Source organism: Triticum urartu, chromosome 5A (genome assembly GCF_056163025.1).
Source record: "Triticum urartu cultivar PI428250 chromosome 5A, HENAU_Tu73, whole genome shotgun sequence".
Classification (NCBI taxonomy): domain Eukaryota; kingdom Viridiplantae; phylum Streptophyta; class Magnoliopsida; order Poales; family Poaceae; genus Triticum; species Triticum urartu.
Genome location: NC_141877.1, coordinates 412,451,950 through 412,596,128, shown reverse-complemented (window position 1 = coordinate 412,596,128; position 144,179 = coordinate 412,451,950). Strand labels below are relative to the sequence as shown.

Sequence of the window (144,179 nt, the reverse complement as noted above, 5' to 3'; positions counted from 1 at the left end):
TGTAAAATTGTTTGTACTAGGTTATAGAGCTAGTTCAACCCTTGTGTAAAATTATTATTACTAGACTATAGAGCTAGTTCAACTCTATCATAAAATTATTTGAACTAGCTTGTAGAGCTAGTTCAACTCTAGTGTAAAATTATTTCAACTAGCTTGTAGAGCTAGTTATACTCTAGTGTAAAATTATTTGTACTAGGTTATAGAGCTAGTTCTACTCTAGTGTAAAATTATTTGTACTAGCTTGTAGAGCCAGTTCAACTCTAGTGTAAAATTATTTGAACTTGCTTGTAGAGCTAGTTCAACTCTATTGTAAAATTATTTGAACTAGCTGCTACAGCTAGTTCAACTCTAGTGTAAAATTATTTGTACTAGGTTATAGAGCTACTTCAACTCTAGTGTAAAATTATTTGTACTAGGTTATAGAGCTAGTTCAACTCTAGTGTAAAATTTGTTGTACTAGGTTATAGAGCTAGTTCAACCCTAGTGTAAAATTATTTGTACTAGACTATAGAGCAAGTTCAACTCTAGCATAAAATTATTTGATCTAGCTTGTAGAGCTAGTTCAACTCTAGTGTAAAATTATTTCAACTAGCTTCTAGAGCTAGTTCAACTCTAGTGTAAAATTACTTGTACTAGGTTATAGAGCTAGTTCTACTCTAGTGTAAAATTATTTGAACTAGCTTGTAGAGCAAGTTCAACTCTAGTGTAAAATTATTTGAACTTGCTTGTAGAGCTAGTTCAACTCTAGTGTAAAATTATTTGAACTAGATAGTTCAACTCTAGTGTATAATTATTTGTACTAGGTGATAGAGCTAGATCAACTCTAGTGTCAAATTATTTGTACTAGGTTATAGATCTAGTTCAACTCTACTGTAAAACTACTTGAACTAGCCTATAGAGCTAGGTCAACTCTAGTTTTAAATTATTTGAACTAGATTGTACAGCTAGTTCAACTCTAGTGTAAAATTATTTGCACTACGTTATAGAGCTAGTTCAACTCTAGTGTAAAATGATTTGAACTAGCTTATAGAGCTAGTTTAACTCTAGTGTAAAGTTATTTGAACTAGCATGTAGGGCTAGTTCGCTCTAGTGTAAAATTATTTGAACTAGCTTGTAGAGCTAGTTCAACTCCAGTGTAATATTATTTGTACTAGGTTATCGAGCTAGTTCAAATCTAGTGTAAAATTTTTTGAACTAGCTTGTAGAGCTAGTTCAACTCTAGTGTAAAATTATTTGAATTAGCTTGTAGAGCTAGTTCAACACTAGTGTAAAATTATTCGTACTACCATGTGGAGCTAGTTCAACTCTAGTGTAAAATTATTTGTACTAGGTTATAGAGCTAGTTCAACTCTAGTGTAAAATTATTTGTACTAGACTGTAGAGCTAGTTGAACTCTAGTGTAAGATTATTTGAACTAGCTTGTAGAGCTAGTTGAACTGTAGTGTAAAATTATTTGAACTAACATGTAGAGCTAGTTTGACACAAGTGTAAAATTATTTGTACTAGGTCATGGAGCTAGTTCAACTCTAGTGTAAATTTATTTATACTAGGTTATATAGCTAGTTCAACTCTAGTGTAAAATTATTTGTACTAGACTGTAGAGCTAGTTCAACTATAGCATAAAATTATTTTAACTAGCTTGTCGAGCTAGTTCTACTCTAGTGTAAACTTATTTGAACTAGCTTGTAGAGCTAGTTCAACTCTAGTGTAAAATTATTTGAACTAGCTTGTAGAGCTAGTTCAACTCCAGTGTAAAATTATTTATACTAGGTTATAGAGCTACTTCAACTCTAGTGTAAAATTATTTGTACTAGGTTATAGAGCTAGTTCAACTCTAGTGTAAAATTGTTTGTACTAGGTTATAGAGCTAGTTCAACCCTAGTGTAAAATTATTTGTACTAGACTATAGACCTAGTTCAACTCTAGCATAAAATTATTTGAACTAGCTTGTACAGCTAGTTCACCTCTAGTGTAAAATTATTTCAACTAGCTTGTAGAGCTAGTTCTACTCTAGTGTAAAAAATTTTGTACTAGGTTATAGAGCTAGTTCTACTCTAGTGTAAAATTATTTGCACTAGCTTGTCGAGCCAGTTCAACTCTAGTGTAAAATTATTTGAACTTGCTTTAGAGCTAGTTCAACTCTAGAGTAAAATTATTTGAACTAGCTAGTTCAACTCTAGTGTATAATTATTTGTACTAGGTTATAGACCTAATTCAACTCTAGTGTAAAATTATTTCAACTAGCTTGTAGAGCTAGTTCAACTCTAGTGTAAAATTATTTGTACTAGGTTATAGAGCTAGTTCTACTCTAGTGTAAAATTATTTATACTAGCTTGTAGAGCCAGTTCAACTCTAGTGTAAAATTATTTGAACTTGCTTGTAGAGCTAGTTCAACTCTAGTGTAAAATTATTTGAACTAGCTGCTATAGCTAGTTCAACTCTAGTGTAAAATTATTTGTACTAGGTTATAGAGCTACTTCAACTCTAGTGTAAAATGATTTGTACTAGGTCATGGAGCTAGTTCAACTCTAGTGTAAATTTATTTATACTAGGTTATATAGCTAGTTCAACTCTAGTGTAAAATTATTTGTACTAGACTGTAGAGCTAGTTCAACTATAGCATAAAATTATTTTAACTAGCTTGTCGAGCTAGTTCTACTCTAGTGTAAACTTATTTGAACTAGCTTGTAGAGCTAGTTCAACTCTAGTGTAAAATTATTTGAACTAGCTTGTAGAGCTAGTTCAACTCCAGTCTAAAATTATTTGTACTAGGTTATAGAGCTACTTCAACTCTAGTGTAAAATTATTTGTACTAGGTTATAGAGCTAGTTCAACTCTAGTGTAAAATTGTTTGTACTAGGTTACAGAGCTAGTTCAACCCTTGTGTAAAATTATTTGTACTAGACAATAGAGCTAGTTCAACTCTAGCATAAAATTATTTGAACTAGCTTATAGAGCTAGTTCAGCTCTAGTGTAAAATTATTTCAACTCGCTTGTGGAGATAGTTCAACTCTAGTGTAAAATTATTTGTACTAGGTTATAGAGCTAGTTCTACTCTAGTGTAAAATTATTTATACTAGCTTGTAGAGCCAGTTCAACTCTAGTGTAAAATTATTTGAACTTGCTTGTAGAGCTAGTTCAACTCTAGTGTAAAATTATTTGAACTAGCTGCTACAGCTAGTTCAACTCTAGTGTAAAATTATTTGTACTAGGTTATAGAGCTACTTCAACTCTAGTGTAAAATGATTTGTACTTGGTTATAGAGCTAGTTCAAATCTAGTGTAAAATTGGTTGTACTAGGTTATAGAGCTAGTTCAACCCTAGTGTAAAATTATTTGTACTAGACTATAGAGCAAGTTCAACTCTAGCATAAAATTATTTGATCTAGCCTGTAGAGCTAGTTCAACTCTAGTGTAAAATTATTTCAACTAGCTTGTAGAGCTAGTTCAACTCTAATGTAAAATTACTTGCACTAGTTTATAGAGCTAGTTCTGCTCTAGTGTAAAATTATTTGCACTAGCTTGTAGAGCCAGTTCAACTCTAGTGTAAAATTATTTGAACTTGCTTGTAAAGCTAGTTTAACTCTTGTGTAAAATTATTTGAACTAGCTTGTAGAGCCAGTTCAACTCTAGTGTAAAATTATTTGAACTTGCTTGTAGAGCTAGTTCAACTCTAGTGTAAAATTATTTGAACTAGCTAGTTCAACTCTAGTGTATAATTATTTGTACTAGGTGATAGAGCTAGATCAACTCTAGTGTCAAATTATTTGTACTAGGTTATAGATCTAGTTTAACTCTACTGTAAAACTACTTGAACTAGCCTATAGAGCTAGGTCAACTCTAGTGTAAAATTATTTGAAGTAGATTGTAGAGCTAGTTCAACTCTAGTGTAAAATTATTTGTACTAGGTTATAGAGCTAGTTCAACTCTAGTGTAAAATGATTTGAACTAGCTTATAGAGCTAGTTCAACTCTAGTGTAAAGTTATTTGAAGTAGCATGTAGAGCTAGTTCGACTCTAGTGTAAAATTATTTGAACTAGCTTGTAGAGCTAGTTCAACTCCAGTGTGATATTATTTGTACTAGGTTATAGAGCTAGTTCAACTCTAGTGTAAAATTTTTTGAACTAGCTTGTAGAGCTAGTTCAACTCTAGTGCAAAATTATTTGAATTAGCTTGTAGAGCTAGTTCAACACTAGTGTAAAATTATTTGTACAACCATGTGGAGCTAGTTCAACTCTAGTGTAAAATTATTTGTACTAGGTTATAGAGCTAGTTCAACTCTAGTGTAAAATTATTTGTACTAGACTGTAGAGCTAGTTCAACTGTAGTGTAAAATTATTTGTACTAGACTGTAGAGCTAGTTTGACACAAGTGTAAAATTACTTGTACTAGGTCATGGAGCTAGTTCAACTCTAGTGTAAAATTATTTGTACTAGACTGTAGAGCTAGTTCAACTATAGCATAAAATTATTTTAACTAGCTTGTAGAGCTAGTTCTACTCTAGTGTAAAATTATTTGAACTAGCTTGTAGAGCTAGTTCAACTCTGGTGTAAAATTATTTGAACTAGCTTGTAGAGCTAGTTCAACTCCAGTGTAAAATTATTTGTACTAGTTTATAGAGCTACTTCAACTCTAGTGTAAAATTATTTGTACTAGGTTATAGAGCTAGTTCAACCCTAGTGTAAAATTGTTTGCACTAGGTTATAGAGCTAGTTCAACCCTAGTGTAAAATTATTTGTACTAGACTATAGAGCTAGTTCAACTCTAGCATAAAATTATTTGAACTAGCTTATAGAGCTAGTTCAACTCTAGTGTAAAATTATTTCAACTAGCTTGTGGAGATAGTTCAACTCTAGTGTAAAATTATTAGTACTAGGTTATAGAGCTAGTTCTACTCTAGTGTAAAATTATTTGAACTAGCTTGAAGAGCCAGTTCAACTCTAGTGAAAAATTATTTGAACTTGCTTGTAGAGCTAGTTCAACTCTAGTGTAAAATTATTTGAACTAGCTAGTTCAACTCTAGTGTATAATTATTTGTACTAGGTGATAGAGCTAGATCAACTCTAGTGTCAAATTATTTGTACTAGGTTATAGATCTAATTCAACTCTACTGTAAACTACTTGAACTAGCCTATAGAGCTAGGTCAACTCTAGTGTTAAATTATTTGAACTAGCTTGTACAGCTAGTTCAACTCCAGTGTAAAATTATTTGTACTAGGTTATAGAGCAAGTTCAACTATATTGTAAAACTATTTGAACTAGACTGTAGAGCTAGTTCAACTCTAGTGTAAAATTGTTTGTACTAGGTTATAGAGCTAGTTCAACCCTTGTGTAAAATTATTATTACTAGACTATAGAGCTAGTTCAACTCTATCATAAAATTATTTGAACTAGCTTGTAGAGCTAGTTCAACTCTAGTGTAAAATTATTTCAACTAGCTTGTAGAGCTAGTTATACTCTAGTGTAAAATTATTTGTACTAGGTTATAGAGCTAGTTCTACTCTAGTGTAAAATTATTTGTACTAGCTTGTAGAGCCAGTTCAACTCTAGTGTAAAATTATTTGAACTTGCTTGTAGAGCTAGTTCAACTCTATTGTAAAATTATTTGAACTAGCTGCTACAGCTAGTTCAACTCTAGTGTAAAATTATTTGTACTAGGTTATAGAGCTACTTCAACTCTAGTGTAAAATTATTTGTACTAGGTTATAGAGCTAGTTCAACTCTAGTGTAAAATTTGTTGTACTAGGTTATAGAGCTAGTTCAACCCTAGTGTAAAATTATTTGTACTAGACTATAGAGCAAGTTCAACTCTAGCATAAAATTATTTGATCTAGCGTGTAGAGCTAGTTCAACTCTAGTGTAAAATTATTTCAACTAGCTTCTAGAGCTAGTTCAACTCTAGTGTAAAATTACTTGTACTAGGTTATAGAGCTAGTTCTACTCTAGTGTAAAATTATTTGAACTAGCTTGTAGAGCAAGTTCAACTCTAGTGTAAAATTATTTGAACTTGCTTGTAGAGCTAGTTCAACTCTAGTGTAAAATTATTTGAACTAGATAGTTCAACTCTAGTGTATAATTATTTGTACTAGGTGATAGAGCTAGATCAACTCTAGTGTCAAATTATTTGTACTAGGTTATAGATCTAGTTCAACTCTACTGTAAAACTACTTGAACTAGCCTATAGAGCTAGGTCAACTCTAGTTTTAAATTATTTGAACTAGATTGTACAGCTAGTTCAACTCTAGTGTAAAATTATTTGCACTACGTTATAGAGCTAGTTCAACTCTAGTGTAAAATGATTTGAACTAGCTTATAGAGCTAGTTTAACTCTAGTGTAAAGTTATTTGAACTAGCATGTAGGGCTAGTTCGCTCTAGTGTAAAATTATTTGAACTAGCTTGTAGAGCTAGTTCAACTCCAGTGTAATATTATTTGTACTAGGTTATCGAGCTAGTTCAAATCTAGTGTAAAATTTTTTGAACTAGCTTGTAGAGCTAGTTCAACTCTAGTGTAAAATTATTTGAATTAGCTTGTAGAGCTAGTTCAACACTAGTGTAAAATTATTCGTACTACCATGTGGAGCTAGTTCAACTCTAGTGTAAAATTATTTGTACTAGGTTATAGAGCTAGTTCAACTCTAGTGTAAAATTATTTGTACTAGACTGTAGAGCTAGTTGAACTCTAGTGTAAGATTATTTGAACTAGCTTGTAGAGCTAGTTGAACTGTAGTGTAAAATTATTTGAACTAACATGTAGAGCTAGTTTGACACAAGTGTAAAATTATTTGTACTAGGTCATGGAGCTAGTTCAACTCTAGTGTAAATTTATTTATACTAGGTTATATAGCTAGTTCAACTCTAGTGTAAAATTATTTGTACTAGACTGTAGAGCTAGTTCAACTATAGCATAAAATTATTTTAACTAGCTTGTCGAGCTAGTTCTACTCTAGTGTAAACTTATTTGAACTAGCTTGTAGAGCTAGTTCAACTCTAGTGTAAAATTATTTGAACTAGCTTGTAGAGCTAGTTCAACTCCAGTGTAAAATTATTTGTACTAGGTTATAGAGCTACTTCAACTCTAGTGTAAAATTATTTGTACTAGGTTATAGAGCTAGTTCAACTCTAGTGTAAAATTGTTTGTACTAGGTTACAGAGCTAGTTCAACCCTTGTGTAAAATTATTTGTACTAGACTATAGAGCTAGTTCAACTCTAGCATAAAATTATTTGAACTAGCTTATAGAGCTAGTTCAGCTCTAGTGTAAAATTATTTCAACTCGCTTGTGGAGATAGTTCAACTCTAGTGTAAAATTATTTGTACTAGGTTATAGAGCTAGTTCTACTCTAGTGTAAAATTATTTGAACTAGCTTGTAGAGCCAGTTCAACTCTAGTGAAAAATTATTTGAACTTGCTTGTAGAGCTAGTTCAACTCTAGTGTAAAATTATTTGAACTAGCTAGTTCAACTCTAGTGTATAATTATTTGTACTAGGTGATAGAGGTAGATCAACTCTAGTGTCAAATTTTTTGTACTAGGTTATAGATCTAATTCAACTCTACTGTAAACTACTTGAACTAGCCTATAGAGCTAGGTCAACTCTAGTGTTAAATTATTTGAACTAGGTTATAGTGCTGGTTCTACTCTAGTGTAAGATTATTTGTACTAGGTTATAGTGCTGGTTCTACTCTAGTGTAAAATTATTTGAACTAGCTTGTAGAGCTAGTTCAACTATAGTGTAAAATTATTTGAACTAACTTGTAGAGCTAGTTTGACACAAGTGTAAAATTATTTGTACTTGGTCATGGAGCTAGTTCAACTCTAGTGTAAATTTATTTATACTAGGTTATATAGCTAGTTCAACTCTAGTGTAAAATTATTTGTACTAGACTGTAGAGCTAGTTCAACTATAGCATAAAATTATTTTAACTAGCTTGTAGAGCTAGTTGTACTCTAGTGTAAAAGTATTTGAACTAGCTTGTAGAGCTAGTTCAACTCTAGTGTAAAATTATTTGTACTAGCTTGTAGAGCTAGTTCAACTCTAGTGTAAAATTATTTGTACTAGGTTATAGAGCTACTTCAACCCTAGTGTAAAATTATTTGTACTAGGTTATAGAGCTAGTTCAACTCTAGCATAAAATTGTTTGTACTAGGTTATAGAGCTAGTTCTACTAAAGTGTAAAATTATTTGCACTAGCTTGTCGAGCCAGTTCAACTCTAGTGTAAAATTATTTGAACTTGCTTGTAGAGCTAGTTCAACTCTAGTGTAAAATTATTTGAACTAGCTTGTAGAGCCAGTTCAACTCTAGTGTAAAATTATTTGAACTTGCTTGTAGAGCTAGTTCAACTCTAGTGTAAAATTATTTGAACTAGCTAGTTCAACTCTAATGTATAATTATTTGTACTAGGTGATAGAGCTAGATCAACTCTAGTGTCAAATTATTTGTACTAGGTTATAGATCTAGTTCAACTCTACTGTAAAACTATTTGAACTAGCCTATAGAGCTAGGTTAACTCTAGTGTAAAATTATTTGAACTAGCTTGTACAGCTAGTTCAACTCCAGTGTAAAATTATTTGTACTAGGTTATAGAGCTACTTCAACTCTAGTGTAAAATTATTTGTACTAGGTTATAGAGCTACTTCAACTCTAGTGTAAAATTGTTTGTACTAGGTTATAGATCTAGTTCAACCCTAGTGTAAAATTATTTGTACTAGACTATAGAGGTAGTTTAACTTTAGCATAAAATTATTTGAACTAGCTTGTAGAGCTAGTTCAACTCTAGTGTAAAACTACTTGAACTAGCCTATAGAGCTAGGTCAACTCTAGTGTAAAATAATTTGAACTAGATTGTAGAGCTAGTTCAACTCTAGTGTAAAATTATTTGTACTAGGTTATAGAGCAAGTTCTAGTATATTGTAAAAATATTTGAACTAGACTGTAGAGCTAGTTCAACTCTAGTGTAAAACTACTTGAACTAGCCTATAGAGCTAGGTCAACTCTAGTGTAAAATTATTTGTACTAGGTTATAGAGCTAGTTCAACTCTAGTGTAAAATGATTTGAACTAGCTTATAGAGCTAGTTCAACTCTAGTGTAAAGTTATTTGAAGTACCATGTAGAGCTAGTTCAACTCTAGTGTAAAATTATTTGAACTAGCTTGTAGAGCTAGTTCAACTCCAGTGTAATATTATTTGTACTAGGTTATAGAGCTAGTTCAACTCTAGTGTAAAATTTTTTGAACTAGCTTGTAGAGCTAGTTCAACTCTAGTGCAAAATTATTTGAATTAGCTTGTAGAGCTAGTTCAACACTAGTGTAAAATTATTTGTACTACCATGTGGAGCTAGTTCAACTCTAGTGTAAAATTATTTGTACTAGGTTATAGAGCTAGTTCAACTCTAGTGTAAAATTATTTGTACTAGACTGTAGAGCTAGTTCAACTGTAGTGTAAAATTATTTGTACTAGACTGTAGAGCTAGTTTGACACAAGTGTAAAATTACTTGTACTAGGTCATGGAGCTAGTTCAACTCTAGTGTAAAATTATTTGTACTAGACTGTAGAGCTAGTTCAACTATAGCATAAAATTATTTTAACTAGCTTGTAGAGCTAGTTCTACTATAGTGTAAAATTATTTGAACTAGCTTGTAGAGCTAGTTCAACTCTAGTGTAAAATTATTTGAACTAGCTTGTAGAGCTAGTTCAACTCCAGTGTAAAATTATTTGTACTAGGTTATAGAGCTACTTCAACTCTAGTGTAAAATTATTTGTACTAGGTTATAGAGCTAGTTCAACCCTAGTGTAAAATTGTTTGCACTAGGTTATAGAGCTAGTTCAACCCTAGTGTAAAATTATTTGTACTAGACTATAGAGCTAGTTCAACTCTGGCATAAAATTATTTGAACTAGCTTATAGAGCTAGTTCAACTCTAGTGTAAAATTATTTCAACTAGCTTGTGGAGATAGTTCAACTCTAGTGTAAAATTATTAGTACTAGGTTATAGAGCTAGTTCTACTCTAGTGTAAAATTATTTGAACTAGCTTGTAGAGCCAGTTCAACTCTAGTGAAAAATTGTTTGAACTTGCTTGTAGAGCTAGTTCAACTCTAGTGTAAAATTATTTGAACTAGCTAGTTCAACTCTAGTGTATAATTATTTGTACTAGGTGATAGAGCTAGATCAACTCTAGTGTCAAATTATTTGTACTAGGTTATAGATCTAATTCAACTCTACTGTAAACTACTTGAACTAGCCTATAGAGCTAGGTCAACTCTAGTGTTAAATTATTTGAACTAGCTTGTACAGCTAGTTCAACTCTAGTGTAAAATTATTTGTACTAGACTGTAGAGCTAGTTCAACTATAGCATAAAATTATTTTAACTAGCTTGTAGAGCTAGTTCTACTATAGTGTAAAATTATTTGAACTAGCTTGTAGAGCTAGTTCAACTCTGGTGTAAAATTATTTGAACTAGCTTGTAGAGCTAGTTCAACTCCAGTGTAAAATTATTTGTACTAGGTTATAGAGCTACTTCAACTCTAGTGTAAAATTATTTGTACTAGGTTATAGAGCTAGTTCAACCCTAGTGTAAAATTGTTTGCACTAGGTTATAGAGCTAGTTCAACCCTAGTGTAAAATTATTTGTACTAGACTATAGAGCTAGTTCAACTCTGGCATAAAATTATTTGAACTACCTTATAGAGCTAGTTCAACTCTAGTGTAAAATTATTTCAACTAGCTTGTGGAGATAGTTCAACTCTAGTGTAAAATTATTAGTACTAGGTTATAGAGCTAGTTCTACTCTAGTGTAAAATTATTTGAACTAGCTTGTAGAGCCAGTTCAACTCTAGTGAAAAATTGTTTGAACTTGCTTGTAGAGCTAGTTCAACTCTAGTGTAAAATTATTTGAACTAGCTAGTTCAACTCTAGTGTATAATTATTTATACTAGGTGATAGAGCTAGATCAACTCTAGTGTCAAATTATTTGTACTAGGTTATAGATCTAATTCAACTCTACTGTAAACTACTTGAACTAGCCTATAGAGCTAGGTCAACTCTAGTGTTAAATTATTTGAACTAGCTTGTACAGCTAGTTCAACTCTAGTGTAAAATTATTTGTACTAGGTTATAGAGCAAGTTCAACTATATTGTAAAACTATTTGAACTAGACTGTAGAGCTAGTTCAACTCTAGTGTAAAATTGTTTGTACTAGGTTATAGAGCTAGTTCAACCCGTGTGTAAAATTATTTGTACTAGACTATAGAGCTAGTTCAACTCTATCATAAAATTATTTGAACTAGCTTGTAGAGCTAGTTCAACTCTAGTGTAAAATTATTTCAACTAGCTCGTAGAGCTAGTTATACTCTAGTGTAAAATTATTTGTACTAGGTTATAGAGCTAGTTCTACTCTAGTGTAAAATTATTTGTACTAGCTTGTAGAGCCAGTTCAACTCTAGTGTAAAATTATTTGAACTTGCTTGTAGAGCTAGTTCAACTCTATTGTAAAATTATTTGAACTAGCTGCTACAGCTAGTTCAACTCTAGTGTAAAATTATTTGTACTAGGTTATAGAGCTACTTCAACTCTAGTGTAAAATTATTTGTACTAGGTTATAGAGCTAGTTCAACTCTAGTGTAAAATTTGTTGTTCTAGGTTATAGAGCTAGTTCGACCCTAGTGTAAAATTATTTGTACTAGACTATAGAGCAAGTTCAACTCTAGCATAAAATTATTTGATCTAGCTTGTAGAGCTAGTTCAACTCTAGTGTAAAATTATTTCAACTAGCTTCTAGAGCTAGTTCAACTCTAGTGTAAAATTACTTGTACTAGGTTATAGAGCTAGTTCTACTCTAGTGTAAAATTATTTGCACTAGCTTGTAGAGCCAGTTCAACTCTAGTGTAAAATTATTTGAACTTGCTTGTAGAGCTAGTTCAACTCTTGTGTAAAATTATTTGAACTAGCTTGTAGAGCCAGTTCAACTCTAGTGTAAAATTATTTGAACTTGCTTGTAGAGCTAGTTCAACTCTAGTGTAAAATTATTTGAACTAGATAGTTCAACTCAAGTGTATAATTATTTGTACTAGGTGATAGAGCTAGATCAACTCTAGTGTCAAATTATTTGTACTAGGTTATAGATCTAGTTCAACTCTACTGTAAAACTACTTGAACTAGCCTATAGAGCTAGGTCAACTCTAGTGTAAAATTATTTGAACTAGATTGTAGAGCTAGTTCAACGCTAGTGTAAAATTATTTGTACTAGGTTATAGAGCTAGTTCAACTCTAGTGTAAAATGATTTGAACTAGCTTATAGAGCTAGTTCAACTCTAGTGTAAAGTTATTTGAACTAGCATGTAGAGCTAGTTCGACTCTAGTGTAAAATTATTTGAACTAGCTTGTAGAGCTAGTTCAACTACAGTGTAATATTATTTGTACTAGGTTATAGAGCTAGTTCAACTCTAGTGTAAAAAATTTTGAACTAGCTTGTAGAGCTAGTTCAACTCTAGTGTAAAATTATTTGAATTAGCTTGTACAGCTAGTTCAACACTAGTGTAAAATTATTTGTACTACCATGTGGAGCTAGTTCAACTCTAGTGTAAAATTATTTGTACTAGGTTATAGAGCTAGTTCAACTCTAGTGTAAAATTATTTGTACTAGACTGTAGAGCTAGTTGAACTCTAGTGTAAGATTATTCGAACTAGCTTGTAGAGCTAGTTCAACTGTAGTGTAAAATTATTTGAACTAACCTGTAGAGCTAGTTTGACACAAGTGTAAAATTATTTGTACTAGGTCATGGAGCTAGTTCAACTCTAGTGTAAATTTATTTATACTAGGTTATATAGCTAGTTCAACTCTAGTGTAAAATTATTTGTACTAGACTGTAGAGCTAGTTCAACTATAGCATAAAATTATTTTAACTAGCTTGTCGAGCTAGTTCTACTCTAGTGTAAAATTATTTGAACTAGCTTGTAGAGCTAGTTCAACTCTAGTGTAAAATTATTTGAACTAGCTTGTAGAGCTAGTTCAACTCCAGTGTAAAATTATTTGTACTAGGTTATAGAGCTACTTCAACTCTAGTGTAAAATTATTTGTACTAGGTTATAGAGCTAGTTCAACTCTAGTGTAAAATTGTTTGTACTAGGTTATAGAGCTAGTTCAACCCTTGTGTAAAATTATTTGTACTAGACTATAGAGCTAGTTCAACTCTAGCATAAAATTATTTGAACTAGCTTATAGAGCTAGTTCAGCTCTAGTGTAAAATTATTTCAACTCGCTTGTGGAGATAGTTCAACTCTAGTGTAAAATTATTTGTACTAGGTTATAGAGATAGTTCTACTCTAGTGTAAAATTATTTGAACTAGCTTGTAGAGCCAGTTCAACTCTAGTGAAAAATTATTTGAACTTGCTTGTAGAGCTAGTTCAACTCTAGGTAAAATTATTTGAACTAGCTAGTTCAACTCTAGTGTATAATTATTTGTACTAGGTGATAGAGCTAGATCAACTCTAGTGTCAAATTATTTGTACTAGGTTATAGATCTAATTCAACTCTACTGTAAACTACTTGAACTAGCCTATAGAGCTAGGTCAACTCTAGTGTTAAATTATTTGAACTAGCTTGTACAGCTAGTTCAACTCCAGTGTAAAATTATTTGTACTAGGTTATAGATCAAGTTCAACTATATTGTAAAACTATTTGAACTAGACTGTAGAGCTAGTTCAACTCTAGTGTAAAATTGTTTGTACTAGGTTATAGAGCTAGTTCAACCCTTGTGTAAAATTATTTGTACTAGACTATAGAGCTAGTTCAACTCTAGCATAAAATTATTTGAACTAGCTTGTAGAGCTAGTTCAACTCTAGTGTAAAATTATTTCAACTAGCTTGTAGAGCTAGTTCTACGCTAGTGTAAGATTATTTGTACTAGGTTATAGAGCTAGTTCTACTAAAGTGTAAAATTATTTGCACTAGCTTGTCGAGCCAGTTCAACTCTAGTGTAAAATTATTTGAACTTGCTTGTAGAGCTAGTTCAACTCTAGTGTAAAATTATTTGAACTAGCTTGTAGAGCCAGTTCAACTCTAGTGTAAAATTATTTGAACTTGCTTGTAGAGCTAGTTCAACTCTAGTGTAAAATTATTTGAACTAGCTAGTTCAACTCTAATGTATAATTATTTGTACTAGGTGATAGAGCTAGATCAACTCTAGTGTCAAATTATTTGTACTAGGTTATAGATCTAGTTCAACTCTACTGTAAAACTATTTGAACTAGCCTATAGAGCTAGGTCAACTATAGTGTAAAATTATTTGAACTAGCTTGGACAGCTAGTTCAACTCCAGTGTAAAATTATTTGTACTAGGTTATAGAGCTACTTCAACTCTAGTGTAAAATTATTTGTACTAGGTTATAGAGCTACTTCAACTCTAGTGTAAAATTGTTTGTACTAGGTTATAGATCTAGTTCAACCCTAGTGTAAAATTATTTGTACTAGACTATAGAGGTAGTTTAACTTTAGCATAAAATTATTTGAACTAGCTTGTAGAGCTAGTTCAACTCTAGTGTAAAACTACTTGAACTAGCCTATAGAGCTAGGTCAACTCTAGTGTAAAATAATTTGAACTAGATTGTAGAGCTAGTTCAACTCTAGTGTAAAATTATTTGTACTAGGTTATAGAGCAAGTTCTAGTATATTGTAAAAATATTTGAACTAGACTGTAGAGCTAGTTCAACTCTAGTGTAAAACTACTTGAACTAGCCTATAGAGCTAGGTCAACTCTAGTGTAAAATTATTTGTACTAGGTTATAGAGCTAGTTCAACTCTAGTGTAAAATGATTTGAACTAGCTTATAGAGCTAGTTCAACTCTAGTGTAAAGTTATTTGAAGTACCATGTAGAGCTAGTTCAACTCTAGTGTAAAATTATTTGAACTAGCTTGTAGAGCTAGTTCAACTCCAGTGTAATATTATTTGTACTAGGTTATAGAGCTAGTTCAACTCTAGTGTAAAATTTTTTGAACTAGCTTGTAGAGCTAGTTCAACTCTAGTGCAAAATTATTTGAATTAGCTTGTAGAGCTAGTTCAACACTAGTGTAAAATTATTTGTACTACCATGTGGAGCTAGTTCAACTCTAGTGTAAAATTATTTGTACTAGGTTATAGAGCTAGTTCAACTCTAGTGTAAAATTATTTGTACTAGACTGTAGAGCTAGTTCAACTGTAGTGTAAAATTATTTGTACTAGACTGTAGAGCTAGTTTGACACAAGTGTAAAATTACTTGTACTAGGTCATGGAGCTAGTTCAACTCTATTGTAAAATTATTTGTACTAGACTGTAGAGCTAGTTCAACTATAGCATAAAATTATTTTAACTAGCTTGTAGAGCTAGTTCTACTATAGTGTAAAATTATTTGAACTAGCTTGTAGAGCTAGTTCAACTCTGGTGTAAAATTATTTGAACTAGCTTGTAGAGCTAGTTCAACTCCAGTGTAAAATTATTTGTACTAGGTTATAGAGCTACTTCAACTCTAGTGTAAAATTATTTGTACTAGGTTATAGAGCTAGTTCAACCCTAGTGTAAAATTGTTTGCACTAGGTTATAGAGCTAGTTCAACCCTAGTGTAAAATTATTTGTACTAGACTATAGAGCTAGTTCAACTCTGGCATAAAATTATTTGAACTAGCTTATAGAGCTAGTTCAACTCTAGTGTAAAATTATTTCAACTAGCTTGTGGAGATAGTTCAACTCTAGTGTAAAATTATTAGTACTAGGTTATAGAGCTAGTTCTACTCTAGTGTAAAATTATTTGAACTAGCTTGTAGAGCCAGTTCAACTCTAGTGAAAAATTGTTTGAACTTGCTTGTAGAGCTAGTTCAACTCTAGTGTAAAATTATTTGAACTAGCTAGTTCAACTCTAGTGTATAATTATTTGTACTAGGTGATAGAGCTAGATCAACTCTAGTGTCAAATTATTTGTACTAGGTTATAGATCTAATTCAACTCTACTGTAAACTACTTGAACTAGCCTATAGAGCTAGGTCAACTCTAGTGTTAAATTATTTGAACTAGCTTGTACAGCTAGTTCAACTCTAGTGTAAAATTACTTGTACTAGGTTATAGAGCTAGTTCTACTCTAGTGTAAAATTATTTGCACTAGCTTGTAGAGCCAGTTCAACTCTAGTGTAAAATTATTTGAACTTGCTTGTAGAGCTAGTTCAACTCTGGTGTAAAATTATTTGAACTAGCTTGTAGAGCTAGTTCAACTCCAGTGTAAAATTATTTGTACTAGGTTATAGAGCTACTTCAACTCTAGTGTAAAATAATTTGTACTAGGTTATAGAGCTAGTTCAACCCTAGTGTAAAATTGTTTGCACTAGGTTATAGAGCTAGTTCAACCCTAGTGTAAAATTATTTGTACTAGACTATAGAGCTAGTTCAACTCTGGCATAAAATTATTTGAACTAGCTTATAGAGCTAGTTCAACTCTAGTGTAAAATTATTTCAACTAGCTTGTGGAGATAGTTCAACTCTAGTGTAAAATTATTAGTACTAGGTTATAGAGCTAGTTCTACTCTAGTGTAAAATTATTTGAACTAGCTTGTAGAGCCAGTTCAACTCTAGTGAAAAATTGTTTGAACTTGCTTGTAGAGCTAGTTCAACTCTAGTGTAAAATTATTTGAACTAGCTAGTTCAACTCTAGTGTATAATTATTTGTACTAGGTGATAGAGCTAGATCAACTCTAGTGTCAAATTATTTGTACTAGGTTATAGATCTAATTCAACTCTACTGTAAACTACTTGAACTAGCCTATAGAGCTAGGTCAACTCTAGTGTTAAATTATTTGAACTAGCTTGTACAGCTAGTTCAACTCTAGTGTAAAATTATTTGTACTAGGTTATAGAGCAAGTTCAACTATATTGTAAAACTATTTGAACTAGACTGTAGAGCTAGTTCAACTCTAGTGTAAAATTGTTTGTACTAGGTTATAGAGCTAGTTCAACCCGTGTGTAAAATTATTTGTACTAGACTATAGAGCTAGTTCAACTCTATCATAAAATTATTTGAACTAGCTTGTAGAGCTAGTTCAACTCTAGTGTAAAATTATTTCAACTAGCTCGTAGAGCTAGTTATACTCTAGTGTAAAATTATTTGTACTAGGTTATAGAGCTAGTTCTACTCTAGTGTAAAATTATTTGTACTAGCTTGTAGAGCCAGTTCAACTCTAGTGTAAAATTATTTGAACTTGCTTGTAGAGCTAGTTCAACTCTATTGTAAAATTATTTGAACTAGCTGCTACAGCTAGTTCAACTCTAGTGTAAAATTATTTGTACTAGGTTATAGAGCTACTTCAACTCTAGTGTAAAATTATTTGTACTAGGTTATAGAGCTAGTTCAACTCTAGTGTAAAATTTGTTGTACTAGGTTATAGAGCTAGTTCGACCCTAGTGTAAAATTATTTGTACTAGACTATAGAGCAAGTTCAACTCTAGCATAAAATTATTTGATCTAGCTTGTAGAGCTAGTTCAACTCTAGTGTAAAATTATTTCAACTAGCTTCTAGAGCTAGTTCAACTCTAGTGTAAAATTACTTGTACTAGGTTATAGAGCTAGTTCTACTCTAGTGTAAAATTATTTGCACTAGCTTGTAGAGCCAGTTCAACTCTAGTGTAAAATTATTTGAACTTGGTTGTAGAGCTAGTTCAACTCTTGTGTAAAATTATTTGAACTAGCTTGTAGAGCCAGTTCAACTCTAGTGTAAAATTATTTGAACTTGCTTGTAGAGCTAGTTTAACTCTAGTGTAAAATTATTTGAACTAGATAGTTCAACTCAAGTGTATAATTATTTGTACTAGGTGATAGAGCTAGATCAACTCTAGTGTCAAATTATTTGTACTAGGTTATAGATCTAGTTCAACTCTACTGTAAAACTACTTGAACTAGCCTATAGAGCTAGGTCAACTCTAGTGTAAAATTATTTGAACTAGATTGTAGAGCTAGTTCAACGCTAGTGTAAAATTATTTGTACTAGGTTATAGAGCTAGTTCAACTCTAGTGTAAAATGATTTGAACTAGCTTATAGAGCTAGTTCAACTCTAGTGTAAAGTTATTTGAACTAGCATGTAGAGCTAGTTCGACTCTAGTGTAAAATTATTTGAACTAGCTTGTAGAGCTAGTTCAACTCCAGTGTAATATTATTTGTACTAGGTTATAGAGCTAGTTCAACTCTAGTGTAAAATTTTTTGAACTAGCTTGTAGAGCTAGTTCAACTCTAGTGTAAAATTATTTGAATTAGCTTGTAGAGCTAGTTCAACACTAGTGTAAATAATTTGTACTACCATGTGGAGCTAGTTCAACTCTAGTGTAAAATTATTTGTACTAGGTTATAGAGCTAGTTCAACTCTAGTGTAAAATTATTTGTACTAGACTGTAGAGCTAGTTGAACTCTAGTGTAAGATTATTCGAACTAGCTTGTAGAGCTAGTTCAACTGTAGTGTAAAATTATTTGAACTAACCTGTAGAGCTAGTTTGACACAAGTGTAAAATTATTTGTACTAGGTCATGGAGCTAGTTCAACTCTAGTGTAAATTTATTTATACTAGGTTATATAGCTAGTTCAACTCTAGTGTAAAATTATTTGTACTAGACTGTAGAGCTAGTTCAACTATAGCATAAAATTATTTTAACTAGCTTGTCGAGCTAGTTCTACTCTAGTGTAAAATTATTTGAACTAGCTTGTAGAGCTAGTTCAACTCTAGTGTAAAATTATTTGAACTAGCTTGTAGAGCTAGTTCAACTCCAGTGTAAAATTATTTGTACTAGGTTATAGAGCTACTTCAACTCTAGTGTAAAATTATTTGTACTAGGTTATAGAGCTAGTTCAACTCTAGTGTAAAATTGTTTGTACTAGGTTATAGAGCTAGTTCAACCCTTGTGTAAAATTATTTGTACTAGACTATAGAGCTAGTTCAACTCTAGCATAAAATTATTTGAACTAGCTTATAGAGCTAGTTCAGCTCTAGTGTAAAATTATTTCAACTCGCTTGTGGAGATAGTTCAACTCTAGTGTAAAATTATTTGTACTAGGTAATAGAGATAGTTCTACTCTAGTGTAAAATTATTTGAACTAGCTTGTAGAGACAGTTCAACTCTAGTGAAAAATTATTTGAACTTGCTTGTAGAGCTAGTTCAACTCTAGGTAAAATTATTTGAACTAGCTAGTTCAACTCTAGTGTATAATTATTTGTACTAGGTGATAGAGCTAGATCAACTCTAGTGTCAAATTATTTGTACTAGGTTATAGATCTAATTCAACTCTACTGTAAACTACTTGAACTAGCCTATAGAGCTAGGTCAACTCTAGTGTTAAATTATTTGAACTAGCTTGTACAGCTAGTTCAACTCCAGTGTAAAATTATTTGTACTAGGTTATAGAGCAAGTTCAACTATATTGTAAAACTATTTGAACTAGACTGTAGAGCTAGTTCAACTCTAGTGTAAAATTGTTTGTACTAGGTTATAGAGCTAGTTCAACCCTTGTGTAAAATTATTTGTACTAGACTATAGAGCTAGTTCAACTCTAGCATAAAATTATTTGAACTAGCTTGTAGAGCTAGTTCAACTCTAGTGTAAAATTATTTCAACTAGCTTGTAGAGCTAGTTCTACGCTAGTGTAAGATTATTTGTACTAGGTTATAGAGCTAGTTCTACTCTAGTGTAAAATTATTTGCACTAGCTTGTCGAGCCAGTTCAACTCTAGTGTAAAATTATTTGAACTTGCTTTAGAGCTAGTTCAACTCTAGTGTAAAATTATTTGAACTAGCTAGTTCAACTCAAGTGTATAATTATTTGTACTAGGTTATAGATCTAGTTCAACTCTACTTTGAAACTACTTGAACTAGCCTACAGAGCTAGGTCAACTCTAGTTTTAAATTATTTGAACTAGATTGTACAGCTAGTTCAACTCTAGTGTAAAATTATTTGCACTACGTTATAGAGCTAGTTCAACTCTAGTGTAAAATGATTTGAACTAGCTTATAGAGCTAGTTCAACTCTAGTGTAAAGTTATTTGAACTAGCATGTAGGGCTAGTTCGCTCTAGTGTAAAATTATTTGAACTAGCTTGTAGAGCTAGTTCAACTCCAGTGTAATATTATTTGTACTAGGTTATCGAGCTAGTTCAAATCTAGTGTAAAATTTTTTGAACTAGCTTGTAGAGCTAGTTCCACTCTAGTGTAAAATTATTTGAATTAGTTTGTAGAGCTAGTTCAACACTAGTGTAAAATGATTTGTACTACCATATGGAGCTAGTTCAACTCTAGTGTAAAATTATTTGTACTAGGTTATAGAGCTAGTTCAACTCTAGTGTAAAATTATTTGTACTAGACTGTAGAGCTTGTTCAACTCTAGTGTGAGATTATTTGAACTAGCTTGTAGAGCTAGTTGAACTCTAGTGTAAGATTATTTGTACTAGGTTATAGTGCTGGTTCTACTCTAGTGTAAAATTATTTGAACTAGCTTGTAGAGCTAGTTCAACTGTAGTGTAAAATTATTTGAACTAACTTGTAGAGCTAGTTTGACACAAGTGTAAAATTATTTGTACTTGGTCATGGAGCTAGTTCAACTCTAGTGTAAATTTATTTATACTAGGTTATATAGCTAGTTCAACTCTAGTGTAAAATTATTTGTACTAGACTGTAGAGCTAGTTCAACTATAGCATAAAATTTTTTGAACTAGCTTGTAGAGCTAGTTCAACTCTAGTGTAAAATTATTTGAATTAGCTTGTAGAGCTAGTTCAACACTAGTGTAAAATTATTTGTACTACCATGTGGAGCTAGTTCAACTCTAGTGCAAAATTATTTGTACTAGGTTATAGAGCTAGTTCAACTCTAGTGTAAAATTATTTGTACTAGACTGTAGAGCTAGTTGAACTCTAGTGTAAGATTATTCGAACTAGCTTGTAGAGCTAGTTCAACTGTAGTGTAAAATTATTTGAACTAACCTGTAGAGCTAGTTTGACACAAGTGTAAAATTATTTGTACTAGGTCATGGAGCTAGTTCAACTCTAGTGTAAATTTATTTATACTAGGTTATATAGCTAGTTCAACTCTAGTGTAAAATTATTTGTACTAGACTGTAGAGCTAGTTCAACTATAGCATAAAATTATTTTAACTAGCTTGTAGAGCTAGTTCGACTCTAGTGTAAAAGTATTTGAACTAGCTTGTAGAGCTAGTTCAACTCTAGTGTAAAATTATTTGTACTAGCTTGTAGAGCTAGTTCAACTCCAGTGTAAAATTATTTGTACTAGGTTATAGAGCTACTTCAACCCTAGTGTAAAATTATTTGTACTAGGTTATAGAGCTAGTTCAACTCTAGCATAAAATTGTTTGTACTAGGTTATAGAGCTAGTTCTACTCTAGTGTAAAATTATTTGCACTAGCTTGTCGAGCCAGTTCAACTCTAGTGTAAAATTATTTGAACTTGCTTGTAGAGCTAGTTCAACTCTAGTGTAAAATTATTTGAACTAGCTTGTAGAGCCAGTTCAACTCTAGTGTAAAATTATTTGAACTTGCTTGTAGAGCTAGTTCAACTCTAGTGTAAAATTATTTGAGCTAGCTAGTTCAACTCTAATGTATAATTATTTGTACTAGGTGATAGAGCTAGATCAACTCTAGTGTCAAATTATTTGTACTAGGTTATAGATCTAGTTCAACTCTACTGTAAAACTATTTGAACTAGCCTATAGAGCTAGGTCAACTCTAGTGTAAAATTATTTGAACTAACTTGTACAGCTAGTTCAACTCCAGTGTAAAATTATTTGTACTAGGTTATAGAGCTACTTCAACTCTAGTGTAAAATTATTTGTACTAGGTTATAGAGCTACTTCAACTCTAGTGTAAAATTGTTTGTACTAGGTTATAGATCTAGTTCAACCCTAGTGTAAAATTATTTGTACTAGACTATAGAGGTAGTTTAACTTTAGCATAAAATTATTTGAACTAGCTTGTAGAGCTAGTTCAACTCTACTGTAAAACTACTTGAACTAGCCTATAGAGCTAGGTCAACTCTAGTGTAAAATTATTTGAACTAGATTGTAGAGCTAGTTCAACTCTAGTGTAAAATTACTTGTTCTAGGTTATAGAGCAAGTTCTACTATATTGTAAAAATATTTGAACTAGACTGTAGAGCTAGTTCAACTCTAGTGTAAAATTGTTTGTACTAGGTTATAGAGCTAGTTCAACCCTAGTGTAAAATTATTTGTACTAGACTATAGAGCTAGTTCAACTCTAGCATAAAATTATTTGAACTAGCTTGTAGAGCTAGTTCAACTCTAGTGTAAAATTATTTCAAATAGCTTGTAGAGCTAGTTCAACTCTAGTGTAAAATTATTTGTACTAGGTTATAGAGCTAGTTCTACTCTAGTGTAAAATTATTTGCACTAGCTTGTAGAGCCAGTTCAACTCTAGTGTAAAATTATTTGTACTAGGTTATAGAGCTAGTTCTACTCTAGTGTAAAATTATTTGCACTAGCTTGTCGAGCCAGTTCAACTCTAGTGTAAAATTATTTGAACTTGCTTGTAGAGCTAGTTCAACTCTAGTGTAAAATTATTTGAACTAGCTAGTTCAACTCTAGTGTATAATTATTTGTACTAGCTGATAGAGCTAGATCAACTCTAGTGTCAAATTATTTGTACTAGGTTATAGATCTAGTTCACCTCTACTTTGAAACTACTTGAACTAGCCTATAGAGCTAGGTCAACTCTAGTTTTAAATTATTTGAACTAGATTGTACAGCTTGTTCAACTCTAGTGTAAAATTATTTGTACTAGGTTATAGAGCTAGTTCAACTCTAGTGTAAAATGATTTGAACTAGCTTATAGAGCTAGTTCAACTCTAGTGTAAATTTATTTGAACTAGCATGTAGAGCTAGTTCGACTCTAGTGTAAAATTATTTGAACTAGCTTGTAGAGCTAGTTCAACTCCAGTGTAATATTATTTGAATTAGCTTGTAGAGCTAGTTCAACTATAGTGTTAAATTATTTGAACTAATTTGTAGAGCTAGTTCAACACAAGTGTAAAATTATTTGTACTAGACTGTAGAGCTAGTTCAACTCTAGTGTAAGATTATTTGAACTAGCTTGTAGAGCTAGTTCAACTTGTAACGCCCGGATAATCAAGCTACAGTAACCTCTGCTAATGATGCCTCCTCACCACTCTTACTGTTGTAAACCTCGCGATGATTCAATCCCATTCGAATTCAAATTTCAAAATCAAAGCAAACTATAAAAGTTTCAAAATATTAAACTAAAATGTTCGTAGTGTGCAGTTAAATGCCAGGGTAATTATAATGAAGCAAACACATTTTTATAAAATGCCTAAATAATTTAAAATGATTTAAAACAGAAGAGGAAATAAAGAAAAGGAAAACAGGAAACAAAACCAAAAAAAAAAGAGAAACCCCCTGGGCCGTGGCCCAACTGGGCCAACCCCCAGGCCCAGCCGGCCGGCCCGCTACCCCCCTCCATAACCCCCACCAGGGGGGAAACCCTAATCGGCCACCACCCACTTCCCCCCCCCCCACGACGCGCCCCCTTCTCCCCCGATCCAGATCGGATCGGGCTCGACGCCGCCGCCTCGCCCTCATCGCCGCCGAACGCCGTCGCCTCCCCTTCCCCGCCTGGACCTCGCCGGCGCCCTTCCCCACCGGCCTGCTCCCCCACGTCGACGTCGTCCCCGCTCGCCCCACTCGCTCCCTCCCCCTCCCCCCGATCCAGTTCTGGATCGGGATCGGGCCGACGCCCCGCGCCCCCCCCCCCCACAACGCTGCCGCCCCGTCGGCCTCATCCCGACCCCGCCGCCTCTCCGTGGACGCCGCCATCGCCCCGCGTGCCTCGGCCTCCTCCTCGCCCCGTGCCGAGGCCGCCGTTCCAGCGCCGCGCCCCCGACCTCGTTGCTCGCCGCCCGGAGCCACCCCGCCGCCGCTGCCGTCCTCTTCATCACCGCACCCCGCCACGCTCGTCGTCGCCGTCTTCCTCCTCAAACCCCCGCTACCACTTCCCTACAGGCTCCCGGTGAGGCCCCCGGCCTCTTCCTCCCCCTCGTCCCCGTCGACGCGGTCGAGCTCCACCCGCGTGCGCGCGCCCGACCGCACGCCCGGTGACCTCTGGCCGCGCCCGCGCCACGTTCCCGACCGGCTAGTGCCCGCCGCGGCCCCGCGCTCTCTTGCACCCGCCCGCGCCGGCCACCGCTCGCATGGCCTCGTCCCCTCGCCCCGCATCGCCATCTCCGGCCTCCCCGTGACGCCCAGGCCGTGCCCGCTTGCCCCCCTCGCGCCGGCTGGCCATGGCCGCGCCCGTGGCCTCTTCCCCTATCGCGTGGTCGGCGCGGCCCCGCCGCTCGCCGGAGCTGGCCGGCCCTTCCCATACGGGCGACCCGGTGGCCTCCGCCTGCGCCCCGGGTTCCCATACGGGTGCCCGCACGCTCACGGGGGCTTCCCCCCAGCAACCGCGCCCGCTAGCGCCCGAACCCGCTAGGCCCCCTGGGGCCACTAACATGGGGGCCCCAGCCCCAGAACGTTTTATTAAAAAAAAGGAATAAAAAAATTAAAATAAAATAAATATAATTAATAAAAATAAAAATGATTTAATTAAATTAATTATTAATTAATTAATTAAGAAATTAATTAAGTTAATTAATCCGGTTTAATTAATTTAATTAACTAGTTAAGTTTAATTAAACTGTAATTAGATTAACCTAAACCCTAATTAACCTAATTAGAGGATGACAGGTGGGTCCCCCCTGGACCCACATGTCAGGTTGACCAAGTCAACTCGGTTAACTGCTGATGTCAGCATGACATCATGCTGATGTCATTAAATCATTTTCGAATTAATTAAATAATTAATTAAACCTCAGAAATTAATAAAATCTTTAGAAAATCATATCTTTTAATCCGTAACTCGGATTAAAATATTTTCAACATGAAAGTTGCTCAGAACGACGAGACGAATTTGAATACGCAACCCGTTTATCCGCCACGCATCCCTAGCATAGCGAACACGCAACTTTCCCCCTCTGTTTCATCTGTCCGAAAACGCGAAACACCGGGGATATTTTCCCGGATGTTTCCCCCCTTCACCGGTATCACCTCATACCGAGATAGGGCACCCCTAGCACCGATACTTGTCATGTCATGCATCGCTATGCATTTGTTTGCATTATATTTATTGTTTCTTCCCCCTCTTCTCTCGCTAGACACCGGGACCGACGCCGCTGCTACCCAGTACGACTACGGAGTTGACGATCCCTCTCTCTTGCCAGAGCAACCAGGCAAGCCCCCCCCTTTGATCACCAGATATCGCCTACTCTTCTCTATACTACTTGCATTAGAGTAGTGTAGCATGTTACTGCTTCCCGTTAATCCTATACTGATGCATAGCCTGTCCTTGCTACTACTGTTGTTACCTTACCTGCAATCCTAATGCTTAGTATAGGATGCTAGTTTTTCATCAGTGGCCCTACATCCTTGTCCGTCTGCCATGCTATACTATCGGGCCGTGATCACTCGGGAGTTGATCACGGGTATATACTATATACTTTATACATGATACATGTGGTGACTAAAGACGGGTCGGCTTGAGGAGCACCCGCGAGTGGATCTTTGAGGCGGAGCGACAGGGCAGGTTCCGACCACCTAGGAGAGAGGTGGGCCTGGCCCTGGTCGACGTTCGCGGATACTTAACACGCTTAACGAGATCTGGGTATTTGATCTGAGTTTGGCCATTTGGTCTATACGCACTAACCATCTACGCGGGAGTAGTTATGGGTATCCCGGCGTCGTGGTATCAGCCGAAGCCTTTGTGACGTCAGCGACTGAGTGGCGCGCGCCGGATTGAACGTAAGCCTGCTCTTGTATTAAGGGGGCTAGTTCTGCTTCCGGCCGCGTACGCAACGTGCAGGTGTGCTAAGGGCGATGGGCCCAGACCCCTGTGCGCTTAGGTTTAGACCGGCGTGCTGACCTCTCTGTTGGTCTAGGTGGGGCTGCGACGTGTTGATCTTCCGAGGCCGGGCATAACCCAGGAAAGTGTGTCCGGCCAAATGGGATCGAGCGTGTTGGGGTATGTGGTGCACCCCTGCAGGGAAGTTAATCTATTCGAATAGCCGTGATCTTCGGTAACAGGACGACTTGGAGTTGTACCTTGACCTTATGACAACTAGAACCGGATACTTAATAAAACACACCCTTCCAAGTGCCAGATACAACCGGTGATCGCTCTCTCACAGGGCGACGAGGGGAGGATCATCGGTTAGGATTATGCTATGCGATGATACTTGGAGGACTTCAGTCTACTCCCTTCTACATGCTGCAAGACGGAGGCTACCAGAAGCGTAGTCTTCGAAAGGATTAGCTATCCCCCTCTTATTCTGGCTTTCTGCAGTTCAGTCCACCGATATGGCCCTTTACACATTTACCCATGCATATGTAGTGTAGCTTCTTGCTTGCGAGTACTTTGGATGAGTACTCACGGTTGCTTTCTCCCTCTTTTCCCCCTATCCCTTCTACCTGATTGTCGCAACCAGATGTTGGAGCCCAGGAGCCAGAAGCCACCTTCAACGACGACTCCTACTGCACCGGAGGTGCCTACTACTACGTGATGCCCGCTGACGACGACCAGGAGTAGTTAGGAGGATCCCAGGCAGGAGGCCTGCGCCTCTTTCGATCTGTATCCCAGTTTGTGCTAGCCTTCTTAAGGCAAACTTGTTTAACTTATGTCTGTACTCAGATATTGTTGCTTCCGCTGACTCGTCTATGATCGAGCTCTTGTATTCGAGCCCTCGAGGCCCCTGGCTTGTAATATGATGCTTGTATGACTTATTTTATTTGTAGAGTTGTGTTGTGATATCTTCCCGTGAGTCCCTGATCTTGATCGTACACGTTTGCGTGTATGATTAGTGTACGATTAAATCGGGGGCGTCACAAGTTGGTATCAGAGCCGACTGCCTGTAGGAACCCCCCTTCCACACTCCTTGGCCGAAGTCGAGTCTAGACATTAAAAAAAAACTTTTACTAACTTGGCTGTGTGCCTTACGGGCCCACGTCGCCATCGGGTGGTACTAGGATCTTTTACTCCTCGACCTTTACTCTGGGACTCTGAACTCTCTTCCACTCGGGTTAAACGAATTTACTAACTCTGACACTAGGATCCCGTTACGACATTCACCCCAAAGTTGGATAAGCCCTAGTTATTCTTTAGAGTAGTACTTGAACATTATCCACATTGTCATTTGACTCCTGTGAAAACATCTTTGTTTTCAGATGGAACCCACGAGGCAGGTCGTGCGTCACACGACGGCCATTGGTGCCTCAGGATCACCTGCTGTGTTGGCTGAGATGATGACCTATCTGGGTTATCGCTGGCACCCTGAGTACACCGTCTATGAGGAGTATCAGGACTTCAACCAGGAGCAGTACCGTGCCATCGTCCACCTCTACTCTCGAGAGTTTGACTCCACTACTGTGCTGCACACCGCACATGGTGTTGGAGTGACTATCAATATGGCGGTCCACGATGCTGCTTATGCTGCTCTGACACGTCTTCGTGGAGAGTATCAGGAGTTGGATACCTCCCCCTTCAGGCACGTTGCTATCGCATCCGATGTTGGTGCGGAGGGTTACTACACTGCTGCCTACTCCACTGTCACCCGAGAGCCCTTCTACCATCAGAACCTGGTTCTGCATGCTGATGGGCTGGATCGAGCTAACCGAGCTCTTCGCCACGAGTTGTACACCACTCGTCAGCACCTCTACTGTGCTCTGACGATGTTGCACCCCTTCGTCGGATCTGGGGAGCTGTCGCGTTCTGCTATCTACCCAGCCAGGACCGTGATGCCCCAGGGTGTCGGTTGGCCAGAGGTGGGAGGCTACTCTCCCGCACTTGGTCCTCCTCTGCCACTTGAGCGTCAGGTTCTGCACCAGAGTACCCGCGGACCCCAGGTTGCCGACGTGGTGTACCCGATGCCACACTACCAGCTTTCAGGCTACAGCTACCTCCGCAGTACCGCGTGGGACTGATGTAGACTTGCTTGTTAGTGTTAGATGCATTCACCGCGAGCCTGCGTGCCGCCTGTGATGTCTTAGTCTATGTATCAGACTCTGTGTAACTAACTCCATGCATGATCTCTTTTGTAAGATATGCCGACTACTATGTAGTATCTATCGTGCTACTTTCGTTGTGCATGTTTCATCATGAATGATTCTCGTCTTTGCACATTTCTCAATACTGAACTACCCCTGTTATATGTTAGCAGGATGGTTAGACTAGGTGGTCGTGGTCGTGGTCGTGGTCGTGGTGGCAACGCCCCACCACCGCCTAAGTACATGGCTGGGATGATGCAACAGTTTGAGCTGAATCGTCAGTTCATGGAGAATATTATGGCTCAGTTTCCTCGCCCCAATATGAACCAGCAGCCAACCCAAGTGACCCTGCAGGATTTCATGCGCCTGAACCCAACTGTGTACCGCAGCTCAACTCAGCCTCTGGATGCTGATGACTGGCTCCGTGACATCACCTATGAGATGGAGTCTGCTGATGTAGCCCCTGCCAGCTATGTCACCTTTGCTTCCTTCTTCCTGAAAGGACCCGCAGCTCAATGGTGGGATAGCCACAGGCGTACTCTTCCAGCTGGAACAATCATCACCTGGCCAGACTTCCAAGCTGCCTTCCGTGCTCGCTTCATTCCTCAGGGAGTTATGGACCGGAAGAAGCGTGAGTTCCGCAACCTCACCCCAAGGCAATAAAACTGTGGAAGCTTACCAGCGGGAGTTTCTTGACTTGTCCCGCTATGCTGAAGAAGACATCGCAACTGATGCACGCAGACAGGAGAAGTTCCGTGATGGCCTTCAAGCTGACATCAAGCTCGCACTTCTAGTGCACGACTTTGCTGATTTCGCCACTCTGGTGAACAAAGCCATCAACGTCGAAACTGGTCTGCAGGAATACCAGAGCTCTCACAAGCGCAGCCGTGACACGGGCTCATCTTCGGGCCCGTCCTCGCAGAAGCGCAAGATATGGATCCCCAACAGCATGTACCAGCCGGATGCACCTGCCCCAAGGCAGTCCTATGCTGCACCTCGTCTGCCTGCTCCTCCAACTAGGCAGACAAGACTTCCAGCTCCACCACCACAAGCTCCTGTTCCCACTCCCAATAATGGCCTCTGCTACAAGTGTGGTCAGCCAGGTCACCGTGCTAGGGATTGCAATCAAAACCAGAATCAACTGGCCCTCCCAGCAACTGGCCGTGGAAGCAACCAGCCTCGCAACAACAGTGCCAAGTCTTATGGTCGTGTTCATGCCAACCATGTTGATCTCAATGAAGTTCTAGACCAGCCTGCTACCGTGATGGGTACACTCCTCGTAAACTCAGTACCTGCATCTGTTTTATTCGATTCAGGGGCATCGCATTCATTCATGTCAGAAGATTTTGCATACAAGCATGACGTTAAATGTGAGGAGATGAACGCTTCGGTATTGGTAAAAACCCCCGTGGGACAATGTCAAACCTCACTGGTTGGCATCGATGTCCCCGTGGAAATCGAAGGGCTGGAATTCTATGCCTCTCCCATTATCCTGAAGTCGTCTAACATCGACCTCATTCTGGGAATGGATTGGTTGAAAGCGCATACTGCTTCTATAGTTTGCGCCACTAAGGTCGTCCATCTGCTACACCCTTCTGACGAAATAATAGCTTACCAAGCTCATCTAGTTCAGAACGCCGAGGCACGTCTTTATTCCTTGAATGCGTTGAATGCTGCACCACTCGAGGGCATTGAAAACATTCCCGTCGTTCGTGAATTCCAAGATGTCTTCCCAGAAGAACTTCCAGGGATTCCCCCTGCTAGAGCTGTCGAATTCATCATCGACTTGAAACCCGGCACCACCCCTATAGCCAAACGACCCTATAAGATGCCGCCGCATGAACTCATTGAGCTTAAGGAGGAAATCGACAAATCTCTTGTCAAAGGTTTCATTCGTCCTAGTTGCTCTCCTTGGGGAGCACCTTCTCTCTTTGTTAAGAAAAAGGATGGGACAAACCGATTAGTCCAAGACTACCGTCCTATAAACCAAGCTACCATTCAGAATAAATATCCTCTTCCTCGGATCAATGATCTTTATGATCAACTGGCTGGCTCATCAGTGTTCTCCAAACTCGACTTGAGGTTGGGTTATCACCAGATCCGTGTTCGTGAAGAGGACATCCCAAAAACCGCCTTCGTGACTCGGTATGGGTCATACGAGTACACCGTCATGTCATTCGGCTTAACGAATGCTCCCGCCACCTTCTCTCGTCTGATGAATTATATATTCATGGATTACCTCGACAAGTTCGTCGTGGTTTACCTGGACGATATCATTGTATTTTCCAAGAACGAGGAAGAACATGCTGGACATTTACGTCTTGTGCTGGAGAAGCTTCGAGAACATCAACTGTATGCTAAGTATTCCAAGTGTGAATTCTGGCTCCCCGAAGTAACCTATCTTGGGCATGTCATCTCCAAGGATGGTATTGCCGTCAACCCTGAACGAGTTCAGGCTATTCTCGATTGGACTCCTCCGAAGAATGTGAAGCAAGTCCGAAGTTTTCTAGGTCTCGCCAGCTACTGCCGTCGATTCGTCGAGAACTTCTCCAAGATTGCCAGGCCTCTGACTAATCTGTTGCATAAGGGTGTCAAGTTCGAATGGACAGACAAGTGTCAGGAAAGTTTCCAGGCGCTCAAAGACAAGTTGACTTCAGCCCCCGTGCTTGCACCACCTGATACTAAGAAGGACTTCGTCATTTACTGCGACGCTTCCCGCCAAGGATTAGGCTGTGTCCTAATGCAGGAGCGCAGAGTGATTGCTTATGCCTCTCGTCAATTGCGCCCTCACGAAGAAAACTACCCGGTTCACGACCTCGAGCTTGCTGCTGTCATTCATGCACTGAAGCAGTGGCGACATTACCTTCTCGGTAATCGTTGCGAGATCTTCACCGACCATCAAAGTCTGAAGTATCTGTTTACTCAGCCAGATTTGAATCTACGTCAGCAAAGATGGATGGAGACTGTTGCAGACTTTGACGTGGATATATCATATACCCCCGGCAAGGCTAATGTAATGGCTGATGCCCTGAGCCGCAAGTCTTACTGCAACCACCTCCAGGTCCACAAAGTTCAGTCCTCGCTTACCGAAGAATTTAGAAGGCTGAACCTCCATATTGTTCCTCCGGGATCACTCGCTCCCCCTCCCGAAGATTTCCCCAAACGGAACCTCCATGTTGTTTCCAAGGGTTCTCTCAATACCCTGGTTGCGAAACCAGATCTTGTGGACACCATCAAATGGATACAGAAATGTGACGATGAAGTCCTCAAGATTAAGCGCGACCTCAAAAAGGGAAAGCCCTCATTCTTCACGATCGCCGACGATGGCGCCTTGTATTTCAAAGGCCGCTTAGTGGTACCATGTTCGAAGAAAAACCTGGATAAGACTAAAAGGGTTATGCAAGAAGCTCATGATACGCCTCTGTCCATCCATCCTGGTAGTACAAAGATGTATCAGGATATTCGTCAAAGATTCGGGTGGTCTAATATGAAGCAGGACATTGCTCGTTATGTTGCTGAGTGTGACATTTGTCGCCGAATCAAAGCAGAGCATCAAAGGCCTGCTGGAACTCTGCAACCTGTCTCTATTCCTGAATGGAAATGGGACCATGTTGAGATGGACTTCGTCACTGGTTTTCCCAAATCGCAGAAAGGTAATGATGCTATTCTTGTCGTCATTGACCGGCTTTCCAAAGTTGCCCATTTTCTGGCAGTCAAAGAGACAATCACTGCTAGTCAGCTTGCTACTCTCTACATGGCCAGAATTGTTTCACTTCACGGTATCCCACTGGTTATCAGTTCAGACCGTGGCAGTTTATTCACTTCAAGGTTTTGGGTGAGTTTCCAAGAAGCTATGGGAACTCATCTGTTGTTCAGTACTGCATTTCATCCTCAGTCGCAAGGACAGGTTGAACGTGTCAACCAAGTTCTCGAAGACATGCTTCGAGCTTGTGTAATATCATTCGGCAAGAAATGGGAGGAATCTCTTCCATATGCTGAGTTCTCTTATAATAATAGCTATCAAGCTAGTCTGAAGATGTCCCCCTTCGAAGTGCTATATGGACGAAAGTGTCGAACCCCTCTGAACTGGTCAGAAACTGGGGAACGTCCACTCTTCGGTCCGGATATTATCCAACAGGCCGAAGAACAAGTTCGCATTATTCGCGAGAATCTCAAGACTGCTCAGTCACGTCAGAAAAGTCAGTATGACCGTCATCACCAAGACATGGTCTATCAACCTGGCGAAAAGGCTTATCTTCGAGTTACACCAATGAAGGGTGCACACCGCTTCAGGATCAAAGGAAAGTTAGCTCCCCGCTATATTGGTCCCTTCACTATTCTCGAAAGGCGTGGAAAGGTGGCATATCAACTGGAGCTTCCGCCGAACCTTTCTCAGGTTCACGATGTGTTCCATGTGTCACAACTCCGCCGTTGCTTCAAGGATCCAATCCGAGCGGTGGATCATGAAGAGCTCGAATTGCAACAGGACCTCTCTTATAAAGAGCATCCGGTCCGCATTCTTGACCAAGCTGAACGCCGCACACGTCAGAAGGCGATCAAATTCCTCAAAGTCCAGTGGTCGAATCACTCTGAGGACGAAGCCACCTGGGAACGCGAGGATCGTCTTCGCGATGAATACCCTGCACTGTTTCCTCCTACCTCCTAAATCTCGGGACGAGATTTCTTGTAGTGGAGGAGATTTGTAACGCCCGGATAATCAAGCTACAGTAACCTCTGCTAATGATGCCTCGTCACCACTCTTACTGTTGTAAACCTCGCGATGATTCAATCCCATTCGAATTCAAATTTCAAAATCAAAGCAAACTATAAAAGTTTCAAAATATTAAACTAAAATGTTCGGAGTGTGCAGTTAAATGCCAGGGTAATTATAATGAAGCAAACACATTTTTATAAAATGCCTAAATAATTTAAAATGATTTAAAAAAGAAGAGGAAATAAAGAAAAGGAAAACAGGAAACAAAACCAAAAAAAAGAGAAACCCCCTGGGCCGTGGCCCAACTGGGCCAACCCCCAGGCCCAGCCGGCCGGCCCGCTACCCCCCTCCATAACCCCCACCAGGGGGGAAACCCTAATCGGCCACCACCCACTCCCCCCCCCCACGACGCGCCCCCTTCTCCCCCGATCCAGATTGGATCGGGCTCGACGCCGCCGCCTCGCCCTCATCGCCGCCGAACGCCGTCGCCTCCCCTTCCCCGCCTGGACCTCGCCGGCGCCCTTCCCCACCGGCCTGCTCCCCCACGTCGACGTCGTCCCCGCTCGCCCCACTCGCTCCCTCCCCCTCCCCCCGATCCAGTTCTGGATCGGGATCGGGCCGACGCCCCGCGCCCCCCCCCCACAACGCTGCCGCCCCGTCGGCCTCATCCCGACCCCGCCGCCTCTCCGTGGACGCCGCCATCGCCCCGCGTGCCTCGGCCTCCTCCTCGCCCCGTGCCGAGGCCGCCGTTCCAGCGCCGCGCCCCCGACCTCGTTGCTCGCCGCCCGGAGCCACCCCGCCGCCGCTGCCGTCCTCTTCATCACCGCACCCGGCCACGCTCATCGTCGCCGTCTTCCTCCTCAAACCCCCGCTGCCACTTCCCTACAGGCTCCCGGTGAGGACCCCGGCCTCTTCCTCCCCCTCGTCCCCGTCGACGCGGTCGAGCTCCACCCGCGTGCGCGCGCCCGACCGCACGCCCGGCGACCTCTGGCCGCGCCCGCGCCACGTTCCCGACCGGCTAGTGCCCGCCGCGGCCCCGCGCTGTCTTGCACCCGCCCGCGCCGGCCACCGCTCGCATGGCCTCGCCCCCTCGCCCCGCATCGCCATCTCCGGCCTCCCCGTGACGCCCAGGCCGTGCCCGCTTGCCCCCCCCCTCGCGCCGGCTGGCCATGGCCTCTTCCCCTATCGCGTGGTCGGCGCGGCCCCGCCGCTCGCCGGAGCTGGCCGGCCCTTCCCATACGGGCGACCCGGTGGCCTCCGCCTGCGCCCCGGGTTCCCATACGGGTGCCCGCACGCTCACGGGGGCTTCCCCCCAGCAACCGCGCCCGCTAGCGCCCGAACCCGCTAGGCCCCCTGGGGCCACTAACATGGGGGCCCCAGCCCCAGAACGTTTTATTAAAAAAAAGGAATAAAAAAATTAAAATAAAATAAATATAATTAATAAAAATAAAAATGATTTAATTAAATTAATTATTAATTAATTAAGAAATTAAGAAATTAATTAAGTTAATTAATCCGGTTTAATTAATTTAATTAACTAGTTAAGTTTAATTAAACTGTAATTAGATTAACCTAAACCCTAATTAACCTAATTAGAGGATGACAGGTGGGTCCCCCCTGGACCCACATGTCAGGTTGACCAAGTCAACTCTGTTGACTGCTGATGTCAGCATGACATCATGCTGATGTCATTAAATCATTTTCGAATTAATTAAATAATTAATTAAACCTCAGAAATTAATAAAATCTTTAGAAAATCATATCTTTTAATCCGTAACTCGGATTAAAATATTTTCAACATGAAAGTTGCTCAGAACGACGAGACGAATTTGAATACGCAACCCGTTTATCCGCCACGCATCCCTAGCATAGCGAACACGCAACTTTCCCCCTCTGTTTCATCTGTCCGAAAACGCGAAACACCGGGGATATTTTCCCGGATGTTTCCCCCCTTCACCGGTATCACCTCATACCGAGATAGGGCACCCCTAGCACCGATACTTGTCATGTCATGCATCCCTATGCATTTGTTTGCATTATATTTATTGTTTCTTCCCCCTCTTCTCTCGCTAGACACCGGGACCGACGCCGCTGCTACCCAGTACGACTACGGAGTTGACGATCCCTCTCTCTTGCCAGAGCAACCAGGCAAGCCCCCCCCCCTTTGATCACCAGATATCGCCTACTCTTCTCTATACTGCTTGCATTAGTGTAGTGTAGCATGTTACTGCTTCCCGTTAATCCTATACTGATGCATAGCCTGTCCTTGCTACTACTGTTGTTACCTTACCTGCAATCCTAATGCTTAGTATAGGATGCTAGTTTTTCATCAGTGGCCCTACATCCTTGTCCGTCTGCCATGCTATACTATCGGGCCGTGATCACTCGGGAGTTGATCACGGGTATATACTATATACTTTATACATGATACATGTGGTGACTAAAGACGGGTCGGCTTGAGGAGCACCCGCGAGTGGATCTTTGAGGCGGAGCGACAGGGCAGGTTCCGACCACCTAGGAGTGAGGTGGGCCTGGCCCTGGTCGACGTTCGCGGATACTTAACACGCTTAACGAGATCTGGGTATTTGATCTAAGTTTGGCCATTTGGTCTATACGCACTAACCATCTACGCGGGAGTAGTTATGGGTATCCCGGCGTCGTGGTATCAGCCGAAGCCTTCGTGACGTCAGCGACTGAGTGGCGCGCGCCGGATTGGAACGTAAGCCTGCTCTTGTATTAAGGGGGCTAGTTCTGCTTCCGGCCGCGTACGCAACGTGCAGGTGTGCTAAGGGCGATGGGCCCAGACCCCTATGCGCTTAGGTTTAGACCGGCGTGCTGACCTCTCTGTTGGTCTAGGTGGGGCTGCGACGTGTTGATCTTCCGAGGCTGGGCATAACCCAGGAAAGTGTGTCCGGCCAAATGGGATCGAGCGTGTTGGGGTATGTGGTGCACCCCTGCAGGGAAGTTAATCTATTCGAATAGCCGTGATCTTCGGTAGCAGGACGACTTGGAGTTGTACCTTGACCTTATGACAACTAGAACCGGATACTTAATAAAACACACCCTTCCAAGTGCCAGATACAACCGGTGATCGCTCTCTCACAGGGCGACGAGGGGAGGATCATCGGTTAGGATTATGCTATGCGATGATACTTGGAGGACTTCAGTCTACTCCCTTCTACATGCTGCAAGACGGAGGCTACCAGAAGCGTAGTCTTCGAAAGGATTAGCTATCCCCCTCTTATTCTGGCTTTCTGCAGTTCAGTCCACCGATATGGCCCTTTACACATTTACCCATGCATATGTAGTGTAGCTTCTTGCTTGCGAGTACTTTGGATGAGTACTCACGGTTGCTTTCTCCCTCTTTTCCCCCTATCCCTTCTACCTGATTGTCGCAACCAGATGTTGGAGCCCAGGAGCCAGAAGCCACCTTCAACGACGACTCCTACTGCACCGGAGGTGCCTACTACTACGTGATGCCCGCTGACGACGACCAGGAGTAGTTAGGAGGATCCCAGGCAGGAGGCCTGCGCCTCTTTCGATCTGTATCCCAGTTTGTGCTAGCCTTCTTAAGGCAAACTTGTTTAACTTATGTCTGTACTCAGATATTGTTGCTTCCGCTGACTCGTCTATGATCGAGCTCTTGTATTCGAGCCCTCGAGGCCCCTGGCTTGTAATATGATGCTTGTATGACTTATTTTATTTGTAGAGTTGTGTTGTGATATCTTCCCGTGAGTCCCTGATCTTGATCGTACACGTTTGCGTGTATGATTAGTGTACGATTAAATCGGGGGCGTCACACAACTGTAGTGTAAAATTATTTGAACTAACTTGTAGAGCTAGTTTGACATAAGTGTAAAATTATTTGTACTACGTCATGGAGCTAGTTCAACTCTAGTGTAAATTTATTTATACTAGGTTATATAGCTAGTTCAACTCTAGTGTAAAATTATTTGTACTAGACTGTAGAGCTAGTTCAACTATAGCATAAAATTATTTTAACTAGCTTGTAGAGCTAGTTCTACTCTAGTGTAAAATTATTTGTACTAGCTTGTAGAGCTAGTTCAACTCTAGTGTAAAATTATTTGAACTAGCTTGTAGAGCTAGTTCAACTCCAGTGTAAAATTATTTGTACTAGGTTATAGAGCTACTTCAACTCTAGTGTAAAATTATTTGTACTAGGTTATAGAGCTAGTTCAACTCTAGTGTAAAATTGTTTGTACTAGGTTATAGAGCTAGTTCAACCCTAGTGTAAAATTATTTGTACTAGACTATAGAGCTAGTTCAACTCTAGCATAAAATTATTTGAACTAGCTTATAGAGCTAGTTCAACTCTAGTGTAAAATTATTTCAACTAGCTTGTGGAGATAGTTCAACTCTAGTGTAAAATTATTTGTACTAGGTTATAGAGCTAGTTCTACTCTATTGTAAAATTATTTGAACCAGCTTGTAGAGCCAGTTCAACTCTAGTGAAAAATTATTTGAACTTGCTTGTAGAGCTAGTTCAACTCTAGTGTAAAATTATTTGAACTAGCTAGTTCAACTCTAGTGTATAATTATTTGTACTAGGTGATAGAGCTAGATCAACTCTAGTGTCAAATTATTTGTACTAGGTTATAGATCTAATTCAACTCTACTGTAAACTACTTGAACTAGCCTATAGAGCTAGGTCAACTCTAGTGTAAAATTATTTGAACTAGCTTGTACAGCTAGTTCAACTCCAGTGTAAAATTATTTGTACTAGGTTATAGTGCAAGTTCAACTATATTGTAAAACTATTTGAACTAGACTGTAGAGCTAGTTCAACTCTAGTGTAAAATTGTTTGTACTAGGTTATAGAGCTAGTTCAACCCTTGTGTAAAATTATTTGTACTAGACTATAGAGCTAGTTCAACTCTAGCATAAAATTATTTGAACTAGCTTGTAGAGCTAGTTCAACTCTAGTGTAAAATTATTTCAACTAGCTTGTAGAGCTAGTTCTACTCTAGTGTAAAATTGTTTGTACTAGGTTATAGAGCTAGTTCTACTCTAGTGTAAAATTATTTGCACTAGCTTGTCGAGCCAGTTCAACTCTAGTGTAAAATTATTTGAACTTGCTTGTAGAGCTAGTTCAACTCTAGTGTAAAATTATTTGAACTAGCTAGTTCAACTCTAGTGTATAATTATTTGTACTAGGTTATAGATCTAGTTCAGCTCTACTTTGAAACTACTTGAACTAGCCTATAGAGCTAGGTCAACTCTAGTTTTAAATTATTTGAACTAGATTGTACAGCTAGTTCAACTCTAGTGTATAATTATTTGCACTAGGTTATAGAGCTAGTTCAACTCTAGTGTAAAATGATTTGAACTAGCTTATAGAGCTAGTTCAACTCTAGTGTAAAGTTATTTGAACTAGCATGTAGAGCTAGTTCGACTCTAGTGTAAAATTATTTGAACTAGCTTGTAGAGCTAGTTCAACTATATTGTAAAATTATTTGAACTAGCTTGTAGAGCTAGTTCAACACAAGTGTAAAATTATTTCAACTAGCTTGTGGAGCTAGTTCAAGTCCAGTGTAAAATTATTTGTACTAGGTTATAGAGCAAGTTCAACTATATTGTAAAACTTTTCGAACTAGACTGTAGAGCTAGTTCAACTCTAGTGTAAAATTGTTTGTACTAGGTTATAGAGCTAGTTCAACCCTTGTGTAAAATTATTTGTACTAGACTATAGAGCTAGTTCAACTCTAGCATAAAATTATTTTAATTAGCTTGTAGAGCTAGTTCTACTCTAGTGTAAAATTATTTGAACTAGCTTGTAGAGCTAGCTCAACTCCAGTGTAATATTATTTGTACTAGGTTATAGAGCTAGTTCAACTCTAGTGTAAAATTATTTGAACTAGCTAGTAGAGCTAGTTCAACTCTAGTGTAAAATTATTTGAACTTGCTTGTAGAGCTAGTTCAACTCTAGTGTAAAATTATTTGAACTAGCTAGTTCAACTCTAGTGTTTAATTATTTGTACTAGGTGATAGAGCTATATCAACTCTAGTGTCAAATTATTTGTACTAGGTTATAGATCTAGTTCAACTCTACTGTAATCTACTTGAACTAGCCTATAGAGCTAGGTCAACTCTAGTGTAAAATTATTTGAACTAGATTGTAGAGCTAGTTCAAATCTAGTGTAAAATTATTTGAACTAGCTTGTAGAGCCAGTTCAACTCTAGTGTAAAATTATTTGAACTTGCTTGTAGAGCTAGTTCAACTCTAGTGTAAAATTATTTGAACTAGCTAGTTCAACTCTAATGTATAATTATTTGTACTAGGTGATAGAGCTAGATCAACTCTAGTGTCAAATTATTTGTACTAGGTTATAGATCTAGTTCAACTCTACTGTAAAACTATTTGAACTAGCCTATAGAGCTAGGTCAACTCTAGTGTACAATTATTTGAACTAGCTTGTAGAGCTAGTTCAACTCCAGTGTAAAATTATTTGTACTAGGTTATAGAGCTACTTCAACTCTAGTGTAAAATTATTTGTACTAGGTTATAGAGCTACTTCAACTCTAGTGTAAAATTGTTTGTACTAGGTTATAGATCTAGTTCAACCCTAGTGTAAAATTATTTGTACTAGACTATAGAGGTAGTTCAACTTTAGCATAAAATTATTTGAACTAGCTTGTAGAGCTAGTTCAACTCTACTGTAAAATTATTTCAACTAGCTTGTAGAGCTAGTTCAACTCTAGTGTAAAATTATTTGTGCTAGGTTATAGAGCAAGTTCTACTATATTGTAAAAATATTTGAACTAGACTGTAGAGCTAGTTCAACTCTAGTGTAAAATTGTTTGTACTAGCTTATAGAGCTAGTTCAACCCTAGTGTAAAATTATTTGTACTAGACTATAGAGCTAGTTCAACTCTAGCATAAAATTATTTGAACTATCTTGTAGAGCTAGTTCAACTCTAGTGTAAAATTATTTCAAATAGCTTGTAGAGCTAGTTCAACTCTAGTGTAAAATTATTTGTACTAGGTTATAGAGCTAGTTCTACTCTAGTGTAAAATTATTTGTACTAGACTGTAGAGCTAGTTCAACTCTAGTGTAAGATTATTTGAACTAGCTTGTAGAGCTAGTTCAACTGTAGTGTAAAATTATTTGAACTAACTTGTAGAGCTAGTTTGACACAAGTGTAAAATTATTTGTACTACGTCATGGAGCTAGTTCAACTCTAGTGTAAATTTATTTATACTAGGTTATATAGCTAGTTCAACTCTAGTGTAAAATTATTTGTACTAGACTGTAGAGCTAGTTCAACTATAGCATAAAATTATTTTAACTAGCTTGTAGAGCTAGTTCTACTCTAGTGTAAAATTATTTGAACTAGCTTGTAGAGCTAGTTCAACTCTAGTGTAAAATTATTTGAACTAGCTTGTAGAGCTAGTTCAACTCAAGTGTAAAATTATTTGTACTAGGTTATAGAGCTACTTCAACTCTAGTGTAAAATTATTTGTACTAGGTTATAGAGCTAGTTCAACTCTAGTGTAAAATTGTTTGTACTAGGTTATAGAGCTAGTTCAACCCTAGTGTAAAATTATTTGTACTAGACTATAGAGCTAGTTCAACTCTAGCATAAAATTATTTGAACTAGCTTATAGAGCTAGTTCAACTCTAGTGTAAAATTATTTCAACTAGCTTGTGGAGATAGTTCAACTCTAGTGTAAAATTATTTGTACTAGGTTATAGAGCTAGTTCTACTCTAGTGTAAAATTATTTGAACTAGCTTGTAGAGCCAGTTCAACTCTAGTGAAAAATTATTTGAACTTGCTTGTAGAGCTAGTTCAACTCTAGTGTAAAATTATTTGAACTAGCTAGTTCAACTCTAGTGTATAATTATTTGTACTAGGTGATAGAGCTAGTTCAACTCTAGTGTCAAATTATTTGTACTAGGATATAGATCTAATTCAACTGTACTGTAAACTACTTGAACTAGCCTATAGAGCTAGGTCAACTCTAGTGTAAAATTATTTGAACTAGCTTGTACAGCTAGTTCAACTCGAGTGGTAACCATAGTAACTGTGTGACTAACACCAAGGGGGAAACCCGAGGAATCACCCCCGGTGAATTCCACTCGATGTAATCATCAAGGTGAACGTAAGAGGATCCACTCTCGAGGTTCACACTTGAGGGGTTGCACGACAGAGCCGTATCGGAAGTGGTTAAGGAGGAAATTACCCTCAATGGCCACGACCGAATAGCTACACTACAGAGGTCTCAACGGGAGTTATGTAAGAGGTTCCACCCTCGGCACTCGATGGTAACTCTGCAGAGTCATACAACTAGGGGGTGTGATGTGCGGTGTCGGGGCCTGGACGTCGATCCCGTTGATCGAGTCATCGAATATAAAGCGGGGCAACTGGGACAAGGTGGGGGTCACTGATGGATCACTAACCAACCTATACTAAGCAGTTTAGGATAAGCAAGTGAGGTAACAATAAGCAGGTAACAAAACCAGGCTATGCATCAGAATAGGATCATATAGAAAGCAGTAGCAGTTCTAATGCAAGCATGAGAGGGAAAGAAATGGGCGATATCGGAATGCTCAAGGAGGGTTTGCTTGCCTGGTTGCTCTCGCAAGGAGGGTCGTCGTCGACGTAGTCGATCATAGGGGCAACATCGGTCTCGGGGTCTACCGAAGAGAAGTGGGGGAAGAAACAGTAAATATAAAGCAACAAAGCACCACAAAGCATAACAAGACGATAGGCAGAGCTAGGGTTGTCCTAACGTAGTACTACACGTTGCAGACGGAGGGGATAAACATCCAAGGATGAATCCCCGGCGTTAGACGAATTCCGGCAGATCGAAGAGAGGGGACGGTTCCATGTTCAGCATGCTAGGGGCATATGACAGGTGAAAGGACCGCGTATTCGGATTCATTGGATTTTTCTGAGCAACTTTCATATATAAAGTTTTTCCATCCGAGTTACGGATTATTTTCTATGATTTTTCAAAGATTTAAACAATTTGGGCATTTATTATTAAATCTAAAATAGAGTTACTGCACCAGCATGATGCCATCATGACGTCAGCGGTCAACACAGACCGTTGACTGGACAACACGGCAGTGGGGCCCGTCTGTCATTGACCTAACTAATTAACATATTTAATTTAACTAATCTAGTTCATTAGGCTAATTAAACAAGGTTAATTAAGATAATTAATTACCCAATTAGTTAATTAATTAAATGTTTTTATATTTAATTATTTTTTAAAACTACTTTTTTACTGGGGTCGGGCCCAGCTGTCAGTGGCCCATAGGCCTTTAGCAGGTGCCGGCGTTATCGGGTGCGGGCGCCCACGCACCCGCACGGAGACGATGGAGGGCGGAGGCAGGGCCGTGGCCACGGCACGACCAGGGCAGGGCGCCGGCCGCGGCGAGGAGGCCGGCCAGCGAGCGGAGGGGGAGAGCGTGTCGCGGCTGGAGCACAGCGGCGAGCAAGCGCGGCGACCACGCCAGTGAATGGAGGCGGGTGCACGGCCGGGCGGTGGTCGACGTTGCAGCGGCAGCGCGCAGCAGCGGCGTGGGAGGAGCGTGGCGGCAGCGCGGCGCGGGTGCGCCAGGCGACGAGCAGCAGTTCGCAAGCGGGAGGGGCGCAGGGCAAGGCGTGGCCATGGCGCGGTGGGACGCGGGCTGCGGCTATAGGGAGGCTTGAGCACGGGAGGCCACGGCCAAGCCACGGTGGGGCACGCGTGGGGCGAGGCAGCGACGGGTCACGGTGGCTGCGGCGTGTAGGGGTGGGGTGCGACAGTGGCGACGCGGGCGTGTGCATGCCGGAGGCGAGGCCAAGGCAGGCGTGCGCGTGCGGAGCGGTAGCAGCAGGTGGCGGTAGCGGGGCCACGTACGGGCACGCAGGCAGGGGTGCACCGGCGTAGGCGGTCGTCGCCAGAGGCCGGTGAGCATGGGCGGAGCCGTGGCGACCACGAGCTTGCCGTCGGCTCGGGCGCGACGGGGGAAGCAGCTACGGGCAGGGGAAGACGCACAGAGGAGAGGGGAAGGAAGCGGGGCTCACGGCGGCCTTGTAGAGGTGCATAAGTGGGCTCGGGGATGGCTCAATGGCGCCGGAATCGAATACGAACGCCGGCGGTGGTTCGAGGTTGAAGACGACCTCCAACGGGGCGTTGTGACGGTGCTGAGCTCAAACCGATGGTCGAGGTCGACAAAGCGAACGGCGGAGTGGCTCGTGGACTCGATAGGAGGCCGCGGTGGCGCATGCCGGCGACCAGATGAGTGGTTGGGTGAAAGGGGATCTGAGGAGGGGCTTGCGGGCGAGAGAGAGCGAGGTGGAGATATTTCGGGCGAGAGGGGGAAGGGCTCGGGGATGCTCTTATCCTCCTACGGCTCCCTGTAGCGACGCAGGTGGCGAGGTGGTTCGACGGCAACGGCGAGGACGCGCGCCCTCGGTCGTCCTCCTGTAGCGGAGCGGGAGGTCGAGGGTGACCAAGGGGGCTATGGGAGCTGGATTGGCACCGGGTGGGCCGAGGCCCAGGGGAGAAACAGGAGGGGGGATTCTCTTTTCTCTCTCTTCTACTTTTCCTTTTCTTTTTCTTTAATTACCAGAGAAGGAAAATGATTTATCTGGGGACCCTAATGATTTAGGAACAATGTGGAACTGGATCATAAAAGTCCAGTGCATTTTTAGGCGCTGCCACAATTATTTTTGGGAGGGGGGTTTAGATTCATTTGGAATTTTCATAAATGAATTTGCATTTTAAATTGCTGGAATGGCACTGTTATAAATGTTAGTGTCCATTTTAGCATAGGAGTGATGTTGTTTTTCTTAACAATCATTTGTTATAGATTTTTTACTAAATGATGGACTATTTTGCAGCAACTTTTGTGCAACTTCAAAATTCACTTGCTAAAATGAATTTGATTCCAAAGTGGAAATTCAAATGAGATTTGAATCAAGGGTGATCAAGCAATGCTTAGCAAATGATTAGCTTAATCGCAGAGTTTTATTATAGCATGACACCAGGGGTGTTACACTATCAAGGGCAAACCTTTGACTTACGCATGATCCACTTGAGCTAGATGATGACAATCTTGCCCTCCTCAAGATGGACCACCTTTCTTGATTGTGTTGGGTCGGTGAAGACTAGATGATTTCTCCCTCATACTCCACAATGGGTGAGCCACTTTCGGCACATCTTCACAAGTCCATTGACACCACAATGGACGGCAAGCTTCAAGCACTTGATCTCTTCATGATGCTCCACTTGAACTTGCACACGGCAATCTTGATGACGATCACCACTTGATGGCATCCTCTCCATGGGGTGAGTGATATCTTCCTCTTGACGCAAGCCCATGGACACGTACATAACCCCACATAGAACTCTCACATAGACCATGGGTTAGTCCACAAAGTGCAATGGACAATGCTTACCATACCATGGGATCACTTGATCCCTCTCGGTACTTCTTCTACGCTTTGTGCTGATCAACTTGATTCACTCTTGACTTAGTCTTGATCAACCTTGAATCTTTCCAACTCTCTTCATTTGGATGATGTCTTGAAGGTAAACATGAATGATCACACAATCTTCTTCTTCAAGACATGCTTGCAATAAGCTCAACACTCGCATGACCAATTTTTGGATAATTCCTTAATAGCACCTTGGTCAACTCATAAACTCCTTGAAACCAATACATGGACTTCAAGAAATGCCTATGGACAAATCCTTCCAATATAACTCAATGCAACCATTAGTCCATAGAGAATGCCATCTATTACCAAAGCCACACATGGGGCACCGCATGTCCTTTCAACGGTTTTGCTTCTGTGAGAGGCACGGTTGTGCTTTAGCGAGAGTCACGTCCGTGCCTCTAGGAAACGGAAAAAAAATGCATTTTCTGTTTTTTTTCCTTGCGCGAGAGTCACGGTTTTGCTTTCGCGAGAGGCACAGTTGTGCTTTCCCGAGAGTCATGGCCGTGCCTCTCGGAAACGAAAAAAAACATGTTTTATGTTTTATTTCCTTTAGCGAGAGCCACGGTTTTGCTTCCGCAAGGGGCATGGTTGTGCGCTCGCGAGAGTCGCGGTTTTGCTTTCGCGAGGGGCACGGTTGTGCTTTCGCGAGTCACGACCGTGCCTCCTCGAAAAAGGAAAAAAAATACATTTTTTTCCTTCTGCGAGAGTCACGGTTTTGCTTCCGCGAGAGGCACGGTTGTGATTTCGTGAGAGTCACGGGCATGCCTCTTTCGAAAAGGGACAAAACTCGTGCTCCCGGTTCGGTTGTTTTCGTGAAAAAAAGTTCGTCAAAACTTATCAACATGGGATCTAGTTTTGAAGATCTCAGCGCAAGAAATTCCAACGGTGAAAGCGGTTCAAGATTTGGACGCGTGATTTAAGAGATCAAACATTTTGAATAAATGGATCTAGAAAAAAAGAAAAACTCCCAGGTTGCGACAATGTGCGCCACTTCTCGCAACCTGGGGAGGTTGAAATGATCTTGCAACGAGTACTCCTCAACTAGTGATTCACTTTTATTTTCTGCGATGGCTTTTTTTTTTACGGGCGATGCTTTTTTTAGTGGCCAACCCATCAGGTGTAGCGTTTTTTTAGAAGCCCCAGCCCGAAAGCGTCTAGAAGCTTTCTTCCGGTTTCATGAGGCTTTTAGAAGCAACCGACCGCTTTTTTTCTCTTATCTTCTTCTGCTGTTTTTTGTAAGGTTTTTATTTGTCTTTTATGTTTTTTAAATTTTTATTATAAATAACATATTTTTAGAGAATTCTTGATCACTTTTGAGCATCTTGAAATTTCATGTACATTTTTCAAATTCACGAATCTCTTTTAAAATATATGAACAGTTTCAAATCCTTGAATCTATTTTCAAATACATGAAATTTTCAAATCAATATTTTTTTCAAATATGTGAACATTTTTCTTCAAAGGCTTGAGCTTTTTTCAAATTGCAAACATTTTTTCAAGTGAACTTTCTTTAGTTTCACACTTTTTTTTTGAAATCACGAAGATCTTTCAACTTCATGAACACTTTTTAAAATTTGTGAACTTATTTCAATTCATGATCACTTTTTTTCAAATTTCTGGATTTATGAAATGAATTATTTTTTAAAAACTAAAGTTTTATAATAAACTATTCACCAAAAAAACATAAAACCAGCTAAAAGACCTACCCTTGTACAACGGAAACGCTAATGGCTTGCACATCACAACAACCATCGCACATGCGCTGGTTCGCTATTGAAACATTAAGCTCTGAGGCGGAGGTCTCTAGTTGATTATAAGGATATGGTCGAAGCAGAGCGTAATTCACCAGGCCTAGATATTTAGTTATTTTCTCAATAACATGTATACACTGACATATATTCTCAAAATACTAGTAAATACCACCAATAATATGGATACATTTCGAAGATTACCTTTTTCAAAAAACTAAAATACTTTTAAAAAATTCTGAAAATCATAATGCCAATTGTACATTTAAAGTAATTTATTGATACTTGTAAAAAATGCTTATGATATTCACTAAAATATGAGTGACATGTTAGACATTTTTCTGTGAAATGCAGGTGGAATGTTCCTGAAAAAATTGATTGCAATAAGAATAAAATAGTTTAATTTTGTCTCAACATGCGTGACTTATATTTGAAAACTTTTTAGAAAAATGAAATGTCACTAAAATAATTGGAAAATATGAATAAACAATAGAATTTTGAATCAAATAAAAATAAATTATTTCAAATGTATTCATGGCACTTCGAACAAGTACATTTTGATTCAAAATTTCGGAATTATTTCAATTAGATTTTTTATGAATAACCTGCAAATTTTAGTTATGTCAATCGATGTCAAAAATTTCACACAAATTCCAGATATTTTAGTCAAATTGCAATAGATTTCAGTTATTTTGGTGCATTTAAACATGTTTTTATTTTGACATATTTTATTATTTATTTTTTCTTTTTGTCAAGATTGGGATTTGGAACTTTTGTAAAACGCGAAAAATATTACTGAATGAAGAATGAAAGTCTATGACAAAAGTTACGATATATACACAACTGTTACTATAATTAAGTGAGATGCATTTCAAATTTTATTACAAATGTACGTCATGAAATTTTGAAATTATCTTTTTTTATAAAAATGTTCTTTATCATTTTTTTGAAACCAATAGTTTTTTAATGAAACTTTTGTTATTTTAACTTTTTTTGGATCTCACCTTAATTTAATTACAAAGTGTGGGGGGAATTCAGATACATAGTGATACAGAAAAATAACTCTTAAGTTGTACACAGGGAGTGTGAATCTCAAAGCACCATGGACGGCTCTAACACGTGAGAATATAGTTTTTTGATACAACATGATCCTTTTTCGGTTGCTCCGCTTTGTTGTTCCTCGAAATAAGCTCTGTAGTAGAGGAACTGCTACGAGGGACAAATAGAGGCAGGATATAAAAATTGGAGGTGAAAGAAACCCATTGATCATTGTTTGAAGTAATTAAGTTATAATTTTATTACTTTTTGTGGCGAAGACTTGACGTGGGGGCAATCAATGCAATAGAAGTCTAGTAATTGTTATATCTTTGTCTGGGCGTGGCTATTGTGGCTGACATGGCCAACACCGAGGGGCATACGATCTTTTGCTATTATTGATTGACGACCCTGATCCGATGAATTGTCGTCCGGACTTTATCCTAACTTGGCGGCAGTGGTAGAGATGGTAGTATCAAGTTTATTTCACTCGGTGTTTCTCGTTTCAGTCTACTTGCGGTGATAAAGCAATGGTTTGATAGCTGCCTTGCAAGTTATCTCCTTTCTTTTGTAATTTCTTCATCAAGGGTGTGGGGAAACAATGAGATGCAAAAGGTGAAGTTAGACATAACAATTTTAAAGTTTCTTCATGTAGCTTTGAGCTTTACTTATGATTTTTATGTGTCTTGTTTCGGTCAGCGTGATTTGATTTGTTTCATTTATCAAGATCAGATTGTTCTATTAAAAATGAAAAAGGCCTTCATATTATTATTTTTCCCAAGTTAAAAGAGACGAGCTTTGCACAAAATAGAAGAAATACAAACATGATCGGTGGACGAGTGGATCATTTTACATCTCGGTGAATGTTGCAAGGATCTTTGGAGCGTAGTAAGCTCTGCCCCTGTGAATAATTGACACCTTTGAACAGATAGGCAGCTAATCATCGATCAGTGTATTATGACTAAATTGACCCAGGTAACCGGGATAATCCCATGGATTAGGTCTTGACCAAACGTGTGGTGAAAGAGGTGACACGAAGGGAAGCAAATGATGGCAAAATGGGGAATAGCACATCGATAAACATGAATTGACAGGTACTCGTGCGAAAGGTAAACAGGGTCATCAGAGCATTTCATGGAGAACACCCCAATATTGCCCTTCCCCGAGAGGCTGAAGCAACCTGTATTATCAATAACTTGGCTTTTTTTACGCGGCGGCCACCGCACACGCTACTGCCCGCCTGGACAGTAGCGCCCCTCGCTTGCCTTTATGGCTCCCCCACCAGGCCCTGGCTCCCCGGCGCCGACCGAGCTCCTCGATTGGGACGCCTCCTCCTCGGAGGGCGACGGGGACGGATCTGGATCTGGCTTCGGAAGCTCGTCGGCTTCCCCGGCGCGTCTTCAAGGTGAGGCCAGCCACCCCGTTGCCCCTCCCATCTCTGCGCCCACCGGTCCATCCGCTGCGCCCCCAGCGCCACGCCTCAAGTCCATCGTGGTTGCAGCATCCTCCTCCCCCAGGGATGTCATTGATGGCGGTCTGCCTCGCAAATCCCCCCTCCCCCGTCGGTCCCTGGGCTGCGCTCCATCGTCGTCGCCCCGTCTGCAGCCCAACCGGAAATCCTGCCCATTGATGAGGGATGGACGGAGGCAAGAACTCAAAAGCAAAAGCAACGGCTGCGGGCAGCCGCCCTGGATCCGGTGGGCAATAGTGCTGCACGCCACCGCTCCATTGCTCAAGCTGCCGCCCGGAAAACCTTTTAAAGGCGTTTCAAGGGCATGTGTCTTCGTTGTCTCAGTCCCCTGCACCACCCCAAAGATTGCCATGGGAAAACCCACTGCCTCTGCTGTAGACTCCTCGGCCATCAATCCCGCCGATGTCCTCAAAGCAAGCTGAAGCAGACGACGCAGGGTGCTGCTGCTCGCTCAGCCCTGGCCCCGCCGCCGGGCGGGGTGCCCGTCCGTGATCGCCTCGTCTTCCCTTCGTCGACCGTCGCCCCAGCACCGCCTCCTCTGCCTCCCCCACCACCGCTATCTCTGCCCCAGTAGCTCATGGCGGCCTCCTTCGCCCCTGCTTCCCCGCCGTGTCGTCAGCGCCACAGCCACGGCGTGGTCGTCCACACACGGGAAATGGAGCACCAACGCTTCATCCTCAAGAACCACGTCGTGCTGCTCACGGCCACGGACAACTTCCACGCCATCAACCCGATGATGGTGGGACGCGCTCTCAAGGCGCAGCTACGCATCGGGCCGCATCTGCTATGGGTCACGCGTCACCACCCTGAATATTTCCTCATCCACTTCGAGGACCCAATCCACCGCAACGCCGCCCTGCGCTACAACAGCATCAACGTCGAGGGCGTCTCCTTCCTCACCAAGCCTTGCCGCCCCGACGAGCACGCGGTCCGGCAAACCTGGATGCTGCACGCCCGTGTCATCATCGAGCGCCTACCCCTCGACATGTGGTCCCTGGAGGGGGCAAAGGAGGTCTTGGGCAAGTTCTGCATCATTGACTGGCTCAACAGCCACACCTTCAAGCGCCGGGACACGCGCATGTTATCCTGCTGGGTGTGGGTGTGGAGCCTCATGGACATCCCCACCCGCCACTGCCTCTCCAGCTTCGAGGAGGGTGCCGGCCGGATTGTGGAGATGTTGGGCTACTCGCCGCCGCTCAGAGCCAACCGTTTTGTCCCGCCTCCCCTTGAGGGGGAGCGCGGCTCTCTGCTCTTCCACATAGACCGCATCGAGCACTGGACCCCTCGCGAGCCGGGGTCTCCTGCGTCCTATCAGAGCGGTCTACCCTCCTCGGGTTCCGACGATGACGACCGCCGCCCCATGCCGGAGATCGCCACGCTCGACTGGAGGTTCAACTTCGAGGACAATCGAGAGCACCACCCCCACCTGCACCGGCTCCAGTCCCTGCATGACATCTTTTGTCCTACCCTCCCGTGGCAGCGGGGTCCTAACGGAAACTAAGGGATATTAAGGCCTCCTTTTAATAGAGTACCAGACCAAAGCATTAACACATAGTGAATACATGAACTCCTCAAACTACGGTCATCACCGGTAAGTATCCCGATTATTGTCACTTCGGGGTTAACGGATCATAACACATAATAGGTGACTATAGACTTGCAAGATAGGATCAAGAACTCTCATATATTGATGAAAACATAATAGGTTCAGATCTGAAATCATGGCACTCGGGCCCTAGTGACAAGCATTAAGCATAGCAAAGTCATAGAAACATCAATCTCAGAACATAGTGGATACTAGGGATCAAACCCTAACAAAACTAACTCGATTACATGATAGATCTCATCCAACCCATCACCGTCCAGCAAGCCTACGATGGAATTACTCAAGCACGGCGGTGAGCATCATGAAATTGGTGATGGAGGATGGTTGATGATGACGATGGCGACGGATTCCCCTCTCCGGAGCCCCGAACGGCCAGATCAGCCCTCCAGAGAGGTTTTAGGGCTTGGCAGCGGCTCCGTATCGTAAAATGCGATGAATTCTTCTCTCTGATTTTTTCTCCCCAAAACCAAATATATAGAGTTGGAGTTGAGGTTGGAGGAGCTCCAGGGGGGCCACGAGGTAGGGGGCGCGCCCTAGGGGGGCAGGCGCGTCCCCCACCCTTGTGGACAGGTGGTGGGCCCCCCGGTCTTCATCTTTTGCAAGGATTTTTTTTATTATTTCCGAAAATTTGTTCCATGAAGTTTTAGGTCATTCCGAGAACTTTTGTTTCTCTACATAAATAACACCATGGCAATTCTGCTGAAAACAGCGTCAGTCCAGGTTAGTTCCATTCAAATCATGCAAGTTAGAGTCAAAAATAAGGGCAAAAGTGTTTGGAAAAGTAGATACGACGGAGATGTATCAACTCCCCCAAGCTTAAACCCTTGCTTGTCCTCAAGCAATTCAGTTGATAAACTGAAAGTGAAAAAGAAAAACTTTTACAAACTCTGTTTGCTCTTGTTGTTGTAAATATGTAAAGCCAGCATTCAAGTTTTCAGCAAAGATTATGACTAACCACATTCACAATAACACTTAGGTCTCAAGTTTACTCATATCAATGGCATAATCAACTAGCGAGCAATAATAATAAATCTCGGATGACAACACTTTCTCAAAACAATCATAATATGATATAACAAGATGGTATCTCGCTAGCCCTTTCTGAGACCGCAAAACATAGATGCAGAGCACCTTTAAAGATCAAGGACTGACTAGACATTGTAATTCATGGTAAAAGAGATCCAGTCAAGTCATACTCAATGTAAACTAACAGTAATGAATGCAAATGACAGTGGTGCTCTCCAACTGGTGCTTTTTAATAAGAAGATGATGACTTGGCATGAAAGTAAATAGATAGGCCCTTGGCAGAGGGAAGCAGGAATTTGTAGAGGTGCCAGAGCTCGGTTTTGAAATAGAGGTGAATAATATTTTGAGCGGTATACTTTCATTGTCAACATAACAAACAATATATGGCGATATCTTCCATGCTACACACATTATAGGCGGTTCCCAAACAGAATGGTAAAGTTTATACCCCCCTTCCACCAACAAGCATCAATCTATGGCTTGCTCGAAACAACGAGTGCCTCCAACTAACAAGAGTCCCAGGGGGTTTTGTTAGCAATTATTTTGATTTAGTTTGCCTAAAGCATGGGACTGGGCATCCCGGTGACCAGCCATTTTTCTCGTGAGTGAGGAGCGGAGTCCACTCCTCTTGAGAATAACCCGCCTAACATGGAAGATACAGACAACCCTAGTTGATACATGAACTATTCGAGCATACAAAACATGATATTTATTTGAAGGTTTAGAGTTTGGCACATACAAATTTACTTGGAACGGAAGGTAGATACCGTATATAGGTAGGTATGGTGGACTCATATGAAATAACTTTGGGGTTTATGGAGTTGGATGCACAAGCAGTATTCCTGCTTAGTACAGGTGAAGGCTAGCAAAAGACTAGGAAGCGACCAACTAGAGAGCGACAACAGTCATGAACATGCATTAAAATTAATCAACACCGAATGCAAGCATGAGTAGGATATTATCCACCATGAACATAAATATCGTGAAAGCTATGTTGATTTTGTTTCAACTACATGCGTGAACATGCGCCAAGTCCAGTCACTTAAATCATTCAGAGGAGGATACCACCCTATCATACCACATCACAACCATTTTAATAGCATGTTGGCATGCAAGGTAAACCATTATAAGCTCCTAACTAATCAAGCATGGCACAAGAACTATGATCTCCAGTTGTCATTGCAAACATGTTTATTCATAATAGGCTGAATCAGGAACGATGAACTAATCATATTTACAAAAACAAGAGAGGTCAAGTTCATACCAGCTTTTCTCATCTCAATAAGTTCATCATATAATCATCACTATTGCATTTCACATGCACGACCGAACGATGTGGATAATAATAATAGTGCACGTGCATTGGACTGAGCTGGAATTTGCAAGCATTCAATAAACAGGAGAAGACAAGGCAATATGGGCTCTTTTGTCAGATCAACAATAATACATATAAGAGCCACTTCAACAATTTAATTATGGCCTTCTCCTATCGACCCCCAAAGAAAAGAAAAGAAATAAAACTATTTACACGGGAGAGCTCCCAACAAGTAAAAGAAGAACAGGAGATCTTTTTTGGGTTTTCTTTTTAATTACTATTACAAGCATAGAAAGTAAACTAATTACAAGCTACAACTAATTTTTTTGGTTTTTCTTAAGGTTTATCAAACACACAAGAAGAAAGCATAAAAAGGGAAATAAACTAGCATGGATGATACAATGAAAAAGTATAAGCATCAACATCTGGCAATGAGTGTGTGAACATAAATGTAATGTCGGTGAGAAATACGTACTCCCCCAAGCTTAGGCTTTTGGCCTAAGTTAGTCTATGGCCATGGCTGGCCTGGCGGATATCCATAGTAAAAGTTGGGGTCGTACTGAGATGAAGAAGACTCTGACTGCCATTGATTGGCAATCATTTCTGGATCCCAATGGTAATTAGACTATCGTGGAGGATCAACCTGTGGTTCCGGCTCTGGCTCTGTGGCTGATGTAGGGTTCTGATAGGCGTGAATAGCCTCTAACGGAACAAGGTACTGGCATGCAGATAAATCAAACAAGGAAGGAGCAGGCAGGGTAATAGTCTCAGGATGATGTTTATCAAAAAACAATTTGTATTTAAGCTCCCCTTCCCTATTCTTAACAATAAAATCATGCGCTACCATACTCTTATAATCTAAGTAAACATGAGGCAACAATTTTTCTTCCTTCTCATAATGCCTAATAGGTATATTAAAATGTGCATCTAGGCGTGAAGCATAGATGCCTCCAAAGATGGGGCCCTTTGTACGGCTCAGACTTAACCGTTTAGCAATAATTCCGCCCATACTAACAGAGTTATCACTGAATAAACCGTGGAGCAAAATAATAATATCAGGAACACTAAGGTTTCCACAGTTTCCGCGACCAATTAAGCAACGACTAGCAAATATTGCAAAATAGCGCAAAACAGGAAAATGTATGCTAATGATTCGTGTATCGGAAACCTTCCTCGTTTCCCCTACATTGATGATATCAATAAACCCATCCACATCACTGCGATGTGGTTCCTCTGTCGTGCCCTCGAAAGGGACCAAACAAACCCGACAAAAATCATAAAGTGACATCTCCTTATGCTCATCATATAAATAAAACTCCACCGTAGGTGGTCAGCTCCTAGAATGGAAATGAAAGTTTTGCACAAAGATATTTGTGCGTAAGAGATACTGATCACGTTGGTCGTGGAGGAAAGCGGTGAGGCATGCATTCTTAGCCAATTCATAAAAATCTTCATCAATCTCGGCTACTCTCAAGAAATCATCGGAAGGCCCCCTACAGTTCCCAGTCAAAAAAAATCATCGGAAGGCCATTCACACGACCGAACCTCTGCGGTGCGAGGCAGGTTATATTTGGGCTTCCGTGCCTTTTCCTTCGAGCTTCGGCTCGATGAGCCCCTCAAAAGTCTCTTCATTGTTTTCTGAAAAATTCTGAAATTTTTAATAACTTCAAAATAAAAGTAAACCAAACTCAATAATGTTGATAGCAACTACTCCTACAAGTGCCTAGGGCCTATATCATGCATAAAAACTACTTTTGACCATATAAATTTGACGTGCAAGCTCAAGAACATGGTCACCTAGGCAGCAAAAATTTGCAATGAATAAAGCACTAGAACAAAAACTAATTGGACCAATGGAGGAGTCACATACCAAGGAACAATCTCCCCAAGCAGTTTTGTGAGAGGTGCTTTGAGCAAGGAGATCGAAAATGGCAGCAAAATGAGCTTGGACTCGGGTTTGAGCTGGATATTCGTGTTTGGGGGAGGAAGAAGGAGTGTGTGGGTGAAAGGATAAGTGGAGGAGGGCCACCATGGGCCCACGAGGCACGGGGGCGCGCCTAGGGGGTAGTGGGCGCCCTCCACCCTCGTGGCCAGGTGGATGACCCCCTGCTGTGTTCTCAGTGCCAAATATTCTCAAATATTCTAGAAAAAATCATATTTAAATTTTAGGGCATTTGGAGAACTTTTATTTTCGGGGTATTTTTATATTGCACGGATAATCAGATAACAGACAGAAAAATCCTAATTTTATTTTATTTAATATAAATAACAGAAAGTAAAAGGAGGGTACAGCAGGTTGTGCCTTGTAGTTTCATCCATCTCATTCTCATCAAAAGGAATCCACTAACAAGGTTGATCAAGTCTTGTTAACGAACTCATTCCGAATAACATGGAACCAGAGAAATTTTGAATAACACTATGTTACCTCAACGGGGATATGCACATCCCCAATAATAAGAATATCATATTTCTTCTTGACAGTAGGAAGAGGAAATTCAAAACCTCCAAATATAATCGATGGGATTTTTCCAATAGAGTTGATACTATGAACTTGAGGTTGTTTCCTCGGAAAGTGTACCGTATGCTCATTACCATTAACATGAAAAGTGACATTGCCTTTAGTGCAATCAATAACAGCCCCTGCAGTATTCAAAAAGGGTCTTCCAAGAATAATAGACATACTATCGTCCTCGAGAATATCAAGAATAGCAAAGTCTGTTAAGATATTAACGTTTGCAACTACAACAGGCACATCCTCACAAATACTGACAGGTATAGCAGTTGATTTATCAGCCATTTACAAAGATATTTCAGTAGGTGTCAACTTATTCAAATCAAGTCTATGATATAAAGAGAGAGGCATAACACTAACACCGGCTCCAAGATCACATAAAGCAGTTTTAACATAGTTTGTTTTAATGGAGCATGGTATAGTGGGTACTCCTGGATCTCCAAGTTTCTTTGGTATTCCACCCTTAAAAGTTTAATTAGCAAGCATGGTGGAAATTTCAGCTTCGGTATCTTTGTTTTATTTGTAACAATATCTTTCATGTACTTAGCATAAGGATTCATTTTAAGCATATCAGTTAATCGCATACGCAAAAAGATAGGTCTAATCATTTCAGCAAAGCGCTCAAAATCCTCATCATCCTTTTTCTTGGATGGTTTGGGAGGAAAAGGCATAGGTTTCTGAAACCATGGTTCTCTTTCTTTACCGTGTTTCCTAGCAACAAAGTCTTTCTTATCATAACGTTGATTCTTTGATTGTGGGTTATCAAGATCAACAGCAGGTTCAATTTCTATATCATTATCATTCCTAGGTTGAGCATCATCATGAACATTATCATTAACATTATCACTAGTTTCAGGTTCGTTACCAGATTGTGTTTCAGCATCAGAAATAGAAATATTATTTGGATTCTCAGGTGTTTCAATAACAGGTTCACTAGAAGCATGCAAAGTCATGTCATTTTTCTTTTTCTTCCTTTTAGAAGGACTAGGTGCATCTATATTATTTCTCTGAGAATTTTTCTCAATTCTCTTAGGGTGGCTTCAGGATACAAAGGTTCCTGAGTCATTCTACCACCTCTAGTCATAACTCTAACAACATTATCATTATTCTTACTATTCAATTCATTGAGCAAATCATTCTGAGCCTTAAGTACTTGTTCTACTTGAGTGGTAACCATAGAAGCATGTTTACTAATAAGTTTAAGTTCACCTTTGACATTAGCCATATAATCACCCAAGTGTTCAAGCATATTTGAATTGTATTTCAATTGTCTACCAAAATAAGCATTAAAATCTTCTTGCTTAACCATAAATTTATCAAATTCATCTAAGCATGGGCTAGCAAACTTAGTAAATGGGATTTCGGCTTTATCATATCTATAGAGAGAATTTACCTTTACTACCTGTGTCGGGTTATCAAGATCATATGTTTCTTCAACAGGCGGTAAATTAAGACCATTATTTCTGCAATAGGAGGTAAATTCTTAACATCTTCAGCTTTAATACCTTTTTCTTTCATAGATTTCTTTGCCTCTTGCATATCTTCAGGACTGAGAAATAGAATACCTCTTTTCTTCGGAGTTGGTTTAGGAATAGGCTCAGGAGTTGGCTCCAGAGCTGGCTCAGGAAGTGTCCAATTATTTTCATTTGTCAACATATTATTCAATAGAATTTCAGCTTCATCCGGTGTTCTTTCCCTGAAAACAGAACCAGCACAACTATCGAGGTAATCTCTGGAAGCATTGATTAGTTCATTATAAAATATATCAAGTATTTCATTTTTCTTAAGAGGATGATCAGGCAAAGCATTAAGTAACTTGAGAAGCCTCCCCCAAGCTTGTGGGAGACTCTCTTCTTCAATTTGCACAAAATTATATATATATATACACACACCTTAAAGCAGCTTATTTCTTATGAGCAGGGAAATATTTAGTAGAGAAGTAATAAATCATATCCTGGGGACTACGCACACAACCAGGATCAAGAGAATTAAACCATACCTTAGCATCACCCTTTAATGAGAACGGAAATATTTTAAAGATATAAAAGTAACGAGTTCTCTCATCAGTAGTGAACAGGGTGGCTATATCATTTAATTTAGTAAGATGTGCCACAACAGTTTCAGATTCATAGCCATGAAAAGGATCAAATTCAACCAAAGTAATTATATCAGGATGAACAGAGAATTCATAATCCTTATCAGTAACAAAGATAGGTGAAGTAGCAAAAGCAGGCTCAGGTTTCATTCTAGCATTAAGAGATTGCTGCTTCCATTTAGCTAATAACCTCTTGAGCTCGTATCTATCTTTGCAAGCTAAAATAGCTAAAGAAGCTTCTTTATCAAAAACATAACCCTCAGGAATAACAGGTGAGTCTTCATCATCACTTTCATCAATATTATCAGATTCAATATTTTCATTCTCTCTAGCCCTAGCAAGTTGTTCATCAAGAAATTCACCAAGTGGCACAGTAGTATCAAGCATAGAAGTAGTTTCATCATAAGTATCATGTATAGCAGAAGTGGCATCATCAATAACATGCGACATATCAGAACGAATAGCAGAAGCAGGTTTAGGTGTCGCAAGCTTACTCAAAACAGAAGGTGAATCAAGTGCAGAGCTAGATGGCAGTTCCTTACCCCCCCTCGTAGTTGAGGGATAAATCTTAGTTCTTCGATCTTTCAAGTTCTTCATAATGATAAGCAGATATAAATCCCAAGTGACTCAAAGAATAGAGCTATGCTCCCCGGCAACGGCGCCAAAAAATAGTCTTGATAACCCACAAGTATAGGGGATCGCGACAGTTTTTGAGGGTAGAGTATTCAACCCAAATTTATTGATTCGACACAAGGGGAGCCAAAGAATATTCTCAAGTATTAGCAGCTGAGTTGTCAATTCAACCACACCTGGAAACTTAATATCTGCAGCAAAGTGTTTAGTAGCAAAGTAATATGATAGTACTGGTAACGGTAACAACAGTTAACGATAGCAAAAGTAATGTTTTTGGTATTTTGTAATGACGATAGCAATAGCAACGGAAAAGTAAATAAGCGAAGAACAATATATGGAAAGCTCGTAGGCAATGGATCGGTGATGGAGAACTATGCCGGATGCGGTTCATCATGTAACAATCATAACCTAGGGTGACACAGAACTAGCTCCAGTTCATCAATGTAATGTAGGCATGTATTCTGAATATAGTCATACGTGCTTATGGAAAAGAACTTGCATGACATCTTTTGTCCTACCCTCCCGTGGCAGGGAGGTCCTAACGGAAACTAAGGGGTATTAAGGCCTCCTTTTAACAGAGTACCGGACCAAAGCATTAACACATAGTGAATACATGAACTCCTCAAACTACGATCATCACCGGTAAGTATCCCGAGTATTGTCACTTCGGGGTTAACGGATCATAACACATAATAGGTGACTATAGACTTGCAAGATAGGATCAAGAACTCTCATATATTGATGAAAACATAATAGGTTCAGATCTGAAATCATGGCACTCGGGCCCTAGTGACAAGCATTAAGCATAGCAAAGTCATAGCAACATCAATCTCTGAACATAGTGGATACTAGGGATCAAACCCTAACAAAACTAACTCGATTACATGATAGATCTCATCCAACCCATCACCGTCCATCAAGCCTACGATGGAATTACTCACACACGGCGGTGAGCATCATGAAATTGGTGATGGAGGATGGTTGATGATGACGATGGTGACGGATTCCCCTCTCCGGAGCCCCGAACGGACTCCAGATCAGCCCTCCCGAGAGGTTTTAGGGCTTGGCGGCAGCTCCGTATCGTAAAACACGATGAATTCTTCTCTCTGATTTTTTTCTCCCTGAAACCAAATATATAGAGTTGGAGTTGAGGTCGGAGGAGCTCCAGGGGGGCCACGAGGTAGGGGCGCGTCCCCCACCCTCGTGGACAGGTGGTGGGCCCCCTGGCCTTCATCTTTTTCAAGGATTTTTTATTATTTCCGAAAAGTTGTTCTGTGAAGTTTCGGGTCATTCGAGAACTTTTGTTTCTGCACATAAATAACACCATGGTAATTCTGCTGAAAACAGCATCAGTTCGGGTTAGTTCCATTCAAATCATGCATGTTAGAGTCCAAAACAAGGGCAAAAGTGTTTGGAAAAGTATATACGACAGAGACGTATCAGTCCCTACCCCGGCTCCGCGCCACCAATAGCGGGGCAGGCAGGCGCCTCGTGTGGCGTCTACGGGCTGCTGCGGCATGCCTGCTCCGGCCCTCCATGGTGACCATGACGGGGAGGGTGGCTCGGACCGCCGCACGTGGAAGGATGCGCTGCTCGGTTTCGGACGCTCCAGCTGGGACACTCCGGCTGCCCGCTCGCCCCGCACCGAGCACCACCGCAGTCGCACGCCGGGGCCCCAACAGAGGCGGCACAACGTTGCTACTCAACCCAAAATGTCGGTGCCCCTCCTCGCCCTGCCGTGCCCCCTGTTGCCACAGGCGTCTGCACCTGTTGCGGCGCCTGAACCTCCACCAGTCCAGCCGACGCTGCTGCCCCCGCCTCCTCTAGTAACGACTAACGCACCGCTCCATCCACTAGCTAAGGAGCTTGAAGACCCTGTGGCTTGTTTCTTTGCAAACAGGCGTGACGCCATCACCCCTCCCCACTGGACGGACATCATGGTTTTCGAGGTGAACGCTACAATAGAAGCCGCTCTGGCCCAGCCGTTGTCTTTCTCCCCCAAGCCACCGAAGAAGCTCTCAAAGCCGACGACAGATGATCGTCGGGCACCTTCCACCCTCAGCCGTGCTCGTACCCCCTACGCAGTCGCCCAAGCCCCACCCTGAAGACGTCCAAGCCAGCTACCCCGACGGCTGTGCAGCTGGTGCACCTCCCCTTAGTCACTGCATAGATGGATGGCCTCGAGATTGGGCAGTGCAGCTCCCAGGAAGATCAAAGCAAGCAGGTCGTCGCCCGTGCCCTCTTCACCGACGTCCAGAAGCCCATCATCGCCACTCCGAATGCGCCACCGCCTGAGGCTGGGAAGCCCAAGAAGCTGATGGCCCCCTCCAGACGGAGTGCTCGTCAAGCTGAAGCAAAGAATGACGTCCCAGTGGCGAACCGTGCTACTCTGAGGATCGTCCAAGTCCTTGGCATCCTCGGCCCGAGCGACAAGATGACGGCATCTGCGGCAAAGAAGCTTGTGTAGCATTTCGATGAGCCACTCTCCTAGGAGGACATCCACGGCCTCGAGCTCCTCACCCGCCTCGACGACGCAGCTCTTCGTGTAGCAGCAGGACTTGGTGGCACGGCCACAGTTGCCGAATGAGTGCCCCATGTTAGCAAAACCCCATGTAAACTAGCAGAGGCCGGTGGTGCACCAGTTAGAGTTAGGAACATGTCTCTTTTTTCAGTATGCAGGATTAGTGGTAGTCGCGGCATTTAGGCAACGAGGAGCAGGGGCATTGGTGGAGCTCGCATTCGCCGCTGCCTGCTAGTTGGGCTGGTGTGTCTGTACTCCCAGTTTCAGTTTCGTGGTAGGAGCTGTAGATCGATGGCGACAGTAGAGTGCTACTGGTGGTGGCCGCTGTCGATGTGGCTTGCTAGTTTGGCATGTGTATCCTGTTGTTATACTTCTCCAGTGATGTTTCTCTGCTGGAAAACCTGTTTCCCCCATGAGTAGTCAAAACTGCACTATCATATCCTGGAATGTTATAGGCCTAAATTTCCCTGCTAAGCGCCACGGTGCTTAGGAAAGCCTAGCTGTTTGGAAACCGTCCATTGTTTGCCTCCAGGAGACGAAAATTAGTGACTGGACCGATGCCCTTTCTAGGGGGATTGGGGGTGCGACGCTGGATCAAGTTTGCCACCTGCCTGCCCTTGGATCAAGAGGAAGAATCAGCATCTTCTGGAATAGCTCACTAGTTCACTGATACGTCCATTTTGCATCATGCTTTTATATCGATATTTATTGCATTATGGGCTGTTATTACACATTATGTCACAATATTTATGCCTATTCTCTCTTATTTTACAAGGTTTACATAAAGAGGGAGAATGCCGGCAGCTGGGATTCTGGGCTGGAAAAGGAGCAAATATTAGAGACCTATTCTGCACAGCTCCAAAAGTCGTGAAACTTCACGGAAGTCATTTTCAGAAATATAAAAAATACTAAGCGCAAGAAGTTCCAGAGTGGGGCCACACCCTGGCCACGAGGGTGGGGACGCGCCCCCTGCCTCGTCGGCCCCCTAGTGGCCCTCCGATGCCCATCTTCTGCTATATGGAGTCTTTCGATGAGAAAAAAATCATAAGCAAGCTTTCGGGACGGGACTCCGCCGCCACGAGGCGGAACCTTGGCGGAACCAATCTAGGGCTCCGACGAAGCTGTTCTGCCAGCGAAACTTCCCTCCAGGAGGGGGAAATCATCACCATCGTCATCACCAACGCTCCTCTCATCGGGAGGGGGCCAATCTCCATCAACATCTTCACCAGCACCATCTCCTCTCAAACCCTAGTTCATCTCTTGTATCCAATTCTTGTCTCCAAGTCTGGGATTGGTACCTGTAGGTTGCTAGTACTGTTGATTACTCCTTGTAGTTGATGCTAGTTGGTTTATTTGGTGGAAGATCATATGTTCATATCCTATATGCATATTAATACCCCTCTGATTATGAACATGAATATGCTTTGTCAGTACTTACGTTTGTTCCTGAGGACATGAGAGAAGTCTTGCTATTAGTAATCATGTGAATCTCGTATTCGTTCAATATTTTGATGAGATGTATGTTGTCTCTCCTCTAGTAGTGTTATGTGAACGTCGACTACATGACACTTCACCATTATTTGGGCCTAGAGGAAGGCATTGGGAAGTAATAAGTAGATGATGGGTTGCTAGAGTGACAGAAGCTTAAACCCTAGTTTATGCGTTGCTTCATAAGGGGCTGATGTGGATCCATATGTTTCATGCTATGGTTAGGTTTACCTTAATACTTTTGTTGTAGTTGCGGATGCTTGCAATAGAGGTTAATCATAAGAGGGATGCTTGTCCAAGTAAGGACAGTACCCAAGCACCGGTCCACCCACATACCAAATTATCAAAGTATCGAACGTGAATCATATGAACATGCATGATGAAAACTAGCTTGACGATAATCCCCATGTGTCCACGGGAGCGCTTTCTTTTATATAAGAGTTTGTCCAAGCTTGTCCTTTGCTACAAAAAGGATTGGGCCACCTTGCTGCACTTTATTTACTTTTGTTACTTGTTGCTCGTTACAAATTATCTTACCACAAAACTATCTGTTACCTATAATTTCAGTGCTTGCAGAGAATACCTTGCTGAAAACCACTTATCATTTCCTTCTGCTCCTCGTTGGGTTCGACACTCTTACTTATGAAAAGTACTATGATAGATCCCCTATACTTGTGGGTCATCAAGACTCTTTTCTGGCATCGTTGCCGAGGAGTGAAGCGCCTTTGGTAGGTGGAATTTGGTAAGCAAAAATTTATATAGTGTGCTGAAATTTACTGTCACTTGTTACTATGGAAAGTAATCCTCAGAGGGGCTTGTTCGGGGTATCTTCACCCCGACCAGTAGAGCAAAGAGTTTCTCCTCAACCTACTGAACCTACTGAAAATGAAAATGTCTGCTTTGAAATTCCTTCGGGTATGATAGAAAAACTGCTAGCTAATCCTTTTGCAGGAGATGGAACATTACATCCTGATGAGCACCTAATATATGTGGATGAAGTTTGTGGATTATTTAAGATTGCACGTATGTGATACGTCTCCAACGTATCTATAATTTTTGATTCCTCCATGCTATATTATCTACTATTTTGGACTATATTGGGCTTTATTTTCCACTTTTATATTATTTTTGGGACTAACCTATTAACCGGAGGCCCAGCCCAGAATTGCCGTTTTTTGCCTATTTCAGTGTTTCGAAGAAACGGAATATCAAACGGAGTCCAAACAGAATGAAACCTTCGGGAACATGATTTTCTCACCGAATGTGATCTAGGAGACTTGGACCCTACGCCAAGGCATCAGAGAGGCGGGCACGAGGGTGGGGGGCGCCCCCCCCTAGGGCGCGCCCCCTGCCTCGTGGGACCCTCGGTGCTCCACCAATGTACTTATTCCTCCTATATATACATACGTACCCCCAAACGAACAGAAGAGGAGCCAAAAACCTAATTCCACCGCCGCAACTTTCTGTATCCACGAGATCCCATCTTGGGGCCTGTTCCAGAGCTCCGCCGGAGAGGGCCGTCATCACGGAGGGCTTCTACATCATCATAGGCTCTCCGATGAAGTGTGAGTAGTTTACCTCAGACCTTCGGGTCCATAGTTAGTAGCTAGATGGCTTCTTCTCTCTTTTTGGATCTCAATACAAAGTTCTCCCCCTCTCTTGTGGAGATCTATTCGATATAATCTTCTTTTTGCGGTGTGTTTGTTGAGACCGATGAATTGTGGGTTTATGATCAAGTCTATCTATGAATAATATTTGAATCTTCACTGAATTCTTTTATGTATGATTGGTTATCTTTGAAAGTCTCTTCGAATTATCCGTTTGGTTTGGCCAACCAGATTGGTAGTTCTTGCCATGGGAGAAGTGCTTAGCTTTGGGTTCGATCTTGCGATGTCCTTTCCCAGTGAAAGAAGGGGCAGCAAGGCACGTATTGCATCGTTGCCATCAAGGATAACAAGATGGGGTTTATTTCATATTGCATGAATTTATCTCTCTACATCATGTCATCTTGCTTAAGGTGTTACTCTGTTTTTAAATTAATACTCTAGATGCATGCTGGATAGCGGTTGATGAGTGGAGTAATAGTAGTAGATGCAGAATCGTTTCGGTCTTCTTGTCACGGACGTGATGCCTATATACATGATCATGCCTAGATATTCTCATAACTATGCTCAATTCTGTCAATTGCTCAATAGTAATTTGTTCACCCACCGTAGAATACTTATGCTCTTGAGAGAAGCCACTAGTGAAACCTATGGCCCCCGGGTCTATTCTCATCATATCAATCTCCATCACTTTAATCTTGCTTTGCTTTTTTACTTTGCCTTTACTTTTTACTTTGCATCTTTATACCAAAAATATTATATCTATCAGATCTCACTCTCGTAAGTGACCGTGAAGGGATTGACAACCCCTAATCGCGTTGGTTGCGAGTAGCTATCGTTTTGTGCAGGTACGAGGGACTTGAGCGTGGCCTCCTACTGGATTGATACCTTGGTTCTCAAAAACTGAGGGAAATACTTACGCTACTTTGCTGCATCATCCCTTCCTCTTCGGGGAAAACCAACGCAAGCTCAAGAGGTAGCAAGAAGGATTTCTGGCGCCGTTACCGGGGAGTCTACGCAAAAAGTCAACATACCAAGTACCCATCACAATCCCTATCTCTCGCATTACATTATTTGCCAGTTGCCTCCCGTTTTCCTCTCCCCCACTTCACCCTTGCCGTTTTATTCGCCCTCTCTCTCTATCCTCCCTCTCTATTTGCCTCTTTTGCCCGCTTGCCTTTTTGTTTGCTCGTGTGTTAGATTGCTTGTTTGTCGCGATGGCTCAAGATACTACCAAATTGTGTGACTTCACCAATACAAATAATAATGATTTCCTTAGCACTCCGATTGCTCCTCTTGCCGATGCTGAATCTTGTAAAATTAATACTGCTTTGTTGAATCTTGTTATGAAAGATCAATTCGCTGGCCTTCCTAGTGAAGATGCCGCTACTCATCTGAATAGCTTCGTTGATTTATGTGATATGCAAAAGAAAAAAGATGTCAATAATGATGTTGTTAAATTGAAGCTATTTCCTTTTTCGCTTAGAGATCGTGCTAAAGCCTGGTTTTCGTCTTTGCCTAAAAATAGTATTGATTCTTGGAACAAGTGCAAAGATGCTTTTATCTCTAAGTATTTCCCTCCTGCTAAGATCATCTCTCTTAGAAACGATATTATGAACTTTAAGCAACTTGATCATGAACATGTTGCACAAGCTTGGGAGAGAATGAAATTAATGATACGTAATTGCCCTACTCATGGTTTGAATTTGTGGATGATTATACAAAAAAATTATGCCGGATTGAATTTTGCTTCTAGAAATCTTTTAGATTCGGCCGCGGGAGGCACTTTTATGGAAATCACTTTAGGAGATGCTACTCAACTCCTAGATAATATTATGGTTAATTATTCTCAATGGCATACTGAAAGATCTTCTAATAAAAAAGTGCATGCAATAGAAGAAATCAATGTTTTGAGTGGAGAGATGGATGAACTTATGAAATTATTTGCTACTAAGAGTGTTTCTTCTGATCCTAATGATATGCCTTTGTCTACTTTGATTGAGAATAACAATGAATCTATGGATGTGAATTTTGTTGGTAGGAATAATTTTGGTAACAACGCTTATAGAGGGAATTTTAATCCTAGGCCATATCCTAGTAATCCTTATAATAATTATGGGAATTCCTACAACAACTCTTATGGAAATTATAATAGGATGCCCTCTAAATTTGAGAATAGTGTTAAAGAGTTTATGAATTCACAAAAGAATTTTAATGCTTTACTTGAAGAGAAATTGCTTAAAGTTGATGAATTGGCTAGGAACGTTGATAGAATTTCTCTTGAGATTGATTCTTTAAAGATTAGATCCATTCCTCCTAATCATGATATCAATGAGTCTCTCAAAGCCATGAGAATTTCCATTAATGAGTGCAAGGAAAGAACCGCTAGGATGCGTGCTTCCAAAGATGCCTTTATTAAAGCGTGTTCTTCCAATTCCTATGAAAATCAAGATGAAGATCTAAAATTTATTGATGTGTCACCTATTAAATCTTTGTTTTGCAATATGAATCTTGATGAAACTGAATATGATCTTCCTTTACCTAGAAGGCATTCTAAAAATCCGGAGTACTTAGATCTTTATGATGAAATTGATGAAAGTGAGATTGAAAGAAATAAAAATCTAGATGTTGCTAAACCCACTATATTGGATTTAAAGGAATTTAATTATGAAAGTTGTTGTTTAATTGATTGTATTTCCTTGTTTCAATCCGTGCTAAATTCTCCACATGCTTATAGTCAACATAAAGCCTTCACCGAACATATTGTTGATGCCTTGATGCAATCTTATGAAGAAAAACTTGAGTTGAAAGTTTCTATCCCTAGAAAACTCTATGATGAGTGGGAACCAACTATTAAAATTAAAATTAAAGATCATGATTTTTATGCTTTGTGTGATTTGGGTGCTAGCGTCTCTACTATTCCCAAGACTTTGTGTGATTTGCTAGATTTCCGTAATTTTGATGATTGCTCTCTAAACTTGCATCTTGCGGATTCCACTATTAAGAAACCTATGGGAAGGATTAATGATGTTCTTATTGTTGCAAATAGAAATTATGTGCCCGTAGATTTCATTGTTCTTGATATAGATTGCAATCCTTCTTGCCCTATTATTCTTGGTTGACCTTTCCTTAGAACGGTTGGCGCGATTATTGATATGAAGGAAGGGAATATTAGATTTCAATTTCCATTAAAAAAGGGCATGGAAAACTTTCCAAGAAATAAAATAAAATTGCCATATGAAACTATCATGAGAGCCACTTATGGATTGCCTACCAAAGATGGCAATACCTAGATCTATCCTCGCTTTTATGCCTAGCTAGGGGCGTTAAACGATAGCGCTTGTTGGGAGGCAACCCAATTTTATTTTTATTCCTTGCTTTTTGCTCCTGCTTAGTAATAAATAAATTATTTAGCCTCTGTTTTGGTTGTGTTTTTTTGTGTTTAATTAGTATTTGTGCCAAGTAGAACCGTTGGGAAGACTTGGGGAAAGTCTTGTTGAACTTGCTGTAAAAAACAGAAACTTTAGTGCTCACGAGAACTTATGTCATTTTTATTTGAAGAGTGCTATTTAGTTAATTATTTTTGCAGATGATTACTAGATAAATTCCTCACGTCCAGCAATTTATTTTAGAATTTTTCGGGTTCCAGATCATGCTCTAGCTACATATTACTACAGACTGTTCTGTTTTTGACAGATTCTGTTTTTCGTGTGTTGATTGCTTATTTTGATGAATCTATGGTTAGTAAAATAGTTTATAATCCATAGAGAAGTTGGAATACAGTAGTTTTAACACCAATATAAATAAAGAATGATTTCATTACAGTACCTTGAAGTGGTCTTTTGTTTTCTTTCGCTAACGGAGTTCACGAGTTTTCTACTTTAAGTTTTGTGTTGTGAAGTTTTCAAGTTTTGGGTGAATTGTTTTGATGGATTATGGAACAAGGAGTGGCAAGAGCCTAAGATTTGGGATGCCCCATGGCACCCCCAAGATAATCCAAGGACACCAAGAAGTCAAAGCTTGGGGATGCCCCGGAAGGCATCCCCTCTTTCGCTCACTTCCATCAGTAATTTACTTGGAGCTATATTTTTATTCACCAACATGATATGTGTTTTGCTTGGAGCGTCTTGTATTATTTGTGTCTTTGTGTCTTAGTATTCCACAATCATCCTTGCTGTACACACCTTTTGAGAGAGCCATACATGAATTAAAATTTGATAGAATACTCTATATGCTTCACTTATATCTTTTGAGCTATGTAGTTTTGCTCTATGTGCTTCACTTATATACTTTGAGCGTTATAATTTTGCTCTATGTGCTTCACTTAGATCTTTTAGAGCACGGTGGTGGATTTGTTTTAAATAAACTATTGATCTCTCATGCTTCACTTAAATTATTTTGAGAGTCTCTTAATAGCATGGTAATTTGCTTAATAATAATATGCTTGGTATTCAAGATTTGTGAAACTTTCTTTTGAGTGTGTTGAATACTAAGAAAAGATTGAATAATGATAATTGTTTTGAGATATGTAGGTGATAATATTAAAGTCGTGATAGTTGAGTAGTTGTGAATTTAAAGAATACTTGTGTTAAAGTTTGTGATTCTCGTAGCATGCACGTATGGTGAACCGTTATGTGATGAAGTCGGAGCATGATTTATTTATTGATTGTCTTCCTTATGAGTGGCGGTCGGGGATGAGTGATGGTCTTTTCCTACCAATCTACCCCCCTAGGAGCATGCGCGTAATACTTTGCTTTGATAACTTCTAGATTTTTGCAATAAGTATATGAGTTCTTTATGACTAATGTTGAATCCATGGATTATACGCACTCTCACCCTTCCACCATTGCTAGCCTCTCTAATACCGCGCACTTTTCGCCGGTATCATACACCTACCATATACCTTCCTCAAAACAGCCACCATACCTACCTATTATGGCATTTCCATAGCCATTCCGAGATATATTGCCATGCAACTTTCCACCGTTCCGTTTGTTATGACACACTCCATCATTGTCATATTGCATATTCCGGTACACCGCTGGAGGCATTCATATAGTCATATTTTGTTCTAAGTATTGAGTTGTAATTGTTGAGTTGTAAGAAAAATAAAAGTGTGATGATCATCATTATTAGAGCATTGTCCCAGTGAGGAAAGAATGATGGAGACTATGATTCCCCCATAAGTCGGGATGAGACTCCGGACGAAAAATAAAATAAAATAAAAAGAGGCCAAAGAAGCCCAAATAAAGAGAGGCCATAAAAAAGGAGAAAGGCCTAAAAAATAAGAGAAAAAGAGAGAAGGGACAATGTTACTATCCTTTTACCACACTTGTGCTTCAAAGTAGCACCATGGTCTTCATAGTAGAGAGTCTCTCATGTTATCACTTTCATATACTAGTGGGAATTTTACATTATAGAACTTGGCTTGTATATTCCAATGATGGGCTTCCTCAAATTGCCCTAGGTCTTCATGAGCAAGCAAGTTGGATGCACACCCACTTAGTTTCTTTTTGAGCTTTCATATACTTATAGCTCTAGTGCATCCGTTGCATGGCAATCCCTACTCACTCACATTGATATCTATTGATGGGCATCTCCATAGCCAGTTAATACGCCTAGTTGATGTGAGAGTATATTCTCCTTTTTGTCTTCTCCACAACCACCATTCTATTCCACCTATAGTGCTATATCCATGGCTCACGCTCATGTATTGCGTGAAGATTGAAAAAGTTTTGAAAAAGTTAGAGTATGAAACAATTGCTTGGCTTGTCATCGGGGTTGTGCATGATTTAAATACTTTGTGTGGTGAAGATAGAGCATAGCCAGACTATATGATTTTGTAGGGATAACTTTCTTTGGCCATGTTATTTCGAGAAGACATAATTGCTTTGTTAGTATGCTTGAAGTATTATTATTTTTATGTCAATATAAACTATTGTCTTGAATCTTTCGAATCTGAATATTCATATCACAATTACAAATATTTGCATTGAAATTATGCCAAGTAGCACTCCGCATCAAAAATTCTCTTTTTATCATTTACCTACTCGAGGACGAGCAGGAATTAAGCTTGGGGATGCCTGATACGTCTCCAACGTATCTATAATTTTTGATTGCTCCATGCTATATTATCTACTGTTTTGGACTATATTGGGCTTTATTTTCCACTTTTATATTATTTTTGGGACTAACCTATTAACCGGAGGCCCATCCCAGAATTGTTGTTTTTTGCCTATTTCAGTGTTTCGAAGAAACGGAATATCAAATGGAGTCCAAACGGAATGAAACCTTCGGGAACGTGATTTTCTCACCGAACGTGATCCAGGAGACTTGGACCCTACGCCAAGGCATCAGAGAGGCGGTCACGAGGGTGGGGGCGCCCCCCCTAGGGCGTGCCCCTGCCTCGTGGGCCCCTCGGTGCTCCACCGATGTACTTGTTCCTCCTATATATACATACGTACCCCCAAACGAACAGAAGAGGAGCCAAAAACCTAATTCCACCGCCACAACTTTCTGTATCCACGAGATCCCATCTTGGGGCCTGTTCCGGAACTCCGCCTAAGAGGGGGCTTCTACATCATCATAGCCTCTTCGATGAAGTGTGAGTAGTTTACCTCAGACCTTCGGGTCCATAGTTAGTAGCTAGATGGCTTCTTCTCTCTTTTTGGATCTCAATACAAAGTTCTCCCCCTCTCTTGTGGAGATCTATTCGATGTAATCTTCTTTTTGCGGTGTGTTTGTTGAGACCGATGAATTGAGGGTTTATGATCAAGTCTATCTATGAATAATATTTGAATCTTCTCTGAATTCTTTTATGTATAATTGGTTATCTTTGAAAGTCTCTTCGAATTATCCGTTTGGTTTGGCCAACCAGATTGGTAGTTCTTGCCATGGGAGAAGTGCTTAGCTTTGGGTTCGATCTTGCGATGTCCTTTCCCAGTGAAAGAAGGGGCAGCAAGGCACGTATTGCATCGTTGCCATCGAGGATAACAAGATGGGGTTTATTTCATATTGCATGAATTTATCTCTCTACATCATGTCATCTTGCTTAAGGTGTTACTCTGTTTTTAACTTAATACTCTAGATGCATGCTGGATAGCGGTTGATGAGTGGAGTAATAGTAGTAGATGCAGAATCGTTTCGGTCTTCTTGTCATGGACGTGATGCCTATATACATGATCATGCCTAGATATTCTCATAACTATGCTCAATTCTGTCAATTGCTCAATAGTAATTTGTTCACCCACCGTAGAATACTTATGCTCTTGAGAGAAGCCACTAGTGAAACCTATGGCCCCCGGGTCTATTCTCATCATATCAATCTCCATCACTTTAATCTTGCTTTGCTTTTTACTTTGCATTTACTTTTTACTTTGCATCTTTATACCAAAAATACCAAAAATATTATATCTACCAGATCTCACTCTCGTAAGTGACCGTGAAGGGATTGACAACCCCTAATCGCGTTGGTTGCGAGTAGCTATCATTTTGTGCAGGTACGAGGGACTTGAGTGTGGCCTCCTACTGGATTGATACCTTGGTTCTCAAAAACTGAGGGAAATACTTACGCTACTTTGCTGCATCATCCCTTCCTCTTTGGGGAAAACCAACACAAGCACAAGAGGTAGCAGTATGCCCGATGATGTTATCAAGAAGAAGGTCTTCCATTTATCTTTGGAGGGAGACGCATTGACATGGTATAGGCTATGTGATGATATGGGATCATGGAACTACAAACGATTGAAATTGGAATTACATCAGAAGTTTTATCCTATGCATCTGGTTCATCGTGATCGTAATTATAATATAATTTTTGGCCTCACGAAGGAGAAAGCATCGCTCAAGCTTGGGGGAGGCTTAAGTCAATGTTATATTCATGCCCCAATCATGAGCTCTCAGAGAAATGATTATTCAAAAATTTTATGCTCAGCTTTCTGATAACAACCGCACCATGCTCGATACTTCTTGTGCTGGCTCTTTTATGATGAAGACTATTGAATTCAAATGGGGTTTATTGGAAAGAATTAAACGCAACTCTGAAGATTGGGATCTCGACGAAGGTAAGGAGTCAGGTATGACACCTAAGTTTGATTGTGTTAAATCTTTTATGGATACTGATGTTTTCCGTAAATTTAGCACTAAATATGGACTTGACTCTAAGATAGTAGCTTCTGTCTGTGAATCTTTTGCTACTCATGTTGATCTCCCTAAGGGGAAGTGGTTTAAATATCATCCCCCCATTGAAGTAAAAGTAGTTGCACCTATTAAAGTTGAAGAAAAGACTGTCACTTATAATGATCCTATTATTCCTACTGCTTATGCTGAGAAACCACCTTTTCCTGTTAGGATAAAAGATCATGCTAAAGCTTCAATTGTGGTTCGTAAAAGCAATATTAGAACCTATACACCTCCTGAGCAAGTTAAATTTGAACCTAATATTGCTATTGTTAAGGATCTCTTGGCTGATAATATTGATGGGCATGTTATTTATTTCTGTGATGAAACTGCTAGAATTGCTAAACCTTGTGCTAAAGATAAACATAGACCTATGGGAGGCATGCCTGTTATTTCTATTAAAATAGGAGATCATTGTTATCATGGCTTGTGTGATATGGGTGCTAGTGCTAGTGCAATACCTATTGACTTATACAAACAAATTATGCATGATATTGCACCTGCTGAGTTAGAAGAAATTGATGTCACCATTAAACTTGCCAATAGAGATACTATTTCACCAATGGGAATTGTTAGATATGTTGAAGTCTTGTGTGGGAAAACTAAATATCATGCTGATTTTCTTGTTCTTGGTTCCCCATAAGATAGCTTTTGTCCCATTATATTTGGTAGACCCTTCTTAAACACTGTTAATGCTAGGATAGACTGCAAAAAGGATGTTATTACTATTGGTTTAGGTGATATGTCTCATGAGTTCAACTTTTCTAAATTTCGTAGACAACACCGTGAAGAAGAATTGCCTAGTAAAGATGAAATTATTGGTTTTGCTTCTATTGTCGTACCTCCTAGTGATCCTTTAGAACAATATTTGCTAGACCATGAAAATGGTATGTATATGAATGAAAGAAGGGAAATAGATGAAGTGTTCTTTAAACAGGGACCTATTCTGAAACACAACTTGCCTGTTGAAATCTTAGGGGATACTCCTCCACCCAAGGGTGATCCCGTGTTTGAGCTTAAACCATTGCCTAATACTCTTAAATATGCTTATCTTGATGAAAAGAAGATATATCCTATTATTATTGGTGCTAACCTTTCAGAGGAGGAAGAAAAATTATTGAAAACTCTGAAGAAGCACCGTGCTGCTATTGGATATACTCTTGATTATCTTAAGGGCATTAGTCCCACTCTATGTCAACACAAAATAAATTTGGGAAAAGATGCCAAACCAGTTATTGATCACCAACGACGACTGAATCCTAAGATGAAAGAAGTGGTAAGAAAAGAAATACTAAAGCTCCTTGAGGCAGGTATAATTTATCCCGTTGCTGATAGTCAGTGGGTAAGTCCTGTCCATTGTGTTTCTAAGAAGGGAGGTATTACTGTCGTTCCTAATGATAAAGATGAATTGATTCCGCGAAGAATTATTACAGGTTATAGGATGGTAATTGATTTCCGCAAATTAAATAAGGCTACTAAAAAAGATCATTACCCCTTACCTTTTATTGATCAAATGCTAGAAAGATTATCCAAACATACACATTTTTGCTTTCGAGATGGTTATTCTGGTTTCTCCCAAATACATGTGTCAACTGATGATCAATCTAGAGAGAAGTGCATATTTCAACCCTGAACTTTTGCCCTAATCTAATTTACAACCCCGAACTCCAATACCGTCTAAATTACAACCCCCAACTCTCAAAACCGGCTAGGATTCAACCCTCCCCTCTCTATTGACCTGTTTTGACCTAGTTGACCGGTTTTGATCAGTCAACAGGTCCAATCAGCATGCCACATCAGCCAAAAATGCAAAATTTCCAAGGAAACAATCTGTAAAATCGAAGAAAATCTAGGAAAAGAAATAAGAAATCCAATTTCCGAAAAACAGGGAAAATAAAAAAAGAATTTCCAAAAAAATTTCCAGAAAAAACCCAAAACCTCAAATTCCTGAAAAAAGTATTTCCAGAAAAAACCCCAAAAAAACCATTTTTTCTATTTTCCCTAGCTTTTTTGTGATTTTTTTTTCCGGAATTTTGCTTTTTCATATTTTTTTCCTGATCTTGTAGATTTTTATTTACTTTTTCTTGAAATTTTGAAAAAAGAATCTGACGTGGCATGCTGATTGGACCCATTGACTAGTCAAAACTGGTCACCCCAGGTCAAAACCGGTCAACAGGGAGGGGAGGGTTGAATCCTGACCGGTTTTGAGACTTGGGGGTTGTAATTTAGACGGTATTGAAGTTCGGGGTTGTAAATTAGACTAGGGCAAGAGTTCGGGGTTGAAATCTGCACTTCTCTCATCAATCTAAGACCACTTTTACTTGCCCTTTCGGTACTTTTGCTTATAGACGTATGCCTTTTGGTTTATGTAATGCACCTGCTACCTTTCAAAGATGCATGATGGCTATATTTTCTGATTTTTGTGAAAAGATATGTGAGGTATTCATGGATGATTTCTCTATTTATGGATCCTCTTTTGATGATTTCTTAAGCAACCTTGATCGAGTTTTGCAGAGATGTGAAGAAACTAACCTTGTCTTGAATTGGGAGAAATGCCACTTTATGGTTAATGAAGGTATTGTCTTGGGGCACAAAATTTCTGAAAGAGGCATTGAAGTTGATAAAGCTAAAGTTGATGCTATTGAAAAGATGTCGTGTCCCAAGGACATCAAAGGTATAAGAAGTTTCCTTGGTCATGCTGGTTTTTATAGGAGGTTCATTAAGGACTTCTCAAAAATTTCTCGGCCTCTGACTAATTTATTACAAAAAGGTATACCATTCGTCTTTGATGATGATTGTGTAGAAGCCTTTGAAATACTTAAGAAATCATTAATCTCTGCACCTATTGTTCAGCCACCTGATTGGAATTTACCTTTTGAAATTATGTGTGATGCTAGTGATTATGCTGTAGGTGTTATTCTAGTGCAAAGAGTTGATAAGAAATTAAATGTTATTCAATATGCTAGTAAAACTCTAGACAATACTCACAGAAATTATGCCACTACTGAAAAAGAAGTTTTAGCAGTTGTATTTGCTTGTGATAAGTTCAGACCTTATATTGTTGATTCTAAAGTAACTATTCACACGAATCATGCTGCTATTAAATATCTTATGAAAAAGAAAGATGCTAAACCTAGACTTATTAGATGGGTTCTCTTGCTACAAGAATTTGATCTGCATATTATTGATAGAAAGGAAGCTGAGAACCCCATTGCAGACAACTTGTCTAGGTTAGAAAATGTTCTTGATGACCCACTACCTATTGATGATAGCTTTCCTGATGAACAATTAAATGTCATAAATGCTTCTCACACTGCTCCATGGTATGCTGATTATGCTAATTACATTGTGGCTAAGTTTATACCACCTAGTTTCACATACCAGCAAAAGAAAAAGGTTTTCGATGATTTAAGACATTACTTTTGGGATGACCCACATCTTTATAAAGAAGGAGTAGATGGTGTTATTAGACGTTGTGTACCTGAGCATGAACAGGAACAGATCCTACTCAAGTGTCACTCCGAAGCGTATGGAGGACAGCACGCTGGAGATAGAACTGCACATAAGGTATTGCAATCCAGTTTTTATTGGCCTACTCTCTTCAAGGATGCCCGTAAGTTTGTCTTATCTTGTGATGAATGTCAAAGAATTGGTAATATTAGTCGACGTCAAGAAATGCCTATGAATTATTCACTTGTTATTGAACCATTTGATGTTTGGGGCTTTGATTATATGGGGCCGTTTCCTTCCTCTAATGGATATACACATATTTTAGTTGCTGTTGATTACGTTACTAAGTGGGTAGAAGCTATTCCAACTAGTAGTGCTGATCATAACACCTCTATTAAGATGCTTAAAGAAGTTATTTTTCTGAGGTTTGGAGTCCCTAGATATCTAACGACTGATGGTGGTTCACATTTTATTCATGGTGCTTTCCATAAAATGCTTGCTAAGTATGATGTTAATCATAGAATTGCATCTCCTTATCACCCACAGTCTAGTGGTCAAGTAGAATTGAGTAATAGAGAACTCAAATTAATTTTGCAAAAGACTGTTAATAGGTCTAGAAAGAATTGGTCGAAGAAACTTGATGATGCATTATGGGCCTATAGAACTGCATATAAAAATCCTATGGGTATTTCTCCGTATAAAATGGTTTATGGAAAAGCATGTCACTTACCTCTCGAACTAGAACATAAAGCATATTGGGTATTAAAGAGCTCAATTACGATTTCAAACTTGCCGATGAGAAAAGGTTATTTGAAATTAGCTCACTTGATGAATGGAGAACCCAAGCCTATGAGAATGCCAAATTGTTCAAAGAAAAAGTTAAAAGATGGCATGACAAAAGGATACAAAAGCGTGAGTTTAATGCAGGTGATTATGTATTGCTATATAACTCTTGTTTAAGATTTTTTGCAGGAAAACTTCTCTCTAAATGGGAAGGTCCTTACGTTATCGAGGAGGTCTATCGTTCCGGTGCCATAAAAATCAACAACTTCGAAGGCACAAATCCGAAGGTGGTGAACGGTCAAAGAATCAAACATTATATCTCAGGTAATCCTATAAATGTTGAAACCAATGTTATTGAAACCGTAACCCCGGAGGAATGCATAAGGGACACTTTCCGGAACGTTTCAGACTCCGAAAAGGAATAGGTATGTGGTACGGTAAGAAAACCAACTCCAAAACAGTTATAATAGCAATTTTTCTCCGTTTTGGAATATTTAGAAAAATAGAAAAATAAGAAGCAGTCCGGGAAGGACACAAGGGCTCCACGAGGGTGGAGGGAGCGCCCTACCCCCTGGGCGCGCCCCCCTACCTCGTGGGCACCTCGTGTGCTCTCTGGACTCCGTTTTCTTGCACTGTACGTATTTTGGTCGGTAAAAATTCATTATATAATCTCCTAAAGGTTTTGACCATAGTACCACGCAAAAATCTCTTGTTCTTGTTTCGAGCTGTTTCTGCTGCAGATTAGAGCAATATGTCATCCCAGGATTCGGAAGGAGAAAGCTATGTGCCTGATTATCTTGTAGATCCTAAGGTTTATGGGGACGTGGAACATTGTGGTTGGACTACGGAAGAAGAAGAGGACTATGAACCCAGGGTAAAGGAGGAGATGAGTTCAGATGAAGATGAAGTCCCATTACCTCAACCTGGGGACATGCATGTGGAGTTCAAAAAGTCAAGCCTCCCTGATAGAGCAAAGAAACCTAAGATCAAGTTTATCCCTTTTCGCCTCTTGCAGGAAAACAAACAGGAATTATGCAAGAAGATATTAAGCCTTGAGTAGGAGATCGATGACCTAAGGGATCAAAATTCTGTCCTCAAGCGCAAATTAAGGAAGAAGCCTACGCATCAACAAAACCAACACCCTCTTCACCAACAAAAAAGGAGATATAATCACATGGGTATGGGCACTCCCCTTGGCAACTGCCAAGCTTGGGGGAGTGCCCCGGTATCGTATCACCGTCACTTCTATCTTTACCATTTTTCTTAGTTCGATCCTTTTGGTAATATCTTGATCTAGTAGCATAAAAGTTTTAGTATGATCTAGTTGTGAGTTTTGCTTTATGATCCTTTTATGTAATCGAGTCCGTGAGCTATATATAATAAAGATTAGTGTTGAGTCAAGGGCTTGATTATTTTGCCATAATCTTGAGTGAATAAAAGAAAAGAGAAAGAATAAAAAGAAAATAAAAGAGATCATATGGGTCTTATGAAGAGTAATGAGCTCACATAGAAAGAGTATGATGAATAAAAGTTGTTGAGAGTTGACAAACATAGTTTTGGTCATCGTTGCAATTAATAGGAAGTAATAAAGAAAGAGAGGTCTTCACATATAAATACACTATCTTGGACATCTTTTATGATTGTGAGCACTCAGTAAAATATGACATGCTAAAGAGTTGACGTTGGACAAGGAAGACAACGTAATGGGTTATGTTTTCTTACATCTGAGATAAATTATATTGTCATGGATCATCCAACATGATTGAGCTTGCCTTTCCCCCTCATGCTAGCCAAATTCTTTGCACCAAGTAGAGATACTACTTGTGCTTCCAAACACCCTCAAACCAGTTTTGCCATGAGAGTCCACCATACCTACCTATGGATTGAGTGAGATCCCTCAAGTAAGTTGTCATCGGTGCAAGCAATAAAAATTGCCCTCTAAATATGTATGACTTATGAGTGTGGGAGAAAATAAGCTTTATACGATCGTGTGATACGGAAGAAATAAAAGCGACGGACTGCATAATAAAGGTCCATATCACAAGTGGCAATATAAAGTGACGTTCTTTCTCATTAAGATTTTTTGCATCCAACCATAAAAGCGCATGACAACCTCTGCTTCCCTCTGCGATGGGCCTATCTTTTACTTTTATCTCCTACCTTACATAAGAGTCATGGTGAACTTCACCCTTCCTTTTTACATTTTATCTTTTGGCAAGCACAACATGTTGGAACGATCATGGTATATATGGCTAATTGGATGTGAGTTTTCATGAACTATTATTGTTGACATTACCCTTGAGGTAAAACGTTGGGAGGCAAAACTATAAGCCCCTATCTTTCTCTGTGTCCGATTAAAACTCCATACCCATAAGTATTGCGTGAGTGTTAGCAATTGTGAAAGACTATATGATAGTTGAGTATGTGGACTTGCTGAAAAGATCTTATATTGACTCTTTCCTATGTTATGATAAATTGCAATTGCTCCAATGACTGAGATTATAGTTTGTTAGTTTTCAATGAAGTTTATGATTCATACTTGAAATTGTGATTGAATTGTTACTCTAGCATAAGAGATCATATGACAAGAATTATATAAGTTGTTGTTCTAAGAATGATCATGATGCCCTCATGTCCGTATTTTATTTTTATCGACGCCTCTATCTCTAAACATGTGGACATATTTTTCGATTTTGGCTTTCTCTTGAGGACAAGCGAGGTCTAAGCTTGGGGGAGTTGATACGTCCATTTTGCATCATGCTTTTATATCGATATTTATTGCATTATGGGCTGTTATTAAACATTATGTCACAATACTTATGCCTATTCTCTCTTATTTTACAAGGTTTACATAAAGAGGGAGAATGCCGGCAGCTGGGATTCTGGGCTGGAAAAGAAGCAAATATTAGAGACCTATTCTGCACAGCTCCAAAAGTCCTGAAACTTCACGGAAGTCATGTTCAGAAATATAAAAAATACTAAGCGCAAGAAGTTCCAGAGTGGGGCCACACCCATCTTCTGCTATATGGAGTCTTTCGATGAGAAAAAAATCATAAGCAAGCTTTCGGGACGGGACTCCGCCGCCACGAGGCGGAACCTTGGCGGAACCAATCTAGGGCTCTGACGAAGCTGTTCTGCCAGCGAAACTTCCCTCCAGGAGGGGGAAATCATCACCATCGTCATCACCAACGCTCCTCTCATCGAGAGGGGGCCAATCTCCATCAACATCTTCACCAGCACCATCTCCTCTCAAACCCTAGTTCATCTCTTGTATCCAATTCTTGTCTCCAAGTCTGGGATTGGTACCTGTAGGTTGCTAGTAGTGTTGATTACTCCTTGTAGTTGATGCTAGTTGGTTTATTTGGTGGAAGATCATATGTTCAGATCCTATATGCATATTAATACCCCTCTGATTATGAACATGAATATGCTTTGTGAGTAGTTACGTTTGTTCCTGAGGACATGGGAGATGTATTGCTATTAGTAGTCATGTGAATTTGGTATTCGTTCGATATTTTGATGAGATGTATGTTGTCTCTCCTCTAGTGGTGTTATGTGAACGTAGACTACATGACACTTCACCATTATTTGGGCCTAGAGGAAGGCATTGGGAAGTAATAAGTAGATGATGGGTTGCTAGAGTGACAGAAGCTTAAACCCTAGTTTATGCATTGCTTCGTAAGGGGCTGATGTGGATCCATATGTTTCATGCTATGGTTAGGTTTAGCTTAATACTTTTGTTGTAGTTGAGGATGATTGCAATAGAGGTTAATCATAAGTGGGATGCTTGTCCAAGTAAGGACAGTACCCAAGCACCGGTCCACCCACATACCAAATTATCAAAGTACCGAACGCGAATCATATGAACATGATGAAAACTAGCTTGACAATAATCTCCATGTATCCTGGGGAGCGCTTTATTTTATATAAGAGTTTGTCCAGGCTTGTCCTTTGCTACAAAAGGATTGGCCACCTTGCTGCACTTTATTTACTTTTGTTACTTGTTGCTCATTACAAATTATCTTATCACAAAACTATCTTTTACCTATAATTTCAGTGCTTGCAGAGAATACCTTGCTGAAAACCGCTTATCATTTCCTTCTGCTCCTCGTTGGGTTCGACACTCTTACTTATCGAAAGGACTATGATAGACCCCCTATACCTGTGGGTCATCATTCACCTTAGTAACTGTATCGTCTCTCAGTTCTCCCCGACGGCAACTGCCAACTTGCTGGCGGAGGATAAGGAATTCTGCCTCACGGTAGTTTATGGCCCAAATGATGACAGCCTCAAAGAAGCCTTCCTTGATGAATTGTCCTCTGTTGCGCCTGTCTTCAGCCGCCCCTGGCTAGCCCTCGGAGATTTTAACCTCATCTATGAAGCTAGGGATAAAAACAACCTGAATCTGAACAGACGGCTCATGAGAAAGTTTAGAGCGGCCCTCAACAGAGCTGAGTTGTTTGAAATTAGAAGGAAGAATAGGAAATTTACCTGGAGTAATGAGCAGCAGAATCCAGCCCTTGTTGCACTTGATCGTGTGTTCTGCAACATGAGGTGGGACACCCTCTTTCCTCAACACCTACTGCACGCCGCCTCAACCTCTGTTTCCGATCATTGCCCTCTGGTCCTAGCAAATGCATGCGCTCCCTCTGGCAGGGCGAGGTTCCGCTTGAAGCTTTCTGGCCAAAATTTCCGGGGTTCCAGGAGACTGTCACTGATGCTTGGATGAGGCCAGTCCAACCTAACTGCAAGATCCTCTCCCTGCACGTCAAGCTGCAGTGCACGGAAGTGCCCTGAAGAAGTGGAGTAAGGGTTTGTTTAGTGACGCAAAGCTGCAGTTCCACATGGCTCAAGAGCTTATCCTGCGCCTTGACACCGCTCAGGAAATCAAGGCCCCGTCCGATGCAGAATGGGAGCTGCGTAAAAAGCTCAAGCTATGGCTGCTAGGTTTAGCAGTGATCGAACGGTCCAGAAAGAAACAGAGCTCCTGCATAAATTGTCTTAGGGCGGGAGACGCCAACATAGCTTTTTTCCATGCCAAGATCAACGCAAGAGGGCGAAAAAACTTCATATTATCGCTTAATAAAGGGAACGACAGAGTGACTGACCACAAGGAGAAAGAGGAGGTGATCAACGACCATTTCCATGGCATCATGGGCAAGAAGCTCACGTGTACTTGCACTATCAACTGGGATGCGGTCAACTTGCCGCAGATCGACAGCGAGGGAATGGACCTTCCATTCTCTGGGGAGGAGATTGATACATCTCCAACGTATCTATAATTTTTTATTGTTCCATGCTATTATATTATCTGTTTTGGATGTTTATGGGCTTTATTATGCACTTTTATATTATTTTTGGGACTAACCTATTAACCTAGAGCCCAGTGCCAGTTTCTGTTTTTTCCTTGTTTAGAGTATCGCAGAAAAGGGAAAATCAAATGGAGTCCAATTGACCTGAAACTTCACGGAACTTATTTTTGGACCAGAAGAAGCCCACGAAGTATCGGAGTTGGACCGGAGAGTCCCGGGCTGCCCACGAGGGTGGGGGCGCGCCCCCCTGCCTCGTGGACAGCCCAGAGGTCCACCGACGTACTTCTTCCTCCCATATATACCCATATACCCTAAAAACTTCGGGGAGCACAATAGATCGTGAGTTCCGCCGCCAGAAGCCTCCGTAGCCACCGAAAGCCAATCTAAATCCGTTCTGGCACCCTGCCGGAGGGGGCAATCCCTCTCCGGTGGCCATCTTTATCATCCTGGTGCTCTCCATGATGAGGAGGGAGTAGTTCTCCCTCGGGACGGAGGGTATGTACCAGTAGCTATGTGTTTGATCTCTCTCTCTCTCTCGTGTTCTTGAGGTGGTACGATCTTGATGTATCGCGAGCTTTGCTATTATGTTTGGATCGTATGATGTTTCTTCCCCCCTCTACTCTCTTGTAATGGATTGAGTTTTCCCTTTGAAGTTATCTTATCGGATTGAGTCTTTAAGGATTTGAGAACACTTGATGTATGTCTTGCGTGGGATACCTGTGGTGACAATGGGGTATTCTATTGATCCACTTGATGTATGTTTTGGTGATCAACTTGCGGGTTCCGCCCATGAACCTATGCATAGGAGTTGGCACATGTTTTCGTCTTGACTCTCCGGTAGAAACTTTGGGGCACTCTTTGAAGTACCTTGTGTTGGTTTGAATAGATGAATCTGAGATTGTGTGATGCATATCGTATAATCATACCCATGGATACTTGAGGTGACATTGGAGTATCTAGGTGACATTAGGGTTTTGATTGATTTGTATCTTAAGGTGTTATTCTAGTATGAACTCTACGGCTGTTTGTGACACTTATAGGAATAGCCCAACGGATTGATTGGAAAGAATAACTTTGAGGTGGTTTCGTACCCTACCATAATCTCTTCGTTTGTTCTCCGCTATTAGTGACTTTGGAGTGATTCTTTGTTGCATGTTGAGGGATAGTTATTGATCCAATTACGTTATTATTGTTGAGAGAACTTGCACTAGTGAAAGTATGAACCCTAGGCCTTGTTTCCTAGCATTGCAATACCGTTTACGCTCACTTTTATCATTAGTTACCTTGCTGTTTTTATATTTTCAGATTACAAAAACCTTTATCTACCATCCATATACCACTTGTATCACCATCTCTTCGCCGAACTAGTGCACCTATACAATTTACCATTGTATTGGGTGTGTTGGGGACACAAGAGACTCTTTGTTATTTGGTTGCAGGGTTGCTTGAGAGAGACCATCTTCATCCTACGCCTCCTATGGATTGATAAAACTTAGGTCATCCATTTGAGGGAAATTTGCTACTGTCCTACAAACCTCTGCACTTGGAGGCCCAACAACGTCTACAAGAAGAAGGTTGTGTAGTAGACATCAGAGATCTGGCAGGAAATCAAGCAAACGCCGTCAGATCGAGCTCCGGGCCCTGATGGTTTCTCGGGGATCTTCTACCAAAGCTGTTGGTCTACTATCAAACAGGATCTTCTTGATGCCCTAAATCAGTTCTACCACATGAACTGCTCAAACTTAGGGATCCGGAACTGTGCAAATGTAGTGCTCTTACCCAAATCTGATGAGGCCTCCGAAATTGGACAGTTCAGACAAATCAGCTTGGTGCACTCCTTTGCAAAGCTCATTGCTAAGATTCTGTCCATCAGATTTGCTCCTAAAATGGCCAACATCATATCTCCTGCTCAGAGTGCCTTCCTAAAAAATAGATGCATCCACGACAGCTACCTCTTCGTTAGAAACGCCGCCCGTAGTTTCCATAGAAAGAAGAAGCATATGTTGTTGTTGAAGCTGGACATTGCCAAGGCTTTCGATTCGATTTCGTGGGAATACCTACTAGAGATGCTGCAAAATTTAGGATTCTCGCTCAGGTGGCACAACTGGATCTCCGTCCTCCTGGCCTCGTCGTCGTCTGCCGTCCTCCTCAATGGAATCCCATGCCAAATGATAAAGCATATGCGAGGTCTGCGGCAGGGGGACACTCTGTCCCCGTTCTTGTTCATCTTGGCGATCGACACTCTGCACCGTATCCTTGAGATGGCACAAAACTCTGGACTCCTAACACCACTTCCTGGTAGAGATGCCAAGATGAGACTCAGTCTGTATGCTGACGACGCCATTCTCTTCTCCAACCCCAACGGAGAGGATGTTTCCTGCCTACTGGAAATCATGAACCTGTTTAGTGAGGCCACAGGGCTATGGATGAACCCTCAAAAGTCCACTGTTGCTGGCATCCAATGTCAGGAGGTCGATCTAGACCAAGTCCTAGGGGCCTTTGCTAGGGCACGCATTGCCTTCCCGATCACATACCTTGGCCTGCCCATCACCTTAGGTAGACTCAGAAAAGTGCATCTGCAATTCGTTTTTGACAGAATCAGGGCAAAGCTTGCCAACTGGAAGGGTAGGATGATGAATGTCGCTGGCAGACGCGCACTAGTGCGCTCGGTGCTCACAGCTATGCCTATCTTTGCGCTCACTGCCATCCAGACGAGCGCTGGTTTCCTCAAGGACATAGATAAGATCTGCAGAAAGTTCCTCTGGGCGCAAGAAGAAAACCTCTCTGGCAGCAAGAGTAAGGTCAGCTGGCGCCAAGTGTGCTCCCTGGTGGAGCTGGGTGGCCTCGGGATCCATGACCTCCAAAAATTTGCCAGAGCACTACGCCTCCGATGGTTGTGGCTGTCCTGGACCGAACCAAATAGGCCTTGGGTCGGCTCGGCCATACCATGCGATGAGCAAGACCGAGCCCTCTTTGCTGCCGCAACGTCGGTCAGGATGGTGAAACTGCTTTGTTCTGGGAATCTACATGGATGGGGCCGCTACCTTTGCGAGAAATTGCTCCGGCACTGTATAAACGAACAAGAGCAAAGGCCCGATCTGTCAGGGAAGCGCTGCATGGACACAGATGGATTCAAGACATCAGAAGACCACCTTTCACTGACGATTTCCTTGAGCAGTTCCGCCGCATCTGGAGACTGGTCTGAAATGCAGAGGCAAGCCTCACCGTCGGTGCTGCGGATTCGATCACTTGGAAAACAACCACGTCAGGAGCATACTCAGTTGCGGCCGCTTACAAACCGCAGTTTGCTGGTAGGGTGGGTTCTCCCTTCAAAAACATGTTCTGGCGGGCTTGGGCTCCCCCTCGCTGTAAGTTTTTCATCTGGCTGCTCATGTTGGATAGGTTGTGGTGTGCTGATCGCCTTCAACGTCGAGGGTGGCCAAACAACTATTTCTGTCCACTTTGTCTGCGAAATTTGGAGACCTCGCGGCACATCCTGTGGGAATGTCCTCATGCGAGGATGATTTGGCAAAAGACTGCGGCTTGGACAGGATGCAGTTCACTTAACCCCCTTGCTTGGCAAAACCCAGTAAGCTCAAAAGAGATGTGGATATCAATCGTCTCCAAGACGGCGGTTGAACAAAAGAAATGAATCAAATCAATGATGATTCTGGTGTCCTGGAGAATATGGCTTGAACGGAACAACATAATCTTCAACAACAGAGTCTCAGCGGTGGAAACTACATTAAAGGAGATTCGAGGAGACTTGAATATGTGGAGACTGGGGGGTGCGACCTACCAGTTGTCGCCCTTCGGGGACCCAGGCTGAGAGATTTCGCCCGTGGGTTTTTCTCCCCTTTCCTTTTTCTTTTCCTTTAGTTTCCTCTTATTTTCCTCCTTATGACCGATTTTGGTCGATGTACGTATTGCTCCCTTCCTATCATAATGAAAAAGCCCAGGTTTGCTGGTCTTCCTTCAAAAAAGATAGCTTGGCTTTTTTTTGTTTTGAGCAAAGCAACTATCCATAGCTTAGCTGGATGACTTGACTCGCATCAGGCCAGCCGGCCAAGGTCGGGCCCTGCGCAACTTGTCAGGCGAAGACAAAGAGTCGCCCAAGCTGGCCTCTCCTGGTCAGGGGTCACCGTTGAGCATGAGCAGCGGCCCACTCCACTCAGTGATCCATGCCCATGCGCCGTTCAGCCGTCCGTCCGCCGGCGCGCAAATAATGCACGACGCCAATGCCATGCACAGGACCGCAGCCGGCCACCACGCACGGACGTGCGGTGCCAGGCGACCTTGATAATTCACGGCGCCCGAACCGGGTTGGTGGCGACGGAGCGCGAGAGATCCATCCATGGAAAGCCACATGCCACCGCTGCACCGCGGCAGCAACGCCACCACCACTCCCCGGCACGCACGCGCGCACGCACCGACCCTATATAAACCCTCACCGCGCACGTCTCGCCCTCACCGATCCCACTCCCACGCCACGCTTCGCATCCTCTTCTTCCCCGCTCCCGCCGCAAACCCTCGGCATTGCCCGGCCCCGGTCGGCACGCGTTCCCTGGCATGGAGAGGGGCCGCGGCCACGGCAAGAGCACGCACCCGCCCCCGCTCGCGCCGCCGCGCCGGGCGCGGGCGGAGCGCGGGCGCGCGTCCGGGTCCGGCGCGTCCTTCTCGGCCTCCCTCCTCGACACCATCTACCGCTCCCTCGACGATGGCGGCGGCGCCGACGTCGACGCCGCGCGCCGGTCGGAGGAGCAGGCGCTGGCGCCCGCGCCGCCGCAGTTCTGGTGGGCGGGCAAGCCGAAGCAGGCCGCGGGCGCGGGCGCTGACAGGCGCCGCCGCGAGACGGGCCCGGCGGTTCGCCCGCGGCACTCCGGGTACGCGTCGTCCGCCACCTCGTCGTCCGACTCCACCTCCAGCTACAGCTTTTCCTGCTCGTCCGCCTCCACCACCGACACTGAGTCCACGTGCCGCCGGCGCAGCCCGCCCCCGCCGCGCTGCCAGCTGGAGGAGTTCGTCGCCCCGGACAGTGCGGACGTGGCCGCGCCAGTGACGACGCCCGGCGAGAAGGCGAAGAAGAAGGGCAGGCCGTGTTTCCCTGTGGCGAGGCACCGGCCAAGAGACGCTGCGCCGTCCTCGCCCGGGCCGCCGCCGCCGTCGCCGGGGACGTTCGCGTGCGTCCTCAAGGCGCTGTTCACCTCCGGCCGCCTCCCGAGGAAGCCCAGGACCCCGACGCGCGCCACGCCTCCGCGGACGTTGCCGGAGCTACCACAGCCATCGTGCGTGTCGGCCGCGACGGACGCGAGCATGGCGGAGAGGAGGTGCGTGAGGTTCTGCTCGGACGCCGAGGCGTCGGCTGTGCGGCGCAGGGTGGAGGAGCTGGTGCGGAGCCTCGGGGAGCTCGAGGAGGACGACGAGGGGAGCGACTCCAGCTCCGATCTCTTCGAGCTGGAGAGCCTTGGCGGGGCGAACGGCGACGAGCTGCCCGTGTACGGCACCACCAGCCTCGTGGCCAACCGCGCCATCGCGCACGCCACGGTTTTCTAGCCCTTTCGCATGATAAAAAAGGGCAAAAGTTGTAAAAATTTCGAAGGACCTGATAACTAAAATGTTCTTTTTTTGCAAAGAACTAAAATGTTCTTGTTGCTTGCATTTCTTCTAGTAAATCATGTTTGTATTATGTGCAAAATTTGTCTGAATTCAAAGTTTGGTTGTCCAAAATCAATTTCAGATTCTCATGCAGATTCAATATGTGAAAAAAAAAGTGATGCTATTCCTAAGTAAACACTTTACGTAACCTTTACGTACCAGTTCACATGGACATCAGTTAGCTAAAACCAACGGAGCATTTGTTAATTTAAATGAGCTAGTATGTACAGATTTTGTACGAGTTTTACTTTAGATTAGCATTTTTTAAAGAATAAAAGAGAAAATATCAATGTTGGTACGTATAAGTTTAGAGCAAGTGTTCCTTATCTTCCTTTGGCAAGATAGAATGTTGATGGTGGGATGCGGATTTAGTAAACATGGTTTCATGTGTCCATTATGAATAGTAAATTTTAAAAATATACAAGAGAGAAATATGATCTCTTTTAACATACATAGTCGACCCGTATACTCGAGCGTGAAATTTCACAAAAAAATAACATATGTGGTATTTTGGGCAAAAATAACAAAATCAAAGCTATATTAAAAAACTTTTCATGAACAATGAGAACCCAAATTGTATTTTCTTCACTAAAAGTATCACGGTGGTCAATACTTCATGAAACTTCAGAAGTGGCTAGAATGATCAATCAAGTTTGATACCCAAGCCAAATTATCTAGATTGTTCGCCCAACAAACAAAATAAGATGCGTCCATCCGTTAAAAGGAAACACAAGATGAGTCCAAGGCTCCCTGCACGGTTGGGCTCAACAAGGTGATGATGCTCTGTACCAACCGATGAGATACCCGGCTGAGGCCTTCTTTGGTTTGTAGGAATCTTGTAAGAATTTTATAGGATAGGATTTTAAAAGAAAAAATTCTTATGGAGCCCTTTGGTTTATAGGAATGAATTCATAATCCTATGTGGGACAGGATTCAATCCTTCACATTTCAAAGGGAAAAAATATTAGCCTAGACTCAATGAAAAAAAAAATCCTATCCTATGCATCAAATGACATCTCTTTTTTTTTTATAAGAATTGAGATGCATGTCATCTCACTTCCTATGAAATTCCTATTCCTATAATATTCCTATCCTATGAATCAAAGAAGGCCTGATTAATTGGCTAGAAGTTACTAAAAGGAAAAAAAATTGGCTAGCGCATCAGAGTAGATAAGGCTCCACCGACCAAAAATATTCCACCAGCATCTCAAGTGTTAGCAATCCTTTCATGAAATTTATAACAGCATCCAAATGTCCCTCTCTTATTTCTTTTTTCTTTTCGCGGGGAGCATCCAAATGTCCCTAGCTAGGCCAAATCTCCGTATAGATCATATTATATCTCTCTAGCTTCTACCTGAAGCATTTCTTTTTTCAAGGTCCCGATGATGATGATGATGATGATGGATCATAGGTGGAAATTAACTGCGAAACCAAGAATCATTTGCTGGGACAGGGCATGAGGGCATGCTCTTGGACCACGCCCTCGTGTTAATTAAAGCACCCACTAATCATTCATAGGTTCCATCATACATAAACCTGTCAGAGACACGAAGCATATACACAACATCTTTCTTTCTTGATGAAAATACACGAACATATCCACATCTTGTATGCATAGATAGATATACTATTTCCATCCCAGTTTCTTCGAAGGTGCAAGCAGCCAGCCCGCGATCGCATCTGGAAATCTGACGCTGAACAATATACATCTCATCAGAGCTCGAATAATCTTCGGGTTGCGCAGTACGGTACCGAGAGACCGAAGATCTCGGCCGGCATGGGGAAAACCATTGATGTCTACTCCCGGCGACGCATGCCTTGGCAACACAGCTGTGGTGCGCGTGGATGCATGCAGTTTTCTAAGCCAAACGTTCGGTCGTGGCATCGTGGCTGGTGGGACTAGCGAGGATGACGCGCATGATCCCGCGCTGCGGAGCTGGATATTCCCTCCTTCCTTAACTAATTGAAGACGTCGATTTGGATATCTGCACTGTACGTACATGGTAATCATGTGAAGGATAGGTGTATAATGGTATTTGTAGTTTGCCGTTTTTCGATCATCGCGTGTGTGTTGGACGTGGGACTGTGGGAGGTGGGACGAACGACGTGCTGATTGATTGCATGGAAATGCAGGAGAAGGCGCCAAGTAGGGGCATGCAGCGGCGAGGGCGACGGCTGATCTGTATGCCGGCACATGACCTGGACCCGGCGGCCGCGCGCGAGAGCGACGGTGGTAGGGCGTAGTGTGCTGCTGGTTATACCTACCTGTATCATACTTCATTTTTGTTAACCTCGCACGCACCAGAAATGCGCTTCGGTTCGACCTATCGTCGAGGCGAAGTGATCGGGTGAGGTCGGTTAGATGGCCAGCGCGCTCCCAATGACACTCGTACCGCGCAGAGTAAGTGAAGAAACGGACATGCCATCGGTGGAGAGGCAGCGGCGTCAATGGCGACGCGGACACCGGACGGCTCGTGTACGGCCGGCGAAGGGCAACCGCCGACCGGCCGGCCCCGGCGGCAATAAACCGCGACATCCCCAGCGGTAACATGGGATGGAACCGGATGGCGACTGACCACGGTATGCACGGCATATTGGCATGGGTCGGGTCGATCGCTCCGGATCCGGTGGCTGCGCCGCGTACGGGCGGGCGGTGCCGAAGGCAGACGCGGACGGCGCAGCCAAATCAAGGGAGCCCCGGCGCTCCACGGGCGGGGCGGAGGATGCCGCGTGCCTTTCCGGCGCTTTTCTCTCGGTCGAGCGGCGCGCCGGTCCGGCGGGCCATGCGTGGTGCAGGCGAGGTGCGTGGATGCGCGCACGAGCGGGCGCGGTGCGGACCACCGGAGCGGGAGGGTGGTGGGTCGCGCGCAGCTGTCGCGAGCACATGCGGTCGCCAGAACGTGGCGGCCACGTACCGCGCCGCTTTCGCCGTTTGGCCTCACGACCGCAGGCGGGGCCCCTCGTGGCCGCGCCCCCTGCCGCGCGGCGTACCGTGCGCTTGGAGGAAACCAGAACGGAATGCTCGATGCTCCGGCCGTTGTACCGTCTTTGACCTTTTTTTTTACTTAAGCTACTATCAATACTAGCAAAAAAGTTCATGGGTTGCAATGAGAGAAATAAATTATCACACACATACTCACTTCTTCTCTCCGCCACCTTGCGATGGCGATCATGTTGTCCACCTAGCACCGCGCATTCATGAGCTCCTTCTTGCATTGATTTGTAATTCTATGGACTTGTAATACCTAGAAGGAAACCATCCCTTTCTCATCTACATTTTGTGTATGTATCATACCAAAACTCATGCACCCTGGTCCAATTCCCATTCGTGCCGCTGGTCCACCTCCTCGTCGAAGATTGCTCCTTCCTACACATATTCGTAATCTATAATATCTAAATAGTTGATCTCCACTACACCTAATTCTCTCAACATGCAGACCTCCATGTCACCACTGTGCCATGTTGGGATTCCCATTAGCCTATTTCTTATTTATTTCTTCAATAGAGAAAACTATTCAGTCGTGGGTCCTTTATTTACAAATGTTGAGAAAGTCGGAGCGATACGACACCTCCATTACTCTCCCCATCGATTCCCTGATTCCATGGCTCTCTTCATCTTCCGCGCTAGCGTCTGGCCGCCAGCCTACCCACGCCGGCATTCAGAGCTGCTCCCTCCTGCCGTCCCTCCTCTCCCGGTCATCCTCGCAGCAATGGCATCAGACGCACCGGACGTGGTGGACACGGCCATCCCTGTCGGGGCCCCAATTTCTACGGGATCCAGCATGGTGGCCCCGGGAAGGAGCAGGTTGCCGGTATTCCCCCGCCTCCTGCCGGCGCCATGGCCTGCAAGCCATCCCCGCGCAATCGATCTATCCTCTATACACACCATGCCTCCCCTCCGGTCCCTCCTCACGTCGGCGGCCTGGGACGCACACACCGGAAGAGTCCCTTAGAGGGTACACATCTCCAGCCCTCCGCCACCTCCCCTCCCCTCCCCTATATGGACCAGCTTGTGAAAGTGCGTTATATCGACTAGAGGGGGGTGAATAGGCGATTTTTATGAAAGTCTTCAAAACATGGAAGTTTCAAAGACAAACGATAGAAATAAACCTATTACCATGCAGCGGAAGGTAGACTACACTAGGCAAACCATAGTCAAGTATTCAATGAAGTGAAAGCACAATGACTAATAGCAGCTAGGTAGTAAGGATCAGGTAGGAAGATATTATGAAGCCGATCAGAACAAGCAGTCACTCAGTGAAGACAGAAGATAGTGCAATCATACAATGACTTCACAAGGACCAACAGTAAGTAAAGAGAAGGGAAGGATGAAACCAGTGACTCGTTGAAGACAATGATTTGTTGGACCAGTTCCAGTTGCTGTGACAACTGTACGTCTGGTTAGGGCGGCTAGGTATTTAAACCTGAGGGCACACAGTCCCGGGCACCCAGTCCTGAACACGCAGCTCAGGACACCCAGTCCTCACCGTATTCCCCTTGAGCTAAGGTCACACAGACCTCGCCCAATCACTCTGGTAAGTCTTCAAGATAGACTCCCAAACCTTCACAGACTTCGTTCACCGGCGATCCACAATGTCTCTTGGATGCTCAGAACGCGACGCCTAACCGGCTGGAGGATTCACAGTCCTCAAGTGTAATAAGTCTTCAGATCACACCGACAAGAAGACTTAAGTGATACCTAACACTCTTTGGCTCTGGGTGGTTAGGGCTTTATCCTCGCAAGGAATTCTCTCTCAAAGGCTTCGAGGTGGGTTGCTCTCAAACGACAAAAGCCGTACTCTAACTCTGAGCAGCCAACCGTTTATGGTTGTAGGGGGTGGCCTATTTATAGCCACTAGGCAACCCGACCTGATTTGTCCGAAATGACCCTGGGTCACTAAGGAACTGACACGTGTTCTAACGGTCAGATTTCAAACACACACGGCAACTTTACTTGGGCTACAAGCAAAGCTGACTTGTCCGACTCTGGCCAAGATTCGCTCTCATAGTCTTCACTCGAAGACATAGGTTTTGGTTAAGCATCACTTCAGTCATTCTGACTGGTTCTCTTGGACCCCACTTAACAGTACGGTGGTTCCTATGACTCAACAAAGAAGAAAAAGAACTACGAAAGATCTAAGTCTTCGAGCTCCATAGGCTTCATGCGATGTCTTCTCTTGTCATAGTCTTCAATGTAAATATCTTCACATACCACCTTTGACTTCAATGTCTTCATATATTTTTAGGGGTCATCTCTGGTAGGAAAACCGAATCAATGAGGGACTTCTACCTGTGTTATCCTGCAATTCTCACAAACACATTAGTCCCTCAACTAGGTTTGTCGTCAATACTCCAAAACCAACTAGGGGTGGCACTAGATGCACTTACAATCTCCCCCTTTTTGGTGATTGATGACAAACTAGTTGAAGTTTTCAACGGGGAATGTAATATGTGAAATTGTAAAGGAATTCTCATCATTAGTTGCAAGGGCTCCCCCTAAATATGTGCATATAAGTAATTTTCTTTTGGAATGCAAATGCACATGGCAGGTTGTACTCGTCGAGATCCGCTTCAACTTATGATGACAATTCATTATGCATGAGAAGGTATGTGAAGATAATGACATGCATAATGGAAAATGGACGTCTGCAAAATGATCTAAGTGCGGAATTTATCGTCGCACATGCGAAATTTATCGTCGCATCACAAAGTAGAAAATAAGTAGCAGACGACCATCGAGTTTAGGTGTTACAACTCAAAGAACCAAATGTATCAAAACGAGAGTTGTAAACCCGAGGCAAAATATAAAGCAACCGCCCATGTGGACCCGCTTGAAGACTGTCAAACTCATATGCTTCTCCCCCTTTTGTCAGTAAGGACCAAAAATGTTTGAAGACATAGAGCATCTACTCGTTCCCATGAAGAGTAGGTGAAGCAGCAGGGTCGTCGGTGGTGTTCGGCGGTGCAGAAGAACTTGGAGCAGTGTCGAAGCATGCTGAAGGAGGTGGCGGTGAAGTAGCATCGTCTTCGTCCTCGATCACTCTGGCATTCACAGTTGCAGCAGAGGAAGAGAACTCAGAGTCTTCAAGAGATGGAGTTCGTCGTAGCACTGCCCTTCGAGGAGGTGTGGAGTCAAACTTGAAGCGTTCAGAGAAGCCATCCTCTTGAAGATCATCTTCAGAGCACATAAGTGTCAACCCTTTCCATGTGCGTCGAGAGGTTTCATGGGCAACAAAGGCATTCTTGGTGGCAAGATTGCGAATGCGGTTGACATCCACCAAGAGGCTTTGCATTTGGCGCTTCAGCCAGTCATGATGCCTATCCTGTTTCTGATGAAGAGCCACCAGAAGCTCTCGGTCGTTGAGAACACGAGATCGCTTCTTGGGTCATTGGCCAATAGTGCTTTCGGTGGCTTCAGTAAGGGCACGATGAGGTGCACGTGTAGTTCCAGCCAGAGGATAAACACGGGTGACTGCTTTAACTCCTTCAATGTTCTGAGAGAAACTTTGATGCTCCGCATTCTGAAGACTAAGAGGCTCCTTGGCAGGCTCAGGATAAATGGCTTCAACGGACATATCCACATCAGGCAGAAAGATCCGATGATTGCGAGCAGATGGCTGATATGAGATAGCGGAGTGGAGTTTAATCAGTCACGTTATCCATGGAGCATAGAACTTCAAGCCAAAAGGATCAGAGCCTGATGCAGCAAGTTGGCAGATGAAGAAGTCCTGTGCATTGAAGCATTTGCCATGAAGAATATAGAAGACCAAAGTCTTCATTGCACCTTCCAGCTTGGCATGTGGAGAATGTCCTTTGATGGGCCAAAGAGTTTGCCTTATGATGTGATAAATAGTCCTTGGCAGATACTCAAGGTCTTCAACAAAGAACTCCTTAGGATATGCAACATCTTGTGGCAATGGCTTCATCATACTGAGCATCTGACTCATGTTTGGTTCAGACTTCTGAAAGATGCTCTCCACAGCTTCACTGTGGAGCTGACAGCCAGGTTCATAAAGATCGCCAGGAGTGGGCAGACCAGTGAGTTCAATGATATCAAAGGCTTTGGCTTCGTGATGAACATTTTCTGTCATCCACTCCAGGACCCAAGTCTTCGGATCTCTGTTGTACCCACGGATGTGAAGTGTGGCATAGAATTGGAGCAGCAACTCTTCATTCCAGTGCTCTTGGTCGGTGACAAACGGCAACAATCCAACCTCTTTGAAGCAATCCAGAGCTTCTTCCAGACAGGGCGGACCAGCTATTGCTTCGATGTCAAGACGCTTATGTGGGAAGATGCGACCTTGATTGTACAGAATGCAGGAGTAATAGCTTCGCTACGGATAGCTCCAGAACCGATCAGAAGATATTCTTTCCCTTGAGTAGGGGTTCTTGGAGCTATTGAAGAAAGTGTTGTCTTCTTTGAAGCCATTGACATTGAAGGATCCAGGTGCTGATGCAGGACCTGGAAACCTGGGCAACCTTGGAATTGGCTTCTGTACCTGAGGTCTGTGCTCAACATGATAGTCAAACTGAGGACCAGCAGCAGGTGCAGGAACAGAAGCAGTAGCATCATTGGCTTCGCTGACTTCTGGTGCTTGTGTTGGTGTAGGCTCCACATTGGCTTCAGCCATGACAACGTGAGTGGCGTCGGTGGCAGCCTCAAAATTCTCAACCTCCACTTGATGAGTTGGAGGGTTGGTCACAGTCACGTTCTCCTCGAGAACAGCTTCTTGGTGAGACGGGGGTGTAGCAACTCTTGGGATTTCTTCTTCATCAGCTGATGCAGCTGGAATGTCTTCAGCAGCTTTAGCTTCAGACTCGGAGACTGGAGGCCTTGGTCCCTTGCGAAGCTTGCGTAATGCTGGCGACGCCTGTGGAGTTGGAGTTGGCTGGGCCTCAAAGTCATCTTCCTCTTGTGCTTGTGGGTGATCAGCCCATGATGCATCCTGAGCAATTGGCGCCAGAGGACGACCAATGCTGATGAGTTCGCTGTGCGTTAGCACAGGCGATGATACCTGTTGGTGCTCGATCTGAGGAAGAACTGCATCATTTTCAACATGGTCATGGTGACCAATGTCTTCAGCAGCGGTGGGATCAGCTGCTGGAAAGTCTTCAGCTTCATGAGCCTCTGTGGAAGCAGGCTCATGGACAGTCAGTTGGCGCTCTTGATGTTCAGCGTCAGGGCGAACCATGGAGATGGGTTCAACAATTAAGGGCTCTGTGGGAGCAGCCCGTTCCTTCTTGGTCTTCCGCTTCTTCTTGGAGGGAGCAGTAGCAGAGGCTTCAGGATGTTCCCTCTTTCTGGCTTCAGCCTCAGCAGTCCTCGTCTTCTTCAGTTTGGAAGCGGTTGACCTGGCCTTTGGCTTCGAGCCAGTCATGCTAGTTGGGAAGACAATGGGATCTCTTCCTAGCTTGGTGCGTTGGGTTCGACCACAGTGGGCTTCTTCTTCTGCTTAGCAGCCATCCTGGGATCAATGCCCGGACGCCCAAGGGCCTTGCACTTCTCAGCCTCATTGTAGCCTTGCACACACTTGTCAGCCAGGCTCTTCATGCGCTCACGAGAACCCTGAGCTTCTGCATGTTTCTTGAGAAAGGCTTCTTTGAGCTCGTGCAGCATAATCTTGAAGTTTTTCACCTCTTGCATGCTGAGCTTGGCCATATGCTTCTTGAACTGAGCTTTCTCATAGTCAATCTTTTGCTTCAGTTCAACAATGCGCTGGGCGATAGCTAATTCTGAAGCAATGGCGCCATGGAAGGCGACGCTGAGGCCAATTGGAAGTTGCAGATCTTCGAAGCTGAGGTTGGGCGTGTCAAACCACTCATCAATGAAGTTGTAGATGATTGCCACGTCAAAGAGAGGCAGATAATTGAAGATTTCTGCTTCTTCTTTGCTCTTGATTAGTTGCTCAAGAGCGTCATCTGCAAGATCTTCATCACTGGACAGATCGATGGCATCGTTTCGCAGAATGGCAGCAGCTGTCAGTTCTTGGCCGGTGTGTGGCAGAGGCATCTTGACTTTCTGGGGCTTGGAGATGCGTGACAAATCTTCAGACTGCACACTATCTTCAGGAGGTGTAGTAGCCAGTGGCTTCGCCCGTGAGATTTTTGGTGCAGAGGCAGACTTTGAAGCTTTAGGCTGCTTCAACTTCTTTGGCTTTGGCGCTGCAGGCGCTTCATCTGATTCAGCGTCATCTACAGGCTCATTCATGGCTGTCCCTTGAACCACGATATGAGTGATGAGACCTTCCAAGTTGTAGAAGGGCCCAAGAAGATTTGGTTTAGCTTCGCGAGTTCCATCGGCACGGGGAGCAGAGGGACCAGGGTTGAAGTCTAATCCCAAAGACTTCTTATTCTGCTTCGCTGAGTTCTGGGCAAACTGGAAGTTGCGCTTGAACAGATTGTCGTCACGACACCATAGCAGTGACGATGGGTCAGCATCCGCAGGCTGTGGTCCACGAACCATGCAGGGATAGAAGTCTTGTTCAATGGCTTCATCTCTGGACCTGGGTTGAAGATTTTTATAGAGGATGTCTCCCCATGATCGCTTGATGGCATTCTTTTCAGCATATTCCTTTGTCACAAATCTGTACTTGAACCACTGTTCTGCCCAATATCGTCGAATCCATTGGATTCGTGTCTTGCGCTGATTATAATCCTCTTCAGGATCTGTCTTGTACAGCTCTGAGAGGTCATCGGGCAGATCTCTTGATGTTTCTCCTCGACGCTTTCTGCCACCCTTACTTGCTGATTTCTCTGAAGCCATGAACTTTAAACTGAATGGCTTCAATACGTTCAAAGGCTTCAAAGGCTTTCGCTTGCTAGACAAACAGGAACTGGCTTTGGGAGAATTTATGTGATATTGTAAGAATTCTGCAAATGAATGCAGACTATGAGAACCAAGGGATTCTCCCACGGACATGTACCTGTGACAGCATTAAGGTGCGAGGGAAGGGGAAGAGGTCATATGCATTCTCAGAAGATTTTGAAGATAAATCAGTTTAGAAGACATTGACCTCATCGTGCGAAGACATTCACTCATAGATAAGGAGTTGGTTCTAGATTTGTACGAATCCATGGATCAGTACAAGTGAGGAATCTAACTACTTTGTGAAGCATAAGTGAATATACACTACTGGAATCAGCTACTTTGCCATCTGCCAGCTCTTTGCCGTCAGCTAGCAGACGGCAAAGAAGCTCTTTGCCATCAGCTACCGAAAAGTGGACGGCAAAGAAATGGCAGATGGTAAAACAGGCCTTTGCCATCACCGGCTCTTTGCCGTCAGCCAGCAGACGGCAAAGAAACTTTGCCGTCCGCTGGCTGACGGCAAAGAGAGAGGTGGCCCCCACCCCCCGCCCATTTAGAAAAAACTTAACGTCCCACCTCTTTGCCGTCCGCGCGGACGGCAAAGGGAGATAATGGCGGACGACAAAGATAGGCGGACGGCAAAGAAGGGCCTAACTAACGGCCCCATCCCCCTGCCCGTTACTCTCTGTTCTCTCCATCTCTCCTCCCCGACGCCCCGCACCCACCGCCCGGCGCCGCCCCCGCCGCCCGGCGCCGCCCCCGCCCCCCGCCGCCGCCCCCGCCCCGCCGCCAGGCGCCGCCCCGCCCCCGCCCCCCACCCGCCACCCGGCGCCGCCCCCCCCACTGCTCCCGCCGCCCGGCGCCACCCCCGCCCGGCGCCACCCCCGCCACTGCTCCCGCCGCCTAGCGCCCCCCTGTCACCGCCCCCGCCGCCCGTCCCATTGCTCCGGTGAGGGACTACTTCTTTTTTTTCTTTCTGTTTTTTCATTTTTTTGCTATTTAATTGTTAGTGCTAGATTGTGTTAGTGTTAGTGTTAGAAAAGACTTAGAAGAAGTAGAAGTAGTAGAAGAAGTAGAAGAAGAAGAAAAGAAAAGAAGTAGAAGAAGAAGAAAGGAAGAAAAGAAAAGAAGTAGAAAAAAGATGAAAAAAGAAGAAGAAAAGAAGTAGAAGAAGTAGAAGAAGAAGACCCCGACACGCCACCCAGACACCCCGGCACGACAGCCCGACCCCGACCCCCGACCCCCGACACCCCAACCGCGACACGCCACCCCCGACACCCGGGCCCGACACCCCGACCCCGACCCCCGACCCCCGACATCGACCCCCGACACCCCGACCCCGACACGCCACCCCGACACCCCGGCCTGACACCCCGACCCCCAACACCCCGACCCCGACCCCCGACACCCCGACCCCGACACGCCACCCCGACACCCCGACCCGACACCCCGACCCCGACCCCCGACACCCCCGACCCCGACCCCCCGACACCTGACCCCCTGACCCCCCAACCCCGACACCACACCCCGACACCCCGACCCCGACACCACACCCCGACAACCGACCCCCTGACCCCAACACCCTGACCCCGATACGACACCCCGATCCCCCGACCCCGACACGGCACCCCGACACCGACACGGCACCCCGACCCCCGACACCTCCCGAAAAGGTGTTCTTTTGCCTTCCAGAGGCCGACGGGGTCATATATTTGTGAATTATTAGTTAGGTCATATATTCTTCGATTTTGTTATGAAAAACATCATATATAACTGTGTTGAACGGGTAGTTTTAAATGTGCAGTTGTTTCATCGCTGCGAGGTTTGGTGTTCGACGACCTCGCCGTGCGTCTGACGAGCTCTGCCCCTTCATTCGTGGGTGAGCACAAATGACATGTCCTCCTCCCCCATTAATTATTTGCTCTATTCCGATGAAACTTGATAGCTAGCTATATATGTGTCTTGAATCATTAGTATGCGTAACCAATATGTGTCTCCCGTTCGAAAGCGTCATAGTTATAAATATGCATGCATTTGCATATTTATAACCTTGATTCTTTCGAATTGTCCAACGCTATCCATGGACAACCCGAGTATGTGTAGATTGGGTTCGTTTTCCCATATGCTTTGATCCAGATCCGATGCATAAATTTCGTCAGTGCCTCCCCTGTTGTTCTCCGAGTACACATCCTCTCTGTTTATTGCAGAGACGTGTATCAGGAGAACAACGGGGAGGTGCTGCCAAAATTTTGCGTCGGATCCGGAGCATAGCATGGGAAAATGAACCCAATCTACACATACACGGGTGGGATTATGACCTATCATTACCTATTAGAGTGTAGGTTGCATGGACGTAATAAAATTGACAATGTAGATCAACTGATGAATATATACATGGTGAATTACATATATAATTGTTGTGTGTCCAGTAGCTCTGGAAGTCAAGATGAGTGACCGTGCGTGGATGTATACCGGTCACACTAGTCAGAACAAATGGAGCACTGAATGGTTCACAAAAACTAAGGGGTTTGTGCAAGCCGCATTTGCAAATGGCCAAAAGAAAACCTGGTGCCCCTGTTTCCGGTGCGACAATTGGGAAAAGAAGACAAAGGCTGAAATGGGCAAACACCTGCAGAAGAGTGGTTTTACGCCCGATTATACGGTGTGGACATTTCATGGTGAGTCTGCCCAACGTGACCGAGCTGAGGTGGATCGTCGTCGCACCGACGAGCATAGTATCGGGATGGAAAACATGGTGCAAGACTATGATGATGCTCGGGATTCGGACGAGGAGATGGAGGAATCTGCAAACGCCTTCAATGAAATGTTGGAGTCTTCAAAACGTCCGCGCCACGAGCACACTGAGCTTTGTCAGTTGGATGCCATCTCACAAGTAATGGCTCTGAAGACTCAGTTCAACTTGGGCAGAGAATGCTATGACGCAATTATGACAGTATTTGGACGCTTTCTACCCAAAGGCCATGTAATGCCTGCAAACCTGTACCAGTCGGACAAAATTCTCCGTGCACCGAAGATGCCCTATGAGAAGATACATGCCTGTGAGAAAGGATGTGCCTTATTTAGGCTTGACTATGCGGACTTGAACTATTGTCCCATTTGCAAGTCTTCCAGGTATATTGTGGTAGACAACGGTATGGGTGAGAAGACACAGACCAAAATCCCCGTTAGTGTTCTTCAGTATATGCCAATCATACCAAGACTTCAACGTATTTTCATGGTTGAAGAGACGGCCAGACAGATGACATGGCACAAAACAGGCAAAAGAACCGAACTAGATGCAGATGGGAATCTGATGATGGTACACACATCGGATGGTGTTGCATGGAAAAAGTTTGATGAATTACATGCTGACAAAGAGGCAGATCCGAGGCATCCTCGAGTCGGCATCAGCACGGATGGGTTCAGTGTGTTTGGTATGACGGCAGCCCAATACAGTTGTTGGCCCGTATTTGTCTCTCCACTCAATCTCCCCCCCGGACAGATTATGCAAAGAAAGAACATTTTCCTGACGTTGATAATTCCAGGACCCAACTATCCGGGGAAAAATATGAATGTGTACATGCAGCCGCTTAAGGACGAATTGCAAGAAGCCTGGCATAATGGGTTCAAGACATAGGACGCCTTTAGCAAACGGAACTTCATAATGCGTGTCTGGTACATGTACTCGACGCATGACTTGCCGACATATGCGCTATTCGTTGGCTGGTGTGTGCATGGAAGGTTCCCGTGCCCCACATGCAAGGGAGCTCTTGAGTTTCGTTGGCTTCAGGCCGGTCGCAAGTTTTCTTGCTTCGACATGCATAGACAGTTCCTGGATCCTCGCCATAAGTTCAGGAAAGACAAGAAGAACTTCATCAGGGGTAGAGCTGTCAAAAACTCTGCACCACCTGCATTGACAGGCCAACAGACCCTGGATCAATTAAACGCTCTCGAGCCAGATCCACAACGTCCAGGGTACTTCAAGGGGTATAATACTAAGCATGCGTGGACTCACAAAACATGCTTATGGGATCTGCCTTACTTCAAAGACCTCCTTTGCCCACACAACATCGACGTGATGCACACTGAGAAGAATATCGCCGAGGCACTTTTTGGTACATTGTTCGGCATAGATGGGAAGTCAAAGGATAATACTAAGGCTAGAGTCGATCTGGAGGCGCTATGTGATAGGCCATTACAAAACATGAAAGAACCGAAAGGAAAGCAGAACTGGACGAAGCCAAAGGCATGGTTCAATCTTGGAAGGCCAGCTATGAGGGAAATTCTCTTGTGGGTGCAACAGCAGTTGATGTTCCCCGATGGGTATGCAGCGAATCTAAAGAGGGGAGCAAATCTTGATAAACTGAAGATATTTGGTGTTAAGAGTCATGATTGGCACATATGGATTGAGCGGGTAATGCCGGTGATGTTGCGTGGCTTCATCCCTGAGGATGAATGGCTAGTACTGGCAGAACTCAGCTATTTCTTCCGTGTTCTTTGTGCGAAAGAACTATCGCCTGGCGTGCTAGAAGAAATGGAAGAGTTGGCGCCGGAGTTGATCTGCAAGTTAGAGAAGATCTTTCCACGGGCTTCTTTAATCCAATGCAGCATTTGATTTTCCATCTCCCGACCGAGGCAAGATTGGGGGGGCCCGTGCAAAATCGTTGGTGCTACCCAACTGAGAGGATGCAGAAGACGCTTCGAGAAAAATGTAAAAATAAACGTAGAATTGAAGCATCGATGGCTGAGGCATTCATCACAAAGGAGGCGGCAAACTTCGTAACAGCGCACTACGAAGCCAAAAATCGTCATTTGCATAATCTGAAGCCTCGGTACAATGCTGACGAGCCTAAAAAGGGTGGATCCAACCTCAGCCTATTCAAAGGGAATCTCGCACCAGCTAGTGTTTCACATCCAATATCTTTGGATAACGAAGAATGGCGGACCATTTCGTTGTATATCTTCAACAACCTGATAGAAGTGCGGCCGTACATCGAGTAAGTTCTCGGTACATTGTTTGCAACTTCTATTTCCTTTGAACTGCTCTTATTCCTGGATATGTCATACAGTCGATACGTCACCATATTCTCGTATGGAGCGGAGATCCAAAAGGATTCCGTCGAAGAGTATGAGCTTCTCGCAAAGCAAGGAGGCGGCTATCCCGGTTTCATCTCTTGGTTCAAACAAACGGTAATTTCTATTAGACAATTTCATTTCATTCGCTAATTTGTGCATAATGCAACAATCCTTTCATATTAAACTTGTAGGCTAATTCAGAGTCTATGGACGCCGAATTGAGACAAGTCGCTAATGGTTTTGACTATAAGGTCCGTTCATTTGACAAGTACGACATCAACGGGTATCGCTTTCGTACCTATGGCAAAGAGCTATCTATGGCCGATCGAAAGTCTACAAATTGTTGTGTATCTTCTATCGGCGAAGGAGGTACCGAGTATTATGGGAGAGTTGAAGCAATTTATGAACTTCTGTTCTATGGTGAAAACCCACCGAATGTCGTAGTCTTCAAATGTTATTGGTTTCAGCCGAAGGAGACTAGAAGGACTCATGAACATATAGGGCTAGTTGAAATCAACTAAAGCACCCATTTAGATGTTTCTGATGTCTATATTACGGCTCAACAGGCGACCCAAGTATTCTATCTATCGTGGGCCTGCCAAACTAATCCAAATCTGAAAGGTTGGGATGTCGTTTATGAAGTGCCACCATGTGCTAGACTTTCTCCCCCAAAGGAAGAGGATTATGAACCTCACATTAACCCAGACACATATGAAGGAGAATTCTTCCAAGAGACACGTCTTTCCAAAAAGAGTTTCAAGAACCGCTATACTTCACCCCAAAACATTGAAGTAGACAGCGACAATGAATCCGACATCACCCCAGAGGAGGAACAAGAAGAGCCGGAACAAGAAGAGGTTACTACTACAGATGACCTGTCAATGCTTGACCGATTACGTCAAGGTGGCCTTGCACATGTTGATGCCAATGAGCCCTATGAGCCCATCATTTATTATAGTGATGATGATGATTATGCATTTATTGATGATACTGATCGAGATTATTAGTAGTGTCAGGTATTCAATTTTTTTATGTTGTACTTGATGATGATACACTTAAGTGATATACATATTATTATTCATGTCGATACTTTTTTTTATGTTGTACTAATTTCGTTTATTCTTTGTCATGGCAGGTGTTGAAAGATGGTGGGCGCTGGTCGGGAGCGCGCCGAGGCCCCTTCTTCGTCGGCGCGTGGTGTGAGGTCTTCCATTCCACACGCACCTCTCCGCCGAGCGTTGCTGGACAGCATGGCGACACCGCCGGGCCCTTCTTCGTCGACCGCGGTGCCCAGCAGGGGACGAGGTAAGAAGAAGAGAGGAGGTGGAGCACGTGGTCGCGGGAGAGGGGGTAGGGTGACTCTTACGGCGCCTTCCTCGCCGCCGCCCCCAGCTGTTTCACCCGAGCACGTGACTGCTAGGGTGGACTCGTCTGAGGAGGAGGCTGCACAGACTCCGGTCCACGAGCCTCCGGTCCACGGGTCTTCGGCCCACGAGCCTCGGGTCGACGGGCCTTCGACCCACGAGACTTGGGCCCACGAGACCCCGGAGGAGCACACGTCTGGATGGGGTACCTGGTCGGTTCAGCCTAAGGAGCCGAGTGGCCACGCTGATGATGGCGGGGAGCCGAGTGGCCATGCTGATGATGGCGGGGAGCCGACTGATGAGGAGGGGGAGGAGGGGGGCAACGTCTACCAGCGTGGTGCTACACGGCTCCCGTCCGTGCCGGTGACCCGCGAGCAGAGGTGGTTGATTTTCCCTGATGGGGAGAGGTAAGTGCATTTAATCTTTTTGTACCTTCTGCATTCACGTTTCTTCAAATAACTGATGTGTTGGCCTTGTCATGCTGCAGGGGTTGGGACCACCATGAAAGTGTCCGCCGGCCCAACTCCGTCCTTGGAGTTCTGATTCGGCAAAACTTCCCGGGGTTTGTCACGTTGCCTGGTGAGGGTCGGCTTCCAGAGGTTGGATTGACTTGGGAGCACTACTTGGCTGCCCCGGCCCCGCCGGGTGAGATTATCGACGGTGTCTTGTGCAAGACGAGGGCAGATGTCGTGATCAGAAAGTTCTAGGTAATTGCTCCTTTACACAATTAAAAATCTTCAACTAGCTAGTTATTAATTGTACTAATCAATATTGTCTCATTTGATTGCAGACATTCTACAGGTGTGAGGAGGGATACGAGGAGGAGGCGGATCATGTTATCCACAAGGAGTGCAAGCGCCTACTTCAGAACTTACGGCATGAGGTTCGGGTGCAGGCTATTCGAGACTACTACGCCGGGCGTGGTATCAAGAAGCCCAAGCAGGAGTGCCGCGATAAGTTCTTGAGTAAGGAGAAGTACATGAAGGTAATTCTTAAGGCCTTGTACTTACTTCCTTCATTTAGTAATTCATAGCCGTAGCACTCAAGTTTCTATTTGCTAACTTAGGCCCCTCCAAGATGGTGTGCGGATCGGATGGATTGTTGGGAGGTGTTGGTCAATGCGTGGTGCTCAAAAGAATGGCTGGCCACCCACAAAGATGCCAAGGACAAACGTGCCCAAATGGAAGGTGTGCCACACCACCAAGGCAGCTCCAACTTATTTCAGTACGGGCGGAACTGGGTATGTGGTTTGCTTCATGATTCATGCAATTCATTCATGATGCTAGCTTTAGCCCTTTAATTACTAATTTACTTTGTTTCTCTCTTTCAGGCACGCTACAATAAGGCGGATAAGGTGCCAGAGGTGTACGACCTGTATGCCATGGCCCGCACTGGCCCTTACAAGAAAGTCAAGGCATTCTCTGCGTCTGACCTCGATGATCCAAAGAACTTCACCAACATCTCCGCCCACGACAAGCTCGTGCAATATAGAGATTAGGGGAAGGCGAGGAAAGGGGAGGACTTTAACCCGAGCTAGGGTCCCATTGATACAGAGCTGCTGCTGATATCTGGTGGCGGGAGGTCCCATGGCTCCATAGCCATGGAGATGGACTTATCCATTGTCCTAGCACTCTCCCGGAGATCAAGGCGCGCCAGTCGAGCTCCGCTCCTGAGATAAGGCCTCGTGAACAGCCAGTCCAACTCGTCTTCAAGGTTAGTTATACGTACTCAGCTATCTTTCTCCATTACATTTTGTGCGCTTCCATCAATGATTACATATGGTCATGTGAGTGGTGTTGCAGGCTGCTATACAGAGTGAGAGAGATAGAACGGAGAAACTTCCGGCGGAGGCGGCGGAGAGGCAGCGGGAGTTGGAGGAAAGGACGACAAAGATGTTGGAGGAGAAGAGGGCACAGAATGACATGCAGGCAAGGGCCATGTACGAGCTCCTTGTGGTAAGTTTCTTCTGTAGATTACTTGCTAGTCTTAACGACTCTGTTGTGAAAACCAAATGTGCAGTCTGTGTGCGAGAAGTCCGGTCAGACCGCTCCGCTGATGCCAGTGATTGCTCCTGGGAGCATGGTGAGTTTAATTTGAATGGACATTACTTGCTAGTCTTAACATTTGAGTGTCATAATGCTAACGAGACATTGGAAATGATCTTTGGTGCAGCTTAACTCCAGAAACGCATTGCATGATCCTTCTCCAGCTACCGGCGCGAGCCAGCCCGCTCCTTCTCCAGCTACCGGCGCGAGCCAGCCCGCTCCTACATCTCCGTGATCACGGTAAGTTTCTCTAGTGTTTTGCTTAACAAATGCATAAAGACCTAGACTTAGCTTTATTTCCTCCAATATGCTTACCATAATGACCTAGAGTTAGCTTCTTTTCCTCCAAAATGACTTAATAAGCTTACTGACCTCATAAACCATGCATCCATTCTACCTAAGTTAGCTCTAAAATGACTCATTTTACCTTAGTTAGCTTACAAGTGATCCAATTTATCCAAGTTAGCTCTAAAATGACCCATTTTACATAGATTAGCTCCTAAATGATCCATTTTACCTACGTTAGCTTTAAAATGACCCATTTCACCTAGGTTAGCTCCAAAATGACCCATTTCACCTAGGTTAGCTCCAAAATGACCCATTTCACCTAAGTTAGCTCAAAAACGATCCATTTTACCTTAGTTAGCTCAAAAACATGGCATTTCACCTTAGTTAGCTCATAAAAGACCCATTTCAACTAAGTTAGCTCCAAAATGATCAATTTCACCTAGGTTAGCTCATAAACGACCCATTTCACCTAGGTTACCTCATAAACGCCCATTTGACCTAGGTTAGCTCATAAATGACCCATTTCACCTAAGTTAGCTAAAAAACGATACATTTTACCTTAGTTAGCTCAAAAACGTGGCATTTCACCTTAGTTAGCTCATAAAAGACCCATTTCAACTAAGTTAGCTCCAAAATGATCAATTTCACCTAGGTTAGCTCATAAACGACCCATTTCACCTAGGTTACCTCATAAACGACCCATTTGACCTAGGTTAGCTCATAAATGACCCATTTCACCTAGGTTAGCTCAACTTCATCCTCAGAATTTTCAGAATCCAATTCCTCCACCAATCCATCCTCATAAGCTTACTGACCTCATAAACCATCCATTTTACCTAAGTTAGCTCTAAAACGATATGTACTTAGCTTACTTATGTCAAAAATTGCATAATTAACTTAGTTAGCTCATAAACGATCCATTTTACCTAAGTTAGCTCTAAAATGACTCATTTTACCTTAGTTAGCTTATAAGTGATCCAATTTATCCAAGTTAGCTCTAGAATGACCCATTTTACGTAGATTAGCTCCTAAATGATCCATTTTACCTACATTAGCTTTAAAATGACCCATTTCACCTAGGTTAGCTCCAAAATGACCCATTTCACCTTAGTTAGCTCATAAATGATCCATTTCAACTAAGTTAGCTCATAAACAACCCATTTCAACTTAGTTAGCTCATAAATGATCCATTCCACCTAAGTTAGCTCATAAATGATCCATTCCACCTAAGTTAGGTCATAAATGACATATACTTCTTGTTCTAGTCTTCTTGTTCTATTCACCTATTTCTAACTTTCTTATTTACCATTTTGCAGATTTCACTCACTTCATGGAAGCTAGCTTGCTATTATGGAGTGCTTGCTTTTTCTTTGCTAAAATTTGCATTGTATCTAGCTTGCTATGATAGAACTTGCTATGTTGATGAAACTTTGCTATGTAATATGTATATGGAACAATGTGTATGGATGGAACTTGATGGAACTTGCTATGTTGATGAAACTTTGCTATGTCATATGTATATGGAATTATGTGCTGGATATGTGATATGTTTGCTGTTAAATATATCTATATATGTCATATATATTTGCTGTGAAAATTGTTGGATTAAGAAAAAACAGAAAAAGAGACAATATGCAGGCTCTTTGCCGTCTGCCACCGACGGCAAAGGGCTCTTTGCCATCAGCAGCGGACGGCAAAGAGGCCACATGGCAGGCAACTGTGCTTCCTGGGAGGCTGACCAATTTGGTCAGTTTGCCTACAGTGGCTGACGGCAAAGGCTTTGCCATCAGCGGCAGACGGCAAAGATTAAAAACTTTGCCTACAGTGGCGGACGGCAAAGGCCTGCCGTGTAGTGACGTCGGCTGACATCACTCGGCGGACGGCAAAGGCCTTCCGAAGTTTGCCGTCAGCGGCGGACGGCAAAGGCCTGCCGTTAACCACCTAACGGAGTAACAACGCATTTATTGCCGTCTGCACTCTTTGCCGTCCGCTGCTGATGGCAAAGGCTCCTTTGCCGTCAGCCACCCGAAGCAGACAGCAAAGTACCTCTTTGCCGAACCTTACTTTGCCGTCACCTTTTGCCGTCCGCGGCGGACGGCAAAGACCTTTGCCGTCAGCCATCCATGCCTTTGCCGTCTGCCATGGCAAATGGCAAAGTAGCTGATTCCTGTAGTGATACTAGGCATATTATGAGATGCAGTATGAAATAGATCCAACTTGTGTGAACAGAAACTGCTTGTGGTAGAAAGTGACGAATCTATAGGATCAAAGGGGCCGTAAAAAGGAAGTTTTATTTACCACGAAGAACTGCTAGACGGAGTGGAAGAGGAGGCCGAGCAGTCCGATCGTCCGTGCCCTAACTTGGCGACGGAGGACACCTACAGCGACGGCGGAGAAGACGATGTCCGCGGTCGGCGTGAAGACGGCGTCGGAGAGGTTGCGGCAGCTAAGCGCTTCGTCGCCGGCGTCGTCGAGGGCTAGCGGTGGCGCTAGGGTTCGTGCGAGAGTGGAAGAAGAGATAATGACTGTGGTGAGGCGTGTATTTATAGGGACAGGGGCGGCTCAGTGTTATTACACAGGTGCCCCTGGCGATTCACATCTGAGGAACACATGGCCATCATGCAGCATGTCGGAGGTTGTTCCACGTCCCACGCACGCCTGGATTGTCGGGTGGTTGTTCCCACTTCTCCGGGTTTCAGGTGAAGGAATTAGCATTGAAAGCAGACTTAATGTTTGTCTCTGTATCTTCTGCTGACAAGGACGCAGAGAAGACATTTGACAGTTTCAAAAGAATGCATATGATTTGGAGAGATAGAGTTTGAGATAGAAAGCATAGAGAGGTTAGGGTCCGATCACATTCACTTAGTTCAAAAGATTCAACAAGAAGACATAGCTATAAGTGAATGCTGTAGAGGACAGAACACTAGTATATATATAATCAACATAGTGAAGATAGTCATGAAGACATGTTGAGATTGAAGCCAAACCAAATGTGAAGACACAGCAAATATAACGCCATGAGTGAAACACTTCAAACGGAACATTTGGTGGTGGCGTTACCCACCGTATAGGAAGTATTAGACCCAGACACGGCGCACAATTATCGTGGCGCTCCGAAGCCAAATTCCTCATTAATATATTCACACTTAGAATGCATGTCTTCATTGATTGAAGATATACTTTACTTCGTGTGTTGCACATCTAAGTCATCAATATGCATAAGTGTTAGGATGTGTGCCTGATCACAGGACATTTGAGGATTCCAAGATATTTAGCTCACACCGTAACTTGCAAAATCTCTTCTCATCCAAGGGCTTGGTGAAGATATCATCCAATTGCTCTTCGGTGTTGACGTGTATGATATCAATGTCTTCCTTGACAACATGATCTCTGAGAAAGTGATGACGAATCTCAATGTGCTTTGTCTTCGAGTGCTGAACTGGGTTGTTGGTAATCTTGATGGCGCTTTCGTTGTCGCAGTAAAGTGGCACTTGCTCCAGATGAATGCCATAGTCTTTGAGTGTTTGCTTCATCCAAAGAAGCTGAGCGCAGCAAGATCCAGCAGTAATGTATTCAGATTCAGCAGTGGAGAGAGATACACAGTTCTGCTTCTTTGAAGACCAACATACAAGTGATCGTCCCAGAAAATGACATGTGCCTGATGTAGACTTGCGATCAACCTTGTCACCAGCATAATCAGCATCCGAGAATCCAACCAAATCAAACTCTGAGCCCTTTGGATACCATAATCCTAGAGTTGGGGTGTGAGCCAAATATCGAAGAATTTGCTTCACAGCTAAGTGATGCGATTCCTTTGGTGCCGCTTGGAATCGAGCACACATGCAAACACTAAGCATAATATCTGGCCTAGATGCACATAGATAAAGTAAAGAACCAATCATGGAGCGGTATACCTTTTGATCGAACTCTTTACCATTGTCGTCGGGACCCAGATGATGTTTGGCTGGCATTGGCGTCGTGAAGCCTTTGCAGTCTTGCATACCGAACTTCTTCAGGCAATCTTTGAGATACTTCTCTTGAGATATGAAGATGCCGTTGCGTTGCTGTCATATTTGAAGACCGAGGAAGAACTTCAGCTCTCCCATCATGGACATCTGATATTGCTCTTGCATCATATATCCAAACTCTTCACTGTACTTCTGATTGGTGCAGCCGAAGATGATGTCATCCACATATATTTGGCACACAAACAGTTCACCATCACATGTCTTCGTGAAGAGAGTGGGGTCGAGGGAACCAGGTATGAATCCTTTGCTCTTCAGGAAGTATTTGAGTGTGTCATACCAAGCCCGAGGGGCTTGTTTGAGGCCATACAGTGCATTGTTGAGCTTGTATACCATGTTAGGATGTTTTGGATCTTCAAAGCCAGGCGGTTGTGCAACAAACACTTATTCTTCAATCTTGCCATTGAGAAAAGCGCTCTTCACATCCATTTGATATAGAAGTATGTTATGATGATTTGCATAGGCCAGCAGTATGCGTATGGCTTCAAGTCGAGCCACGGGAGCAAATGTTTCATCGAAGTCAATCCCTTCCACTTGAGTATATCCTTGAGCAACGAGACGAGCTTTGTTTCTGACAACTTGACCATGCTCATCTTGCTTGTTGCGGTATATCCATTTGGTGCCTATTATATTGTGCTTCCAAGGATCAGGACGCTTAACCAGTTCCCATACATTATTCAGCTCAAACTGTTGAAGCTCTTCTTGCATAGCTTGAATCCATTCAGGTTCCATGAAGGCTTCTTCAACTTTCTTGGGTTCTATTATTGAGACGAATGCGAAGTGCCCACAGAAATTTTCTAGTTGTGTTGCCCTTGAATGAGTGAGCGGACCGGGTGCATTGATGCTATCAATTATTCTCTCAATCTGCACTTCATTGGCAACACGAGGATGTACAGGGCGAAGATTTTGCTCTTGCTGATCATTGTCATTGTTAGAAGGATTATCTTCAGGCTGAGTATTGTCTTCAGGTTGTTCGGGTGCGGAGATGATAAGTTCCTCTTCAGGTTGAGCTTCAGAGGGTATGATTTCTCCAGTTCCCATAAGTTTGATTGATTCACTGGATGGAACTTCATCTAGCACATTTGGCAGGTGCTCTCTTTGTGAACCGTTAGTATCATCGAACCGCACATCCACTGTTTCAACCACTTTATAATGAAAGAGATTGAAGACTCTGTAGGAGTGCGAATCCTTTCCATATCCAAGCATAAAACCCTCATGTGCTTTTGGTGCAAATTTTGAAGTGTGATGTGGGTCCTTGATCCAGCACCTGGCGCCAAATACTCTGAAGTAACTGACATTTGGCTTCTTGCCAGTAAGGAGCTCATAAGATGTCTTGTTCAGAAGCTTGTGAAGATAAACACGGTTGATTGTATGGCATGCAGTATCAATGGCTTTGGGCCAGAATTTTCTTGCAGTCTTGTATTCATCTAGCATCATTCGGGCCATCTCAATGAGTGTTCTGTTCTTGCGTTCGACGATGCCATTTTGCTGTGGCGTGTACGGTGCTGAGAATTCATGTGTGATGCCCAAAGTATCAAGATATGTATCAAGGCCAGTGTTCTTGAATTCAGTGCCATTGTCACTTCTGATGTGCTTTATCTTGGCGCTATAGTTGTTCATTGCTCGATTGGCGAAGCGTCTGAAGACATCCTGCACTTCAGTCTTGTAGAGGATTATGTGCACCCAAGTATATCTAGAATAATCATCAACAATGACAAAGCCATAGAGACAAGCAGTAGTAGTAAGAGTTGAGTAATGAGTGGGACCGAAGAGATCCATGTGGAGCAGTTCGAAGGGTCGAGTTGTTGTCATGATTGTCTTCAAGGGATGCTTGGCCCTCGTCATCTTTCCTGCTTCACAGGCACCGCATAAGTGATCTTTCTTGAACTTGACGCCCTCGATGCCTATGACATGCTTCTTCTTAGCAAGGGTGTGGAGGTTCCTCATGCCAGCATGCCCTAGCCTCCGATGCCAGAGCCAGCATTCTGAAGCTTTTGCTAGAAGACATACGGCAAGCTGTGGTCCTGCTGAGAAATCTACCACGTACAAATCATCTTTCCGATACCCTTCAAACACTAGAGACTTGTTAGATTCCATTAGAACAAGGCAACAATATTTTCCAAACATCACGATCATGTTTAAATCACAAAGCATTGAGACAGACATTAAGTTGAAACCAAGGGATTCAACAAGCATGACTTTATCCATGTGTTGATCCTTTGAGATTGCAACTCTACCTAGACCCAATACCTTACTTTTACCAGTGTCAGCAAATGTGATGTGACTCTTGTCGGATGGACGTAAGGTTGAGTCCATAAGAAGGCTTCTTTTTCCAGTCATGTGATTGGTACACCCACTATCAATAATCCATTCTGAAGATGCTGGTGTCGTACCCTACAGTGCAGTTAGGGGGATAGGCTTCACGAAGAGAATTGTGAAGCAAAAACATTTGACGAACCAGTGGGTTATGAAAGCTTAGATTGAGATTTGGACTGATAGGGCGAGTAGCAAGCGATTCAGGAACGAAGTACATAATAAGACCATTTGGGCATTTGATCTTGCGCCCTACAAGATGTTTAAGGTCCCCAGCAATAGCGTCAGACGATTTTGGTTTTCTGCTGGAGACCCTTTCCTGCAAAAGAGAGTTAAGCTTTCTTAGCCACCTACATCTTCAAGGGTGGCTTAGAAGCAATAAGTCTAAGTGCAGCATCTGACAACTTTGGCTTTGGAGCCCTAGCAAAAAGTCTTGCAGGCGGACAATAGTACTCATAAGAATAAGCAGAATAGTTCTTGGTCTTATGAACATGGCGGTTTGATGAACCGCGCTCATATTCATAGGCCTGAGTATGGTTTCCTTGCAAAACATTTGCGTTAGTGCGACTCAGGTGAGTCCTCTGTCTGTATGAAGCCTTTGGACCGTATGAAGCCTGTGGTCTGGGGTTTGTCTTGTTCACCTGTGGTGTCATGATGACATTCACAGGAAGATTCTCCAAACATTTTTTCGGCACCTAGATCTTCTTCATAGGCGGCCCATTCCTGCAGTTAGTACCAATATACCTGGCAAACACTTCACCATTCTGATTCTTAAACATTTTATAGTTTGCATCATAGGATTCATCAATGACAATGGGGTTAGCACAAGTGAAGCCAGATAGAGTGGATGGATCTGCTGAAGGTTCTTTTGCAGCAACCCATGTGGTTTTGGGGTACTACTCAGGTTTCCAGTAAGAGCCATCAGCATTCATTTTCCTTACGAACCCAACACCCTCTTTCCTCGGGTTCGGTTCAGGATCTGCCTTTTGAGGACATCACATAGTGTCTGATGCCCTTTGAGACTTTTGTACATCCCTGTTTCAAGCAATGTCTTCAACCTAGCATTCTCATCAGCAATAGCAGTGGTATCCTCAACAGAGGGGTTAGTTCCCACATCAACAGCTGAAGATATTGCAACAGTAGCAGCAGTAGAACATTCAGCAACAGAGGTAGCATTATCACGCTCAATGCATTTAGGACATGGTGGTTCAAATCTTTCCTGAGCTGAACTGATCTGTTTGGCGCGAAGCGACTCGTTTTCTTTCTGAAGATCTTCATGAGCTGCTCTCAATTTCTCAAGATCTTGCTTCCTTTGAAGATAATCATAGGAAAGCCTTTCATGAGCTGTTGAGAGCGTTTCATGATGACTTTCAAGTTCCTCATACTTAACATGAAGATTTTTTATGTCTTCAATTAAGGACTGAGATTGAGTCATTTCAGCGTCTAACAGATCATCGCTTTTGTCTAACAGTTTTTGAATGTGTTCCACTGTTTTCTGTTGTTCAGTTGCAATTTTAGCGAGTGTTTTGTAGCTGGGTTTGGAACCACAATCAGAGTCATCGTCACTAGATGTTTGATAGTGAGTAGTGCGTGTGTTTACCTTGGCACCGCGTGCCATGAAGCAGTAGGTAGGAGTGGAGTGGTCTTTGTCATTTGCATAGGTGTCGGTGATGGAGTCATTGTCTTCAGTGTTGAAGATGGACTTGGCAACGTATGCTGTAGCCAGACTCGCAATGCCAGAATCGGACTCCTCCTCAGACTCCACCTCCGCCTCCTTAGAAACGGACTCCTCCTCTGAATCCATTTCCTTGCCAACAAACGCACGTGCCTTGCCAGATGAGCTCTTCTTGTGTGATGAAGACTTTGAGGAGGACTTGGAAGAAGACTTTGAGTATTTCTTCTTCTTCTTCTTGTCATCAGAATCATACTCCTTGCTCTTCTTTTTCTTCTTGTTCTCAATGTCCCACTGCGGACACTCAGAGATGTAGTGGTCAGGTTTCTTGCACTTGTGGCATGTTTTCTTCTTGTAGTCATGAGCAGAAGCTTCATCATTCCTTGAGATTTATCGTGAAGACTTTCTGAAGCCTTTCTTCTTGGTGAATTTTTGGAACTTCTTCACAAGCATAGCAAGTTCCTTTCCAATGTCTTCAGGATCATCAGAACTGCTGTCAGATTCTTCTTCAGATGAGGAGACAGCTTTTGCCTTCAAGGCACGAGTTCGCCCATAGTTGGGACCGTAGATATCTCTTTTCTCAGAAAGCTGAAACTCATGTGTATTGAGCCTCTCAAGTATGTCAGATGGATCGAGTGTCTTGAAATCAGGACATTCTTGAATCATCAGGGCTAGGGTGTCAAACGAACTGTCAAGTGATCTCAGGAGTGTCTTGACAACTTCATGCTTGGTGATCTCAGTAGTGCCGAGGGCTTGAAGCTCATTTGTGATGTCAGTGAGTCAATCAAACGTGAGCTGGACATTCTAATTGTCATTTCACTTGAAGCGGTTGAAGAGGTTGCGAAGGACACTGATTCTCTGATCTCTCTGGGTTGAGACGCCTTCGTTGACCTTGGAGAGCTAGTCCCAGACTAGCTTAGATGTTTCCAAAGCACTCACGCGGCCATACTGTCCTTTGGTCAGATGACCACAAATGATATTCTTGGCAGTAGAGTCCAGTTGAACGAACTTCTTGACGTCAGCAGTAGTGACACCTTCCCCAGCCTTGGGAACGCCGTTCTTGACGACATACCATAGGTCGACGTCAATGGCTTCAAGATGCATGCGCATCTTATTCTTCCAGTAGGGATATTCAGTTCCATCGAAGACGGGGCACGCAGAAGAGACTTTAATTATCCCTGCAGTCGACATAACTAAAACTCCAGGTGGTTAAACCGAATTACACAGAACAAGGGAGTACCTTGCTCTAATACCAATTGAAAGTGCGTTATATCGACTAGAGGGGGGGTGAATAGGCGATTTTTATGAAAGTCTTCAAAACATGGAAGTTTCGAAGACAAACGATAGAAATAAACCTATTACCATGCAACGGAAGGTAGACTGCACTAGGCAAACCATAGTCAAGTATTCAATGAAGTGAAAGCACAATGACTAATAGCAGCTAGGTAGTAAGGATCAGGTAGGAAGATATTATGAAGCCGATCAGAACAAGCAGTCACTCACTGAAGACAGAAGATAGTGCAATCATACAATGACTTCACAAGGACCAACAGTAAGTAAAGGGAAGGGAAGGATGAAACCAGTGACTCGTTGAAGACAATGATTTGTTGGACCAGTTCCAGTTGCTGTGAAAACTGTACGTCTGGTTAGGGCGGCTAGGTATTTAAACCTGACACACAGTCCCGGACACCCAGTCCTGAACACGCAGCTCAGGACACCCAGTCCTCACCGTATTCCCCTTGAGCTAAGGTCACACAGACCTCGCCCAATCACTCTGGTAAGTCTTCAAGGTAGACTCCCAAACCTTCACAGACTTCGTTCACCGGCGATCCACAATGTCTCTTGGATGCTCAGAACGCGACGCCTAACCGGCTGGAGGATTCACAGTCCTCAAGTGTAATAAGTCTACAGATCACACAGACAAGAAGACTTAAGTGATGCCTAACACTCTTTGGCTCTGGGTGGTTAGGGCTTTATCCTCGCAAGGAATTCTCTCTCAAAGGCTTCGAGGTGGGTTGCTCTCAAACGACAAAAGACGTCCTCTAACTCTGAGCAGCCAACCGTTTATGGTTGTAGGGGGTGGCCTATTTATAGCCACTAGGCAACCCGACCTGATTTGCCCGAAATGACCCTGGGTCACTAAGGAACTAACACGTGTTCCAACGGTTAGATTTCAAACACACACGGCAACTTTACTTGGGCTACAAGCAAAGCTGACTTGTCCGACTCTGGCCAAGATTCGCTCTCATAGTCTTCACTCGAAGACATAGGTTTTGGTTAAGCATCACTTCAGTCATTCTGACTGGTTCTCTTGGACCCCACTTAACAGTACGGCGGTTCCTATGACTCAACAAAGAAGAAAAAGAACTACGAAAGATCTAAGTCTTTGAGCTCCATAGGCTTCATGCGATGTCTTCTCTTGTCATAGTCTTCAATGTAAATATCTTCACATACCACCTTTGACTTCAATGTCTTCATATATTTTTAGGGGTCATCTCTGGTAGGAAAACCGAATCAATGAGGGACTTCTACCTGTGTTATCCTGCAATTCTCACAAACACATTAGTACCTCAACTAGGTTTGTCGTCAATACTCCAAAACCAACTAGGGGTGGCACTAGATGCACTTACAGCTTGTCCCTACAGCGTCAAGACCAAGATTTTGCTGTGCCGAGGCTTCCGTGCAATAATTTTGCAAACAGAAGCAGGTGAGAACGATCTGAAGTCAAGTTTTTCCCAGATCGTAGATTGGATGTCAGATTTCACAACTCCACCATGGCAACACAGAGTGTAGGTCTGACTTCAATGCTTAGAAACCATAATGTTTCTGTCTGGACTGGTCTGATTTTGCTATAAAAGTTTGCTGGGCTTTTCTTAAACCTGGCTTGCATTTGGCTCTCTGTATTTTACTCTAGGGTAGTAGCATGTAGTTCATCTGAATTTGCATTAGTCAAGATTGCATCAGTTACGTCCTTTATTGGATATGCTACATCTGTCAATCCCTTCTCCCATTTCTTGGTTAATCAAGCCTTTTGTTGTACGCAGTGTACACATGCATATCTTCTCCTCAAGTTGTCCTTGACGAGCTCTATAAAAGCAACACTCATTTACATACTTACTGTAATGTACAGACATCCTCATTTGTTACTACGTTTTCTACCGTTCATAGGATGAAAATGTGTTTGTGTGTTGGGGGAGTATTATTCTCATATGTTTCTAATTTTGTTCTTGATAATTTATTACTATAAATTTCCGCAGCAACGCACGGGGTATTATCTAGTTACTTGTAATTATGACGAGCATCACCACCGTCTCACCTACATCCATCTCACCTGCATCTGATGCATGCCTCATTCTCGATAAAATGAATGCATAAAAAAGTACTCAAGTAAGTTAATTAAAATCGGCTAGTTCGGTTGTGTCCTAACAAACCAAAATAAAAATTAAACAAAGTTTGATTTGCTAAATTGTGTTCCAGCTAATTGTAATAAAAAGCAACGGAACTCTGCCACGAACCGGTTTAGAGCATCTCCAACAGCAAGCGTTTGGAGCACGCTGTTCGCGAGTTTTTGCGCGGCGCGGAGCGGTTGCTCCAGCGGCCGCTGCAAAGTTTAGCGTGCACGAGCCGCTGCAAAAAAATTGCACGCGCGCTCTCGCACAAACAATGTATGCACTCCAAACACAACCAAGAAGATCAAACACAAACAAAACAAATCAACAATAAATAGTTTAATTTTATTAGTACAACTCAAACAAATAGTTTATCTTGCAATAGAACAAATAGTTCAACAATACAACATCAAACACACAAATCATAATGCTCTTTCTCGGCCATTCCATGCCTACCACTCCTTGATGAGATCTTTCTAAAGATCATCATGCATTTCGGCAAATTGAATGACACGATAGGAGGCAACAAAATGGGCCAGCCTGGCAGCCCTCCGCCGCTGTCGGAGTAAATGACCACGGGTAGCCTCATCAGCCCCCCATGGTATTTCGAGACATTGGGGCCGGCTGTGCCCCTCAAGCATCAAAGACAAAGGACCGCCTTCTTGGGGCCGGCTGGTCCTAGCGGGCGGCTACAGGAAGGCGGCGGAGCCCAGAAGGTGGCAACGAGGAGGGCCAACTTCCAGCAGGCGGCCTCTCACTCCCTCAAAGTTAGCACCTCATTACAGCGACGAGACGGGGCGTGGCTACAATACAACATGCCACCCCCGAGTCCAGGGCTGAGCGTGGCCACAATGCAGCATAACAGGCGGGCATCCCTCGCTCGGCGCGGCACTGTTGCCACGACGCCCATGACATCATCATGGCAGAGGAATCCATGCTACCACGACGGGCTACCGGTACGGCCTGCAAGCGGCGGGCCCTACCTGTCCGTGAGATGCCCGAAGGCGGCGGGACCTGACCAGTCGGCACGAGGGAGGCCGACTCCTATCAGACATTCGTCCCTCTCGCTTGGAGTTTGTGCGCCATTAACCAGATAAGACGGGATGTGGCTACAGTGAATGCCCGCCAAGCGGCGGGACTGTAGCCACGCTCCCCCGACAAAGCATGCATCATCAGTGGCACGACTACAGTGCTAAGTAGCCGGCCAGGACCCTCAAGCGGTGGGCGCGACCTATCGGCCAAGTACGAGACAGTCGACGGGGCCCACCAGGCGGCGGGCCCTAGCAGCTGGCGGAGAAGCCGGCGACCAGAGAAACTGACGGCCGGGTCCCACACCCGGTCGGATTACCATTGTATCCCTGGGGGGGGGGTAGGCTTATATAAACCCCAGGACACCCATGCAAAGGGTTCAGAACCTTAGTAGATTTACACACACATATAAAGAGGGGAAGAGAGGCTAGCCTTGCTCATCTTCCTCCTCTAGCCAAATAGCTCAAGGAGAGACCTTGTAGTTACCTTATCGAGATAGTGATCATGCAGAGACCCCGCAGAGCAGGACTAGGGGTGTTATTTCCTAGGAGAGCCCCAAACCTCGGTAAGATTCGCCGGCTTAGGCGTTCTCGCTCACTCCCGCCTCTAGAGCCCGACGAAGTTCTCGCTCACTCCCGCCTCTAGATTCTAGCGACATTCTCTTGGCCCTTTCCATGATAAGCCACCCTGTCGGTGTCAAAATCGGCGGATCTCGGGTAGGGGGTCCCGAACTGTGCGTCTAGGCCGGATGGTAATAGGAGGCAGGGAACACTTTGATTTACCCAGGTTCGGGCCCTCTCGATGGAGGTAATACCCTACTCCTGCTTGATTAATATTGATGATATGGGTAGTACAAGAGTAGATCTACCACGAGATCAAGGAGGCTAAACCCTAGAAGCTAGCCTATGGTATGATTGTTGTGTATAGAGTTGATTGCCTACGGACTACAACCCTCCGGTTTATATAGACACCGGATAGGGTTAGGGTTACATGGAGTCGGTTAGAATGGTAGGAGATCTTGAATATCCGCATCGCCAAGCTTGCCTTCCACGCCAAGGAAAGTCCCATCCGGACACAGGACGAAGTCTTCAATCTTGTATCTTCATAGTCCAGGAGTCCGGCTGAAGGTATAGTCCGGCTACCCGAACACCCCCTAATCCAGGACTCCCTCAGTAGCCCCTGAACCAGGCTTCAATGACGACGAGTCCGGCGCGCAAATTGTCTTCGGCATTGCAAGGCGGGTTCCTCCTCCAAGTCCTTCGTAGAAGATTGTAAACACCAAGAGTAGTGTCCGGCTCTGCAAAATAAGCTTCCACATATTGCCATAGAGAGAATAATATTAACACAAATCAAATCTGCTGACGTATTCCGTAGTGTGTCATCACACTACAGCCAAGTCCTTTACTCGAATCGTTATTACTTTTCCACCTCAGCATGTTTTGCGAGGCGGTTTCCTTGGCACGTCTTGTCAAAGCAGAGATCGTGTACCCCCTTTACGGGATTCTCATCAATACGGACGTGGGTAACCCTAACCGCGCCATTTATCACAGCGCTTGGGAGGCAAGCGAGTTTTACTAGGCTAGTGGGGACGCACAACCGCATCCACCCATATAAGGGGATAAGGATCCACCTTTTTACCCATGCCTTCTTCCTCCTTTGCCTGTCCATCTCCTGCGCACTCGAGCTCCAGCGCCCAAGCCCGCACTTCCTACCTCAACCTTCTCCAGCAATGTCCGGAGCGGGAGGCAAGTGGATGGTCTCCTCCGTCACGGAGGGCCATGTCAAAAAGCTAAGGAAGGCCGGATACTTGTCCAAAGACATCGCGCACCGGCTTCCCGAGGAGGGGCAGCTTCTCCCCACCCCAAGGCCCCATGAGAGGGCAGTATTCCTTCCCCACTTCCTCCGCGGACTGGGTTTTCCACTCCACCCATTTGTCCGGGGGCTCATGTTCTACTACGGCCTGGATTTCCACGATCTGGCCCCAAACTTCATCCTCAACATCTTGGCGTTTATCGTCGTGTGCGAGGCTTTCCTCCGTGTCCGCCCTCATTTCGGCCTCTGGCTCAAGACCTTCAACGTCAAGCCCAAGGTGGTGTGCGGCAGCCAGGCGGAGTGTGGAGGCGCCATGGCGGGCAAGATGGCCAACGTCCTATGGCTCGAGGGCTCCTTCGTGGAGACCCTAAAGGGGTGGCAATCATGGTGGTCTTACATCACCGAGCCGCGTGATCCAAAATGGATCGCAGCCCCTGAGTTCCGATCCGGACCCCCCACGCGGCTTATGTCCTGGAAAGAGATGGGCCTATCATGGGGTGACAAAAAAGAGGTGACCGGATTGCAAACATGCATCCAGTCCCTGGTGAACAAGCCAATCCGGCTTGTTAATGTAATCCAGGTTATGCTCGTCCGCCGGATCCTCCCGTGCCAACAACGGGATTTTAATCTGTGGGAGTTCGTCCCGGCGCAGCACCAAACCCTTAACAGGCTCTTCGACACGACGTATGAAGACGTCTGGAAGGTGCTAACCAAAGGCGCCGAGGCTCCCACATCCGCTTCCGAGGACCGCGGATACAGCTCGCAGCGTCACGCTAGCGAGGTAAGCTATTTTCACCTTTTACAGGATGTTAAGTTTTTTCATAGTTTGACTCTATGCGGGATCTAAACTCCCTTACCTTTGACAGGCTTGGCGGGCGATATCCGGACCGATTAACTGTCCGGCTCCGCTGCCCGAAGACCCAGCCCCAGCTCTACTAGCGAAGTTGCTAGTTCCGACGCCGTATGTGGTGCCGGAGAAGAAGGCCAAGAAGAAGAAGGCCATGGGGACTCGAAAGAGTGCCCGTAATGTGGTGGTGTCGTCATCTGACGAGTCTGAGACGCCCTCCTCCCGCGTTAATGAGGAGGAGGAAGAAGAAAACTCTCCCCCCAGCGGAGGGAGGAGAGAAGAGGAAGGCCGCCCCAACAGGGGAGGCCGAGGGGTCTAGGAAAAGGAAGACCCCTCCGCCGGACTACGCCCCCAACGCCGAAGAGGGCAAAGAGGAGTGGCCAAATAGGGCCAAGCGTCCGGCGAAATCGTAAGTTCAGATATCAGAATAACTCATGATGTTCCTTTGTTGCACATCTTTCCCTAATGTCGAATGTAATTATGCAGTCCGCCCCGGGCCGAACTCAACGAGTCGTCAAGCGGCTCCCTGGATTCATCGGACGTGAACTCAGTTCCGCCCGCTGTCTCCCCCCACACTGTGGACGACGCCGAAGTGGCGTCGCAACGAGCTCCGGGGCAGGAGGAGGTGGTCCTGGAGGAGCCGTAAGGCGACCTCCCGGACCCCAGGAGTAAAGGGGACAAGACCCCCCAGGGCTCCAAGTCCGGCTTTATGCCGGACACCGCGCCGGAATCTTTAACAGTTCCGGACCGCGGTAGGTGAACTCCTTCCAAGAGGAGCAATCCTTCTGAGCCGGCGGCCTCCGTCCAACCGGAGGTGCCGAACAATCTGCTTGAGGTGCTTGATGGCGCCTCCATCGACGAGGAGCACCGTACTATTATGAGTACGGTGATCCAGAAGGTTCAGTCCGACAAGAGCGGACTGACTGAAGCTTGCGCTAGCCTTCTAACAGGCTTCGAGGTAAGTAAAAATATATAAAAATAGTACCGCATAGACCGTAGCCCCTGATTCTCTGTTTGGCGTTCGGAAAGAAAAGCCGAATAGAGGATCTAGTAAATTTTGCAGGTGTCTAACAAAAAGAGTCAATATGCGTATGTAGGCTTCGCTGCTAGCCACCGCCGCACTGACTGCGGAGGTGGGTGCCCTGAAACAGGGACTCGAGCGGACCGAGCGAGAGCTCGGCCTTGCCAAGCGGCAGCTCGAGGAAAAAGAAGGTAGGAAATACCTTACAGAAAAAGTGCCTATAGAGAGGCGTGATTGCAAAAAATAACAGGATTACACTGCTTATTATAGGGGCCACGACTGAGGTGGCGACCCTCAAGTAGGCGCTGTCCGAGGCCGAAAAGAAAACGGCCGCGGAGCGCACCGAGCGAGAGAAACTTGGGGCTCAGGTCGGCGAGGTGCAGCAAGAGCTTCAGGCTCTCATGAAGAAGCATGAGAGTTTGGAGCTTGAGTCAAAGACCCAAGTGTCCGAGCTCGCGACGGCCCTTGAGACTGCCAAGTCTGCCAAGGCCGAAGCCCAAAAGGTCCTCCAAGAGTTGGAGGAGGTGAAAAAGATAACAGCGGGTAAGGCATTCTTTATGCAAAGCAGACATATAAAAGTAAACTACTTGTTACTTACCCGAATCCGGAGCTCTCCAGGGGCATTCGCAGATCTTCCCCGCAGCGTATCCGACGCTGCCGCATTCTACCGAGCTGAAGAGGGCAGCTCGACGGAGAAGGTGTTCTGGTCTCAGTATGCTGAGGCCGGACACCCTGTGCCCTTGAGCGACCAGCTGAAACAGCTGGTCGAGCTCCACAAGGCGGCCGAATAGGCCATGAAGGGCTTCATAGTTCGGTTGTGGCCCAGAGAGGCCCTGCCTGGGAGCAACTTCAGGCTGGTGCAGCGGCTGGTGGAGGCCTGTCCAAGGCTCGAGGTCATCAAGCGGTCCGTCTGCATCGAAGGAGCCCATAGGGCCCTTGCCCGTGCGAAGGTGCACTGGGGTAAGCTGGACGGTGAGAAGCTTGTGAGGGACGGGCCGCTGCCGGGGAAGCAACATTGCAAGCCCGAGAACTATTACAAGGATGTTCTTGCAGGTGCCCGCCTTGTGGCGGATGAATGTACCAAGGATGTAATTTTTGAATAAACTCGCTCGTTTTTATCCTGTGCGCTGAAAACTTGTTTATAGGTGCTTTAAGCAATGCTTGTTGAATTTAAAATATTATTTTCTATGTGGCCGTTTATCAAAAAATTGAGAGATGGCCAGTCGTCGGCTTCTGCCCCCATGCCACTAGTGCTGGGTTGTTCGGGATAAACCTGAGCGCTCTTTTTCCCATAGTTGGGTCCTTCGAGGGAGGCGCTCAGCACAACGAACTAGGCAATCGGACTATAATGCTTGAACACTCTTACTTAGCCATAGAACTTTATAATTTTAAATTTCGGCGAAGCCCCTAGTTCGGAAGACCGAGTTCGGGGCGCTGTCCATGCCTTGGCCGCACAAAATCCGGCTCCTCGCTCGAAGCGGCATAAGTCTTTAGGGACTCGAAAAACCTCTCGAACAGCGACCGGTCTCTTGCCTCATCATGACAGTAAGTTTTAGCTTTCTCCACTGAGGTGCTTAACCCAGCTCAACCGGGGCACAATCGCAGTGGTTCTCCTAGTGCTACCTTAGCCGATATAGCGGAACGTAAGGCACCAAAACATAGGAGCCGGGCAAACCCAACTATTGACCCAAATCATGATTTGGAGCTGATGCATATAGTGCTATAAGTTCGGGGTGCCGCACTTGTGAAAGTGTACGGACTTCTCACACCATATTAAAGGGTACTGAAGCCCCTGGCGTACTTGCCGTACCACAGTGTACGGGTGCAACATGTCATTGATGAACATATATAAAAGAGAGTAATGCAGAAAATAGACAAAAGCTATGCATTGTTTATAGAGAGGCTATTTATCAAAGCCGAACGATACAAGGAGTGCGATAAGCAAAAAGATATTTGGACTATTTAGTATGTCCTGACCAGGGGCAGGCCGCGGAACTATATTTAAAACAGGTATACCGCTCGTAACAGAGACCACCTGGGAGTTCCATAATGCGGCATGGCTTGTCTGCCTCCCTGGATCTTACATCATTTGTGCGGCAGTCGAATTGCCGAACAGGTCGTCCGAAGTATGGAGTCTTGAAAGTAAGAAAAAATTAAGAAAAGAATCCGCCAGCCCCTAGTACGTTTTAAGCCGTATTTTGGGCGTGCCGTTATTGTGCCCCTTCCCCTGTGCCCATGGTATTTCAAGGGCGTAGTTATGTACGCGAGGTACTGGTTTCGCTATGTGGCGAAAGCTTGGGTTGGGGCCGCATTGCTACGCTTGCTCTGGGTGTGCCAGGCTGTTCTGCTGTGGGTTACTCCGGGCGCGCTTGGCAGTGTCTGACTTTTTAATGGCCGAACTGGAGAATTGCCTGAGAAGGCTACTTTGTACCTCTGCTGTAAGAGCCGCCGTATGCTCCTCCGTACGGAGGGAGCGTTTGGTGTTTCCGTTGACCGTAATTACTCCTCGAGGGCCTGGCATCTTGAGCTTGAGATATGCGTAGTGCGGCACCGCATTAAACTTTGCGAATGCGGTTCGTCCGAGCAGGGCGTGATAGCCACTGCGAAACGGGACTATATCGAAGATTAACTCTTCGCTTCGGAAATTGTCCGGAGATCCGAATACCACGTCAAGTGTTACTGAGCCTGTACAGTTGGCTTCTAAACCTGGTATAACGCCTTTAAAGGTCGTTCGTGTGGGCTTAATCCTTGAGGGATCTATGCCCATTTTCCGCATTGTATCCTGATAAAGCAGGTTCAGGCTACTGCCGCCGTCCATGAGGACTCTTGTGAGATGAAATCCGTCGATGATTGGGTCGAGAACCAATGCGGCGAAGCCGCCATGACGGATGCTAGTGGGATGGTCCCTTCGATCAAAAGTGATCGGGCAGGAGGACCATGGGTTGAACTTTGGGGCGACTGGCTCTATCGCGTATATGTCCCGTAGCGCACGCTTCCGCTCCCGCTTGGGAATGTGGGTTGCGTATATCATGTTCACCGTCCGCACTTGTGGGGGAAAGCCCTTCTGTCCATTGTTGTTCGGCGGCTTGGGCTCCTCGTCGTCGCTATGCAGCCCCTTGTCTCTGTTTTCGGCCCTTAACTTGCCTGCCTGCTTGAACACCCAACAATCCCTGTTAGTGTGATTGGCTGACCTTTCGGGGGTGCCATGTATCTGGCACAAGCGATCGAGTATTCGGTCCAAACTGGACGGGCCCTGAGTATTCTTTTTGAATGCCTTTTTCCACTGACCGGATTTATAGCCTTTGAATCCGGCATTGACTGCCGTGTCTTCATTGCTGTCGCTGTTAACGCGGCGTTTTTGCTTATTCCGATGTGTCCTGCCACTTTTGACCTTGGTATCCGAATTACCAGGGTTCTTTGATAAGTTGTTACTGCGAGCTAGCCAGCTGTCTTCTCCCACGTAAAAGCGGGTCATGAGTGTCGTGAGGGCTGCCATGGATTTCGGCTTTTCCTGTCCCAGGTGCCGGGCAAGCCACTCGTCGCGGATGTTATGCTTGAAGGCTGCTAGGGCCTCTGCGTCCGGACAGTCGACTATCTGGTTTTTCTTTGTTAGGAACCGTGTCCAGAATTGTCTGGCCGATTCTTCTGGCTGCTGAATTATGTGGCTTAAGTCGTCGGCATCCGGCGGTCGCACGTAAGTGCCCTGGAAGTTGTCGAGGAATGCGGCTTCCAGGTCCTCCCAAGAACCGGTTGAGTCTGCTGGCAAGCTGTTAAGCCAATGTCGGGCTGGTCCTTTAAGTTTGAGCGGGAGGTATTTGATGGCGTGTAGATCATCGCCGCGTGCCATGTGGATGTGAAGGAGATAATCCTCGATCCATACCGTCGGGTCTGTTGTGCCATCGTATGATTCGATGTTTATGGGTTTGAAACCCTCTGGGATTTTATGATCCATTACTTCATTCGTGAAGCATAGCGGGTGTGCGGCGCCTCTGTACTGGGCTATAGCACGACGCAGCTCGGAAGAGCTATGTCTGTTGTGTTCGGCCCGGCCGGATTTGTTTTATCCGGCGTGAAGATTATTATCACATGCTGTAGGGCGCCTGCGCGATTCGTAGATCGATCTTGTTTGTCTTGCCTTATCCTCCAGTATGTCTCGCAGGTCGGGCGCATTTTCCCGTGCCTTAGTTGAGCGGCGTCGGGGCATGGCTTGGGTGGAGGGCCGAGAGGCCTCTCTATCGCGGCCGCGAGGTGGCCGGTCTGCCATGTCATGCGCTGGTGATGTAGGTGCTTCCTCCTCTGATCGGGGTAGCGGCCTGCGCTCCGGGTAACTCTTGGAGGGGCGTTCGAGTTCATACTCTTCGGCCGCAAGGACTTCAGTCCATCTGTCAGCTAGCAAATCTTGGGCAGCTCTAAGCTGTTGCTGCTTTTTCTTGAGGCTGCTTGTCGTGGCTAAAAGCCTGCGTTTAAAACGCTCTTGTTCAGCGGGGTCTAATGGTATGACGAATTCGTCGTCATCGAGGCTTGCCTCGTCTTCGGAGGGAGGCGTATAGTTATCATCCTCGACCTCTCGGTCTGCCGCTCTCTCATGAAGGCTGGCTTCTCCATCTTCCTGTGCCGAATCTTGCTGAGGTGGGTGTTCTTCGGCGCTGTCCGGGGTAGTATTATCTCCCGTTCCAGAATCACCATTTTTGCTTTGGCGGGATTTAGAGCGGCGCCGCTAACGCCGGCACTTTGTCTGTTTCTTGGGGGCATCATCCCCCAATGTTCCATCGCTATCTCCATCTTTTGGAGTATCCACCATATATATGTCATATGACGAGGTGGCCTTCCAGCGCCCTACAGGTGCTGGTTCCTGCTCGTCTCCTACATCGTCGTCCATGCCGTGGATGTCTTCGGAGCTGAAGTCAAGCATGTCGGTTAGATCGTCGACAGTGGCTACAAAGTGGGTGGTGGGTGGGCTTTGAATTTCCTCATTGTCCGTATTCCACCCTCGCTGACCGTAGGATGTCGCCAAAAGGCGAATGCTGAAAGATGTCTGCGGCGGTGAACTCCATTATCGGCGCCCAATCGGATTCGATTGGCAGGGGCGCGGGGGGTTCGGAGTCCGGGGAGGAGTTCGGATCTTCGGAGTCACAGGCCATGCAGAGTGCAGGGCTAGCGTTCGGCTCGATAGCTTTCGGGATCGCAGCCCCTGAGGTGACGTCCAACCGTTCATCCTCGATTGGCGCAATAGGCTCCGAGTTAGGGGTCGGAACCGATGCGTGTGCGGCCTCCAGGACACTGTCCGGGGGCAGAGCTAGATCATCCCCCTCGAGATAGTGCGGCACGCTTGGCTGTGGATCGAATCCGTCGAAGATCAAGTCTCCGCGGGTGTCAGCCGTGTAGTTTAAGCTTCCAAACTTGACTTGATGGCCAGGGGCGTAGCTTTCGATCTGCTCCAGGTGGCCGAGCGAACTGGCCTGCAGAGCGAAGCCGCCGAAGACGAAGATCTGTCCGGGGAGAAAAGTCTCACCCTGGACCGTATCGTTGTTGATGATCAAATGAGCCATCGGGCCTAAAGGCGACGACACAGAGGAACTCTCAATGAAAGCACCAATGTCGGTGTCAAAAGCGGCGGATCTCGGGTAGGGGGTCCCAAACTGTGCGTCTAGGCCGGATGGTAACAGGAGGCAGGGAACCGTTTGTTTTACCCAGGTTCGGGCCCTCTCGATGGAGGTAATACCCTACTCCTGCTTGATTAATATTGATGATATGGGTAGTACAAGAGTAGATCTACCACGAGATCAAGGAGGCTAAACCCTAAAAGCTAGCCTATGGTATGATTGTTGTGTATGGAGTTGATTACCTACGGACTACAACCCTCCGGTTTATATAGACACCGGATAGGGTTAGGGTTACATGGAGTCGGTTACAATGGTAGGAGATCTTGAATATCCACATCGCCAAGCTTGCCTTCCACGCCAAGGAAAGTCCCATCCGGACATGGGACGAAGTCTTCAATCTTGTATCTTCATAGTCCAGGAGTCCGGCTGAAGGTATAGTCCGGCTACCCGAACACCCCCTAATCCAGGACTCCATCACACCCCTTGGCATATGTCGCATCACAACCCCGACATTTGGCGCCCACCGTGGGGCTAGGTGCACCGTCGTCCCGAAACACGTTCTGGACGAGAACCCTCTTCCTCCCCAGCGAACGCAGCCAGCCCGGTACGCCGGATGGCATCTGCGTCGACACGCTGCGCGGCGCAGAAGCCGCTTGCGCCACGAGCGCCCTTGCTGACCTTGTCGGCGAGATCCGTCTCTTTGATGAGCCGACACCTGACAAGGGAGCAGCCCGCATTGAAAACTGCCTTGTCGAGCTCCTTGGCAAGATCGACATCGCCAACGAGCCTGCCTTCGATAAAGAGTCTGTTGGCTCTACAGACCCGATGCTCGTCGACTTCGACGTGGCATCCCCCGATTCCTTCCCCGCCAACGTGGTGATCATCGACGACCCACTCCCTCCTGTGATCAGCGACGCCAGCGGCAGCACTATCACGGAGGTGTTGGTCATCAGTCACGATGGAGCTTCTGATGGAGTCGGCCAGGACCTGCTGCAGGCAGCAATGCGGGACCTGTCTGCGCCCATCGCGGCACACGCTAACGGCAAGACGCTGGAGGCCTGCCGCGTCACACTCATCAAGAGCGCCAAAAAGTTGGCTGCCAGGAGACGCCTCACCGAGGCCTACCAGCGCGAGATCGATCGTGCTGTATGCGGTACGTCGGCTGCAGGCGAGCCCAGCTGGATGGGCACCGTTCGGCAGCGGGGAGAGGCCGTTGCCAGCATGCTGGGGGTTGATACATCCATTTTGCATCATGCTTCTATATCAATATTTATTGCATTATGGGCTGTTATTATACATTATATCACAATACTTATGCCTATTCTCTCTCATTTTATAAGGTTTACATGAAGAGGGAGAGTGCCGGCAGCTGGAATTCTGGGCTGGAAAAGGAGAAAATATTAGAGACCTATTCTGCACAACTCCAAAAGTCCTGAAACTTCATGGGAGCATGTTTCAGAATATATAAAAAATATTGGGCGAAAGAAGTACCAGAGGGGGGCCACCCATCGTCCATGAGGGTGGGGGCGCGCCCTACCCCCCTGGGCGCGCCCCCTGCCTCGTGGGCCCCCTGGTGGACCTCTGATGCCCATCTTTGGCTATATGGAGTCTTTCATCGAGAGAACAAAATCATAAGCTAGCTCACGGGACGAAACTCCGCTGCCACGAGGCGGAACCTTGGCGGAACTAATCTAGGGCTCCAGCGGAGCTGTTCTGTCGGGGAAACCTTCCTCCGGGAGGGGGAAATCATCACCATCGTCATCACCAACGATCCTCTCATCGGGAGGGGGTCAATCTACATCAACATCTTCACCAACACCATCTCATCTCAAACCCTACTTCATCTCTTGTATCCAATCTTTGTATCAAAGCCTCAGATTGGCACCTGTGGGTTGCTAGTAGTGTTGATTACTCCTTGTAGTTGATGCTAGTTGGTTTATTTGGTGGAAGATCATATGTTCAGATCCATTATGCACATTAATACACCTCTGATTATGAACATGAATATGATTTGTGAGTAGTTACATTTGTTCCTGAGGACATGGGAGAAGTCTTGCTATAAGTAGTCATGTGAATTTGGTATTCGTTTGATATTTTGATGAGATGTATATTGTCACCCCTCTAGTGGTGTCATGTGAACGTCGACTACATGACACTTCACCATTGTTTGGGCCTAGAGGGAGGCATTGTGAATTAATAAGTAGATGATGGGTTGCTAGAGTGATAGAAGCTTAAACCCTAGTTTATGCGTTGCTTCGTAATGGGGCTGATTTGGATCCATATGTTTCATGCTATGGTTAGGTTTACCTTAATACTTCTATTGTAGTTGCGGATGCTTGCAATAGGGGTTAATCATAAGTGGGATGCTTGTCCAAGTAAGGGCAGTACCCAAGCAATGGTCCACCCACATATCAAATTATCAAAGTACCGAATGCGAATCATATGAATGTGATGAAAACTAGCTTGACAATAATTCCCATGTGTCCTCGGGAGCGCTTTCCTTTATATAAGAGTTTGTCCAGTCTTGTCCTTTGCTACAAAAAGGATTAGGACATCTTGCTGCACCTTATTTACTTGCATTACTTATTACTCGCTACAAATTACCTTATCACAAAACTATCTGTTACCGACAATTTCAGTGCTTGCAGAGAATACCTTGCTGAAAACCGCTTATCATTTCCTTCTGCTCCTCGTTGGGTTCGACACTCTTACTTATCGAAAAGGCTACGATAGATCCCCTACACTTGTGGGTCATCAAGACTCTTTTCTGGCACCGTTGCCGGGGAGTGAAGCGCCTCTGGTAGGTGGAATTTGGTAAGGAAAAATTTATATAGTGTGCTGAAATTTACTGTCACTTGTTACTATGGAACATATTCCTTTGAGGGGCTTGTTCGGGGTATATTCACCCCGACCAGTAGATCAAAGAGTTGCTCCTCAACCTACTGAACCTACTGAAAATGTTTACTTTGAAATTCCTTCGGGTATGATAGAGAAACTGCTAGCTAATCCTTTTACAGGAGACAGAACATTACATCCCGATTTGGACTTAATCTATGTGGATGAAGTTTGTGGATTATTTAAGCTTGCATGTATGCCCGGGGATGTTATCAAGAAGAAGGTCTTCCCGTTATCTTTGAAGGGAGAGGCATTGACATGGTTTAGGCTATGTGATAATATTGGATCATGGAACTACCAACGATTGAAATTGGAATTTCATCAGAAGTTTTATCCTATGCATCTGGTTCATCGTGATCGTAATTATATATATAATTTTTGGCCTCACGAAGGAGAAAGCATCGCTCAAGCTTGGGGGAGGCTTAAGTCAATGTTATATTCATGCCCCAATCATGAGCTCTCAAGAGAAATGCTTATTCAAAAATTTTATGCTCGGCTTTCTCTTAGTAATCGCTCCATGCTCGATATTTCTTGTACTGGTTCTCTTATGATGAAGACTATTGAATTCAAATGGGATTTATTGGAGAGAATTAAACGCAACTCTGAAGATTAGGATATCGATGAAGGTAAGGAGTTAGGTATAACACCTAAGTTTGATTGTGTTAAATCTTTTATGGATACCGATGCTTTCCGTGAATTTAGCACTAAATATGGACTTGACTCTGAGATAGTAGCTTCTTTCCATGAATCCTTTGCTACTCATGTTGATCTCCCTAAGGAGAAGTGGTTTAAATATAATCCTCACATTGAAGTAAAAGTAGTTGAACCTATTAAAGTTGAAGAAAAGACTATCACTTATAATGATCCTGTTGTTCCCACTACTTATATTGAGAAACCACCTTTCCCTGTTAGAATAAAGGATCATGCTAAAGCTTCAACTGTGGTTCGTAAGAGTAACACTAGAACACCTACACCTTCTAAGAAAATTAAAGTTGAACCTAGTATTGCTATGGTTAAAGATCTCTTTGGCTGATAATATTGATGGGCATGTTATTTACTTCTGTGATGAATCTGCTAGAATTGCTAGACCCGATACTAAAAATAAACATAGACCTGTTGTAGGCATGCCTGTTATTTCTATTAAAATAGGAGATCATTGCTATCATGGCTTATGTGATATGGGTGCAAGTGCAAGTGCAATAACCCATTCCTTATATAAAGAAATTATGCATGACATTACACCTGCTGAGATAGAGGAAATTGATGTTACTATTAAACTTGCTAATAGAGATACTATTTCACCAGTTGGGTTTGTTAGAGATGTTGAAGTCTTGTGTGGGAAAGTTAAATATCTTGCTGATTTTCTTGTTCTTGGTTCCCGACAAGATAACTTTTGTCCCATTATATTTGGTAGACCCTTCTTGAATACTGTTAATGCTAAGATAGACTGCAATAAGGATATTGTTTCTGTTGGTTTAGGGGATATGTCTCATGAATTTAATTTTTCTAAATTTCGTAGACAACCCCGTGTTAAAGATTTGCCTAGTAAAGATGAAATTATTGGTCTTGCTTCTATTATCGTGCCTCCTAATGATCCTTTAGAACAATATTTGCTCGACCATGAAAATGGTATGTTTATGAATGAAAGAAGGGAAATAGATGAAGTATTCTTGAAACAGGGACCTATTTTGAAACACAACTTGCCTGTTGAAATCCTAGGGGATCCTCCTCCACCTAAGGGTGATCCTGTGTTTGAGCTTAAACCTTTACCTAATACTCTTAAATATGCTTATCTTGATGAAAAAGAGATATATCCTGTTATTATTAGTGCTAACCTTTCAGAGCATGAACAAAAAAAATTATTGAAAACTCTGAAGAAGCACCGTGCTGCTATTGGATATACTCTTGATGATCTTAAGGGCATTAGTCCCACTCTATGCCAACACAAGATAAAATTGGAGAAAGACGCGAAACCGGTTGTTGATCACCAACAGCGGTTAAATCCTAAGATGAAAGAAGTGGTAAGAAAAGAAATACTAAAGCTTCTGGAGGAAGGTATAATTTATCCCGTTGCTGATAGTTAGTGGGTAAGTCCTGTCCATTGTGTCCCTAAGAAGGGAGGTATTACTGTTGTTCCTAATGATAAAGATGAATTGATCCCACAATGAATTGTTACATGTTATAGAATGGTAATTGATTTCCGCAAATTAAAGTAAGCTCCTAAAAAGGATCATTACCCTTTAACTTTTATTGATTAGATGCTAGAAAGATTATCCAAACATACACATTTTTGCTTTCTAGATGGTTATTCTGGTTTCTCTCAAATACCTGTGTCAAAAGAGAATCAAGAAAAGACGACTTTTACTTGCCCTTTCGGTACCTTTGCTTATAGATGTATGCCCTTTGGTTTATGCAATGCACCTACTACTTTTCAAAGATGTATGACTACTATATTCTCTAACTTCTGTGAAAATATTGTTGAGATTTTGATGGATGATTTCTCCGTTTACGGAACTTCTTTTGATGAGTGCTTAAGCAACCTTGATCGAGTTTTGCAGAGATGTGAAGAAACTAATCTTGTCTTGAATTGGGAGAAGTGCCACTTTATGGTTAATGAAGGTATTGTCTTGGGGCATAAAATTTCTGAAAGAGGTATTGAAGTTGATAAAGCTAAGGTTTGATGCTATTGAAAAGATGCCGTGCCCTAAAGACATCAAAGGTATAAGAAGTTTCCTTGGTCACGCCGGTTTTTATAGGAGGTTCATTAAGGACTTCTCTAAAATTTCTAGGCCCCTGACTAATCTCTTACAAAAAGATGTTCCTTTTGTTTTTGATGATGATTGTGTAGAAGCAGTTGAAATACTTAAGAAAGCTTTGATTTTTGCACCTATTGTTCAGCCTCCTGATTGGAAGTTACCATTTGAAATCATGTGTGACGCTAGTGATTATGCTGTAGGGGCTGTTCTAGGACAAAGAGTTGATAAGAAATTAAATGTTATCCAATATGCTAGTAAAACTATAGACAGTGCCCAGAGAAACTATGCTACTACTGAAAAAGAATTTTTAGCAGTTGTATTTGCTTGTGATATGTACAGACCTTATATAGTTGATTCTAAAGTAACCGTTCACATTGATCATGCTGCTATTAGATATCTTATGGAAAAGAAAGATGCTAAACCTAGACTTATTAGATGGGTTCTCTTGCTACAAGAATTTGATTTGCATATTATTGATAGAAAGGGAGCTGAGAACCCCGTTGTAGACAACTTGTCTAAGTTAGAGAATGTTCTTGATGACCCACTACCTATTGATGATAGATTTCCTGATGAACAATTAGCTGTGATAAATGCTTCTCGTACCACTCCATGGTATTCTGATTATGCTAATTATATTGTTGCTAAGTTTATACCACCTAGTTTCACATGCCAGTAAAAGAAAAAGTTCTTCTATGATTTAAGACATTACTTCTGGGATGACCCACATCTTTATAAAGAAGGAGTAGATGGTGTTATTAGACGTTGTGTACCTGAGCATGAACAGGAACAGATCCTACGCAAGTGTCACTCTGAGGCTTACGGAGGACACCATTCTGGAGATAGAACTGCACATAATGTATTACAATCCGGTTTTTATTAGCCTACTCTCTTTAAGGATGCCCATAAGTTTGTTTTGTCTTGTGATGAATGTCAAAGAATTGGTAATATTAGTAGACGTCAAGAAATGCCTATGAATTATTCACTTGTTATTGAACCATTTGATGTTTGGGGCTTTGATTATATGGGACCGTTTCCTTCCTCTAATTGGTATACACATATTTTAGTTGCTGTTGATTACGTTACTAAGTGGGTAGAAGCTATTCCAACTAGTAGTGCTGATCATAACACCTCTATTAAGATGCTTAAAGAAGTTATTTTTCCGAGGTTTGGAGTCCCTAGATATTTAAGGACTGATGGTGGTTCACATTTTATTCATGGTGCCTTTCGTAAAATGCTTGCTAAGTATGATGTTAACCATAGAATTGCATCTCCATATCATCCACAGTCTAGTTGTCAAGTAGAATTGAGTAATAGAGAGCTTAAATTAATTTTGCAAAAGATTGTTAATAGATCTAGGAAGAATTGGTCCAAGAAACTTGATGATGCATTATGGGCCTATAGAACTGCATAGAAGAATCCTATGGGTATGTCTCCATATAATATGGTTTATGGAAAAACATGTCACTTACCTCTTGAGCTAGAACATAAGGCATATTCGGCCATTAAAGAGCTCAATTATGATTTCAAACTTGCCGGTGAGAAGAGGCTTTTTGACATTAGCTCACTTGATGAATGAAGAACCCAGGCCTATGAATGAAGATGGCATGACAACACTACAAGAAATATGTCAACTTATGACCACCACTATTGGTCACTGAATGGTCACAAATTTCCATTTATGACCTTTTTGTGACCAAAAACATAAGGTCAAAATCTGGGCGTCGTAAACTGACTATAGCGACCTTTCTTCTGGAATGGTCGCAAATGTTTATGACCAAAATAAGTCCACTATGGCGTTTTGGTCACTAGCAACCTCCCCAGGCCACGTAGGCATCCAGCGTGGCAAGCTGATGTGGCACAAGATTCAGCCCGGTCCAATTCGGTTTTCTACATGGGCCTAGCCCAGGAATTCGGCCTTTCTATATTTTTTCGTGTGAATTTTTTGTCAGCTTCATGGACCAAGCCCAACATTGCAGCCTTTTTATTTTTGGCCCATGGCCTTTTTGTCTCAACAGTTTCATTTTTTTTTCTTTTTTTATAAATTGGGTTCACTAGTTAGGTGGGTCCCCATTGTCAGGTTCTAGTACTGGGTCCTAGCCATCAGGGCAATATTCTTCATTTTTTTATTTCACGCAAATAAATACCTGGTATTTAAATTGGCACACAGAAAACACACGAAATACTTCAAATATTATCAACCATCAAAGTGCTACATCATATAACACACATACAAATGTGATCAGCATCAAGTTTACAATCAGATAACAAGCTCCACAATAGGAGCAGTTTACATCAAGGTTAGTCAGATGAAATCCTATGCACGACTCACTAGGCGACCATAGTCAACTGGGCCACCTTCGCTACACTAGAACAGCAATAGAACTATCATCATGCCTTCAGCCGTCGCCCTGTTACATGAATCAGAAGAGAAGAATTAAAACACTAGAGCCAATATATTATGAACAGACATATTATATAAATATATTATGATGTTCAAAAAAGTTTTATTGTAAACGCATAGTTCTGGTCAACAACACTAACAATTTCAGATCAGATTCTGGAACTACCACTAGGAATTCAGTAAACTGACAGTTTGAGATCCAGTTCAAAATGTTTTAGATCAGTTTTAGATCAGATTCTGGAACTACCACTAGGAATTTAGTAAACTGTATGGAGGTTCAAAATGTTTTATACTATAATAAAGAGTTTTATTGATTAATGATATTTCTGGTTCAACAAACAGTTTAAGATCCAGTTCTACATAGGGTACTGTGTCAAGATCGCAGCTTCATGTTCATGCTTGCTAGTATGTGTCAAGAGAAACCCTGAACCTGAAAGCTCAGGCTGTTACTTATTTTGTTACTGTGTGGTAAGTACTACTAAGATCAAAATGCATTCAAGGGAGCATAAAAGCCATCCCCATTTGAAGCATGTATAGTCTACAGAGATACTAACAGGTGAACAGACAGCCCCTAGAAATTGGCTAACTACTTCTACTGTATAATATGCAGTCTACAGCGATACTAACTACTTCTACTGTATAATCACAGTCTGCAGTCACTAAATAAATAAGCTACTGAAACTACTGCTGCTTTATAATCACAGTCCAGTTAAATTTGTGCTACTACTGCTGTTATAAAACTACTGAAACTACTCATGCAACAATTAGCATGAGATACAAGCAGCACTAAGCACCAAGATTACTACACCAAGTCAAATTTAAGCTACTGAAAAATGGTGGAAGATTCATGACAAGAATAACAGTAGCAGAAGCTTCATGTGCTAAAATACTGAAGCTTCATGTGCAAAATTACTCAAGCTTTATGTGCAAAATTAACTGTAGGTGCTGAAGCTATTCCAAAATTATCACAAAATTTAAGCTATCATCCTGCTGCAGAAATAGCCACCGTCCAGGCCCCCGTCATCCGCCAGGCTGCCGCCAAGCTCCAGCCCCTCCAGCGGTGACCACAAGGGCCTCCTGTACAACATCATGAGAACAGTCAAGGACTGCAACATCCAGGTAACAACAAAGTTCAGCACAATAAAATAGAGCAACAGATCCATGCTATCAGACTGAGAGTCTATCATACTAACAGCACATGCTATCTTCATGCCCTATCATAACAGTTCATAATAAGTATGAAATGCAAGAATACATAATATTGCAATTTATTCTGCTATAGCCTATCATGTTCAAACAGTGGCTCCCAAGAGTCTAGGTTCTTAGTTCATTGATCTGATGGGAGGGTAAGATCAATGCCATGTCAGTATGTCACCTTGTCTGCTAAGCAGATATGCATCTCCCTTCAACTAGAGTGGACAAACAAACAGCGAGATGATGGCACATGGCAGTGCCAGGAGGTGCAACATTTATTGCAAATGGTGGAAATGAAAAAAATTGGCACTGTCCTATGCAAGATTAAGTAATTCTTTGACAAAACAGGTGCAGGTTGAGTAATCCTATCACAAAACAGGATTCAAATCTTCAACAGAGGCACCAGTCGCGGCAATAACCGAAGCTGGTTAGCGAAAACACATAGATTTGGTTCCAGTTATTGAGAATAAGCTATCGGGCAGGGTACAGACACCTCTAAGAGACAAATAAATACATGATTAACTAGAACACCTAGCTATCAGTACTAACTAGTCAACTAGCAAGAGTATCGCCAGGAACCCCATCTGATTCACCACAGCATACTACCATTCCCAGCGACCAAACCAATTTACCGAAATGCAAAGTCTTAAATAGAAGGCAACAGATCAACTTATCGGTGGCCAGCAAGAGGGCTCCCATGAAGGCGAGCTGAGCTCTCCCGTGCGTGCGATGGTTGCAGGCAGGAGGTCGTTCATGTGGGGGAGGGGATAGAATGCAAATCCTCCAGACGGGAGATGGTGGTTGGCGATGGAGGAGGTCGTCGGGTGCCTCGTGCGTCCAGGCGACGACGGCAACCTTGGTGAGCCGCCATCACCAGCGTGCATGGACCTATGCCCATCAGCCGCGCGAGTGCGCTGGAGGTCGCAGCCAGATCGAGGGCTTGACGACGACCTGCGTGAGGAAGAAAAACAAATCGGGCATGTGTGAGCAACATCCAGATCGAATCAAAAGGAGAAGAGAGGAGGGTGAGAGAAGACCTTGTTGACGAGTTCCATGGTGTCGAGCGCGCGTGACGAGGGCGCGGGTCCGGAAGCAACGCGGCGGATCTGCACCCTTCCCCGCCGAGGCCCTGCACGCACGCAAAAACAATGAACACCCGTCAGCCTCCGCCACCATACCGCCGCATGCAGATTCGAGGGGCGTGAGGCACCGCTCACCTTCGAGAAGGGCGCGGTGTAGAGGAGCGCCGCCGCGAGCGCCGCCGCCACGGCCAGCAGTGCCAGCCCCCATCCGGGCGTGGCTGGCGACGGGAAGCTGTGGCGGCGTCGATCTGGATCGGATCGAGATCTAAGGGAGGGAGAGGGCGGCGGATATGGCTGTGCGGAATCCGGGAGAGTGAGTGGAAGGGGAGCCGGAGGAGGTGGGGATCCGGCTCATGGAGGAGAGCGAGTGGAGGGGGACAGCGGTGTTGGGCAGAATCGATGGGGGCGGCGGCTCATGGAGGAGAGCGAGTGGAGGAGGGCGTGGCGGCTCATGCGCGGTCGTCGGAGGCGCTGCGGAGCTCGTCGCCTCGCGAGCCGCAGGGCGCGGCGGCCGCTGCTGAGGGGCGCGGGGAGGGCGGGCTTGCTGGAGCTTGTGGTGAGGAGCCGGGGACGGCAGCGGGATTGGAGATGAATCACGGGGGAGCTCGAGTGGATCTCCAACCAGCGGGATTGGAGAGGAATCGGGGGAGAGAGAGGAGTGGTGTGCGGTGGGGCTGGAGGTGGAGGTGGAGGCCACGTGGAGGCGAACGGCGGCGAATCTGAGGAAGGGAGAGGGGAGACGGTGGGAGACAGAGGCGAGGCGGAGAGGGAAGGATGGTGGCGGTGGCGATCTAGAAAGGAGGAGGTGGCGGCTGTGATCTGGAAGGGAGGAGGAGTAGTGTGCGGGGGAGAGAGGGGCTAGGGTTCGCTGCACGGGGGAGAGGGGAGAGGATCTGAGGGGGGAGGGAGAGAAAGAAAGAATGAATGAAGGTGGGGGGGGGTGGGTGGAAAATGTCCATGAGGACAAACCTAGGGTTTCGGCTCGGGTGGGTTTGGGCCGTTGGATCCGGAAGCATCCGACGGTGGTTGATGTGTGATCCGCGTGATATGCTCATGGTCCAATCAGAACGCAGCAAACCATTTGATGACCTTATGACCAATATAAATTGGTCGTGATCGATTCAAGATAAAAAAATTCATTCCATTTTTCAGTGCTCAAAATGAGTATTTTTGTGAAAGTCCTATCAAATATTTGTTCAAATGATTCCATATTTCGCACTAGTTTGCATCTTGGAATGGCAAACAATATTGACAAAGGGAGTTTTCATTTTCTTTGGACGAAAAAACCATTTTCCATTTTTCGAGTGCCCAAAAGGAGGTTTTTTTTGTGAAGAACCTATAATATATTTGTTGCAAAATTGGACCGAATCATTTTTCTAAAATACTAGGCCATATTTCATGCACAATTGACCAAATGGTTGGGTGTAAAAAGTGTTGATCCACCTCTCGTGAAAAAGACAAAGTTTCGCCGGTTCAGCTTGAAGCGGGTCAAATTTGAACTGTAGCTGCCTTCTAGTTTGCTCTTTATTTTTTCCAAAAATCATTTCTAGGTACATAAGTATCTATTTTATCAGAGAAACACCAAAAAAAATTCCAAGATTCAACCACTAGCTAGGAACGGCCATTCCCGCCGTTTTGACCGCATTTTGAAATGGGCATAAAAAATTCAAAAAAAATCAAAAAAATGGAAAACCTTCGCATTGTGTCATCATATGTGACCAAGTTTCCAGAAAAAATAATAAACTTGTAATACGACAATTGTTTTAAAAAAGTGTTCTCAGAAACGAGCTATCACGTGTGGAGATCAATGGCTTTCAAGCCAAATGATCAATCTTATGGCCACATTCATGGCATAGTTTGTTCAAATGATCTCATATTGTGCACAAGGGTTCATATTGGAATGGCAAACAATGTTGCCTAAGGAAGTTTTCATTTTCGTTGGACAAAAAAACCATTTTCCATTTTTCGAGTGCCCGAAAGGAGGTTTTTTTGTGAAGGAACTACCAAATAATTGTTGCAAAATTGGACCAAATCATTTTTATAAAATACTAGGCCATATTTAATGAACAATTGACAAAATGGTTGGGTGTCAAAAGTTTTGATCCACCTCTGGTGAAAAAGACAAATTTCCGCCGATTCAGCTGGAAGCGGGTCAAATTTGAACTGCAGCTACCTCATAGTTTGCTATTTATTTTTTCCAAAAATCATTTCTAGGTACGTTAGTATCTATTTAATCAGAGAAACACCAAAAGTTTTCCAAGATTCAACCACTAGCTAGGAACGGTCAAGCCCGCCGTTTTGACCGCATTTTGAAACGGGCATAAAAAATTCAAAAAAAAATCAAAAAATTGGAAAACCTTCGCATTGTGTCATTATATGTGACCAAGTTTCCAGGAAAAATAATAAACTTGTAATACGGTAATTATTTTAAAAAAAGTGTTCTCAGAAATGAGCTATCAAGTGTGAAGATTCATGGCTTTCAAGCCAAATGATCAATCTTATGGCCACATTAATGGCATAGTTTGTTCAAATGATCTCATATTATGCACAAGGGTGCATATTGGAATGGCAAACAATGTTGCCTAAGGAAGTTTTCATTTTCTTTGGACGAAAAAACCATTTTCCATTTTCTGAGTGCCTGAAATGAGTTTTTTTGTGAAGGACCTACCATATATTTGTTGCAAAATTGGACCTAATCAATTTTCTAAAATACTAGGCCATATTTAATGCACAATTGACAAAATGGTTGGGTGTCAAAATTTTTGATCCACCTCTGGTGAAAAAGACAAATTCCCGTCGATTCAGCTGGAAGCGGGTCAAATTTGAACTACAGCTGCCTCATAGTTTGCTCTTTATTTTTTCCAAAAATCATTTCTAGGTAAATAGGTATCTATTTAATCATAGAAACACCAAAAAAATTCCAAGATTTAACCACTAGCTAGGAACTGTCATTCCCGCCGTTTTGACCACATTTTGAAACGGGCATAAAAAATTCAAAAAAAATCAAAAAATTGGGAAACCTTCGCATTGTGTCATTATATGTGACCAAGTTCCCAGAAAAAATAACAAACTTGTAATACGGCAATTATTTTAAAAAAGTGTTCTCAGAAACGAGCTATCACGTGTGGAGATCAATGGCTTTCAAGCCAAATGATCAATCTTATGGCCACATTCATGGCATAGTTTGTTCAAATGATCTCATATTGTGCACAAGGGTTCATATTGGAATGGCAAACGATGTTTCCTAAGGAAGTTTTCATTTTCGTTGGACAAAAAAACCATTTTCCATTTTTTGAGTGCCCGAAAGGAGGTTTTTTTGTGAAGGAACTACCAAATAATTGTTGCAAAATTGGACCAAATCATTTTTATAAAATACTAGGCCATATTTAATGAAAAATTGACAAAATGGTTGGGAGTAAAATTTTTTGATTCACCTCTCGTGAAAAAGACAAATTTCCGCCGATTCAGCTGGAAGCGGGTCAAATTTGAACTGCAGCTGCCTCATAGTTTGCTATTTATTTTTTCCAAAAATCATTTCTAGTTACATAAGGACCTATTTAATCATAAATACATGGTTTGGTGGTGATACGTTGAGGTTTGGGCGGTGGCCGAGGGCCCCAACTCTAGAGCGCGTAAACTCGCATGCCCGTCGCGTGGTCACCGCGTGACCGTAATGTTGCCATGTGTTCTGGGTGGCCTAGGCATGTCTAGTGGGTTGGGAACTTCCCAGGTTTGTGCTAGGAAGAAAATTAGAACATAAGATTCTCACGAGGAGACCGATCGATGCTCAAACATGAATTAGCAACCAAGTGTTTGATTAGCGGTATGGGAAATGCACATGGCCAATGGGCGTGAGTTTTGGCTGAGGATGATCATCTAGTAAGGAGAATGTCTTCACAAATTTTTAGCTCAAAAGGAGGATCCTAGGTGGTACTTGCTTTGCAAAGTACCACGCTGGACAAAAATATGAATGTTGAAGCTGGGCTCAAAATAATGAATGGAGTGAGCTGAAATTTTGTGGAGGATGGTTATTTGGGCATAGGAAAGTATTGCAGAAAATTGATACCATTTTTACATGCCAAAGTAGTACTTCCTTCACAATGCTCTTCTATGGATAGAAACTTGGGAAAACTAGTGAGAGAGATTGGATGAATGAAATGAGCTCAAAATTGGTGTAGGTAAGTTACTTAAGTATGGTCATGCGCTGGTAAATTTTCAGATCATTTGGGTAAGCCTAGCTAGTACTTACTTCACAAAGCTTCTCTCGAGGTAGAAACTTTGGAAATTTCCTGAGAAATATTTACTAGGAAAATTGAGCTGAATATTATCATGTGGCAATGATTTGGGTATGGAAGAGTGCCCGAAAAGTTTGAGGGTAATAGGAGGGGTCTATATAACACTTGCTTTGCAACGTGCCAATTTGGCCATAAAATATAAATTGAACCTGGGCTCACATAGATCACTTGACTGAGCTGCAATTTGGAGGAGGGTGATAATTTGGGCATATGAAGGAACTGTATAAATTTCATGTCATTTAGAGATATAAAAAAGGTACTTCCTTCATAATGCTTCTAGGTGGACAAAAACTTTGGAAATTTGCCGAGGAAGATTTGCTAGGCAAATGGAGCTGAATTTTGTCATGCGGTAATGATTTGGATAGGAAAGAGTGCCCAAAAATTCCGAGGGCAATCAAGAATATATAAATAGCACTTCCTTCATAAAGTGTTGTTGTGAACAGAATAGGAAAATGAATATTCTTGAATTAGTTTTGAACTAGGCAAGGAAGGATTTTTACATATTTGATGAAGATATGCCCCAAAGAATTTATGAGATTTTTTTAGGAATTTTGGGAATGATAGAAATATAGGTTGCTTCACAACCTAGGGCAAAAACTGCCACATGGACATGACACATAGGCAAAACTGATGAGATGGCGCCTAGTCATCACAACCCACCACAATCTACAAGGCTATGACCATCTATATTGGTCATTAACAACTAGAAATAAGGCAGCGGACTAGCACTGTTTGCTTTTGTGACCATTTCGTGTAAGGAAATTACGACCTTTCTGACCAAAATGGTCGCAATGGTTTAGGGTTTGGAGCCCCCTGAATAGCTTTTGACCAATTGGTCTAAAATGGTCATAAATTTATGACCAATTCTTAGAGGGTCACTGACAGAAGGTCATAACTTGACATATTTCTTGTAGTGCAAAAGGATACAAAAACGTGAGTTTAATGTAGGTGATTATGTATTGTTATACAACTCTCGTTTAAGATTTTTTGCAGGAAAACTCCTCTCTAAATGGGAAGGTCCTTACGTCATCGAGGATGTCTATCGTTCTGGTGCCATGAAAATCAACAACTTCGAAGGCACAAATCCAAGGGTGGTGAATAGTCAAAGAATCAAACATTATATCTCAGGTAATCCTATAAATGTTGAAACTAATGTCATTGAAACCATAACTCCGGAGGAATACATAAGGGACACTTCCTAGAACATTTCAGACTCTGAAAAGGAATAGGTATGAGGTACGGTAAGTAAAACGACTCCAAAACAGTTCTAATAGCAATTTTTCTCCGTTTTGGAATATTTAAGAAAATAGGAAAATAATAAGTAGTCCGAAAAGGACACGAGGCTTCCACGAGGGTGAAGGGCGCGCCCTACCCCCTGGGCGCGCCCCTGCCTCCTGGGCACCTCGTGTGGTCTCCGGACTCCGTTTTCTTGCACAATACTTCTTTTGGTCGGTAAAAATTCATTATATAATCTCCCAAAGATTTTGACCACCGTACCACGCAAACATCCTCTATTTTTGTTTCGAGCTGTTTCTGCTACAGATTTAGAGCAAGATGTCTTCTCAAGAGTTAGTCGGGTGTCTCATCCGACACCGGGGCCAAGAGCAAACAGCAATGCTGACCACTTTGGGCCATCAACTGAGGAAGAGATGGAGGCTGACTTGAAAAGGATAGATGCCATGGAGGAGGATGAAGAAGTTACTTCTTGTTTCTGAGCTGGATTCATGATGGGGGAACTACAGAGATCAGCTATTCCGAACTCGGTCATCCCTTCCAATGTTAGATTTCTTTCTTATGAAAATATGAAAAAGAGTGTTACTTGTTCTCCCGCAGCTATGCAACATCCTTGGGTGAAAGGAGCTTTAGCCGTCATGGGCAAGCTCCGTAAGGAAATAATGGACCTCAAGCAGCAAGTCAATAAGCTCGAGGAAGAGAATCATATCCTCAAGGGCATCATCGCCAAGAATATCACATCACCACCCCCGAAGAAGGAGACATGAACATATGGGTATGGGCACTCCCCTTGGCAACTGCCAAGCTTGGGGGAGTGCCCTGGTATCGTATCACCATCACTTTTATCTTTACCGTTTTCTTAGTTCAATCCTTTTGGTAATATCTTGATCTAGTAGAATAAAGTTTTAGTATGATCTAGTTTTGAGTTTTGCTTTATGATCCTTCTATGTAATCGAGTCCGTGAGCTATACATAATAAAGATTAGTGTTGAGTCAAGGGCTTGATTATCTTGTTATGATCTTGAGGGAATAAAATAAAATAAAGAATAAAAATAAATAAATAGATCATATGTATCTTATAGAGAGTAATGACTTCACATATTGAGAGTATGATGAATAAAAGTTGTTGAGAGTTGACAAACATAGTTTTGGTCATCGTTGCAATTAATAGGAAGTAATAAAGAAAGAGAGGTTTTCACATATAAATATACTATCTTGGACATCTTTTATGATTGTGAGCACTCATTAAAATATGACATGCTAAAGAGTTGAGGTTGGACAAGGAAGACAACGTAATGGGTTATGTTTTCTTATATTTGAAATA

At 43.3% G+C, this 144,179-nt stretch overlaps 1 protein-coding gene across 1 annotated transcript; it reads left to right on the top strand.

Annotated features, from left to right (window-relative positions):
- Positions 1-85,192: 85,192 nt before the first annotated feature.
- LOC125556079 (protein BIG GRAIN 1-like) lies at positions 85,193-86,792 on the top strand. Its single transcript, XM_048718875.2, has one exon. The coding sequence runs from the start codon at positions 85,626-85,628 to the stop codon at positions 86,607-86,609; it is 984 nt and encodes a 327-aa protein (XP_048574832.2). The 5' UTR covers positions 85,193-85,625; the 3' UTR covers positions 86,610-86,792.
- Positions 86,793-144,179: the final 57,387 nt, after the last annotated feature.

Coding starts and splice junctions, on each gene's coding strand:
- LOC125556079 (XM_048718875.2), top strand. CDS start 85,626: ATGGAGAGGGGCCGCGGCCACGGCAAGAGCACGCACCCGCCCCCGCTC.